Source organism: Ochlerotatus camptorhynchus, unplaced genomic scaffold (genome assembly GCF_037179485.1).
Source record: "Ochlerotatus camptorhynchus isolate MF236.1 unplaced genomic scaffold, CSIRO-AGI_Acam_v1.1 ptg000213l, whole genome shotgun sequence".
NCBI lineage: Eukaryota > Metazoa > Arthropoda > Insecta > Diptera > Culicidae > Ochlerotatus > Ochlerotatus camptorhynchus.
The window spans coordinates 123974-268152 of NW_027040703.1; the positions used below are offsets into that span (position 1 = coordinate 123974).

Genomic DNA, 144179 nt, shown 5'->3' on the forward strand with positions numbered 1-144179 from the left:
TCCGCCCTGATTGAGGTCAATTCCCCTTGAAATCTGATGCATACTTTCGTTTGTCAGAAAAAAAAACTAACTGGATCCGATAAATTCAATACAACACCCAATATTCTATGCTGAGAGCATGAAATAAATCCTAGCGTAAGAGCAGCCACCATTCCAGTGAAAGTAATTCGATATATTTATTTATGGCAATTTTAAGGTCAGAGTGTTCTTTTTTTCGCAACCCTGCGGATCCAACTCAGGTAAAATCCAACTCACCGACTTTAAGAATGAACCAATTCCACTCATTGAAAATTATGATTCCAACTAATTCGATTTGGGTTCGCCCTACCTTTTAACGGTTGTAATCATCGATCACTGCAGCAAGCAACAGCAAAACAAACCGATAAATACGCCGGAGGTGTTTCGTTCCTTCTTTTGCCCTAGGAGACGGGGGAAATTTATTACAGGGAGATAAACTTCAGACAAATGGCGCTTGTGGACTTGTGGCGAATACAGGCGAGTTGGTCCTCCGGTCAGGTAGAAAAATGAAGGAAACCCCTTTGCGCAGATGAAGAACGCATAAAACACAAAGCACCAGGAGAACGTGTCTGCGACAGATAGTCGCACCAAGAAGAAGCGGAAAACAATTATAAATGTCCTTTTTCTGTCGAGGAATCCGAACGACAAAATAATCATCTGACTGAGCTCAGCATGACTCAGAGAGGATGGTTTCACTTCCTAGGAATGGGATTTTAGTTCTTATTTATGGTTGCTACATTTGTTGTTATTTGAAAAAGCGACTAGGAATTTGGAATGGCGATTAGCACCGATAAGAAAAGTTGGTTATGGTGGAGACACATTTTTTTCCTTGATTTGTTTTCCGTCGATCTTGTTTTCCGTGCTGAGCACCAATGCTACCGACGCCAGGGGGGCAGCTCTCATACCTGGACCCTACCTATCAACCCATCAACTCATGAACCGGGGACCAACGGCTTTACTTCCCTTCCGAAGGAAGGCGTGATGAGAGATGTTATGCCTCAGAACATCCCAGCAGGCCGGCGACTGGGATTGAACCCATCGTGGAGAAAATGTGTTGGTAGATATGATGTTAAGGAAATCCCAATTTTTTGGAGATTATGCTCGCTCTCCAGAAAAACGCGGAAGTGTAGTCAGTTTGGTACTCCTTCAGTCGCAACGTCTCATCAGTAACGCAAATATATACTCTAGCACGACGCGACACTCGGGTAAACACAGATGCCTCAGATAGATAGTTGGCACTCGCGCATATGCGTGGCAAAGTATATAGTTGTTGTAGAGTATGTTGAAGTCGGCATAAATGTACACAAGAGACCACAGTAGACGGTGTTCTAATTCTGGACCTAGGCAGTCAGCCCAGCAGCGGCACCCGTCTCTAATGTATGCGCATCGTTGAACTATCTACTCTTCAATCATCGTCCTGCTTTTTTGCTTGTTGGGTGGAGACTGAGATAGGAAAGAGGTTAGAGGCAGTGCCGGTGGTGGAGCGCACGAGTGTCATCGACATGAGGTTTTTCTTGGAAATGGATGATGCCAAGAATAAGTTCGGAGATGATGAAGATCTAGGGCTTGAACCGTAGGTGATAGTTTGTGCAACCGCGTGGCAGCGAGCGCGGTGCATTCTTTGAAACGGAATAATATGTAGTTGATGTGCTGCTTTGAGGTGAGCATTGATTATTAGCGAATAAAAAGTTAAATCCAATTGCTTGCAGGAATTCACATGTTTATCAACTCAATCAGGTAGATTAACGCAATTGTATGCTGCCGTTGATTGGAAATTGTGTACATATGTATGGTGTACACGGCTAATGAGAGTAACTAAGTAACTGAGTCGTGAGTTTACTTTTCCTCACTTTTCCGGGAAAAACTCCTTCAATATGAGCAATATCGACCAATATTTTAATAATTACTTGACTAAACCAAAACAGCTTTACTTCTCCAGCATATTTGCATTCCTTACATCCCAAAACCCTAAATAAAGTCACTTGGTCACAGGGCATGGTTTTCCGCTCTTACTTCTGCCCACTGCTGCACCGGATGGATGTTAATTATTCATAACCACACCTCTGGGATGCACTTCGGTAGTCATTGCCTGAGAATGCAACTCCTTCCGCCTCTGTTGCTCCTGTGCGGCCGTACCATCTGTTCCAGCAGATCATTTTCCCCGAAGGTAATACAACAGGAAATGAACTCACAAAAAAGGGGTCATCGCTGTAAGTCGTTCCGTACCGAAACACTCTAACAGGTACTGCCAGTTTTTGGCATGGGCAATTGCCGGCCCTTAAAACGTAACTTGAGTACCCATACCGTCTGAAAACTGGCACTGCTGCATCGAATGTGAGTACCAGTAGACTGTAGCCAGGCGTCAGATGTTGCTCCATTTACGATAGGTGTTAAATTATATCTCGCTCACATTTTCGAAATGGGCCTGTTTCGAGTGCCCACCGAAACGTAAACTGCTGCTGCCTGCCTTGCTGGAGAGTATTAATCTCATTCGTGCACTTTACTCCGAAAGGAACCGAAATCCCTCGTAAATCAAGGATGTGAGGAAAGATTTTGCGGCATTTTACAGCTGTTTATTTTTAAAGCCGGCACAAGTACTTTACGATCACTGGGTGTATTTTGGTTCTCTTTATATATGGCGTTTCCCAACCGAAACTACCAATCTTGCCAAATATTTACAACTTTGCCACTGTGCTGCTGTGCGCTTCTCCATTTCCAACAACATTGTACACATTCGTACGATTCGTTATAGTTTGCTTTTCAGCTGTTTGTTTCTCGGTTTCTCTATCGTCGGTGTCCATGAGGAGGATGCATTTCACGCCAAAACTCCTTCCACTTGGGCACGTCTATGGTTCAGCCGCCGCAGTAGACTGGCTTCGGACAGGCCAACGTTTATCTCGAGTGTTTATGTTTTGATTTCCCAAAAGGTACATACCAACCAATCGTTGAATGCCGTTCGACTGGCTCGCACGTTGCGTGACACGTGAGGTCATGAATGGAGTTTACCTTGAATAAAATCGGTGGCAGTAATGAGTAGGACAATTTCAATCGGCATTGCCAACAACTTGTAGTTATACGTAGAACTATAGCTCAACATAGAATCTCATCATAAGCTTATGTACTTCTGTCGAAACTTGTACCCCGCCATCTGGCTACTCCATTGCGATTGTGCATTTAAGCGAGGATAAAAATCTCCAACAGATACTGGCGGACAGCGTAGCTTAAATCGTGACTGTTATTTGCTACAGTCAAAATCCATAGAGATCCTGCAATGTTCCAGATATTCATAGAACAAATTCATAGAAAACCCTAAAATTATCTTGAAGTTCTTGAAATGTTTTGTGAATTTATCTGGAATTCTTCGAAGTTCTATAAGTTCCCAAAGTTTTCCTGGAGTAAATGGAACTGCTTTGATGTTTTCGAAACTACTTGTATGCTCATCAAACTTCTTTTAAAATATTAACACTTTACAACATTTTTCTGTTCTTCCCAAATGTTCCCACAATATTTCTGGAATCCTTGGAATTTCCTGAAGTTTTAACAATTTCCCAGAAGCTAACTTTTTTTAATTACTGTAATTTTCCTGAAGTGCGTGGAACTGCCCTAATATTCTATGATCTTCCCTGAAGGTCTCAGAACTTCGCTAGAACTCTTAAAACTCTTCTGAAGCTCTTAATACTGCCCTGTAGTTTATTGAACAATCCTAATAATCCCTCAGGTTTATTGATAAATTATAAAGCTCGGTGGAGATCTTAAAACTGAAGTTTATACATATTTGAAGTTTTGTGAACTACTTGAAAATCTGGGAGCATTTCAAAATTTTCCTGAATTTAATAGAACTGCAATCATTTTCCCTGCAGTTCCACAACTCTCAAAACTGCCCTGAAAAATGTTCCCGCATTTTTCGGATGTGCAATTACTTCGGAAAAAGTATTATTTATAACAGGATATTAAATTAAAAAAATGGATGAGCTTGATCAGAAAGCACAGCAGATACAGCTCGTTCTTCACGAACGGCTCTTATTTGACCCTAGCCAGCCTGTTCCACTATCTAATGATTGATATTAAGGAACCATTCGTGCGGCAAAAACTTACCGACCGGCTGAGCTCGATGTTGAAGTACAACTTGCAGCAACTGTGGGGTCGAAGTACAATGATTTGCGTGCCCGTAATCACATCAAATACCGGTGGGAACCACGATGATTGCTCGTTCTTCTTCTTATTCTTATTCTTCTAGGATTTTTACGCTTATGTGAGGATAGTTTAGCTGGCTCTCAGCTTAGTGTTCTAGATTTACTGTCACAACAATTGAGAGAATTCTATGTCAACTAATGCATGACCAATTTAAATTCTTCAAGGTGTTGTGTTTCGTATTCAAGTCAGTCAGCTGGCTCAGAAAACTCCAACAATAGGCGGGACAACAGCGCACTTTAATATATTTCAGATGACGTAGTGGTTCGTGCTGAGACTCTCACGCAGAAGAACTGGGCTTAATTCTTCCAACAAGCTCCATTACTACTACTAATGCTGATAAATCAATACACATTAATACCTGCCTTTAGAAATAACTTTCATAAAAGTGCGAACAAAATATAGAATTGGTGTAGAGGACAAAGACCTTTTTACCCTTCTTACAAAGAAGGGTATAGATATCACTTGAAAAACCGACTATCGATCCGAGGCCCGGAGGGCCGAGTGTCATATACCATTCGACTCAGCTCGACGAGATCGGAACATGTATGTGTGTGTTTTTTTTTTTTTTTTTTTTTTTTTTTTTTTTTTTTAAGTAAGGTTTAGGAAAGCTTCAAGAAGCCTGGCCTGTAGTGAAGGTGGCACGGTGTGGTATCCACTAGTTGCCTAGTGCAGCTCCACTAAAACCCATTCCTTACTCTCTCCTCTGCCTGGATCCCCCCGGGACCACTGTGAAGCGACTACTTCGGGGGGTGGCTGTGCTCATGCACTTGTCGTACTCTCAGCGCTAGGTGGCGTTGCTAGATCGCTGCTCTTCTCTCCATTTACGCTGCAGCTCTGACATAATCTGCGTGACTGCCCTGCTGACGGCATTCCAAGAGTCCTCCTCTCGACACATTTCATCGACGACATTCTCCACGTTAAGGACGGGCATCTCCGTTCGCACTGCCTCGAACCTTGGACAGTCAAAGACCACATGCTCCGGCGTTTCATCGACGTTGCCACACTCCGGACGAGGGGTGACGCTGCGTGTCCGAACCGATGCAGGTATTTCCTGAAGCAGCCGTGGCCAGACAGGAACTGCGTTAGGTGGAAATTGACTTCTCCGTGTTTTCTGTTCACCCAGGTCGAAAGAATCGGTATTAGTCTATGTGTCCATCTACCGTTCTCCGTCGTGTTCCACTCATGTTGCCACTTAGCCAATGACTCCACTCTCACAACTTTCCGTACTCTTCCGGCTTCTCTCTGCCTGTAGCACTCGCTGTCCTCCGCCAGGGTGATGCCGATAGGGATCATACCGGCGATAACGCATACTGCTTCCGACGAGATGGTTCTGTACGCACTCACGACTCGCATGGCCATGAGCCGGAACGTACTGCTCAGTTTCCTGTGGTTCTGCTTCGTTTCCAGCGCTGGAACCCAGGCTGGACCTCCATATCTCAGTATCGATGATGACACGCTGGCCAGAAGACGCCTCTTGCTACTGCTGGGACCAGCGTTGTTCGGCATGATTCTAGCTATCGCGTTGATGGCCTTCGAAGCCTTCTCACAGGCATATTCGACGTGGCTGTTGAAGTTTAGCCGGTCATCGATCATCACTCCCAGGTATTTTAACACACGCTTCGAGGCTATGGTGTGCTCCCCGACGGTGATTTCTGCCCGCTGTACCGCTTTACAGTTACTGACCAATAACACTTCCGTTTTGTGGTGGGCTATTTGCAGCTTCGCTCCTTTCATCCAGTTACCAATCATGTCGATTGCCTCGGTTGACAACACTTCCACCTCTTCCAGCGTCTCGCCTGTTACCGTCAAGACGACGTCGTCCGCAAAGCCAACGATCTCAACTCCTTTGGGCAGTTTCAGCGTTAGCACGCCGTTGTACATCCCGTTCCAGAGCGTTGGACCAAGGATGGAGCCTTGTGGAACTCCCGCTGTGATCCTAATCGATCTCTGTCCCATGTCTGTCTCGTAGACCAGAACCCGGTTCTGGAAATAACTCCTCAGGATCCTGCACAGGTAGTCAGGGACCCTCATTCTATGCAGTGCTTCGGTGATGGCCTCCCAGCTGGCGCTGTTGAACGCATTCTTGACGTCGATCGTTATCACGGCGCAATATCGATCTCCTCTCCGCTTCTGTTTGGACGCCTTTTCAGCTCTCTCGACCACTGTCCGAATTGCATCCACCGTCGATCTCCCTTTCCGGAATCCGAACTGCCTCTCCGACAATCCGTGCTCACTCTCCGTGTATTTCGTCAGCCTGTTTAGGATGATCCTCTCCAAGAGTTTTCCGAGTGTATCCAGCAGGCATATAGGCCTGTATGATGCTGGATCCCCCGGCGGTTTTCCTGGTTTCGGCAACAACACTAGCTTCTGTATCTTCCACCTGTCAGGGAAGTGACCCTCGTTCAGGCATTTCTGCAGCACCATCCTGAACATGTCCGGGGATGACTGGATCGCCGCTTTCAACGCTACGTTGGGGATTCCATCCGGACCGGGAGCTTTCTTCACCTTCAATCCTTTCGCCACTACTACGAGCTCCTCGTTGGTGATTTCGACGTTATCTCCCTCTCCTTCTCCGTACGGTGTAGGTGGCCAGGTTGTTGGGTCGTGCTTCGGGAAAAGTCCTTCCACGATGACTTTCAGCTTCTCTGGGCACATTTCAGCGGGCATCGTTGGACCTCTGATCTTCGCCATCAAGACTCGGTATGCGTCGCCCCAGGGGTTGGCATCAGCGTCTCGACACAGCTCCTTAAAACAGTTCGACTTGCTCTGCTTAATCACTCGTTTAAAAGCGGCCCTGGCCGCTCGAAACACTTCTCTTCGTTCCTCTCTGTCTGCTTCCGTTCTTGCTCTCTGAACACGTCTTCTGGCTCTGAGACAACTAGCGCGGAGAGTACTAAGTGCCTCGTTCCACCAGTAGACTGGACGCCGTCTGTTATTTGGCTCCAGTTTCCTCGGCATGGTCGTGTCACATGCTCTCACTAACGTTTCTGTCAACTCGTCCGCATTTAGATCTACGGGACTCCCGTCCACACGAAGTGCCTCAACGAACAAATCCTTGTCGAAAGCTTTCGTCTTCCACTTTCGGTCACCAGTTCTCGTCCTCCGTACTGCCACAGTATTCCGTTGACCGATGCCATATCGTATCGCCTGATGGTCGCTATGGGTATATCCTTCGCACACTCTCCAATCCATGTTTGCCATCAGCGACGGACTGCAGAAAGTAACGTCGATAATGGATTCTCGGCCATCTCTGCGAAAAGTGCTGCTGGTGCCTTTATTGGCCAGCATAACTTCCAGTTTTGCCAGAGCTTCCAACAGACTGTGCCCTCTTGCATTGGAACACCTGCTTCCCCAGTCCACTGTCCAAGCATTGAAGTCTCCTCCGATGACTACCGGTCGTCGTCCGACCAGCTCTTCGGTAAGTCCATCAAGCATCTCGTGGAACTTCTCCATCGTCCATCTGGGGGGTGCGTAACAACTACACATGAAGATTCCGTTGATTTTGGCGATGACGAAGCCTTCGTATGAGCTCGCAACCACTTCTTGAATGGGGTATCTGCCCATAACTTGTATAGCTGCCATCCCAGCTCTATCCGCAACCCAGTTACTGTTATCGGGAGGGACTCGATACGGTTCCGCAATGATTGCAACGTCGCACTTTGTTTCTGTTGTCGACTGCCACAACAGTTGCTGAGCAATGTCGCAATGATTGAGGTTTATTTGGGTTACCTCCATTACTGTTGGCCTGCCATCGCCTTTTTGTATGCTAGGCATTTGAAGCCTCCCGTCGTATGATCGTTACCGTCCTCTTTTTTGCAGAGCATACACCTCGGATGCTTCGTGCAGCCTCTTGCAATATGGCCTTTCTCTCCGCATTTCCTGCACAGATCAGATCTGTCAGGGCCATTGCAGTTCCTCGCCTGGTGACCGAATCCCATGCACTTGAAGCATCGCTCCAATTGCTTGGTAACCCGAGGAGTGGCTTTCAGCGAGCACAATGACCAGCCAACCTTGACCTTGCCCGTCTCCAACAGCTTATTCGCTGCAGCTGTCGAAAGCCGTATAACCGCCGTTTGCATGCCGCCGTACGCCTTCCTCATGCGGATTGACATCGGGACATCTCCCAGATCGCAGTACACTCTCAACGCACTTCTTAGCTCCTCTTCTGTGGTGATCTCGTCCAGGTCCCTGCACTCGACCACTGTCTCCTGGGATAGAGCTCTTACGCTCGCCCCTTCGCCAAGAGACTTTTCAACGAGCTCCTTGTAGGCTGAGCTCTTGATAGCAGGATCCTTCTTCAGCTCAAAGAGGATCTCGCCTTTCTGGGTTCGCCTGGTTTTCACCACGTTCTCTCCTAGTTGCTTCAACTCCGGATCCTCTCGTACCTTCCAGAGGAGTGCTGCATACGACGTTTTGTCCTTAGCTTCGACGATCAGAGCATCGCCCTTACTTCGCTCCCGACGAGTCCTGGGTATCTCCTTCTTCTGTTCAGCTTTCTTCTTCACGTCTTTTTCCTTCCGTTTTTTCCACTTCTCCTTTGGCTTCTCGACGGTACGCCAGCCTTCCTCCTTGTTGTCTTCTTTGTCGTTCTTGACTTTTTTCAACTCCTCTTCCTCTCCTGGAGTTTCCCTTTTCCTCTTCTCCGAGCGTGGATTTCGAGGTCCCTTTGGCGTCTCCTGTATTTCAGCTGCTGCTCTCTCCTTGGCCTCGATCAGTGCCCTTTCGGCAGTTACGGACCTCGTCCTCAGCGCATCCTGTTCACGTTCGGCAGCAATAATGGCGGATTTGATGCCCGTCACCATTTCCTTTATTGCCTTGTGGACGTTGCTCTTATCCTTGATGAAGTCATGGAGTTCATTGATCCTCCTCCTGACCTCCATCAATTTGGTCTTCCCAAGCTGCAATCCTTCTTGGGGTGTGCTACTGCTGGATTTCAGTGTGAACACCTGGCTTAGCATAAGACCTAGCTCTCCTTGGTGTCCTTGCTGCTCACCTTGGGGCTTACTGCTGCTGTTGGAACTCGCTGTTGCCTCCAGGTTCAACACTGGTGATCTCTGCAATATCCCGCTCCTTGCGAACACGTTCGCTCCTCCGTTTTCAATTTCTGGCGTCTTGCCGTCGTCCTTCATATTTTTTTGGGTTTTTTCATTTTCTTCTTTTTTGTTTTTTTCTCCGTTTTTCTCCATTCTGTTGGGTCCCCCCTCCGGGCCGCTATCTCCACTCGTTGTATGTAGTCGCCTATCGTGATCCCATGGTTATCTATGCAAGCAGGGAGGCCATGCTAGGGTTGACACGGTCCTTCATGGGGGCCGTGTTCAGAGCCAGATCGGCGTAAGTCAGGAATGTTACATCTGAGTCTACTACTCACCAATCACCAATTGGTGACGAGTTTTGAACGTATCCGGAGGCCTGCCAAGGTTTTACCGGGACGGGGGCAGCCGCACTATTAGCCCACTCGCCATTTCAAGAAGGTGTCACCCTTCTTTACTTAGGGAGCAGAATAGCACGACTGTCAGCCCTGTAGCGTGGTATCCAATCCATTGTGCCGTGTCGTGTCCATAGTTCCATGCCGTATCCAGTATGCCGTAATAAGGATCTTACTGGTGTCGATCCTAATGTGCCGGTTGGCACTCCTGCGGGTTGACGAAGCATTTCCTCGATCGCCGTGTTATGGTTACCGCGCCAGTGTTCGCGTCGCACCCCCTCACTTTGCTATTGTCAGAAGGACAACATTGCCCAGGCTACACCACGGGGAGGTGTGAGGTAGGAACTTGTGAGGACCAGAGATAGGAAAAACGCTCTTCCCAGGTTGTCAATTCACCATTTGTAGCCATGTATGTGTGTGTATGTGTGTATGTGTGTGTGTATGTAACGAAATGAATGCGCTCACGTTTCTCAGCAACCGCTCAACCGATTTGAACAAACTCGGCGCCAAATGATAGGTCTTGGGGTCCCGGAGATATGGCCGGAATAAGATCCGGTGAATATGTGCCTTCACGCTGGATTTAACGGAAAACGTATTAAAACCATCATGCGACACATCACATTACTACAGAATTCAAAAATAAGATCAATGCAAGTCGTGTTAAGTGTTCCAGACCACATTGGACACACTTGGACATGTTCCGGGTACCCCGGGGAAGTTGCTTGAATATGAATTGAATTAAAACCCATTAAATCACATTAAAATACGATGATAAGGTGATTGGTAGCCTCACAAAATAGACTACACCCGGATATATTCCGAGTACCCCCAGGCAGTGGCGTAGCGTCACTGGATTACACGGGGGTGGGGGCTTGGTCACTGATAATGACAATAAAATAAATAAACTTGAATAAGTAAGAAGGGTCTGATCACACCATAGGTGGATAAATTCGGGTTTTTAATTTATTTTCTGAAAGTTCCGTTCAAGTTCCGCCAGAGGCTGCTTAGAATGCTCTTCAATTATGGTACCGGAACTTTCAAGTTCTTATAACGACTTAAAAATGAGGCTGCTTAGAATTCTATAGACCGTCTTAAGGTGCTTAAGCCATAAATAGCCTTTTATCAGAACTTTTGGTTACTTGGGTAGTGAACAGGTGGGGCATAGTGAGCATCCCATGCACCAGCTTGGTTCGTGGTAGGATCAATATCATAATAATATTGAACCTACTACAAGTTGATTTGTTTCATGCAGCTAGAGATCCAGAACCAAACTGCGGTAGCTCACTATGCCCCACCTGTTCACTATACCCCTCCTCCCCCTATGGCATATTGTTAATCTATACTCAGGGAAGGCGTGAATATTTCCATCCCTAAAGATTTCCGAGACCTGAAATCGAACATGCCAGCTCCGGCTTGGTAATACCGTGCCTTTACTGACTAGGCTATCTAAGGCCCTAAGGAACGAGTATATCGAAGACGAAGGAATAAATAAATAAATAAATAAATAAATAAACTTCTCGGTACTGTCCTGCAATAAATGAAACTGTCCTGAAAACCTTTAAACATCCCTGAAATTCTCTGGACTACTGTGAAGTTTCCGTAACATTTCTGATATTTTCCTAAGTTCTCTGGAGTTCTCTGGACTCCTGAAATTCCCGGAACTTCTGTTGAAAATTTACAGAAGTTAATGGAATTGTCTTGAATTTATCGGAGCATACCCTAAATAGATCTTTGAACATACCAGAAAGTCTGGTTTTCCTAATGTTCCTGGAACAGCTCTAAAATTATTGGACCCACTGTTAGGATCTCTGAAAATCCAATATCCTTTGGTTTGTTTTTTCCGTCGATCTTGTTTTCCGTGCTGAGCACCAATGCTACCGACGTGCCAGGAAGGCAGCTCCCACACCTGGAGCCTACCTATCGACCCATCAACTCATGAACCGGGGAGCAACGGCTTTACTTCCCATCCGAAGGAAGGCGTGATCAGAGATGTTATGCCTCAGAACATCCCGGCGGCGCCGACTGGGATTGAACCCAGGCCTGCTGGGTTGAGAGGTAATCACGCTTTCCACTACACCACTGGCGCCGTTTACTCTACGTTACTGCTGTTGACTTGTTGAGTTGTATCAGATCGACCTGATAAACATTATATTTTTTAAATTTTCACATAATTAATTTTGTACACTTATTAATCTAACATAGTCTGTCTAAGCTTACTAAGGATGTTACTTCAAGTGAGAATATACATTTATCACTACGAAAAGTATAAAAGAGTTTTACCTAAAATGCTGTTTCTCAACCTGTAGGTGAATTCCAAGGCAGTTGGATGATCATGTAATCCTCCTTTTGAGCGTATGGTACCAAAGAAACGCTCGAGATCATCTGGTTGTATTCGTCTTGTTAAGTTATAAGGATTACCGTAAGTGATTTGGAGCCATTCTGGCAAACCAACCAGTGCTGCATTGTTCACGAGAATACCTTTGTGACATGGTAGAAGAGCACGTTTATTTGGAGCTCGTAGATGTGAAATTAGTTCATGATTTTTTGATGAACATGGTTTGAATGATCGAATGCTTTAAGCCTTTCTCTCATACCCCTTGTTGCAGACGATGAATTGCACAAATCAAACCAATCATTCAGTATTTTTATGAAATCACTGCACTGGTTACTCAAGCATCTTGAGATGTTATCTCACCTAAACTCACAGCTTTCCTAATTGCCTGTGAGACGGAGTTTTATAAAAGCTGTACCGCGTATTTTACCTTTTGACGGGCAGCATCTTTGACATCCAAATGGGTTAACGTGATCTAGTTCATTTGGCTGTAGGTTCGAAAACTCGACTACTGACTTGGAGGTAATCCAGTGTTTCTGATCTTCCTTGCCCAACACGTAACCAGTATCGATAAAATGATTACGAATAAGTTTCATGAGATGTTGAGGGTCTGCGAAAGTAAAAAACTTTCAGGTCCTCTACACAGCAAAAAAATAATTTTGATATCACGTCAAAGTGGATGCACTACAATCATGTCGAAACTATGGCGTAATATTACTTGCTAAAAAGGACAAAATTATCATTAATACAATGCATGAACTGACATTACGCTGCTTTTACTGCATTTGTTTATTTATGTGGTCATAAAAATTACATGAAATTTTCGACATGATTGTAGTGCATCCACTTTGATGTGATATCAAAATTATTTTTTTGCTGTGTACGGTGAAATAGGTTTTCTAGCAGCTGATGCCAAGCTCTCGCCATAGACCAATGCACACTGGGCAAACATTGACAAAACTGCGACTAAATTGAATATCTCGGCTGCCAAACGGTTTCAGTCAACATGTTATACATATTCTCAAAGGAAAAATTCTGTTGAATCGATTGGTAGTGGTCTCATTGGCCGGAGACTTTATCGTACTGAGATAGAGGGCCGGGATTAACCCGAATTCCCGGTAAAGTAGGAAATGCCACTATCTATCGACATAATTTTACACTTTACTTAACGTATATTACTGGAAATTTATAGTACTAAGTATATATGGTGTAAAGACAAGAGAGAAAAACTCTACTGGCCTAAAGGAGGATCCGGAACGACCGATAAAGTGGCCACATTATAAAAATTGTCCTAGAACCTTGCGATTTTTTCTATGATGTTCAGAATCAAGAGAATTTAATATGATAACTATATTTTGGGGTATAGTGGCCATATTTTGGTTCTCTAGATAATCTGGATTGACCGATATAAAAATTGTTCTAGAACTGTTGTTTGTTCAAAATCACGAGATTAAATCGTATTTAATATGGAATTTATAGTTTGGGATCAAATGACCAAATCCTGGTCCTCCGAATAATCTGGGTATACCGATAAAGTAAGTCGTATAATCTAAACTGTTCAGCATTTGTCTACCGCACACAGCAAAAAATAATGAATATTACATGACGTGTAAACCAAAACCATTTTAAAATTACATCGCTTCAAACTATGTTTTAGTTTAATTTTACATTAAAAATCATGCACATAATAAAAACATGATGAAACTCATAAAATTACACGTTTATTCGATTAATTTTCTCTTGCAGTGTAATATCACCACGCGATGTAAAAACTTATCGGAGAACATCGGATTTTCAACGATAAAACCTATAAATTTACATGCTCGTGTAAATTTAAATCAACAAACATTGAGAAAGCTAATATGGCGGACGGACCGATTATTCCATCAGTTTTTTCTCCACTCGGTTTGTTTTGTTTTGTGCGCTATATTTTGGTTATGTGGAACGATTTATCGTGCATACGCGCATCCACAAATAGAAAATGGATGACAGACAAAATAGTGATTACAGCGGTTTTATACAGAGAGCACTTTTAGTTCGTGCAGAAAATCAAACATTTGGATATGGAAAAATAGAATAACATTCAACAATGCGCTCGTGGTTCTTTTTTTCTCCTGACTGATCGTTTTGATGCAGCGGTGGAAGTGTAGGGTATGTACTGTGCCGTAAAGGCGGGTTATTCTACGTGGGTGATAATTCCGCGTACTTGACAATCAGTTCGATTTTATGCAAATTCGTTCAAAAACCCAAATGCGTGTAATTCTAAATGTCCTGTAGAATTACAAAGTGAGCCCATCTAAAGCGATCCATGTAAAATTCAAGAGAGGTTTAATTTTACATACATGTACATTTCAAGTCGTGTAAATGTAAAAACCAATTTAATTTTACATGAATATGCATGCTCGTTTTATGTGCATTGAAATTCGTGTAAAATTACAAAATAATTTTAACTGTGCACAAGCTGGAGAAAATTTTCAATTTAAGTATTGTGATACGTGTAAACTTAAAAGGCTTATCTAGGCGCATCCAGGCCTCTAATAAGCGCCAAATTCCTGATCAGTCTCAAATTTCGCATCATATTTCTACTAACATTTAAAATTTCGGCAAATAAGTCTGGCTCTGAAAGAAAACGGCGGGCAAGGTTACCAGTATTGGAACTACTACTTTCTCCTGGTTTCGGACGGTTAACCTGTACTTGAGGGCAGGATGTCCTGGTACTGATTTTTTGGCTGCTGAGCGCATGTCCTACTGAACGAAATTTACTTTAGCGGTCTATCCAGATTATCCGGGGAACCAGAATATGGCCACTATACCCCAAAATATAGTTTCCATATTAAATTCGCTTTGATCTCTTGATTCTCAACATCATAGAAAAAATCGTAAGGTTCTAGTACAATTTTTATAATGTGGTCACTTGAAAGGTCAATCCAGATTATCCGGAGAACTAGAAAATAGCCACTATACCCCAAAATATAGTTTCCATATAAAATACGCTTTAATCTCTTGATTCTCAACATCATAGAAAAAATCGTAAGGTTCTAGGACAATTTTTATAATGTGGCCACTTTATCGGTCGTTCCGGATCCTCCTTTAGGCCAGTAGAGTTTCTCTGAGGGCGTATTGGATGTCTTTACACCATATATACTTAGTACTATAAATTTCCAGTAATATACGTTAAGTAAAGTGTAAAATTATGTCGTGGCATTTCCTACTTTACCGGGAACTTGGGTTGATCCCAGCCCGCTATCTCGGTACGCAAAAGCTTCCGGCCAATGAGACCACCACCAATCGATTCAACAGAATTTTTCCTTTGAGAATATGTATAACATGTTGACTGAAACCGTTTGGCAGCCGAGATATTCAATTTAGTCGCGGTTTTGTCAATGTTTGCCCACTGTGCAATGTTGGTTGGACCCATGTCACAAACAACAGCAACAACGAGAAGTTTAATATTTTTGAGTGTTTTGATTATATCCGTTATTATAGCTACTGTCATAGCAGAATCAAAATTGTAGTAGATTACTTATTTACAATTTTTGTACACTTCACGAATCATTCCTACTTTTATGTTTTATTATTATTATACTCCATCTGACTTGATAGTCTCAATGAAACACTTAAATCTAAATGTAGTCACTTAGTACTTGGGCGTACTTCGATGGTTTCAAAACATTATCGCAACTCCGGTGATACTCAAAAACTGATTTGATTTTCATTTCATCGAATGACAAAACGCAAACCCGTTCTTTTTCGCAATATTCACTGTTTTCCAAAAGGTTCAGCACTGGTTTCAAAAAACCTGGGGTAAGCTTGAAATACCTGCCCATTTCTTGAGAGTCGAAACTGCAGGGAGAGGAAATCCTCGTGACAAAAGCAATCGGTATGTTTTGGCACCAGCAGCATGTAACGATATTGCACGAGATATGTCATCAGGTGTCCACTGAACCCGATGAGGATCCCTTAATCTTCGCAGCTGCCCGTTTGAAAATATCTTGGAAACATTGCCATTCATATTTCTTTCGGTTCTCTTTATTGAGCTTTTTCTTAAACTCCGAATTCTCCCTTCTCAAAGAACTTTCCAAAATTTTCCTAAAAGTAATGTTTAAGCATCACATAGCTACATTTTTAAAGAAACTGTCGATTAACTGATTACCCCGTTTGAACAGCCTTATTTCTGGTACAACTACCAGATTGGACACCAACGTCATGAAAAATAACCGTTTTGATGACTGAACAGCGACATCATTCCGAATTAAGGCCAAGGTACCATGAAGAGAATATTCGAATGAGACATTCGTGTATTCCTCTGACGATTGTAGATTGAGAGTGCGAGAAGATATTGTTAAGGTAAATTTATTTTTAGACCCCGTTGTTAAAAAGGGAACAATTACATCCTGCGATGGTAATTTCAGACTAGGAATGGCTCCTGGTTTCAGCCTTCGTTTTGGCCACTCTGTGTTCAACAAGATATCCTTCAGCATGTAACCCTGCTCACAAAAATGTTCCGAACAAATTTTCAAGTGTTGTTGCGATTTTGAATCTCTGCCGCAGGCTTTCAACCACACTGCTTTCAAATTTTCTTCACTTGGAAACCAAAAATACTTTAACTGTACGGAACACAGTTTATTCCCTTCATAATTTTGGCAATTAATAACAGCGCACTACACCATTTTCAAGAAATCAAACCCACACTTCACGATTCGCGTTACTACGGTCAGCGCTGCTCAAAGATAGGAATGACGTCATATGTTTACATCCAAACTAGATATTTACTGTCGAGAGTAGCCTACCTTGTTATGTATACCGTGCGTCCGATGGTGCAAGTTCATCGTACATAATAAGATTGTAACAGATAAATCAACGTATCAAAATCCAAATGTTCAATTCAAACGTTTTAAAATATATGCTAAGTTTATACTAATCCAGCATTTGTTACCCTACAATGACTTACATGATTTACAACTAACAAAATATATGAGTGAAATATTGCCAACTTTCTGCTCGAAATTCACTTTAATACTACGGTGACCTAATAATCGGTGCCCCACTAATGAAAGACCATTATTCCATACCAGACGATTTGCTACCTACACGGGCAAAAGAACTTTAAATATTTTCCTTAATTCCCGTGGCCCACCTAGCGTACTGAAAGCAAATTGTGTAAATTCGTCACGTTAATCAGCATTCTTCAACGTCCCGATTTCAACGTAGATTTCCGAATAAAGATGGTCCCATGTCGCCAGTCAGCCCGCTTGCTGAGTATGGAATTTGCCACCGCAAAGACCATAACGTAATCACAAAAATAAAATTAACCATATTCTACATTGTAGACAAGGTTCGCTTCGCATGCGCTGACCATTTGCCGAAAATTGCAAATTAATCACCAGAAATGGCAAACCCATCGCGAGGCGCTCTTTTTATGGCTGCATTTTATTGCATCTAGCAGGTGATTACATTTCAATTAAAATTTGGTTTAGCGAATCTCAAAGTGGCTTATCCCGAATCAAATCACATCTGCTGTATAGGCGTCCCAGAATGCAAAGAGAATTATTTGCGCTAGCAAGTCTCACATTTGGGCGGCATACTAATTAGATTAGTAGCTACCAGTTCTACGATTATGTCAACGTATGAAGTAAAGTGACATCACTCAGTTGAGATAGTGTTTATGACACGTCTCGGTTTGGACATTCCTTGAACTCATCGACGAAACCAAATCTTCAGGCAGTCAGTTTCCAAGCAAGGGCCAACGCTAAAAGAGTGATTTATTCGTTCAAACAGTGAACAAATTTTGATTTATTTCTGACGTGATTGCCCTGGGGAACTGCTTTCAAAGAGTATGGAAAAGGGGAGAAACATTGCAAGATCAGGAAATGTGTTATTTATAACCTTGTAAACACACTGAGAAAACTCCAATTCAGATTTAAATTACTCATCTTCCGAATAATTTTCCTTATCACAGAGTCTTTTTAGTAACGTCGATAATGAAAAAAAATAATTGAAATGCAGAAAGGTTTTAACAGTCAACTGCAGGGACCGAATTCTATCATATTCAAACTGTTAAGAGAAAAAAAAAACGCAGAAAAGACAATGACAAACATCTTCGATGAAATTATTGAGCTGTGAGCTGTTATGTGAAAGTGATTGAACTGTGCAGCGTTTGCTATCAATGGGAAAAAGTGATTTTTTATGACATCCACTGACCTTTGGGTTGATTGTGTCCGGGGTTTTGGAATGCGTGTTTAATATGTGTGGTGTGCACATATTTCGTTGATAGTTTATTTTTTTCATCGCCATTGTGTGATAGAGTTCCAGATGATGTGGTACTTTGAACTGAGGGCATCGATTGATGAAACATTGAATAAATATTCAGATGCGTAATTAAGCTTCCAAAATAATAAAAAAAAAGCGTGAATATGGAGCAGTGCGGCGTTTGGGCGCAGTAAAAGCGTGAAGTATTAGTGAAATTGATTTATTTATGAGCAATTATTCACTATCAGAATCACCGACACGTAAATAGTTTTAGTTTATTTATATATTCTAATGAAAACAGCGGCTTTCAAGAGTGACGGGAGATGTGTTCACGAGGTGATTTTTCTTAGGGGATGCTTGGTAGGGTAGTTACAAATTTATCTTTAAATATAGCTTCCTATTTTTTTTATTTTCGTTTTTTCGGACATAGACAATCCAAACAACTTTACGATAGCAGGGCAAACTTTCGGAAGTTCCCAATATTTTGGCAGCAAGGTAGCGTCAGAAGATTATAGGCTACCCATGTGACAGAACATAACAGGAATCATCTGCCGTAGCTTTGCGGAGCCGATATTCATCGTTTGGGTTACAAAATTACTTTAAACTAACGTTAGTAAAGCGGGGGCCGATTACTCGCGCGGCTATCTCAAGGTTAAGGGTAACAAATTTTAGCAAACGGATGGCAGGGTAGGGATTGAGAACACAAGGTTTTTTCGAGCAATGTGCTCTTGATCTAGAACTAAGCGATATACTGGAGGAAAATACGAACATGGGGGTACACCGATGGGGACCTAGCAGCTTGAGAGAACTCAAGATGACACTAACTACTAAATCCTCAGATCGATCCGTTTTAGAAAACACATAAATTAAATTAAAATAATTGAGATCTCGGCTCGCCAAGATGTCTCTTATGGGCCGCAAAGGGTGTTTTCCAATTTTTGCAATGTGGACGATGGATGGTTCTCCCAGCAGCTGGTGCAATTTGTGGTTCATTCGCTTTCTCCACGTTCCGTAATCCATCTGCACTCCACCGTAGATGGTACGCAACACCTTCCGTTCGAAAACACCAAGGGCGCGTTGGTCCTCCACGAGCATAGTCCAGGTCTCGTGGCCGTAGACGACCACCGGTCTAATCAGCGTCTTGTAGACGGTCAACTTTGTACGGCGGCGAATTTTATTCGACCGGAGCGTTCTCCGGAGTCCAAAGAAGGCACGATGCGTCTGCTGCCATAATGCGTCTTCGAATTTCTCTGCTGGTATCATTTTCGGCGGTCACCAGTGAGCCCAAATACACGAACTCATCGACCCCCTCGGTTTCGTCACCCTCAATCTGAACTCGGGGTGGGAGGCTAACATTGTCTTCCCTAGAACCTCTTCCTTTCATGTATTTTGTCTTTGTTGTGTTGACGGTAAGTCCAATCCGCTTAGCTTCAGCCTTCAGTCTGATGTACGTTTCCGCCATCGTCTCACAGTTCCGTGCCATAATGTCAATTTCATCGGCGAAGCCAAGAAGCTGGATGGACTTCCTGAATATCGTGCCACTCGTGTCTATCCCAGCTCTTCTGATCACACCTTCTAACGCGATGTTGAATAGCAGACACGAAAGTCCATCACCTTACCGTAACCCCCTTCGAGATTCAAAGGGACTCGAGAGTGTCCCCGATACTCAACTCACTCGATTCATCGTCGCCTTGACCAATCGCGTAAGGTTTATCCGGAAATCCGTACTCGTGCATAATCTGCCATAGCTGATCTGGTGAGGACTGGAAAAATTGCACAAAGGCGATTTGTCGCTCAAAAATATCGCCTTCCATAGCGCCCACTTCAGCCAACGAGTCTACTTTCTCGTTACCCGGAATAGAGCAATGAGATGGGACCCAGACCAAAGTGATGGTATAGGAGCAGTTAGATAAAGTACTCAATTTAGCTCGGATTTTGGTCAGGAAATACGAGGAGTGCTTTATCGGCCTCATTGATCGAATAGCCTCCAACGAGCTAAGACTATCCGTAAAAATAATTTTTTTTTTTTTATAAATGCGTCTATTTTTCCAGGCTCATTTGCCGTAGCTTTGCGGAGCCGATTTTCATTGTTTAGGTTACAAAATTTCTAAAATCTAACGTTAGTAAAGCGCGGGCCGATTACTCGCGGCGATCTCGAGGTTAGGGGTAACAAATTGTAACAAATGGATGGCAGGGTAGGGATTGAGAACACAAGGTTTGGAGAGCAATGTGCTCTTGATCTCGAACTAAGCGACCAACTGATGAAAAAGACAAACATGGGGGTACACTGATGGGCAGCTAACAACTTGGGGGAACACAAGATGACACTAACTACTAAATACTCAGATCTATCCGTTTTAAAAACACGTAAATTAAATTGCAATAGTCGAGATCTCGGCTCGCCAAAATGTCTCTAACGGGCCGCATGGGTTGTTTTCCTCGGGCCCTAAGGGATGCGGATAACTCGGATCCTTTTCCATAAAAATTATAAAGAAGGGGGCTTACATGAGCCCTGGGGGAGACCCATGTAGCTAATTCATGAAGTTGCTCATATATTTCTCAGACAACAAGTTGCTCAGATAGTTGTTAATAATTGGTGAAAGCCCACTATCGTGGAGTTTATCCGAAAGGACGTCGATACAAACAGAATCAAAAGCCCCATAGGGCTGGCGCATAGGCCAGTTGAATTTCAGTTGAAAGCAACGCAAGACAGTCGCTCGTTCCTTTGCCTCTCCGAAATCTGAATTGCGTATCTGAAAGTAAACCATTCGACTCGACCCATTTGTCTAGACGAAAAAGAATCATTTTTTTCCAACAATTTCCGTACACAGGACAGCATCGCGATGGGACGGTACGAGTTATAATCCTACGCGGGTTTACCTGGTTTTCGAATGGCGATAACTCTTATTTGCCTCCAGTCATCCGGAACAATGTTGTGCTTCAGAAATTGATTGAATAAGTTCAACAAGCGTTTCCGCGCGAAGCTGAATATCCAACTGTCCGAGTACTCCTTGTCTTCGTTAATCGGTGATGACGCGTTTCACATTCTCCTATCGACGTTTCAGAGTGTTATCATGGAAGTCTCTCCCGACAAACCATCGATGAACCGACGCCAGTAACCGCGTTTTTTGGCTTTAGTCAGGCCTTAAAGGTTTTCTCGAGGTCGGTGTACCGTTCGAAATCCTCGACCTTACCGTTTTACGGAAGCGTTTAAACGCGGCGGTCTTCTCGCTGTTCGCGTCGGTGCAATCCTTATCCCACCACGGGGTGGAAGGTCGCTTGCGAATGGAAACACCCGGAACACGTTTCGTCTGTGCTCGCAGTGCACAATCGGTTCGTATCAAGAACCATGGTCGCGAGTTTTCGCCATTCAATGTTTTTTGTAAGATCGTACGCGAACCATTGGTAATAGAAATTTTGATTAATAGTGCTTTTTATCTTGAATTAATTTTGACGTTATGACAATAACCTTCAGGCACTTACACAGCTATAAATTGATTGGTTGCTAAGCCAATTATTGCATAATTTTGTATACTGAGTCCATCATTTATTCATAAAACCCAACGCACTTCACACTCTTTCATGTATCCTGCACATCTTCAGTGGCGCATGGGGCCAACGCGAAAGACTTCCATCCTGGGTGTCTTCTCGCTTTTGTCTTGTCCTGGGTGTCAGACTTCTGTCGACTTACTTGATTTTCTTATTCAGGTTCCGTCGCGATAAGCTCCTGGGTCTGCTTCTTCCGCGATATCCTGCCGGGTTCCAATTCAGCGCTTTGTTTCAGATTTCGTTCCCGCCACTTGTTAGTGTTTGGCCGACCCACATCCACTCACGATCTCGAATTTCTGTTGATATCGGCATCTGATGACATTGAATCATTCTATGATGGTGTTGGTGATTAGATGTACTCCAAGCACTGGAGGGTCTATGCATTCTGCTGTGAATCCTGCGGTTTGCTTCCAGTACAGTAAAGCTGGGTTTAGACTGGGTGAAAGAGTGGTGAATGGTTTCAATGCTTCGGTATGAGATGAAAACGCGTGCTGGAGCGTACTGGCAAGGATGATGCATGGTACCGCTTCGAAAACATGGAAAGACAGGCTTATAGCAGATAATTTTGGTGAGATCTTTCGTTTTGCATTCATTTAATTTTGTTTACATTTTCACATAATGTTTACTTTATATTGCTGAATAGAGATTCCTAAATATATTCCATTTCCTACTAACACAAATGTTCCCTCCCGTGGCATCTATGAAGGTAGTATTGGTTCCCTGTACCTTCTTAAGTAGATGTTGGACTAATTTTCTTTGCTATCCCCTGCGATTGTAAGCATGTGGCCAGGTGAATAATGTGATGCTTGATTTTCAGATTTGGATGTATAGGAAAACCACTAGTCCCAAGTGTTTTTTTTTTCACGGCAACACACGATAGTTCATGCAAACTGTATTGGTTGACCATTATATAGCCCTCCACGATTTGTTCAATCGCTTATGCTATGCTATGCTATGATGCTACCTATATCGGCATCTGATCACATTCAGCCTGCATCATTATGGAATTTTTGGACGCCCATCTAGATTACTATGCGCTCATATTAGCAAAATATCGCTGCAAACATACAGCATCGCGAATATTCAGTCTTCCTCCAGAATCAATCTCCACCCTTAAATGTGGAATGGAAGAATAACAAATTCTAAAACAAAAGTTTGAAAATGAAAAATCCGTCTTCAAGTGTGAAAGATTGTTCTGCAATCGTCAAATATTAACTGTAGTGCACCCATCAAGATGTCCACATTGGTTTTATTTGGGCCGCCTTATGCGCATGAACTCCTGTGTATTTTTTTTTTTCCTTTGATTTGTTTTTTCCGTCGATCTTGTATTCCGTGCTGAGCACCAATGCTACCGACGTGCCAGGAAGGCAGCTCCCACACCTGGACCTTACCTATCGACCCATCAACTCATGAACCGGGGACCAACGGCTTTACTTCCCATCCGAAGGAAGGCGTGATCAGAAATGTTATGCCTCAGAACATCCCGGCGGCGCCGACTGGGATTGAACCCAGGCCTGCTGGGGTGAGAAGTAATCACGCTTACCACTACACCACCGGCGCCGTTAAACACCAAAAATGTTAATCGGTGCTTTGAAAGATGAAAAATACTACTCCTCCCGTAGTGATAATAATAAGGTTTGGGAAAAATCCACCTGCAAATGAATAAAAGTTTTGCTCCCGTCAAATACTAATTTTATAATAAATAACTGAGTGAACCCAGCCTTGCTCGGGATTCAATATTAGCTTGAGTTTATGCGTCAATTAAAAAAAGCATGCTATATTGTACACAGCTAAAAAAAGTAGTGTAAATTTCCGTTACAACGATGCACATAAATGGAGCGTCATATGTCATACAAGTTTAGATTATAGATCGTGAAAATTTATGAGACATGTCATGCAAAATTCCATATATTGTATGCAACTGTCCCCTTTTGTTTGCAACATTTCTTGCAAGCTGCTAGTTTACGTGAAAAAGAAGTTTACATGTATGAATGTTTGCATGCATGGATGTTTACATCGTCAGTAAAATTCAGAATTTTTTGGTGTGTACGTAGCCTCCCCCTCTCATATAAGGGGCTACCCTTTATAACATCCATATGCCAAATTTGGTTCCATTTGCTTGATTAGTTCTCGAGTTATGCAGAAATTTCTGTTTCGTTTGTATGGGAGCCCCTCTTTACAGAGGGGGGAGGGGTCTCGAGTCATCATAAGAACCTTTCCCTGCCTCAAAAACCCCTGCATACAAATTTTCACGCCGATCGGTTCAGCAGTTTCCGAGTCTATAAGGGCCAGACAGACAGACAGACAAATTCATTTATATATATACACAGCTAAAAAAAGTAGTGTAAATTTCCGTTACTATGATGCACATAAATGGAGCGTCATATATCAAACAAGTTTAGATTAAAGATCATGTAAATTTATGAGACATGTCACGCAATATTCCATATATTGTATGCAACTGTCCACTTTTGTTTGCAACATTTCTTGCAAGCTGCTAGTTTACGTGAAAAGGAAGTTTACATGTATGAATGTTTGCATGCATGGATGTTTACATCGCCAGTAAAATTCAGAATTTTTTGGTGTGTAGATAAATAGATAAGGAACACCTCTAAAACTTTTAGAAAATTTCAACAAAGTCTGATAAAGTCTTAAGGGGTTTAGAAAACTTCGAAAAAAAAATTCGAAAACATCGAAGAAGATCCAAGATATTCACCGAAGTGGCTAAAAATCGCCCTAATAAAATATAACAAAAATAATTTCAGGGCAGTTTAAAGAAAATCATCATGAAAATTGGGAACACCTATGGAAGGTTCCAAAACCTTCAGGGAAGTCTGTATGACTTCAGAGTAGTTCCATTCACTTCACGAAAATTGAAGGAACCTAATAGAAATTACGAGGATTGAAAGTAAATTCTGAGAATTTCAGGGAACTTTCATTTCTAAAACATAGGAGAAGTTCAAAAACTTTCTGTAAAACTTCAGGAACTTCAAAGAAGATTCGAAAAAAAAATCAATATGGTTGTATTAACTTCAGAGAAGTTGCAAAAACTTTCAAGAAGTTCTGATAATTTCAGGCATATCTGGAGAATTTAAAGGACGTCTAGACAACTTGAGTTAAACTGTGGGATGATTAAAACAAAAATTTCCAATAACTTGGGGTGGTTTAAAGACCTGCAAGGGTGAATTGGAAATTTTTGAAAATTTCCGAAATTTAGCTGGAACGGAACATAAAACCAGGGAACTAATGGAAAGTATTGAGATTTTTAAGACAGTTTAATTAATTTCTGGGCAGGACAATTACGAGAACCTAAGGAAAGCTCCAAGGTAACATAAAAAACTGAGGGCAGTTCCATTAGCTTCAAGTAAATTACAGGAAATTTAAAGTAACTCCAAAAAACAAATTTTCTCAAACTTCATCAAAGTTCTGAGAGCATCTGAAAATCAGTGGAGCATGAAGATAATGCGGGAACAGTTTTAGAAAAAAAGTTCCCTAAACTTCAGAGCAATTTCGAAAACTTCAAGGCAGTGTTATTAGTTTCAGATAACTACATCAAATTTTTAAGAAGTCCGGAGACCCTCAGGCTAAATCAAACACTTTCTGAGAAATTTAGTATTTTTTAGTAAGTTTAGTAGAAGTATTAACATAAGAGAAGTTTAGAGTACTTTGGAGGAAGATCAGTTCAAGAAAGTAGTGAAAATTTCTGTTACTATGATGTCATAAATGGAGCATCATATATCATACAAGATTACATTATAGATCTGTAAATTTATGAGACATGTTATGAAATATTCCATATATTGTATGCAACCGTCCATATTTGTAAGCAACATTTCTTGCAAGTTGCTGGTTTACATGAAAAGGAAGTTTGCATGCATGAATGTTTGGATCACCAGTAGAATTCAGATTTTTTTCTGTGTGGAGGAACTATGGAAAATCCCGATGCTCCAGAGATGCTCCGATATCTGGAAAATAGTATGACCGTCAGTAAAATTCCATAAATTTCGGAACATTAGGCAAGTTCCAAAAACATCAGTGAAGTCCAGAGAAGTTCAGGGAAGTTTGTAGATTTGTAAGAAAGTAGAGACGAATTCTTATTCTTCTTCTTCGTCTTCTTCTTCTTCTTCTTCTTCTTCTTCTTCTTCTTCTTCTTCTTCTTCTTCTTCTTCTTCCTCTTCTTCTTTCTTGCATTTCAAGCTTATGGCTTATCGCATATTAGCTTATTGCGTGCACTCAACTTAGTGTTTTAGATGCAATTCCACACTTATTAATTGGAAGCTTTCGAAGCTTGTACCATTTTTTGCATTGGAATACTGCCCATAATCGCCCAGCAAAGAAAGAACTGATATGGGATTATGGGTAGTTTAATTGTGTGGCAGGTAAGTAACTCTTTGCCCAGGAAAGTCGAGATATTTTCCAACCCAAAACATTCCTAGACCGGAACGGGATTCGAACCCACCCACCTTCAGATTGGGCTTGCTGTGTAGCTATGCATTTACCGACTGAGCTAAGCGACGCCCCAGAAGAGGCAAATGTCCAGATCTTTAAGGTGTTGCAATAGCTTCAGGGAAGCTCCGATTTTTTTTTTGAAAGCCTATTTTTTCAGGGTACTTTAACGATCTTTATGGGTAGTTTAAAGATTATTTTCCTATAAATTCAGAGCTGTTCCATACATTGCAATAATACTTCCATAATTTCAGTGATAATCTTGGAACCGCGTTAATTATTTGGATTCACAATTTCAAGAAAATTATCTTTTAGTCCTGATAATTTCAAGGAAGTCCAAAGAGCTCCAAAGAAGTTACGAAAACTTCATGAAATATTAAGAAGCTTCATAGAAGTTCCGATAATACTAGAAAATATTAAAGAACTTCCCAAAAGTTCCAAGAAGTCCTGAAAAATAACTTGGAATTCAGTGTAATTAATGCATATAAGGAAAATTTTCAGCAACTTAACCCGTTAACGTCTAAGTCATTTTGACCTCCGGACGATGCGCAATTTTTCCAGGAGTAGCCCAAGGATTATCCTCACGTTGTTTGAAAACAAGATGTTAAGGATATTCCAAGGATCATTATAGTGATATTGAAAACATGATTTACGTTCCCAATTTATGTTAAGACATGATAAAAGAATGATCTATAAATAGATCACTGGGTGTTAATGTATTAAGAGAAGCTCCGAGAGCATCTAGTAAATTTTGGGAACTTCAGGAAAATTAAAAGAAGTTCATAAAAGTTTAGAGATTTCAAGATAAATTTCGTTAGCATACGTCAGGAAATATCAAAGATCTTCAAGACAGTTCGATTAACCTCAGATAAATTATAGAAACTTTTTAGAAGTTCTGTGTTTGTGAAGATGGCGCAAGTGTTGCACAGGATTTGACGGGTAGCGTTTAGTCTAAGGTGCGGGCATTTAGCGTAGGAGAGAAGGTTTAATAAACCATGGTGCACTTTCATCCACTCTTTCTTCAAATCCTTGTCGTTTTTGAAGACCTTCCCTGTTTTCCGGAGCTTGCCCTTCATAGTCGCCCAGAATTTATCTATTGGGCGAAGTTCTGGCGAGTTTGGCGGATTTGCCTCCTTCGACACAAAAACAACATCGTTGGCTTCGTACCACTCCATTACCGATTTCGCGTAATGGCACGATGCCAGATCCGGCCTAAACAGAGTGTGACCTTCGTGGGACCGGAGGAAGGACAACAGGCGCTTCTGGAGGCATTCTTCTTGATATATTTGGTCGTTACGTACGGCTTGCTAAATTTGCCGCACCCACAAATCGCCTGCCACACTAGGTACTTCTTGGCAAATTTGTCGACCTTCTTCTTCCGGAACTTCTCCAGAACATCCAGGCAGGGCTTGCTGACGAAAAACTCCAGACCAGGGTTCTATTTGGTGGCTTGTTATCCATTACGATGCATTTCGGCTGCACCAACCACTCGCGGTACAGCTTCTTGGCGCGGGATTTGGCCACCGTATTCTGTTTATAGATTTGGTTAGGCGCCTTCCTTATCTTGAAGACATTAAGTCCGGCCGGCATCAAGGATTTTGAATTTGAATTCAATCTAAAAAATCACATGCTTTGTATTCACCGTAAATCAGCCAGTAACATTCCGCGAAAGGGACATGCAGTCTGTACGTGTTACAGTTCAAGTACGTGGAATCAAAGACAACATATCAAGAAGACTAGCAACTCTTCTATTTTCTCTTATGACCGCTAGAGACAGGTACAATTCCGTCATCTGCCGCTCAAAGGTACATGCTTCGAACGAATTTGATAGCAAAGATTACATCCTCAGAAGAAAGGTTTGTGTATTTGCTCATTTTTCTATGCGTTGCTTCCACCTTTGCTCAAGTGCAGCGCTATTGCATCTGTCGCTTGGATTCTGGCAAAGTTGCCAGTCTTTTTGATATGATGTCTTTGGTGGAATTCAGATTCACTGGATCAGCAAAATGACGGAACTTTTTTCGGGTGACTTTGCCTGGGAAAATAGTGAAAAGCCGAACAGCAGTAGTCTACAATCTATAGGAATTACTACATGTCGGATGGCTAGAACGATTGATAGTTGCAGTGGTATGGGGCTCGGAGGTCTAGTGACAATTGTTTTTGCTGACTGAATAGAATAACATGGGTTGCTTTCCCATGCCCCTTATCAGGTTATCTTTCCAAATCTAATTCACCATCCTCTTTTAACAAAAGTGTTCTTCCCGTGAAGATGCAGAAGGACGAATGGCCCAAAGAGGGGCAAGAATTCGAATGGACTAAACGTTGAATGCTGATAAAAGGTCGAATTATCCAAAGAGCTACAATAGTTCGAATGAACAAAAGGTCAAATAATTAAAATAGAGATAAAAGGTCGAATTATCGATGGATGGCTCTGGACAAAAGATCGAATATGCAAAAAGTCTAATGGTACAAAAAGGGACATACAATATAATAATGCAGATAGCATTATTTTTATTTGTTTATTTTATTGCATTTAAATAAACAAGTACAGTTCTTTCGACTAGTAATGTTTTTACGGCATATGACACTGGGTATTATGATCCCATTGTCATTATTTTTTCTCCTTTTCATCTTTTCTCGTTCTTTATTATAACCTCTTATCTAATATCTCGGATCGGTATTGGAAATACTTTATTATGTTTTTTACAAGCTGATTTTGAACTAAATCACCAACCGTATTTGCCCAAAAACTGCAAACTACACACTTAGACAAATTAATGTAAATTTAGGTGCTCTGAGACTGACATATACTAGCGTTAAGTTTGACATAAAATTGAGTAATATTAGACGCGAAATTCAGCTCAATCAAACGTACTCTCAAACTTTTCAGTCTCGGAGCACTTAATTTTACATAACATGTTTGTGTACGTCTCATCCTTTATGTCAAAGATGGATTCGGTCAAGTGTAAGATTAAGTATTTCTAAGTGTGTAGAATAGAATTATCAATATGTTTCTTTTTTCTCATCACTGCTTTCATATAACAAAAAAAAATCGAATTTGATGATTAGTCATTTAATATTTAACGTAACGGTGACATAAGTCTATCAAGTATTCTTTACACTATTTGACATCTGGCCAGGAAGGTTTCACCACACAATGTATCATTATTCAACCTTTTGTCCCCCTTCTCATCATTCAACCTTGTTCCCTCTTTAAATCATTCAACCTTTTGTACCTTAGAACATTTGACATTAGACGTTTTGTCCATTCGACTTTTTTATTTTGTCTCTCTTTGAATTATTCGATCAATTGTCCATTCGAACTTTTGTCCCCCCTCTCATCATTCGACTTGTTGTCCATTCGATACTTTGTCCATTCGACCTTTTGTCCATTCGACCTTTTGTCCACTCGACCTTTTGTCCACTCAACCTTTTGTTTTTTCGACCTTTTGTCCATTCAAACTTTTGACATATACGCTTAAAGCGTGGGTATGGGCCTAACGTAGTCGTTAGCATCCATACCTCTCAAGCAAGTCACGAGTTCACATCGCATCCCCGGACAAGTCACGAAAGACTGGCTCAAGCTTTTAAAAACAATAACGATAGAGACGTCATTGAGTACACCAATCGAAATATCACATATCTGCATTGTTGGCAATAATAAGATTTCTGGATGATTTCCATACTTTTAACAATTAAAAATAAATTTTAACAGACTAGACCCAGGAGGAGCCTCCCTTAACTCAGTCAGGGCAGGAGCATGCTGGAGGTGGCTAGGTTCGATTCATGTTCCGGTCTAGGAATTTTTCGGGTTGACAATTTTCTCGACTTCTCTGGGTATTAGTACGATTGTACTTGCTACTTAATTTTACTAATGCAAAAATGGTACGGATTTAGAAAGCTCTCAATAACTATGGAAGTGTATCTAGAACACCAAGTTGAGAGCTAGCTGAATGTTTCAGAGGAGATGTAATAAGCCAAAGGAGAGAAGACCTAGACGATGAATTCATCGAAAAAAGAGGAACTCTAGATAGGTGAATCAAATCAAATCAAATCAAATCTGATCAAATTAAAGAGAATGATTTACTCAGTAAATTTGACAAAACAGAATATAAACGATGTTAGTGATGTTGCACTATGCTTCGACAAATCGGGAACATTCAATACTTCTTTGCAATTGAAATCAACAATTGAATTACAGGCGACAAGCTTGAGTTAAATGGAATCGATAAAAAATTCATTGATAACAAAATCGACCGAAGGAGAAAACACAATAAAAAACTGACAGCAAAAAGAATCCATTCTGCTTTTTGCAGTTCGAGTTGTTCAAATGTTGAATGAAAACTGAACACACAGAGAACAGAACCTACCTTAACTGTTACAAAATGTCCGTCAAAATTGATATTCGTTGCAATGTAGCCATGAAACTTCTGGAATCCCTGATTTTTCACTTTAAGAAACATTCACTCGAGCAATTTCCTTCTCACAAACCACAAATCGATTCCGCACACTTTTGTTCCACCAGCTAGCCATCCACAAACTTCACGCAACACACTCGAGCGAAAATGAAAAGCTATGCATTTACTCCATGTTTCTCTTCACTTTTCATCCAGCGATAACCGGCTTTACGGAACAAAAACAGTACACAAATTCACATTTAAATAGCTTATTCTGACACTTTTTCCCCTGACCAAAATGCCGAAAATCAAACAGACCCGATCGTCGGAGTCGCATACCGAGAATGTAGAAAAAAACACCACCCCGCCACCTCACCGCAAAATCACTATGGTGGAGCAGCAATGCGATGGTGTTTACACTTTTCCGCTTGGAAAATGCCACCCCCTCTGCCAATGGGTGCGAATCTATGGCAGCAGCATAGAGGAAGAAATAGCGGCGAGCTTATCTGGAAAAAAGCAACACACACGGCAGATGTAGAGACGACATGGGAGAAGTTATCGTTTGCAAACAGAAATTACCCACACCATAGCATACGGGACCTGTCAAAGTAGAATGCGAAGGGTGTAGAAGGATGGAAATTGCGAGAATGGGTGAAAATCCAATTGGAGTGGAAAACGATACCATTGCATGCAACTTGGATGAAAGCTTATGAAAGTGCATGAGTGCTTTCCTGCAATAAGGCATTCAAGTATGAAACTCAAAGTGACTGTTGTCATTATTATGTAAGTAGAGAAACATTAGGCAAAGAAACTATAAAGATAGAATTAAATGGAAATTCAATAGGAATGCCCAATTTGAAGCAACATATTCTAAGTTGAGCGTTACTTACACAACCGGTGAGACAGCAGTGAGATAGTCACTTGTCTGTTGTATGCGATAAATCGTTAGGAGCAGAGTTTCGCAATATTGATATTTACCATTCAATTGCGTAAAGGTAGCTCTCTCACTGAGTGAATCTCAGTGGCCTTGTAACGAGGGCATGCGAATAGTGCCTTGGAATGTTTAGTACAGTCATGGTGAGTGTCTCCGCTTTAGTGCTTACTACTTATGGACGTCATGCATAAGAAGCTTATGCGTTAAGCTTTCAGCTTAATGTCGTGAAAAAGTTTCATTTGAGAGTCATTTACATTCGAAAGGAGAATAAAAGAATAAAAGTTACGAATCGGTAATGTAGATTCAGAAATGCATATAAGATGATCAAGCAGGGTGACACACACATGGGCCGGGACCAACGTCTTTACTTCCCTTTCGAAGGAAGACGTGACCAGAGATTTTAATGCCTCAGAAAAATCCCACCGACCTTGGCGCTACGTTCAACAAACTAGTTTGTTTCCAGCGGAAAACATTCGATTTTTTTATTCAAATTGACAAACATGTTGACTGTGCTTCTATCTACATAACGAGCTTTACTGCATATGTTAGAAGATTGTAGCTGTAAATAACTTCAAACATAATTTTAGTTTCTCACCCAGCAGGGCTGGGTTCAATCCCAATTGGCGCCGCCGGGATGTTCTGAGGCATAACATCTCTGCTCACGCCTTCCTTCGGAAGGGAAGTAAAGCCGTTGGTCTCCGGTTCATGAGTTGATGGGTCGATAGGTAGGGTCCAGGTGTGGGGGCTGCCTTCCTGGCGTCGGTAGCATTGGTGCTCAGCACGGAAAACAAGATCGACGAAAAACAAATCTAGGCTAAAGAAAAATGAAATAAATTTAGTCCATTTTATTATTTTGTTTCATCTCCAATAATTCACCGGAATACAAATAATTATAATATACAGGAATCCCTCGAATAGCATGATGGGTGGTGCAGTCCAACAACCACTATTTCTCGGCTATCCAACTAATTAGTTTGACGGGCAGCCGAGAAATAGCGGTTGGTGGACAGTACTACCCACCACGTTATTCGGACATTCGGAGAATTGATGTATTAATCATCTTTTATCAAGATTACTTATAGAAACATTCCGATGCCATGACAACACAAGGAATCCATATTTATTTAAGTAATTAAGCTCAATTTTGGAAATAAGATTTTGCCTGATGTATTGTGTGTTCTAGACTACAACTCGGGATTTTGGTGATTTTTATATTTTTTTATGATTAAACAGAGACTACTCCACAACGATACTAGTTCCATGCTTCCAACATTTTGAAGATGTTTTATTAGTGTAGAATGCAAATGACTTCTTAACATTAACAACTATTGTTTGCAATGGCAGTTTTTTTAGGGCTATTTTAAAAAACACGTTATTATTCATACCCCTCAGGATGTGTTATTTTTTAAAACTTTAACCTGAAATTTCGAGGTCCTCTAGCTGTCTAGCAGCCCCACTTGGTATTCTCCAACAAAACAAGCGGCCCCAGCAGCCGATCAGCCGAGCATCGCCTAACTGCTGCAGCGGCCCAGCCGAACCAAGGTCCCTTCACTGCCCCTGGTTTATCGTATGCCAGTGTTGTGTCAGGTGAGTCCGTCGACGATTCCCCATTTACCTCGGAGGAACTTGTGACAGAGGTCATCATCATCCTGTGCACCTGCAAGACCCGATCTGTACAGCTTCATGCTGCCCTATCCCTTGTCACTAAGTATGGTTACTAAGTTATAAAGATTGCAAATTGGAACGCTTGTTCGCTGAAGAACAAGCATATCGAACTGCTTGACTTCCTTAACGCCAAGGAGAACGACATTGCCATCATCACCGAAAACCCATCTAAGGCCGGAAGTCAACATCTACCTATCGGACTTTCGGCTGTTGAGACTCGACAGAACCGGTGCAAGAGGAGGGGAAGTAGCCGTTGCTGTGAGGCGCAACATCAACTGCCACCTGCTGCCGTGCTTTCAACTCAAAATTATCGAAGCCATCGGGGTTGAAGTTGGGACATCGCTTGGTACCATCACCATCATTGCGGCTTACTGCCCCAAACAAGTCAACAACAGGGATGGGTCGGCAGCGGACCTTCAACGAGACATCATCAAGCTGACTCGGCGGCGGCAAAAATACATCATCGCTGGCGACCTGAATGCCAAACATCAAGCTTGGGACAACAGTCAGCGCAATCAAAACGACACCATCCTGAACAACGATCTGCAGGAAGCGCAGTACAACACCTAAAGGCCGGACACTCCCACCCCGGTTGATTAGGTCCAGTGCTCACGCCATCATCGATATCTACATCAGCAACATGGGCAACAACATCTCACAACCTGTCGTGTATCAGGAACTTAGCTCGGACCACTATCCGGTGGTGGCTGAACTACCATCGAGTAGATTGGTCGCAGTTCCAACACTGCGTTGACACCAGTATCGACTATGACGTTCACCCGGAAACGACCGACGACATCATTGGACTCCGCAACACGATTCGTATGCAGTACCAGCGTACTGGGTTGCCTAACCTGAAGACCAATTGCAACCGTTTGATCTCAGAAATATCGATTTTGCAAACAAGATTCGCTCTCTCCCAGATTGTGCTAAGCCATTCTGGAAAATGGCAAAGATTTTAAAAAATAAGCCGAGGCCCATCCCTCTTCTTTCCTCTCCTAATCAGAATTCGGATCCATCCTTACTCATAACCCCAGTTGAAAAGGCCAATGCTCTTGGTCAATACTATGTGAATTCACATAACCTTGGCCAAGCCATGGTGAGTCCATACGAGCCTGCAGTATTGGAGGCAATGTCTAGAGTCGCTGCCACCCCCGTAGTTGTCCCTGACGAAATCAGAATATCCGCTGATGAGATGATAGCAGCGATTAAATCAACCAAGAACATGAAGGCCGCTGGTGTCGATGGAGTGGTCAACCTCGAGTGTTGCCTTCTTCGAGCACCTTGCAGCGGTCTTCAATAAGTGTTTGGTCCTTGGTTACTTCCCTGCATGCTGGTAGTTAGCCAAAGTCATTCCAATCTACAAGCCCGGCAAAGACCCTACCAGTGCCAAAAGCTATCGCCCCATCAGTCTCTTGTCCTCCATCTCGAAGCTATTCGAAAAGATGATACTCAGCCGTCTGCTGGTGTTTTTAAATGATAATAACATCTTTCTCATAGAGCAATTCGGGTTTAGGAAAGGCCACTCTACCATCCACCAACTTTCCCGGGTTACTAACATCATCAAGCGGAACAAGTCCGTTTCCAATACATCTGCCATGGAATTATTGGACGTCGAGAAGGCGTTCGACAATGTCTGGCATGATGACCTAGGGTACAAGCTGCATCGATACACTAGGTCAATCTTTCTTGTTAAGATCATCAAAAACTACTTGTCGGGCAGATCATTCCAGGTCTTCTTAAACAATTCACCTTCTGATACGTTCAACGTTGGTGCTGAGGTTCCCCAGGGTAGCCTCCTTGGTCCTATACTCTTCAACATCTTCACGTCAGATGTTCCTCCCCTTCCGGGTGGTGGTATTTTCTCAATGTTTGCGGATGACACTGCCAACATCTATAAGGGTCGAGTAATCCGTGCTCTGACGAAAAAACTCCAATCAGGCCTGGATGTTCTGTCCTGTCTGTGCTGGAAGATTTGTATCAATGCAGCTAAAACACAGACCATACTATTTCCACACTCCAATTTCCCTCGGCTAGTCCCGCCTGGTAACTTAAAAGTCTACCTTGCTAATTCTTCCATTGAATGGTCAAGTGAAGTCATCTACCTTGGTCTCACCCTTGATAGCAAGTTGCTGTTCCGTTCCCATGTGAACAAATCATCCACCAAGAGCAACATCTTGATTAGGTCGCTATATTCACTTATCAACAGAAAGTCCACCCTTTCTATTTAAAACAAGCTTGCCGTTCACAAGCAAATCATCTGCCCCGCCATTGAGTATGGAATGCCAAGAGTCCCCCGCGGACTCAAAATTCTGAGATCCACCGCCTGGCTGGTCTTCAGACACTGGAGGAGTGGAGTATGCTCATCCTAGAAAGGTTCAGGGACGCCTGTCTGAGATCAAATCACGAGATCATACGCGATCTTGCAAATTAGGTTAAATAATTCATAATTAGGTTATCAAATTATTGTTTTCAATTCAACCAAAAATGAACCCCTAGGGGTATTCTGTAGACTAGTTGAAAAACATGAATACGTAAATAAGAATAACAAATTAAACAAAGATGAAGAGCCTGATAGGTTTATCAATTAAAATGGTAAAACAATGTAAAACCGTAAATAACAGAAATAAACATAATTTTACTACTACTACTCCTTCGGAAATAAACATATGGACGCTATACAAAAAATTATCGGAAATTTATCATTGTCGAAACATTATTTAGCATGTCAACAATTATTGTGACACCAAAACAATCAAGGAGTTAATTCAAATTTCTGAAAAGTTCTGAATTTGATTTGCGAGTTCCTGTGTGCTGTTAACTGAGCGAGTGGTGAAGGGTTTAGGCATATTTTGGAATTCCTTTACTAGCCATTTGGCAAGCTTATGAGTGGGGGATCCTACAGCCGAGATAATCTCTCTCATTTCGTTTCCTGGTTTGTGAATCTTTGGTAAACCTTTGATCCTAGGTAGAATAGGGTTTGAGACTTTCAATTGATTCGTAGTATTGCCAATAAACGCCTTGCACTCATTCAACGTTTTATCCACATGTTTAAACATAGATGGGAGGGGGTCAATCCTCAACTGTCTGTATGGGCCATTAGTGTTTTTTTTGTCTGCATTACCTTTGTCCGCTTTTGTGTAGAATACCGGCTTTGTTTTTAGTTAATTGAGAAATCGAAGTTCCTCTTTTTCGGTTTTACTAAGTGAATGTCCCTTTCCTAATTGAATAGGAAGTGTGTGAGTGATTGCCGTCTCCATGTCAACGATGGCCTCTTCCACGTCAGGTTTTGAGGAGATTGCATATCTTAATCCCTTGTTGAGAAGTGTCAATTGTTCTTCTGAGAACTGCTGCGTCGAGCGATTTACCACAAAATCTTCGACGGATTGAACCACAACTGTGTTAACTGAACTGGTCTCTCTGCTGTGTTGTGTAAGTCAAATAGTATTGTAGTGACCTCAGTTTGTTGTTATGCAACTTTATTTTCCTTTTTTCCTCGAAGTCCTCCAATAATTACGGCAATTTCAAATGCAGGGAATAACATTCCAACGACTTTGTTTCCATCTTTGAGTACAGACTCTGAATGCTCGCTTGTATAAATTCGGACTCCATCTTACGAACTACTTTTAAGAGAGTTGATGTCTTAACCCTAATCTTATGACTGATAGGTGTTAGATTTAATTTTCGGCATTTCTTAAGAAACATATTTACATTATCCATAATTAGGACCTCTAAAATTTTCATTACATCGAAATAATTACTAAACCAAACGAGAGATTAAAAATTCAGGAACGGAAAGGCGTGTTCTGCATTGCAATAAAACAGTAAAATACCTTAATTATGATGTTTTGAATAGATCCATAATTGTGGACATTTGTGATAAAATTCAATCATTTTGGATCTTGCTAATATTTTAAAAATGGCGGATTTGGCATTTTTCAATAAATCGTTGCACGAAGACGTCACTTCAAACCGAAATGATGGACAACCCGCAGCTGTAGAGAAAAAAAGTGAATTCTTTGTAGAAAAAAATAAACACAGAAAATTTTATTCTAAAAAGTTTCAGTAAAAATTCAAAAAAAGTGTTGAAAACTTAAATTACCGTAAAACGGGGTAAAATTGATAATTTTTTTAAGTATATTCGAAATATTTTGTACAGTAATGAATGTTTTTCAAATTTTATATTCTTAAAACAAGCACTGATGTTCCAAGAGTTGATTCGTGAGGAATATGTTGAACGAAAATTAAAGCTTTTGCACTATTTTTATAGTTTTGTAACCGAACTTCAGTATTTTGATTTGGGGCTACTTTGATAATGCTCGATAAATGAAAAAAAAAAAAAAAAATTAGTGAAATTCAATCAACTTAGTTCTTTTAATATGAAACTTTGTATGAGGATATAATCAGAAGACTTCATAACCAATAAGAATACAACATTGAATTTGTGATGGCTATATCGGAAAAACATTTCATAAGTGATGGTTTGCGAGTAAATTTAATCTTTATATTATACTATAAAAGTTACCCGCATTATCAAAGATACCCCGTTTTACGGTACCAAAAATGTCCTTGTGATAACAGTGCACGCTTGTTGTCTATGGAGCTCTTATTTTTTGCTTGATAAGGCCATATATGGAACACACCGTAATAGCTATAACTGGTACGTCTACCCTGTTGGAAAAAAAAAAAATCAAACCCAAATCAAATGGCATATTTTTATGGTTTCATAAATTTATGATTTGAAGAATCGCAAATTTTAAAGAGTCAATCAGATTAAAAAAAAAAATCTTTGTTATTGTGTGTCTAGATAATATGGAACTTGTTTTGTTGTGGAGTTATGGCTGCTTAAAGACACAAATTCTAAAAAATATGAAAAGCCAGGGTTTTGGATAAATTTGGAACTCGCATTAAAGAGTCCGAATTACATCCGTTCTTTTGAAGTGAAGTAGACCAAATAGAGAAAGTTTGCTTGTCATCTAGGTAACACACTAAGCTATCATTTAGAGAGTGAGCCCCCAGGTTTCATGACAAAAAATCTATTTTGGAACACCCTCTACACCTTCTAAACATTTCAGGGCCTACATTTCATTAGGGTGAAACTGTTTTTATTTTATTTTTTAACTTTATTTTTGAGATTTTTAGTAGGGTGCTAGCTTTTTTAAACAATGACTTCAACCGGTGATTTCTCGTAAATAAAAGTTCACTACTACAAATTAACGATGGCCATCTACCTGATGGTATCGTTAATTTTTCATGTGTGACTTTTTATTCATGAGAAATCGACGACTAAAGCCATTGCTAACAAAAACAGTTTCACCCTTTTTAAAATGTTTGCACTGAATTATCGAAATAAATGTTGCAAAGAATAAATCAAAATAAAATAGGGTCAATAAGAGAATAACTAGGACCATGTTGGATAACATGGCCGAGACCCTCTTCCAAGCGTGGCGTAAACAATTCAAACCATTCAACGCTCATTCTTTGCAGCATGATAATCACATCTTAGAGCATCTTTTGGAATTATATTGAGTAAAATCAATTACTTGACATAGGTACTTAGGAGCTTAAACCGTTCGTAACTCAATTACTGCCAAATAGATATTTTAAACTTTTTCGTTTCTTGTTGAATTTGTGGTTTAGGTAGTAACATTTAGCATGCATACAAAATACAGCGTTACAGAACCAATTGGCTATTTGTAGGCACACAAATCACCGGATAATCCACCCTCAGGGGCCAATAATAGTAATTGACTCAAATTGCCCTCGGTTGCAATTATTTTGTTATTTTCTTTCAATTTTACATCTCTGCCTGTAATCACCGGACTTCAGATTCTCGGAATCACCCGAAGCAACAAAGTTGAACGGTGAGATAATCATCAGTGGAACCATTTGACCGACGCCGTCTTCGGTGGAAACACATGGCAGTGAAAAAAAAGAAACGACCAAGTTAAAGAAACAAGACCCGCGTTTCAGTGAAAGGAATAGGAAACTCACAACAACCCGGAAAAATCCGTCACGTAACGGCAGATAGCTCCTAATACCATCAACCACTCCATCTTGGCAACCGCACTAATTGCATGGAAATTTTCCCACTGCATTGGGTTTGGGTTGATCCTAAATCCGCAAGTCCGAAGAATTCGTTAGAGGAAAAAGAAAGGAAAACCGTTTGGCTGGAATAAAAATAAACAATCTCACTAAAGATGATTACTTCACTCGAATGACTCCCGGTTTCCTACGAACAATTACCATGATGACATCCGAACAAAGGTAAGGAAGGACTGCTTTCTAAAGGTAACTAATTTTAATTTCAATCATTCCCAAAGAAAAATCGTAGATTTTTCTTTTCGAATTTGATCAAAATCCAAAAGTACCAATTTGTATGAAACTTTTTCCTGCGTAAAATTATGCCGATAGTATTTTTATTCATCCACCATATAATGTGTCTCCAGGGAATGATCCAAATTGTAGGTTGTTTGTAAAACATCAAATCAATAAACAACCCAAAAACAACCAATTCGGTCGAGGCCTGCGTCCCTCATAGTCAGGATCTATATTTATTTATCTAATTAAATTGAAAAGGATATGTCCTCTCAGCGTGCTGTAATTTGAAACTCGAATTAGCTCTCGTTAGTGGACTATTCATCATCTGTCATACAGGGAAAGCAATAGACAGAGAGATAGAGAGCGAGAGAGATATATACCAGAAATCCCCACCCAAGTGATGTTATTCAACTATAGGACGCACTAGGGGGAGGAGTCCTTTTGGCAAAAATAGCAACAGGCAAACAAAACGCAATGGAAGGCCTTTGACTCGGTCCGAAACAAACTTTGAACATCGTTCTGTGGGCAACGCAGCGGCCGGGTATGGGAAGCCGTAAAATGATTTGGATCACATTTTGATCGGGAGAAGGATGGGTCGTTCCCAGTAAAGTAGGATGGTGCAAAACGCACCGTTTAAGCAAAATCAAGGAGAAAGTCGTGGTGTATGGTTCATTACCATATTTTCTACGAATATCGAGTGATTTCGAACTACAAAACGATGATTTTTCATGATTTTCAAGGTTTTATTTATATCAATTAACGCCCGATTCATGGTGCAATATGCACCACAACATTGGGGTAAAATCCACCGCATGATAGACAAACAATAACCCCTGCTAGTAGAGAATGCAAAGGCATGAGGTATTTCAAATGCTTATTCAGGGTGTCGACTCAAAGTCGAAAAAAAAACCCTGACTTTCCCTGACTTTCCAGTCGGTTTTCAGAAAAATTCCAGTCCACAAAACACCGTTATTTTAACCTAAGAAGCTACAACGTGATGTGCTTTATTATACCGTAGTGCAAATTTAGGTTAGATTAAAATGAGCAGCAGGGCAAGCTTCCGAAAATATCAAGAATAGCATACTCATGGCACGTACAACAGAACTTGATACTAATACAATTTTTACAGAACATCTACGAAGGATGTGAATAGGCCTACGGCTTATAATATAATAATGAATAACTACTGCTCACAACTACGCTAACTATTCATTACTAAGTAATAATAGGAATATTTAATCAATGTCATTAAGCTCTCATTTTGTGTTCATAATTTTACAGAAAAATAAAAATCAACCCGTAGACGATCCTTTCTCTTAACATATAAATAATTGTAAAATAACAGAGCAGTGATTATTCTTGCTTTGGCATCCGAACCTGAGGATGCACTGCTCATGCATTAGTCAGTTTCGTACTCTCTGGAACTCCATATGACAACCGTAGATATGGCAGCTATAATTTATGTTTAATTATCATTGACATTTTATTCTCTCAGTGAGTTCACATTACAAAGAGAAATTACAAGTTGAATAGGAAAGAGCGCTACTTCGTCGTAATCGCCCATTTCCATTCTATCGAGCAGAAATCATCAATAATGTCAATGATTTCACCATGCACAAAACAATAATACGTTTGTACCAATCCATTAGTTCATAAGCCACAACATGAAGTCTATTACAGCGCATTGTATGAATATTTACACTCATTGTTCTTAAAACAAAAGAACACTTCCTAGCGAATCCCCTTTTTCTACGTTTATCAGTAGGACGAAGAAAATCTTATGGCGTTTCAATGCGTTAGGACGGAATTGAAACTCGTAGGACGAATTTGGAATCAAGAAGCAGTGTTAGATTTTTAATAACATCTCAACATTGTTTGACTCTTTATAAAATCCAACGGTACGTATGGAAAGGCGAATAAATTTAGAAGTTATCTTTGATGAAAACATTCCATGTTTTGTTCAAACCCTTTAAAAAAAGCGAGGTAAAGTGCGAGATGTGCTTAGTAGGACGGAAATTAAATCAAAAACCCTATGTGATTATTTTCGGATTAGTTTTAAAAGTGTTTATCATTTGAGCAGAATAATTTTCTCCTGCAAACTCTCGGCTTCTTTTTGAGCATCTTGAGCTCTCGGAATCGAGAGCTTCTTTCATACGACGATCCTTGTCTACATGGAAACCGAATGCGATTTTTCGAACTTGCTGAATAAGTTCATTCAAAATTTGTAAGTTTTCCAACCCGCCTGCATGAGTAACACCATCATAGATCTGATGTCGCACTACGACTGAAACGTAATATGGGCGGAAGCGGAACGGAAACGGCAAGTTTGACAATTGTCACAAATGACATCAAGATGCCTAACCACACTCGATTTGATTCTAACTAGTTTTCAATCCGACAAGTAGGCTTACTCAGATCGGGCTTTTCCGCTACCACTGCCGTTCCGCTGTCATTGCACTTGGGCCTTGACTCTTCCCTGATGTTTTCAAAAAGATAATCTGCATTTACCGAAAAACCTCTCTCTGCATTGGCGTTGCCATGCGATAAGCAGCAAATCATTTTCACAACCAACAAAAGTTCTGAATACGCCGACCAATAACCTGTGCCAAAAAACGTCCAGTCGTTCCTTTTTGCGATCATATTGATCAAATGTGTATTTACCTGTGGAATATTGTTCAGATGATCAATATTAATGAACCTTTCCATAATGCACCATCATGCACCATAATGCACCATAGGGTTGTCCGTCTGAAATTCTTATAAAAATGGCTCAACTTCAACAGCACTTGATTTGAAGAATCACTGTTGCTGATAGCTAATACCACGTTCAGACTACAGAGTTATAACAACAATCAATACGAAACTAACGATTTTAAATTGGCTCACTACTTGACTAGCCTATTGGTCCCAAGCAAATCGATTAACGTGCCCCATTCTAGTAGAAATTCTAGTACTACGCAAAGTTTGTTTTGATTCGCTATGAAAGTTTGACAGATAAAATAAGGGGCTCGTGGATTTTCCTATGTTTCCAGGGGTGCATCGATCAGCTTGGGACCGAAGATAGTACCAGAGCTGAGCCAAAAAGTTGAGCACGTTTCTTCGGGACCTTCTAGTTTTTTAGTATCCAAATAATTGCAACACAGTAGACACCATCAAGATAGTGCTATAACATGTTATAAATCTGTAGTCTGAACGTACTATTAGCCATCAGCAGCGAGTCATTCAAACAGTTTTTAACATCTTGGTAGGAAGCTGACGTTGGTTCGATTTTGTCTTTCTGGACGCCTTGAATACATTTTCGTGTTTGCGGAGTAATTTTGATTGCCCTCTGAACAGCAGCACTATTTTCCAACCATCGGTGACCGCAAAACTTTAACGGGAATATGGTAGATCCAGAATACATCGTGATAAACGTTCGTCTTGCTGGTACACCTTTGAGGATATTGTAGATACCACACAAATATTTGACAACACCCCAACTGATACTGCGAACACTATCCTTGAAAGCATTATGCAAAATATACAACCCACAGCTTCCCGGATCTATCAGCTTCTCACCACCTTTTTGTACCTCTAGCTTCAATTCACATTGGGATCATCCATGAAGACTTGCAGCAATTTGTTCGAAGAAATACCGGCAAGGGCGTCCATAAACGCAGCAAGTAGATCTGATGCCCGGGATCTTCCCAAAAACTTTGACGTCATGCGCTGATAAAATTTCAAAGATTGTTTTTATGTGTCCCACACATGATTTTTTGCAATGTGATCAGATCAACATTATGTTTTCCCTGACCTACACTAAAATTCCCTGACATTCCATGACTTTCCAGATCATAAATAGAATTCCCTGACATTCCCTGGCTTTCCAGGTTTTTTTTTCAGGTAGTCGACACCCTGTTATTCATTTATGTTACATCAGAAATAAGGTGTCTATAGAATGTTAAAATGTTATTCATGAAGTAAAATGTTATTCATGAAATCTAAAATATATACGAAAAGTGAATTCGTTCCATTCTTTTGCGATTTATGCTGTTAAAATCTTAATTTGTTGTCAATGATTTTAACAACTGTGTCATGTTTTGCACAAAATGCATTTTTTTTAGGAATCAGTATGAATTCAGTAGGATTTTATGATCAGGAATTATTTGTGAAAACAAACGGAAAATGCCTCTGAGGAAAAGTTATCGTTGTTTTTTTCTGTAAGTGGACATTTTACCACAGGGGTGCATTATGGGCTGTTCTCCCTTACCTACGCCTCGTTATCGGCACCACGCGGTCACCACGGCTGGATGATAATCATCATCAACACAGTTGTTGTTATCGTATTAGAGGAGGAGAGACATATGTAGAGATGTTTGCCCTCTGCAGCGGCCGGCATGTGTATGCTTAGACGGCTTCCGTGTTTGGTTTGGTGGTATGTGGAGCTAGTGTGCAATGAGGAAAATAGGTTAGGAGAATTTTGATTGATGGATACAGTAAATGAAAACTATTGAAACTACCGGTCATCGGCGAAGGAAAGCATTACTAGTACCGTAATCCGGGGCAAATCGATTACTAGTTACAATAAACTAAATTGAAAAACTGATGGTATTTAAATCAGTAAATCGTCCTACATGATATCTTATAATAATGGATTTACATGATTTCTTATGATGAACATGATGAAATTTGATTCTGAAATCTGTGTTAGGAAAGGGTTTTTCCCAGGCAATAGGTGATAATTTTAACTATCATAGCAACAGTTGCACATTCGTGCAATTTTTAATAGTACCTACCTGAGTACCTGATGGGCGACGACTCGTTGAATTCAAATCTGCGCCGAACGAAGTAACCGTCGCCATTGGTCTCGGTCCTTAGCCAATCGATTCCAGTCGCCTTGGACGTTCAAGGACCTAATGTCCTCAACTGCACAAAGCCAACGCGTGCGTGGTCTACCCCGAGGCCGATGTCCTCTTCCGGGTTCCCTGCTGAATATTCACTTCGCTTGACGCTCTTCCGGCATTCGTGCCACATGCCCAGCCCACTGTAGCCTGCCGTGTTTTATAAGCTTCACAATATCCATGCCGTTATATACTTGGTACAACTCGTGATTCATGCGACACCGCCAGATGCCATTTTCCACTTTACCGCCGAGTATTGTTCGCAGCACTTTACGCTCGAAGACACCGAAAGCTCTCCGATCGGCCTCTTTCAAATCAACGTCTTGTACAGCGCGAATTTCGTTTTCGTACGCAAGCTGCGGGACTTCAGCTGGCTACGCAACCCGTAGAAAGCCCTGTTCGTGGCTGCAATACGCCTTTTCACCTCGCGGGTAACATCATTATCGCACGTCACTAAAGTACCAAGATAAACAAATTCGTCCACAACTTCAAATTTTTCGCCATCTAGCACCACTTCACTACCAACACCACTGTAGCTCCCACGCTTTCTACCGGCGACCATGTACTTCGTTTTGGTAGAATTTATCGTGAGACCAACAATCCTCGCTGTCTCCCTCTTAAAAGGCGCGAACGCCTCTTCCACTGCTCTACGGTCGATTCCGATGATGTCGATGTCGTCCGCAAAACCAAGGAGCACGCCAGCTCTCCTAATCGCTCCTTCGAGGGCGATGTTGAATAGCAAGTTCAAAAGAGCATCTCCCTGCTTCAACCCATCTAAGGTCACGAATGAGGCCAAAATCTTGTTTGCAACCCGTATACATGATTTCGAACCATCCAGCGTTGCACGAATCAGCCTAATTAGTTTCGTAACCGTTTTCTTGCATTATCTGCCATAGCTCGTTTCTCTTTACTGTATCGTACGCTGCCTTGAAATCTATGAACAGATGATAAGTCTGCAAGTTGTATTCCCGGAACTTCTCAAGGGTTTGACGCAGGGTAAACATTTGATCCGTCGTTGATCGACCCTCACGAAAACCAGCCTGGTATTCGCCGACGAAAGATTCCTCAAGCGGTCTCAATCTGTTGAACAGAACACGTGATAATATTATGTACGCCGAATTCAGAAGCGTGATTCCTCTGTAATTGGCGCACTCCAGTCTGTGTCCCTTTTTGTAGAGGGGACAAACGAGACCATCCAACCAACTAGCGGGCAATTCTTCCTCCTCCCATATCTTGAGCAGTATACGGTGGATCATCTGGTGCAGCTGCTCACTTCCGTGTTTGAGAAGTTCGGCCGGGAGCTCGTCCTTCCCCGCAGCCTTACTGTTTTTCAGCTCTCGTATCGCCTTTTTCACCTCTTCTAGCGTTGGTGGTTCCACAGTTTGACCATCGTCGTCGATGTGTGTTCTGTTTGTAGATGCTCTCTCGTTCTCTCCGTTCAGCAACGTCTCGAAGTACTCCTTCCACCTGGCAGCCACCATCGTTTTATCTGTCAGCAGATTACCTTCACGGTCATAGCACATGGCGGGAGACGGCGCTGTCTTACTCCTCACGCCATTGACAGTTGCATAAAACCTTCGCATATCATTCTGCTCCATACTTTCTTGCGCCTCAGCAATAACGCGTTCCTCGTACTGCCCTTTTTTCCTGCGATGGGTTCGTTTCTCGGCTGACCTTGCTACCCTGTACCGCTCTCTGTTCTGACGGGTACCAGACACCAACATCCGGCTTCTGGCGACGTTCTTCTCCTCTGTCACTCGCTGGCACTCTTCGTCAAACCACCCGTTCTGGGGACGCCTCTGAGCTGTACCTATCACCTCTCGTCCTGTTGTGCTCACCGCTTCGTGGACAGCTTCCCACAGATTGTTGAGATTCTCGTTTACGTTGATTTCCGCTATCCGCTCATTCAGCTTCTGGTGGTACTCTGCAGCAACACCATCTACTATCAAACGCTGGATGTTGAAACGCATCGATCTCCGGTTTCTGGAACTCGTAACGGTCGATAGACGCAGGTAGATTGCGCTAAGCTAGCTTTGCGGAAGTTCTACGACAATCCACATGATTGAAAATGGGTGACGTACTTACGTAGCTGGCTAGTCTAGTAGATACTGCAATCAGGACTCCGCTACCGCACGGTTTTCGACTGTTTAGGGCAGACCGGTCATTTCTGAAAACGGAATAGAGTGACCCAAAAATTTTCGATCAGTAAATTCGGTCGTCCAGCCACGTTTCCGTCAGCACAATCAAATCATATTCGGCCTCCGCAACAGCCAGGAAAAAAATGAGTCAGTTTTAGTCCTCTGCCCACGCACGTTTTGGTAGTAGATCCGGAGACCATTCGAAGAGCAATTACGGGAACTAGAAATCAAAAGGACATCAGTTACCGAATGATCGGAATCGCTAACATACTCGCCTGAGGTTGCAGGCCAGAAGCCCCGATACCATCACCGACCCCAAGACCGGGACGATGACGATGGCGGACGTCTGCAGCAAGCGCGGCTGGGTCGGGAGGTTCGGAAGCTTCCTCAGTGCCTGTTTTAGGGTGTCCCGGATCCGAGGAAGAGCAGGTGGTGGCATAAACCTGCTGGCAGTTGGCAGGATGGATGCATGGACATGATGTGGCTAGTGTGGAGGTCGCAGAACCGGAAACACAGCTAGAAGTTGAAGTGGTATCAGGCAAAGGAGAGGCTGAATCGTCAATATACTTGCCAGTAATAGCTGGTTGGAAGACCCCCAACCTACATCTACACTCAGGGCCGAGACGACTATGCAGAGCGCTGGCTGGAATAAGCGCGACTGAGGCAGAGAAATCAGGGGCTTCCACAATGCTATCCACGATGCGTCTCGGTGGTGATGGTGGTGGTCCAGAAGCAGTAGAGGTAGCAGCATTATTCTTGGAAATCGTGGAAACATCTAAGGTGTGTTTCGGATGAGCAGATGGACCATTCGGGGATAACGAAGACGCATCGTTTAGCATCGAAGGATTCGGGAGTACATGCTCAACATTGTTCCATGAATCGTTCTCGATGGCCATTGCCTCCAACTCGCTACGGACAGCTACAAGGACTCCTCCACCAGTAGATTTACTGGAAATCACAGATACATCAGGCAATAACTGACCATCATCGAGTCGGATTGAATACGCACCAATGGTGTGTTAGATTTAAACATTTGGGAACTGACATCCCTAATAAAAATGTTATGTTTAATTTGATTAACGACGTGTTCGAAATATCATCCAAACCATTTGTGGAATAGTTCAATCATTTGTTTGTGGGTTGCAACTCGCTGCTTGTGGGTAGCCTTTCGTTGTGTACTGTAGAACAATGTTCAACGCCACGCGCCGAAGGCTTTGCTGCTGCTGCTGCTGACGACCGGCCGGACACCACCACACACGGCGATTGAATAAGCACCGTTCAGTAAGATCGGATGGAATTCAATTTTGAAATCTGTGCCATAATGTATGAGTTAGGTAAAGGAGTGTTCGTTTGACTAGTACTGTCGCGCATGCAAGCTAGTACGCTGGAGCATGCGAGCTTGTAGTCAGATAGAGAGCTATTGATCCCTCCGACGTTCTGATAATACAACAGCGAGTCTGAAGGAGCAGGTATAGTTTCAATACGTCCTAGAGTTTGAGCAACTTGCTAATGATGCCTTGATGGTGCAGGTGAATATTGGCTGGAATCAATGGACGGATCAGGAGTCATTTTAATCGATAACAGAAGTTGACTTGCCTATGCTGTCGAGTTGGCAGACCCCTGCAATACTCCCGCACGCAGGGGCGGGCTGAACACCGGCAGAAATGGCTTGACTGCGGAGGGAAGTACAACTTCGGTGCGCTACAGTGTCCGGATGACTTGTGATGGCTGAAGATGTAAGGCTGTCAGAAATTGGCTGCAAGCGATTAATGGATCAGAAGTCATTGAGTACACTAAATCACCATATTTGCCTTTCACGTTGAGTTGAATGACTCCTGAACTACTTCCGCACGCAGGGCCGGGACGACTGCTGAATGCAGGCAGAAATGGCTCGACTGCGGTGGGAAGTACAAGGGCTTCCATGAGACCAACTTCGGTGCGTCCCAGTGCACAGTAAATTAACAGTGGCTGATGCGAAAATCCAGATGGAATTTGCTGGAGTGGCCAAGAGGCGGATCAAGTTCGGTAGAGCCAAGTGAAACATGTGTGTCAATTGGGTGACTCCGTGCTGGGGGATAAACTGGCATTTGGCGTTCGGGAAGGGTTCCAAAAAATTGTAACGGTCCTGTTATTCTTGAACTGACGGCCACGTTGCAGTCGAAAGAGACTTTGCTTTTAGGTCAGGACTTATACCGAGTTTGAACGAAATGAATGACAGATTGCTGACATCCCATTGGTGACTAGTCTGAATGTCTCAGCGTCATTTGTTCCTAACCTCTGCATCGCCAGTTCACGTACTTGCTCCACTGTGCGTCACGAGAAATACGCGAAAGTTAGAGCCAAAGCTTCTGCCTGGGAGGTGGTACAGCGAAAGCTCCCATTAATTGGAGATATTGAACTTCCAGTTCCACACATCAAATCCTGTTGAAGGAGTTCAGGAGGTTCAGGTTTACGTCGGCTTTGCAAATACCCAGTGGCTTTCGTAGTACGAGTTGATGATTTTGGTGTATAAGTACACTGGAATTGATCAAAGTGGTGAAATTGAGACGAAGTGCACTTTTGAACTCATTCATGATTTCCGACTTAATTTTTGGAACGATCTCATTATGATCGCCAAGGACATGTTCTTGCCCAGCCTCATAATTACCTCGTTGAATTGCGGAAACGAATGTCATCCATTAATTTGGTACAGAACAATTGCGAGCGCATTTTCATCTCATCGTTAACAGCTGAAGGGATATTGACGCATTTGAGGTGGAATTCCGCTTTGCAGAAGCCGCTGCATGAAATGGAATCGTCAGCGACATCAGTGGCAAGTAGAAGTCATTTTCAGGATTGAAATAGGACATACTTGTCAGGATTTGATGCGATTGCCAAAGCAGCGGTACTAAATGGTTAAAAGCAATGCGCATAGAGTAGTATGCAACAACAGAGCAGATAAGCTAGACGGTGAAAGCGAAATTCCACGGAAGAATCCAGGTGATAGCAAAGCTCCAAAATGTTTACAGCAATGCCACCATGAGCTCAATAGAAGCTCGCAAGGTTCAAAATTTTGCTGATAAATGGCACTTGGGGAAAAAATCGCATGGAGTTTGCTTAGGAAAGTGTTTGTAAACAATGATAAAAATGAATCACTTTCACTACAATACAGCGCCACAGAAACACAACACACCGAATGAAATTCACGGCACTCGAATGCAGTAGCACATAAACGAATGAACGAACGATGAAGGTATAATTTATGACCGATATAACAACATAACAAAGTGTCAATAATTTACAACTAAACACGTAGCTGACAGTGTTGGAAGATTTCCGTTAAACATATTACTAACAAACTGACTCTAGGGTCATGAGCAGTAGACTGATGCAAAATTCATTTTTTCGCTCCACAGTGCTAAAATGGTTTCAAATCGGGTCCTGATAAGCCTACCAAAGTTACAACTCATTTGGTTAGAAACAGACTTCGCACAAGCCATTTGAAGTTTACATGTAAATAACTATGGGAAATCTCAACTTTTTGTTCATTGCCTTCTAGTCTTTTTTCCATATTGAGCTGCGGAACAGTTCTATAGCCATTCTTAGCTACAACTTTGCTGAAGATTTTTTCTATGTAAAACGAGACAGGAAAAAGTTATTAATTATTTAAGAGATTGGTAAACTTATGACATGATCAAGCAGCTGCTCTGTAGGCAACACTGTTTTTTGCAGTGTGACATAGTAGCCATGATTTTTGTGTCCTATTCAACGCCCCAGAAACACCAATGTTGCCTGCTGAGCAGTTGATTGAGCATGATCATAAGACATCAGCGCATTGAACCATTGATAACTTTAGATTCTTGCATTTAATCAAAAAATAGTCTTCAGTTGTAGCTGGAAAAATTTCCTACAAGTACAGTTGAAGGCTTTTGAAGCAAACCGATATGGTGAATTATTAGATAGACATGAACAAAAATCTTGGTTTTACCATAGTAATTCCCATACAAACTTCAAATGGTTTGTGCCATCTCAGTTTCTCACCAAATGAGTTCAAATTTTGAGAGGTTAGTCAGGATCCGATTTGGAATCGTTTAAGTATTGTGGAGCGAAAATTTCAAATTTTGCATCACTCTAATGAGCAGGCATGGAAAATCATTTGCATTCATTTCATACATTCATTTACATTCATTTGCATCTAACTTTTTTCATCAACAGCATTTTGCAAAATGATATATAGAGCTTTTATAGGTTTTGTTATTAGCTATAACTTTTGCTTATAACTCAAATCTGTATGCATCACGAACTAGAGCGGGCAGAACTTGTTACTGTTTTTCAGTGAATGTCAAATACATTCACTGAAAAACAATAGTGGCTCCTGTTCGCTCTTGTTCGTCATGCATAAGAGATACGGATTTGACTTATTGACAAAAGTTGTAGTTAATAAAACCTACAAAAGCTCTATACATCATTTTGCGGAATTCTGTAGAAGAAAAAAAATTAAGGGGCAACTGAATGTAAATGAATGCACGAAATGAATGCAAATGATTTTCCATGCCTGATCATGAGTACTTGTTTAAAAAAATAAAATTTAAAAACATCATGGCTGTAAAAAATATTTAGAATATACTTTAAAAAAAACTTTCAATGTAACCCCGTTTTACGGTACGCATTTACCGACTAAGCTAAGGGAGGTGCTGAATTAATGTTTTGATTTTAAGATCATTTTCCATTATTGTTCAATTCTGATCTGAAATCAGCTCATTTTCCTGCCCTACTAATTTAACATCCCGCCAAACTGACTCCAGTATGTCGCGTGTACGACATGGATGTGCGGGTATCCATCCTGTCACATGGCATTTGAAAGAGCACCCATCGTTAACACCCACTGGTTCCTTCAGCACATGGCAGCAGCTCTACCGGAGAAGTCTTACACAAAGTTTTAGGACAATCTAGATGTCAATTCATTTTCTGCCTGTTGCCACTTGCGGAATGACTGTTGTTATCCGGGATAGATGGTAGTTTTCTCCATGAAGCCTTACTATCACAGAGTAATTTTTATCGCTTCCAGCACTTAAATTGAGGATTGCTCTGCTGGAAGAAAATTGAATTTTATACACAAGCTTCTGAAAATATGATGTTACACAGAACACAGCGATGCTCAAAGCTGTAATAAACCGGAATTGTTATACACTGTGCACCTATTACTGACTCGACTGTTTGCGGTTAATTTCCTGCTCACTTTGCAACAACTACTGATTCTGTTTCTGCAAAGCTTGCAATTATCATCGCATTAGCTGCCACAAATAACAACACTTTTACCCATGATGCTGAGCTGCAAAACTGACATCGTTTCCAACAGGTGTAGGAATCAAATTATCCGGAAAGAAATTCCCCATTTCTTGGATTTTATATCACAAATGCAAACTTCCTCCTCATCCGCCGGGTGCTGGAACTCTTGTCTATTTGAAAAATATTAACCTTACCGAATATTTATCCCTTCCAGGCAGCGAGGAAATAATTGAAATTCCAGCTTCGAGTTCAATTCCCCATCCGGCATTTGATGACGCCAGCGATCCCTCAATCTCGACATCAACTCAGGCAGCGCGCACCATATTGGCCCCTCTGGGGTTTGAGAGGATAAAGTATCACCACGTATTCTCACCCGGAACCCAATTTGTGGATTGACTCCCTCGGCAAAGCAGTGTATAAAGGCGTCACAAAGAAAAATTTAATACGGAAAGTGAAACCGGACACTTCCTATGCAAATTTATCAGCGTAAAAGAATTGTACACATTTTTGCAATATAAAACCCTTCGCACTTGTTCCTCTGCCTCCGTTCTATTTCAGTATTACATGACGAGCGGACGGACGGACGGTCGGAAAACTCGCTGCTACTGACCCCAAAGTGTCCAATCCACTCAGAATTTCAAATCGATTTCCCCAGAGGAACGCCGCATAGGGTTTAGTTGCTGCTGTTACTGGTACTGGCGGGGGATGTTAGCAGCAGAGTGACAGACACACTTCACTTAAGTTGAAACTAGTTGAAGAAATGGACATCGATTGATGATGTGTGGAACGTTCTCCTCGTCCGAAAGCATGGAAACTTGACGAGTAGTTTCTTGGAATCAGGTATTAAACCGATTGTCGGAAAGTTATGAATTGGATAAAGGTCACTCCTAGAGAGGGTACCTAAATTGTGCATTTTCAGCTGTGTTTAGCAAAAGTCTATACATCAAAAGGTCTGTACAGTGCTGTGTTCCTAAAATTTGAGCTAAGTAGTCGCTCCCAATTGACCTGCGCCCTTAACGATGCGCCCGCCCTTGACGTTGATGACGTTGTTTCAAACGGTTTATTATCTAGTTAATATGGAACATTGCAAAACATTTGCACTGTATCGCTGCTGCACGATGAGCAGCACCGTAATTAACTAGTGAAAAAGGTAGCATTTACCACACAACAAAACCCGAGAGGCTGAACATCGCTCTAATGTTTCTTGAGCATCGTAAAGTTCCTTTATCCTTGTTTCTTCAAATTATTCTTCATTTTTAAAAGTTACGTCAACATTTTCCAAGCACCATCATTTTTTTTTATTTATCTCATATCATACTGGAATTTCACCAACTTTCAGGAAAAACCTTGAACTGAAACCAAAACAAAGTTCCCAAACCTACCAGTAAGTTACCAAATCAAACCCTTAAGTTTTAAGTATGCTGAACTTCAACAAACCTAAGCTGAGTTTCTATCAATTTCTCAGAACGTCTACTAAAATTATTTTACTTCCACAATGTTGGTGAAACTTCTATAAAATCCCTTCAATTAGTGTCGGTAGTGGCCATTAAGACCTACTGAGAATAGCACTACGGACAATCTGTTCCGATGGTAGAAGCCCATCACACAGATGTTTATGTGTGGTGTGTCGATACAGTCCATCTCCCACTGAACAGGCAGTACATTTATGGAAGAAACATATTTGTTGATAAAACTGTTTTTACCGATAGATACCTTACCTTATCAATCAGGCTAAGGCCTTGTTGTCCTCTGCTGTCCGAAGAAGTCGTCTCCACTCTACTCGATCCATGGCCACAGTTCGCCAGCCTCGTAGTCTGCGAAGGGTCCGCAGGTCACCTTCTACTTGGTCGATCCACCTTGCCCGCTGCGCGCCTCTTCTTCTTGTTCCTGTTGGGTCGCTTTCTAGAACCATTTTCACTGGGTAGTCGTGCGGCATTCTTACGACGTGCCCAGCCCACCGTAGTCGCCCAATTTTTGCAATGTGGACGATGGATGATTCTCCCAGCAGCTGGTGCAATTCGTGGTTCATTCGCCTCCTCCACGTTCCGTCATCCATCTGCACTCCACCGTAGATGGTACGCAACACCTTCCGTTCGAAAACACCAAGGGCGCGTTGGTCCTCCACGAGCATAGTCCAGGTCTCGTGGCCGTAAAGGACCACCGGTCTAATCAGCGTCTTGTAGACAGTCAACTTCGTGCGGCGGCGAATTTTATTCGACCGGAGCGTCCTCCGGAGTCCAAAGTAGGCACGATTCCCTGCCATAATGCGTCTTTGAATTTCTCTGCTGGTATCATTTTCGGCGGTCACCAGTGAGCCCAAATACACGAACTCATCGACCACCTCGATTTCGTCACCGTCAATCTGAACTCGGGGTGGGAGGCTAACATTGTCTTCCCTAGAACCTCTTGCTTTCATATATTTTGTCTTTGATGCGTTGATGGCAAGTCCAATCCGTCTAGCTTCAGCCTTCAGTCTGATGTACGTTTCCGCCATCATCTCAAAGTTCCGTGCCATAATGTCAATGTCATCGGCGAAACCAAGGAGCTGGATGGACTTCCTGAATATCGTGCCACTCGTGTCTATCCCAGCTCTTCTGATCACACCTTCTAACGCGATGTTGAACAGCAGATACGAAAGTCCATCACCCTGCCGTAACCCCCTTCGAGATTCAAAGGGACTCGAGAGTGTCCCCGATACTCGAACAACGCACGTCACTCGATCCATCGTCGCCTTGACCAATCGCGTCAGTTTATCCGGAAATCCGTACTCGTGCATAATCTGCCATAGCTGATCTCGATCGATTGTGTCGTATGCGGATTTGAAATCGATGAACAAATGATGTGTGGGCACGTTGTATTCGCGGCATTTCTGCAGAACCTGCCGAATCGCGAAAATTTGGTCCGTGGTAGCGCGGGCACCCATGAATCCCGCCTGGTATTGCCCAACGAACTCTCTTGCATATGGTGACAGACGGCGGCATAGAATTTGGGAGAGTACCTTGTAGGCGGCGCTCAGCAGTGTGATCGCGCGGTAGTTGCAGCAATCCAACTTGTCGCCCTTTTTGTAGATTGGGCATACGACACCTTCCATCCACTCCTCCGGTAATATCTCCTCCTCCCAAATCTTGGCAATTACCCAGTGCAGCGCTCTAGCCAGTGCTTCACCACCGTATTTCAATAGCTCACTTGGTAGTTGATCTACACCAGTTGCTTTGTTGTTCTTCAGCCGACCGATCTCCTCCTCAACTTCTTGAAGATCAGGGGCCGGTAGCCTGTCGTCTTCTGCGCGTGCTCCAAGGTCTGTTGCCGTGCCACCTTCGTTTTCTGCTGCTTCACCGTTGAGGTGCTCGTCATAGTACTGCTTCCACCTCTCAATCACCTCACACTCGTTCGTGAGAAGGTTACCGTCCAAGTCCTTGCACATATCGGCTTGCGGCACGTAGCCTTTGCGCGAACTATTTAGCTTCTCGTAGAACTTCCGTGTGTCGTTTACGCGGTACAGATTTTCCATCGCCTCGCGATCTCGATCTTCCTGCTGACGCTTCTTCCTTCGGAAAACCGAGTTTTGTCTGTTCCGCGCTTGTCTGTATCGCTCCACATTCAATCTCGTGCGGTGTTGCAGCATTCTCGCCCGTGCTGCATTCTTCTCCTCTACTAACAGTTTGCATTCGCCGTCAAACCAGTCATTTCTTCGGTCCGGGATTGCAGTACCTAGTGCCGCTACAGCAGTACTACCTATGGCTGAACGGATGTCCCTCCAGCCATCTTCAAGAGAAGCTGCGCCAAGCTGCTCTTCCGTGGGTAGTGCAACTTCCAGCTGCTGCGCGTAGTCCTGGGCAACTCCGGTGTCCCGTAGTTGCTCAATGTTGGGTCGTGGCGTTCGACTTCGACGTGTGTTATGCACCGTCGAGAGTTTTGAGCGCATGCATACTGCAACTAGGTAGTGGTCCGAATCGATGTTCGCACTGCGGTACGTGCGGACGTTGATAATGTCGGAGAAGAATTTCCCGTCGATTAGAACGTGATCGATTTGGTTTTCTGTGTGTTGGTCAGGTGATCTCCAGGTGGCTTTGTGGATATCCTTGCGGGGGAAAAAGGTACTTCGAACTACCATACCCCGGGAGGCTGCAAAGTTCACGCATCGTTGGCCGTTGTCGTTCGATACGGCATGCAGGCTGTTTGGCCCGATTGCCGGTCTATACATTGCCTCCCGTCCTACCTGAGCGTTCATGTCGCCGATGACGATTTTGACGTCCCGTTGCGAACAGCCGTCGTACACCTGCTCCAGCTGCGCATAGAACGCTTCTTTCTCGTCGTCGGGTCTCCCTTCGTGTGGGCAGTGCACGTTGATGATGCTGTAGTTGAAGAAACGGCCCTTAATCTTCAACTTGCACATCCTCGCGTTGATCGGCTGCCAACCAATCACGCGTTGGCGCATCTTACCCAGCACTACAAAGCCGGTTCCCAGCTCGTTGGTGGTGCCACAGCTCTGGTAGAAAGTAGCCGCTCGATGCCCGCTTTTCCATACCTTTTGTCCCGTCCAGCAATGTTCTTGCAGTGCTGCAACTTCGAAGTTGCGTGGTTGAAGTTCGTCATAGATTAACCTATCGCAACCCGGGAAGCCGAGCGATTTGCAGTTCCATGTTCCGAGTTTCCAATCGTAGTCCTTATTTCGTCGCGTAGGTCTGTGCCGATTGTTCCGATCCGTATTTCTTTCTTCGGTATTTGCAACTTTGTTTTTTTCCAGGGCGGCTTGTTGGGCCTGCCCCAACCCCCTGTCTCGCCGGGGGACCATCGTGCACAGCTCTGTTTAGAGTCCCACGCTGGCACTAGGACGGTGATCAGCCGCTCCTAACATGGAGAACAGACGCCGTTTTGAGCCGCACCTCCATGGTGAGCAGACGCTCAGGTTTGGTGAAGCATTTCCTCTATCACCGTACTATGGTTACCGCGCCAGTGTTCACGTCGCACCTCTTCACTTTGCTATTGCCGGACTGGCAACATTGCCCAGGCTACGCCAACCAGCTGTGTCCATGTTTCAGCTGGTAGTCTTTTGTTATCATATGACTCGAGGAGGCGTGAAGTAGGAACTTGTGAGGACCAGGGCTAGGTATTCCGCTCCTTCCAGGTTGTCAACTCACCATTTTTTACCGATAGATGCAAACATTTTTAGCCCTGGAGATGAAATATGATAGTTCTACTGTAAATCCAATGACCCATTTCAAGAATGTCTGTTCATACACTTACATTCTGAGGTCATCTTCATATGCACCACATGAACATATTTACATTTCAAATGCATATATCTGAAGTGTATTCACACTTCCAAATTAAAAAAAAAAATCTTCTTTGATACTGGCACGTATTATGAAAATAAAATTATAGTTGCAATTTATACGGATAACCAAAATAATTATATGGATGGTAAATAAACTTGGCTGAGCGTTGACATGTTTTTGGTTTTTGATACAATAACCATGGAGTATTTATTTTGTAACTATCAATCTCAAACCAAGGTTGCAAATACTCATTTCAGCTAAAATAGTGTTTTACGGAATAATAAAACCAAAAGATGGTATGATGACATGTTTTACTTGTAACTTACGAGAAGAGGTTACAAAATATGCGTTTGGAACATAAAACCTGTAAATTTTGCTTTCTATGAGTCACAATCAGCGATTTGCTGCTCGCTGAGTGAGTGAGCGAGTGAGTATGTGAAAAATCGCTGATTGTGACTCTCATGAAGTGGAATAAACAGGTTTAATATGTCAAACACATTCTTTGCAACCTCTTCTTGTAGCTTACCAATTCAAAAAATGATCATAGCATTTAATTATTTCATAATTTAAAAAAAAAACATTATTTTAGCTGAAATGAGTATTTGCAACCTTTTCTCAAATACGATAACATTTCCACTTTGTTTGAATAGTAGAAAACGGAATTATTTCCTTCAATTCTTAAATATTCCATGGAGGCAATTTTTCCAATTCCTTCAATTGGAAAGTAGATGTGCCAAGATTAGCGTATGTATTTAAAATATTCAACGAAAGAAATATTTTCGTCTTTTGTTCATCGTTAAAACACTCAGGGAAAAGAGATATCGATATGTTCTACTAAACTTCGAACTACGAGTTCAATCAAACTCTTAATGGCGGCAAAGCGGTTGTGAACTCCGAAAAGGGGGACTTACCAACAGGGAAAAGCCTTAATACATCGGCAAAAGAGGTTTCCTATGGTGGTTTTCCTCTACTTGCCTACAGACGAAACTTCTCGATCGCGAGTATCACGCCCAGGCACTCCTTCTCCTTTGGTGCGTATTTCTTCTGGGTCGCCGAGAGTTTCTTCGAAAAGAAGGCAATCGGTCGGCGGATTCCCTCCTGAATCTGGATCAACACCGCACCTACAGCAACGTCCGACGCGTCTGACTCGACTATGAAGGGAAGGTAAAAATCGGGATTTGCAAGTACATTAGGTGAGACTAATATAGACTTTATTTTTAGAAAACTTTGTTCAGCCTCTTTCGTCCAGGTTTCCCTTTTTTTCCTTTAACAAGTCTGTTATTGGCGCTGTGAGATCGCTAAACCTGTCTATAAACTGCTTATAGAAGCTTACCATCCCGATTAATCGGCGTATCTCCTTCGTTGTCCTTGGGGTCGGGTAGTCCAAAATAGCTTGGATCTTTGTGCTGTCGATTGCCAGCCCTTCTTCTGAGAGTGTGTACCCTAGGTAGCTGATCCGACGTTGACTGAAACGAGATTTTTCCAAGCTAATAGTAAGATTTGCTGCTTTTAACCTTTCTGCTACTGTCCGAAGGAGTGAGAAGTGTTCCGCTAGGGTGTTGGATGTTATAATTATGTCATCCAAATTAACATAAACCCGCGGTTCTAAATCGAAACCCAAAACTCTGTTCATAAGTTTCGTTTGGGTTATGGGTGCGCCTTTCAGGCCAAACGGCATCACCTTAAACCGGTATAAAGACCTCCCCGCTCTGAACGACGTGAGATCTCTACTGCCTTCCTCTAGTGGGATCTGCCAGTAGGCCTTCGAGAGGTCGATGACCGTGAAGTATTTCGACTTCTCAAGTCTACCTAAAATCCCTAGCATGTCCGGAAATGGATATGCTTCGGTTTTGGTCACCTCATTAACTCGACGGCAGTCGAGGCAGATCCTCCAGTCACCTGACGATTTCTTAACTGGTAGAAGCGGATTGCACCACTCTGAATTCGATTCTTCAATTACATCCAAATCTTTCATGCGTTGGATTTCCTTATCGATTTAATTTTGGATATGAGGAGAGCATCTATACTGGGGCGGCTTTTTTGGTTTCGCTCCCTCAATGAGCTCAATCTTGTGACTGGTCAAGTTCGTTCTTCCCAATTTTCCTTCGCATGTGTGTTTCAGGGATTCCACAATCTCCTCCAGTTCTTGTCTTTCATCAGGGGTTAGATTGTGTTCCGTAGACACTGTGGTAACGTTTCCGTTCGATGTTTCCTCAACGGCTGGTAGTTCTAAGCTGATGTCCTCTACTGGTTCTAGTTCTGCTGGTTGGGCTCCCTCTTGCTCAATTACGAACGCAATCTCGTCCTCGGTGCTGTCGAAGTACCTTTCGACACAGTGAATTGGCTATGTTTCCATGTTGTTTACTTCCAGGACCTGAATGTTTCCGTTTTCAGCAATACCCGGAGTAATTTTGAAAGCTTCCCAGAAATCTATGCCCAAGATCAATTCCCTTGAAATCTGTGGAACGACGAGAGTTGGGACTATATTTGTACGGTCTTTGTACGTATATGGGACATATACAACACCCTCACAATCATAGGAAGTTTCGTCTGCCGTCTTAATTTTTAAGTTGATATGGTGAACCTGTAAACGGTGCTTGTCGATGATCCTTCTGGAACCGATTATGAACGCACTTGCTCCAGAATGCTTACAGAGAGGTGTGGACATTTGTTAGGTTTGATTTTTAAATGTTGCACCACCGCGAACCTTGAATATGGTACGGGTGTGGTGGGATGGATATTTTCCCCCGCTGGTGGTGGGCTTTGAGGAAGATTTGGCAACGTATTAGAAAGAACCCTCCCTACGCTCTTTCCTCCTGTTCGTTTTTTTGGGCAGTTTTTCGTAATCACGTTCATCTGTCCGCAAAAGTGGCAAAACACTTTTTTGGGTTTTTCACAATCACGCCAGAAATGACCAAACTGACGACAGTTCCAACAGAGGACATTGTTGTCGTCGTCCTGTGGAACTTTTGGTCTTTTCCAGTGGTAGGTTCGTCGATCCGTTCCTGCGGTGGCCGATAACCTTGGTTCGATCTTCCTCCTGACTTTTTACGTGTTTGTTGCTTAGTGACGGCGTTCACCTCTGGGTCGTCCTCGTCATAGTCCTCCCAAGGCAGTTCTGTTTCCTCCACGTTATTAACCTGATGGTAAGGTTTAACTCTGTTGGGAAATGGTTTGTACATCGATTCATCAAGGCTGTAGCTCACTGCCACCAAATCCTCAATACGATCGACTCGGTAAATGGTCAAAAACGGCTTATATGCATCACGCATGTTTTCCATTAAGATGTCTAACTTTCTACTTCCGGGCATTGGCTTCGAAAGTTGCTGAGCTAATTTTTCTATCGCCCCTAAGAATGCATTGAACGTTTCACTAGGCAACTGACGTCTGTCTAGCATCTGCCTCTCAATAATCCTATCCTTTTTCGGCTGCTCAAATCTTAATCGCAAGTGATGTTTAAACGCCGTCCATGTTGAGAATTTGTGACAAAAGGTGTAATACCATTCCTCTGCCTCAGGACCTTCATTGAAGAAAAAGTTTGCCTGGCAGAGGAGCTCCTGATCGGATACGGCATTGTTTTTGGCCAGAATCTCGATTCTGTGATTTTGTTCAAGAACTGTGTCTCTTGGGGTACCTCACGTTGACGACTCTGAGTAAAATCCTCCTCCTCTCACTGAGCAGACGTGGCAGCCGATAGTCGCTTGAAACCCCGCTTCCCGTATCTTCTCTTGGTCCATCCTCACTGTATGGATTTTCAGCTTCCCTTCATAGTCGAGTCAGACGCGTCGGACGTTGCTGTAGGTGCGGTGTTGATCCAGATTCAGGAGGGAATCCGCCGCCCGATTGCCTTCTTTTCGAAGAAACTCTCGGCGACCCAGAAGAAATACGCTCCAACGGAGAAGGAGTGCCTGGACGTGATACTCGCGATCGAGAAGTTAGTTCGAAGAGATGAATCAGCTCCAGGCTGAAAATCTTTTTTAATAATTATAATCATATCTGATATTCCAAGGAAGGAATATACCATTGGATATCTTCCCATGACATATAGGATCAGCTTCACAATTTTAAACTTTGTATGGATGTTCCAGAGATTCTGGTTACCCGTAGGGTCCGTAATCAGATTACAACTCTTGTTAAAATACATCAGTACAATAGTAAAATCTCGAGTGAAAAATCTTGAATTCAAGGATCAGTTTCATGAATACAAAATCTTTTTTGCCAATTGTCAGGATCTTCTGAATTAACTTTCTATGGCCCCCATGGTCCATATGCATGTCACAACCGTTAATTAATTACTGTGTTAAAGCTACAAGTCTTTTCGATCCAAGTCGACGAACTATACGATCAATTGCACAATTTATTACGTCCCGGTAGTTATAGGAGAATAGCAAAGTCAGTTGATGTAATATCTAACCAACAACAATGTTTTTTAAGCTACTGATGGTAAAATCAGTAGCAAAATGATTTGTGATGAATAAAAACATAAAAATATCACAAAGTTATTTGGACTACACTTAAAACTTGATCACCAGTGTGAGTGTCATTACTGCTAACGATTCAGCAATATTTATATGACAGTTTCTACGACAGCCGAGGTTATTTGGCTCAATGATTAGCGTTTACAGCACCGTCAAAAAGTAAGAGGTTGTATCCAAGACACGACCGTAGATTTGACGTAGCCTTACGTGCCTCGATATCAATATTCGGCGACTGTGTTAGGGAAACCACTTTTTCCCATCTTGGAAACGCCTCGCTTTCTGATGACAAAATTACGCATTTTCGTGCACAAAACGCACGGAATTTTTAGTTTATTCAATAGATAATAACAAAAGCGAAAATTAATTGAGAGAATTTCATGCTAAATTTTTCCAGTCGCAAGATATTCGTGATCAATCATATAAATTAGAGATTTATGTGCTTTTTTCTAGCGTCATGGAGCAAATCAAATTCAAATCTTAATTTGAAGTGTTTCTGGTTAATCGACAAGGTCATGTGGTATTCGGTCATAGCGAGAATCTTATGTACAACTTCTATACTGTTACGCATTTGACCACAAACGTTTGGTTGCTGGGTAAATTATCAAAGAGCTTTGGGGGTGATGTGGCTGGCAGCAAAGCGAGCGAACGTTCAATGAAAATTTACTCTTAAACAACAATAATGTATGGTGGTCCTGAAAAGAACTGTTTTGTCGTGATGGTTGAGTAATGCTGAGCTATTAGGGTGTTCGACACAGATGAGGTTGGCGAGCTGCTTGCGGGCAGCCATTTGTTGTGTACTGGAGAACAATTTTCAACGCCATGCACCGAAAGCACTGCTGCTGCTGATGATGATGATGATGATGATGACCGACCGGACACCACCACACACGATGATTGAATAGCACCGTTCGGCGAGACCGGATGGAATTCGATTTGGAAATCTGTGTTAGGGAAAGCTCTTTTTGCAGGCAATCGGTGATAATTTTAATCACCATTGCAACAGTTGTAAATTTGAGTAATTTTCAACAGTGACCTATTGAAAATTGATAAAATGTTTATTTTAGAAGATTTGTAGAAAAATTTCCAATCGATTGGCTTATTTAGAATTAAAATCCATTTGCTATTGACAGAGTTATAAGTGGTTAAAACCTGACCACTTTTCGTAAAGTGGGCGATTCTAGTTTTTTGAAATTTCACCCCCAATATGTTGCCGAAAGACGTAGTCCTACGTCAAAAATTGTCGCTTCTAGCAAAGGTTTGCAGGTTCTTACGGGAATTTTCGGTGGAGTGGTTGCTTATTGTGATTTTACTTTAGGAGTAAATTGTTACAGAGCCACCAATAACGCAGCCAGCACACAAGTTTACACGGCATTTATTATTTCATAAAAGCTTAGTGGATCGCGTTGGGCAAAAATGATTTTCTAAATCTTACGTTTTGATTGCAAAAATCGCATGATTTGGCAGGTTGAATTATTCGCACACTTTTTTTTTACTTTTGGGTGTACCAGAGACGGGTGGCACTAGGAACTGCAATCCCGGACCGAAGAAATGACTGGTTTGATGGCGAATGCAAACTGTTAGTAGAGGAGAAGAATGCAGCACGGGCGAGAATGCTGCAACACCGCACGAGATTGAATGTGGAGCGATACAGCCAAGCACGGAACAGACAAAACTCGGTTTTCCGAAGGAAGAATCGTCAGCAGGAAGACCGAGATCGCGAGGCGATGGAAAATCTGTACCGCGTAAAAGACAAACGGAAGTTCTACGAGAATCTAAATAGTTCGCGCAAAGCCGATATGTGCAAGGACTTGGACGGTAACCTTCTCACGAACGAGTGTGAGGTGATTGAGAGGTGGAAGCAGTACTATGACGAGCACCTCAACGGTGAAGCAGCAGAAAACGAAGGTGGCACGGCAACAGACCTTGGAGCACGCGCAGAAGACAACAGGCTACCGGCCCCTGATCTACAAGAAGTTGAGGAGGAGATCGGTCGGCTGAAGAACAAGTTGCTCAACTACCAAGTGATCTATTAAAATACGGTGGTGAAGCACTGGCTAGAGCGCTGCACTGGGTAATTGCCAAGATTTGGGAGGAGGAGATATTACCTGAGGAGTGGATGGAAGGTGTCGTATGCCCAATCTACAAAAAGGGCGACAAGTTGGATTGCTGCAACTACCGCGCGATCACACTGCTGAGCGCCGCCTACAAGGTACTCTCCCAAATTCTATGCCGCCGCCTGTCATCATTTGCAAGAGAGTTCGTGGGGAAATACCAGGTGGGATTCATGGGTGCCCACGCTACCACAAATTTTCGCAATCCGGCAGGTTCTGCAGAAATGCCGCGAATACAACGTGCCCACACATCATTTGTTCATCGATTTCAAATCCGCATTCGACACAATCGATCGAGATCAGCTATGGCAGATTATGCACGAGTACGGTTTCCGGATAAACTGATGCGATTGGTCAGGGCGACGATTGATCGAGTGATGTGCGTTGTTCGAGTATCGGGGACAATCTCGAGACCCTTTGAATCTCGAAGGGGGTTACGGCAAGGTGATGGACTTTCGTGTCTGCTATTCAACATCGCGTTAGAAGGTGTGATCAGAAGAGCAGCGATAGACACGAATGGCACGATCTTCAGGAAGCCCATCCAGCTTCTTGGCTTCGCCAATGACATTGACATCATGGCACGGAGCTTTGAGACGATGGCGGAAACTTACATCAGACTGAAGGCTGATGCTAGGCGCATTGGACTTGCCATCAACGCATCAAAGACAAAATACATGAAAGGAAGAAAGGAAGAGATTGAGTTCAGATTGATGGTGACGAAATCGAGGTGGTCGATGAGTTCGTGTATTTGGGCTCACTGGTGACCGCCGAAAATGATACCAGCAGAGAAATTCAAAGACGCATTATGGCAGGGAATCGTGCCTACTTTGGATTCCACCGCACGAAGTTGACTGTCTACAAGACGCTGATTAGACCGGTGGTCCTCTACGGCCACGAGACCTGGACTATGCTCGTGGAGGACAAACGCGCCGTTTTCGAACGAAAGGTGTTGCGTACCATCTACGGTGGAGTGCAGATGGATGACAGAACGTGGAGGAGGCGAATGAACCACGAATTGCACCAGCTGCTAGGAGAACCATCCACATTGCAAAAATTGGGCGACTACGGTGAGCTGGGCACGTCGTCAAAATGCCGCTCGACGACCCAGTGAAATGGTTCTAGAAAGCGACCCAACAGGAACAAGAAGAAGAGGTGGATCGACCAAGTAGAAGGCAAACTGCGGACCCTTCGCAGACTACGAGGCTGTCGAAGTGTGACCATGGATCGAGTAGAGTGGAGACGACTTCTTCGGACAGCAGAGGACAACAAGGCCTTAGCCTGATTGGTAAGGTAAGTAAGTGTACCAGGGACACAAATTTTTTCAAATTAAACTATTTTTATTTTTCCCTGAACTTGTCTACAAGCCATTTTAGTCTACAGACTGAACTTGGGTGCAAGCCATTTTAGATTTATTTATTTTTCAATTTTCCATGATCATGTTGATCTGGAGTGTAATTGTTCAGGGAAAAATAGAAAAAAATCTGTTAAATTTTAAAATTTAACATAATTTTTCTATTTTTCCCTGAACAAGTCTACCAGGGGAACTACTCAAGTAACCACAGGCACGCTATTTCACCGTTTTGGCTATATATGGGCCTTATCAAAACTTACAAACACTGGTATAGCCGTTGTTCACTGATAATCGGTGAAAATACAGGAAAGCTGTGAAAAATCACCGAACTGTTTGCCAAACGTTCAGCTGTTGAGATTTCGGTAAAAATTCACAGAAATCTGCAAAATAATCTTAGTGTGTAGGAGTATGTAGGTTAGTTGAGCAGCCATTTGAATTTATCATTTTTTTTCCTGAACCTGGACGCTAGCCACTTAAAATTTTACAATTTTGATCAATTTTTCCTGAACCTGTTTACCATGGGCGCTAGCTATTTAAATTTTCCCTGATCATGTTTACCAGGGTCAAATTTAACACTTTTCCAATTATAGCTTCAACTTGTCTACCAGGAGCGCATGCCACATTAAAAAAATCAAATATTTTTCTTAGAACGTGTTTTTTAGGGGTGTAATCCTTTTGAAATTTAATATTTTTCTTTTAATGTTTCCCTCAACGTGGATACCAGCCACTTCAAATTAAATGATTTTAATATTTTTTTATCCGGTGTCCTGCATGTTTACCAGAGGCGCAGCCATTTCAAATATAACTTTTTTTGTAATTTTTTTAGACCGTGTTTATCAGGAGCGCAAGCCATTTTAAATTCAACATTTTGTCAATTTTCCCCGGAACATGTGTACCAGACATAGCTATTTCAAATTTAATATACACTGAAACCTCCGTTTACGAAGTCTTTTTTACGCAGTATTCAATTTACGTCCCTCTTTTTGCGAAGTAAATCCCAAATAACGAGGTTTTTTTTTTACGAAGTAGGATAACTGATGATGGTTGGACCTATTTAGGCCGGTTTCACACGACTTCAACATTCATGTCATATTTTTTTATGAATTCAACATATAATTATAAAAAATGCGTGGTTAGGGAAAGATCTACCTTTCTTGTTTCAAATAATAACATAAAAAGTTAAATATTATGAACAAATGATTTTATAAAACGTTTTTATTCAGCAAAGAATTATGATGTTGGTTGGACCTATACTGATCTTGGTTGGACCTAAAAAATGATGATGGTTGGACCTATTTTTGCAAATGCTAGTTTAGCCCACATTTGTTCAGAAACTTTGTTTAGAGCTTATTGGTATCATGAAAAAACCCTTTTTATACAGTTTTTATGAATTTACTATTACTAGAATTTACTAGTGACGCAAGGTCTTTAGCAGCTTCTTGGTTGTCTTGGGACTGCCAGAAGCAGCGCACATACAAACCCAATCCCCTAACTGATTCTCCAAAACAACACTCAACACTATTTCCCTTCCATATTTCTTGCCGTGGCTTCCCTTAATTTTTGCGTGAAGTGTCGTTTTCGGATTATTGTACCTTTTCTGTGCCTGGTACGCGGTAAGTGATTTATTTCTTACTTAAAGAACAGCCTCTTGAAGATTTTCGACCGTATAACTCTTTTCTTCAGCCATTTTTTCAATCGAAGAAACTGATCACTCGGCCAAAACGAAATCGAATTTCAAATCAGCTGCGCGTGAAGGATGTAGACAAACCGAAGCGCACCTAGCGGCCGTCTTAGGAAACACATAGGTCCAACCATCATCATGCGTAGGTCCAACCATGATCATATTTATCTATTCGAATTTCGTCAATTATTCAAAAATTTTAGTGAAACCAATAAATAAATGGCATACTAACGTGTTGTTTAGACCTTAAAGCAGTATTTTATTGCATGAAAATAAAAATAAATGTAAAAAATATTCCTTTTTTGTATGTTTGAAAGTAAGGCATAATGACGAGCTAATGCGTGGAAAGTGAACTGTTTTGAAAACACATTGAAACTCAATTGTTTTGAAGTTTTTTAAATAAAACACCCATGCAAATGGAAGAAAATGAGTTTTTTATGATAGTAAAGTGATCTTTGAAAAAAAAAAAAAAATAGCGAAGATTGACTAAACTAGCGATTGAAAAAATAGGTCCAACCATCATCAGTTTTTGGATAGGTCCAACCAGAATCAATTACCCTAAATCCCAAATAACCACCCCTATTATGTATTTCGTTTCGAACGAAATTCTCATACAAAAAAATATTTTTTTGTATGAAAATTTCGTGCGAAACGAAATACAGAATAGGGGTGAACGAGTTTTCTTTTTACGAAGTCAATTCCAAATAACGAGTTTTTTTGCGATTATGGGAATCTGGGAAAAACTATGAAATATCCCACAATATGGGTATCTTTGGAATCGGAGTGAGATGTAGGAACCGGAAACCCATGTCTGACGCCATTTTGAAATCCAAGATGGCGGCATCCGGTTCATGAGAAACTGGAAGATACTTAGTTGAAGATGCTAATTTCAAATAACAGACTGTAGTGGTAATTTTTATACGATAGAAGGAGTAAATGAAAGCATAGAGATGATAGTTCCGTTAGAGTACGGCAGTGTGAAGATTGCATATAGATATTAGGATAGCGAGCTAGAACAACTTTTAAGGAAGGTACAAATCGGTTTTTTCATCTCTCTTTACCAAACTCCCCCTTTGGAGAGGGATGGTGAGGGGTGTCCCCCCCCCGCCACCACTGGCAAAAAGAGATGAAAACCGACCCGCTCATGTACCAACTGTGTGTTTGAAACAGTTCTACCGATTTTTACCGCACTTCAGTTGTTATTTGAAGGAAGGCATCCAGTCGTAGGTTTGGAAATTGCAACTATTGTTTACCCCTGGAAGATACTTTCAATACCCCTCAATATGGGTATTTTTGGAATCGGAGTGACGTGTAGGGACCGGAAATCCATGCCTGACGCCATTTTGAAATCCAAGATGGCGGCATCCGGTTCATGAAAAACAGGAAAATACTTTCAATACCCCACAATATGGGTATTTTTTTAAATCAGGGTGACGTGTAGGAGCTGGAAATCTATGTTTGACGTCATTTTGAAATCCAAGATGGCGGCTTCCGGTTACAGAAAATCTTGGACATTCTGCCAAATACAACACAAAATGGGCATTTTAGGAATTGGAGTGACGTGTAGGGATCGGATATCGATGTCTGACGCCATTTTGAAATCCAAAATGGCGACTTCCGGTTGCATAAAAACTTGGAAATTCTGCCAAATACCCCACAATATGGGTATTTTTGAAATCGGAGTGATGTTTAGGGACCGGAAATCGATGTCTGACGCCATTTTGAAATCCAACATGGTGGCTTCCGGTTACAGAAAAGCTTGAAAATTCCGTCATATACCCCACAATATGTGTATTTTTGGAATTGGAGTGACGTGTAAGGACCGGAAATTTATGTCTGACGTCATTTCGAAATCCAAGTCCAACCGGAAGTCACCATATTGAATTTCAAAATGGCCAGTCCTAATAAGTCACCCCGATTCCAAAAAACCCATATTGTGGGGTGTTTGACAGTACTTTACAGTGTTTCTGTAACCGGATGTCACCATCTTGGATTTTGAAATGGCGTCAGACATGGATTCTCGGTTCTCACAGGTCACTCCGATTCCAAAAATATCAATATTTTTGAGTATTTAACGGTATTTTTCTGTTTTCCTGTAACCGGATCTTGGATTAAAAAATGGCGTCACATATCGATTTCTGGTCCCTACACGTCATTTCGATTCCAAAAATACTCATATTGTGGGGTATATGACAGAATTTCCAAGTTTTTATGTAACTGGAAGCCACCATCTTGGATTTCAAAATGGCGTCAGATATTGATTTCCGGTCCCTGCACATCACCCTGATTCCAAAAATACCCATATTGTGGAGGTATTTGGCAGAATTTCCAAGTGTTTCTGTAACCGGAAGTCACCATCTTGGATTTCAAAATGGCGTCAGATATTGATTTCCGGTCCCTGCACATCACCCTGATTCCAAAAATACCCATATTGTGGAGGTATTTGGCAGAATTTCCAAGTTTTTCTGTAACCGGAAGCCGCCATCTTGGATTTCAAAATGGCGTCAGACATCGATTTACGGTCCCTACACGTCACCCTGATTCCAAAAATACCCATATTGTGGGGTATTTGACAATATTTTCAAAAACCTCTTTTTACGAAGTAAATCCAAAATAATGAGTTTTCTTTTTACGAAGTAAATCCCAAATAACGAGGTTTTTTTACGCACTAATTCGATTTACGAACCCCCGTTTTGGTTCGTAAATGGAGGTTCCAGTGTATATATATTTATTGTAATTTCTTCCTAAGTGTATAGGGACGCTAGTCACTCAAAATTTTCAATTTTGATCATTTATCAGGCAGCTAATTTTTACTTGAACGTGTATATCAGGGGCGCTAGCCACTTCAAATTTAAAGATTTTTATCAATTTTAAACTGAAAATGTCAAGGGTGAGAGATAAAAATCAGAATTAACTAGACAACTGTGCCAATAAAAGTTTCAATTAGATTAACAGAGCATAGTTGCATTACTTTTCAATGCCGACCGATGACTGTTTTATTGATAGATGATATTTTTAGGAATATGCATCTTCAGTAGACGTTTTTTTTCTTTCAAAGGCAAGTGTTACTCGAGCCATCCAAGATTTTCGTTATTTCATAAATTGCTGTTATGGTTCGAGTGACACTTGCCTTTGATAAAAAAAACTACAAGGGACAGCCCTATGGGGTTGTACGCAATGGTGACGTAGGACTACGTTTGTTTATATAATAAATATTATTTGTTAACTGCAGCAGGAGCTTGTGTTTTGTGTAGGAATAGGAATTTGAGCGGGGTTCTCTCTGTTTATACTCTTTAGTATGACGCGCTTGACATAGATGGCCCACAGCGACTCACGAAGAGCTACTGATTCCGATCAATAGCGGTGTGGTTTCTTCCTCCTTCTATGGATGCTCATGTCGGCTGCAACTCGCTGCTTGCAGGCAGCTTTTCGTTGTGTACTGGAGAACACATCCACTCACCACGTGGTGATTGGATTAACACCGTTTTGTGAGACCGGATGGAACTCGGTCACTTTGAAATCTGTGTTAGGGAAATCGCTTTTCGTAGGTAATCGGTGATAATTTTCATTCGTGCAATTTTCAATAGTGACATTTAAAAAATAATAAAGTGTTTAATTAAACAGATACGTCGAAATATTTCTGATCGATTGGTGATAAAATTATTGAAATTGGTCCAAGGGCAGCTGAGTTATTAACGTTCAAAATCTTTCATAATTTGGTTACATGTTCCATTTTCGGTTTTCACAAAGTGTACCCCCATATAGAAATCACAGACGTAGTCCTACGTCAAAAAACACGTCTACTGAGGATTCATATTTCTAAAAATATCATCTATCAACGAAACAGTCATCGGTCGTCATTGAAAAGTAATGCAACTATGTTCTGTCAATCAAATTGAAACTTTTATTGGCACTGTTGTCTTGTGAATTCTAGCTATAATGGCCTCTTTTCTGATTTTTATCTTTCAATCTATGGAATCTATACGAAAACTATGTTTGAACAAAATTTTTAGAACAGTATAAGGAACATTATGCCGTAACTTAATTTTTTTTATGTCATATGGGTGGAAAGTTCATAGAACAAATACTTCTAAATTCTTGACTTTGAATCAAGCCTTTGATCACAAAGTTGGTAGATAACACATTAAGCTTTGCTATGAAAATTGTTACAGCAGTTCTCGTTGTTTCACTCTCGAGATAAAAATATTACTAGGCGTAAATTACCTTAAAAACATAAAATTAACTTGAAGCACCTCTAAATCATCACCGATTTTGCTGAAAATTTGCACAGAAGTTCAAATTAACATGACGAACAGTAATCACGGTGCATTCCGAACATTTCTGTTAAAATTAATAGGATATATGATAAAATCTGTGTTATAGCCTTGCATTAAATTACATTCGGTGAAGAATGTCATTCAAACAATATTTAAAGAGTGCAGGTTATAATTCTGCGATCGCGAAAAAGATGATGATGATGGTTCCACCTCTTACCTCTACACAGGTTTGAGCTGGACGATTTATCTTTAAGATAATTAAATGTAAACATTTTAATCAGGCTATCAAAAAATAAACGATCTGGTTACATTTACAGATATAAATTCCCTCTAGAGTTTACAGTTGCTTCACGCGATATTAATGTGGAAAACCTCAGGCGTCCACCACTTAGTTCGCCTTTTTGTACACCTAAAATATTCATAAGTATTACAAGCAATCAAGAGTTAATGAACAATCAAAAAAGCATCCTATTACACTAGCAACCCCGCAATCTGATGCTATCAAAATTTTCAGCAATGTCAGGAATGCTCACGAACCCCCAACATTTGCCAGAAAACTTACTACTACCTCAAGGTATCTTCCAAATAAGCTTCAAAATTGCATTTCACATGTTAAATTCAGTCCTCCATATCCGCAATTCGCGCGCAAGGCTTAAACCTTTGTAGACTACTTTTTTTTTTAAATTAATCTACTATTAAATCAAATATTGAAAATCCATCATCACCATCATGGCAAACAGAAATAGTTTTTGCAGTGCTACAATAATTAATAAAATGTCGTTATAACAGCTATCTATGCAAAATAATCCGTTAAAAATAACTTCGTCAAGATACATAATTTGTCAATTCATAAAAAAAAATCAATTTTATTATTATGCATGTAAATTAAAACCAATAGCTGACAGTTCTTGAGAACAGTGGGCAACATATTGAACCATGCATGCACATTTGATTTGTATCTATATCTATGAATACCATCAAGTTTAATGTCAAGCACGTGAAATTGTAACCTGCGTGGGATAACCCGCCAATACGGTACTCTTGAAATTTAACAAGGAGTTTGAATTATACCTCGTCGAATCCATTCAATTTGCAACACAATTCAACATAAATGTTCGGCACACAATTGATACACAAGAATAATGAACGATATGTTCCTTTGTTATAATAATGATTCAAAATTAACCATTATGGCTTATTGTTGAACACACCAACGGGTTGTGCATTGTTGTTTAGGATAAAAAAAAATCCGGAAACTCTTTCAAACATCCTCCGAAAAACTTTTCTAATCAAATTATTTTCATATCAGCCATTTCTTTCCATCGCTTCCCACGAAAATGCACACCCACCTCATTAGACCAATTTGTTTATAATCCTCCGTCAACAACAGCGCAACAACTCCGTTAATGCATCTCAAGTGTTTTTATCGTTACATTGTTCAATTAGCCAAGCTCATTAAAATTGTATACACAAACAGAGGAAAGTTGTTGCCGAGAACCGAAACCTGTTGCATCATTTTCTTCCGTTCACTTTTCATTCGTGGCTGGTAGGTAGGCAGCTTCTCGTACCTGCCATACGGATTCTATCGAGACATTCCGTTTCCTCGCGAGAAAACATCTCGAGAAGTGATCATCGTTTTACCTCCCTCGCCCATTTTTGCCTCCAGAGTTGCGTTTTCGTCCTAGAGACGTCTGCGTCGCGTGCACATATCCAATTATGTGTTGCTTTTTTACTAGCCGGTATCAATTTAAATGATACACTCTCACTTGTTTCCCAGTCGACTTACCGTTTGCGGAGGAGGTGGCTAACGATGTATCACCTGAGTGGACCTGCAGTGGTAGATTGGTTTTGAGTATGGAACAGATTACCTCTTGCCCCCGGGAGATAGCCAATTAGAGATAGTTCTTGAAAATCTAATTATCCTCTTCTCAGGACACGGCAACTCATGGATAATTTCCATGGGCGTTTATGGCTGGTGAGCGTCTTCTTCGCGATGGTCGCTATAATGATGATGATGGTGCTGATAAGGATGATGGAATATCTTTTTTGCTAATTGATCATGTTCTATTGTTGTGAAAGGGAAAACTTATCGGCCATTATAGTATTAATTATGCAAAGTGATTGCTCATTTCTGCTCCGGAATGTTCACTTTACCTACCCATTAATGCATGGGTAAGTCGAAATTCAAACATCCGCCGGAGCGGGTTACCTGAATGTGCGGAACTGTAGTTGGGGTCAAAAGCTTGCATGTGTCTAGTTTCAAGATAAATATCACTTTTCAAACTAAATGGCTGCGATGGTTCTCTTCTGATGCAGAGTATGTAAACAAGACTTCTAAACTTTGCATGGAGGGTGGAGGAATATATAAACATGATATGGATGCTTATATTTGCAAACAAAATGTCACTGGAAGTTGCAACGATGCTTGAGTTTATTCTGCTTGAAATGGAAAACATTCACCAGCAGGTTCCGCTTCCAATCGAATGGATTGGGTTCAAATTAATTCAATACATTTTCGCTTTGAAAACCATCTCAAAATGATTTCTTTAGGAAAGCTTATTGAATTGTTGGTAACAAATCTGAATTGTTTTTTTTTTTTTACCGACAACGAAATCAAAATATCACTCGTCAGAGCAGCAGGTTTCCAAAGTTTCCAACAACTTTTTCCCTAAGAAAGGAACATTTACAACTTCACAAGGACAATTTACCTTCAATACAACAGCCACAATTCTCTTTTCATCTAGCAATGGCCAGTTAAAGTTTTGCAAAGTGTTCTACTTCTGTTCCTAGAGCTTCTTCTTCCTTCCAGGAACCCTCCGTCACATTCCGGCTGTGGAATCAACAGTCACAGAGCTGGTTAGTGTGTGAGGTTCTGCTGTCCCCGGTCATGATATGGCTGCATGAGAACAAGAAACCCAGTAAGAGGTGATGATGATGACGTAAACCGGCAAAGTTGGTAATTTCCTGTTGGTGCCATAGTTTCGCAAACAATCATAATTAAAATAAATATCTGTGTGTTATGATGCGAGGGGCCAAGGTACGCTTATGCGGATGCTTATGATTGGGACTGAATGTGTAATACCTCAGTGGAAGTGAGTGTGAAAACATTGATTGGCTTCTCTACGTGGGCGCTGTGCTCGATTTGGGTTGATAAAGTCATGAAATGCGGCAAAAACTTAAAACGCTACGGCATGCCAGGTCCTTGAGATCAGCCGGATCAGCTGGTTTCAGTTGTTGAAAACGGATTTCATCGAACATCATTCCTAATCTTGTTTGGCAACTCACTACCCAAGCAACACAGAAAACATCTCAATTCTTTTATTTTTTTTATTGAAGTTGCCCATAAATCCCTTTAATGGTACAGGAAATACATCTTGATACGACTAAGTTTCAGCTTTGTTGCTTCATTTACATTAGGTAACAATAATGAAACTCAACTGTTTCAATGTACTGCTTGGATGACCTGTCAAATCATGCCTCAAATGGGAGGAGCAAACATGTTACACTCAAATTGGTATGAAGTTATATGCTACGCAGGCACGTAGCCATGGGAGGGCTATGGGGCTGAAGCCCCCCACCCAAAATTATTATAATCATGTGAAAAAGAAAAATCTGACCCAAGATAATGCATATCTGTTACCTGTACTGTACAGGTAATAGATATCCATTACCTGGGTAAGGTTTTTTTTTTTTTTTCATATTATATTAAAATAATTTATGGACGAGGCTTCAGGCCTACAGCCCCCTCTGGCAATGGGACTCGGGCTGTACCTATATAGTGTGCATGAACAATTTATGTTTGCAGCGATTCGGTTAAAGATTATGGGACCATCGAGTTTTTACGAAAGATCAGCCTCGTTTCACTTCCGTAGGAACTAGGGTGTAGACCCAATTTGTAGCCTTCTTAACACAATCCGCACTGTACCCCTCTTTTTCAAGCAGGATTTCATACAAAATAGAATATTTCTACAACAAATGACTTCTTAATTTATTTACCTTTCCATATGTACCATTGGATTTGATAAAGAGTCACACATTGCTTCTATTAAGATTTTAACTCTTCAATTGTTTAAAATTCAAAATAAATTACTTTTCGTTTTAACCCAGGTGCTCAAGCCACCTAGTAACTTATCTGCTGTAATTTTTATGAAATGAATCTAAGTGATTTTAAATTGCTCCTGCCTTGGAAATTCAGTATTTTAAACAGGTCTTCTAAACCTGCATGTCAGTATAACACATCACATCAAAACTAAAAACTAAAACTATATCTTATATATGTATTAAGGAAATTATTCGTTGCAATTAAATATTGCAACGATTTTTCCCTAAAATTATTAATTATTTTGTTGGACATTTCTAGATAGAGCTGGAATTAGGGCATAACAGCTATAGTAAACAATGGCTTCTCTCGATGATTTCTCAAAAGACATGGCTCTTCCTGGCAAATCAACATTACCATCGAATAGGGGAAGACTTCCCCTACCCGATGGATATGTTGATTTGTGTAGGAGTGCCTTGAGTTGCTAGAAATCGACGAGAGAATTCTTTGTTTACAAAAGCTGTTCCGCCCTAATTCCAGCTCTATCTAGATTTGTTCTAAAGTCTCAACATTCAAAATTCTATGTACTTCGGTAGTACTGTACCAGGGAGGCAATTTCAAAATCATCTTCAGAACTTTGTTCTTAATCCTTTGAAGTTCTTTTTTTCCTGGTAGTGCAAGATCTGGACCATATTGGCACATTATAAAGTAGGACCGGTCTAAAAACTTATTTAAATATTAGAAGTTTATTCTTCAGGCAATGTATGCATTTTCTGTTTATAAGAGGATACAAACATCTTATATATTTATTACATCAATGTGATCTTTCAACACAACCACTTTCAATAGGATTACAATCTAAATATGTGGACCTCATATCGGCTCTTAATCATGCGAGCAGTATAATACAGGTTTTTAAGGAGAGACGAGCTGACGCTGAAGCAAAATTTGCTAAAATTTTTAATGCAGCCTTTCGAATGCGCAGTTACGACTGCACCCACGTGCATCCAAGCTAGCAATACGTACAAATCAACCAGTAGAAACACCAGAGGAATACTATCGAAGAGCAGTTTTCATTCCATGACTCGATGGATTGATCCAAAACATGATGGGACGTTTCACAAAAAATGATGACATCCTTCCGGTGTTCCAAATATTGTTGCCTGGTTTTACAGATATTGGAGAGTCATCCCAACTTGACAAACTTAACTGTTATCTCTGTGATTTCACCAGCGCGGTTGCCAGAGTTGTGACCTATCACAATCACGATCGCCAAACAGTTGATGGTAGTAACGCTTTGTACATTCCTATCAATGTGCTCGTCGAAGCTCTCTCTATGACCATCCATCAAGTTGACGAAAGAAGTAAAAAGCAACTGGTGAATGTCGTCTTCTGTTGTGATCCATCACCGATCTTGTCATTCCCGATAATCACGACACTCATCTGTGCTCGTTTTGAAGCAGTTGCTGCTTTGCTTGCTTATTTGAGTGTGTTGGTGAGTGAGCCCAACAGCTTCCGTTTCTTTGTTTGTAACTCACACAGTCGCCTGCTTTGTTTGTAACTCACACAGTCGCACCTGCCGAGACGAACTTGGAATGCGTAGGCATTGTTTTCATTTTCTTCTGTCGCTTCGCTTTTTCTCATCATCGTACTGCAGAATTCTTCACTGTTTTCGTTGTGCTTTTCATCATCAGCAGCGAGCGTAACGTTTTGCTTGTGAGCAGCGACCATTACTGGTGATTGTTGTTTGCCATAGCTGTCAGCGATAGTCAGTTGATGCAAAGACGAGTGTCACGTGAGTGTCATGATATTTTGCATCACTGGCTGATTGCAGGTAAAGGTGGAATACAAGCTCTGGTGCCGGACATCCATAAATATTAACAAGAATTTTGAGGCATTTGGGCTGCTTGATAAATGTGACTCGACGTATTTTCCAACAATCAATGTTTTGTTGAAGTTTTTGGTGACACTCCCGGTCACTACAGCCAGTGTAGAAAGATCTTTCTCCACACTTAAACGAATTAAAACTAATGGGAAACCAGCGACTTTTGGGCTTGGCTATAATATCAATTAACTGCTTAGAGTAAAGCTAGAAGATTACTTTTGTAATAACCAGGTATAATGTCCAGGATATGGCTCTACGTTGTGTTTAATTTGTTGCTCAGATTTTTGGACAGCATTTTGGAGATCGGCAACTGATTCAAATGAAGTAAAAGAATACATTTCTCATTCACTATTTATTACCTCCTTCAGGCAGCACCCTTAATCTAATTGCATTAAATATTTGCACTTATATAGCTAACTGGAACAATACAAAATATCAAAGAATAACGATCAATTCAAAAACAAAACAAAAATACAGTGATTCTAAAACAAAAACTTAAAAACATACAGAATGATGAAGGCAAAAATATTCGCTGTTCGTGTTTCGTGTGGATCACATTGCTACCACTGCATCGAGGGATGTTTGTTTTTACCGCCTTCATAAATTTAAATGAATTATGATCCGGTACCGGTGATTTTACGATTAAACACCATTAAAATCTTAAGATAATTATGTTTTAAAAAATATGTAGCATATAATAAGACAAAAGTCTTTCTTAACAGAATGCAAATCTTGATCATCATTACCAACAGAAAACAATTAAAACTACAAATATTTTCTTGAATTCCATACATTTGTTTAACTTTTCTCATAACTGCGTATTAAAGAGTTTTAAAAATTATTGTTTTACATTCTGATGGTTCATTAAAAATTCCGATCAAAGATTAAAACGAATAAAAAAAAAAAAAAAAAAATGATGACACATGATTTTGAACCATTTTGGTTAAGGTTCAATTTACTTTGATGTATTTTCCAAAAAATCAAATGCAGTTTTTTTCGACGCATCATTTCAGATTGCAAAAAGCTCGCGTCATTCTACTCTTCTTGCTATTATACACAAAATGACGCGAGCTTTTTGCAATCTGGAATGATGCGTCGAAAAAAACTGCAGTTGAATTTTTCGAAAATGCATTAAAGTAAATTGAACCTTAAGGTAAAAAAACAGTGTATCATTCGATGTTCAGTTATGTGCACATTTTATAAATCATTGAAGTTTTTATGTCATAAAATTAGCTCCCCCCGAAACCAAATGCTGGCTACGGGCCTGATGCTACGTGATATTGTATGAAACACTTGAGCAACAAATCTAACTTGTGTTGTGTTTGTTGAATGAGAGTTCCATAGAACATTATGTTTCTTAAAACTTTGGTGCAACAGAGTGTGAACTATATGTTTTTTTTTTGTACCTATTGAGCAACTGTTTCGAAATGTTACTAAAAAGTTGACGAACCAAGATGTGTTGAAGAACCTATTTGCAGTCTTGTTCCAATTAAGCGTATGAATCTTTAAGTTTTCACATTTCGTTTTACAACCAATTGACTCAAGTTGTCACTATAAAGGTTTGTTGTAACCATCTAGTATCTACCATGGCTTAAATATGTCTTGTCACTTTGATGTTGCAAAATATTTTTGGACAACATTGGCAAAAGCGGAGAAATCGTTATGCATGTGCTAACATCTGCATAGGAAATGGAAGACCACGACGAGGAAGATAGGATTACGGATGGCGGGGGACGATGGTGACTAAAGACGATGCCAACAGCGGCTGGCGTGGCCGTAGTCTATCAACCAACCGGGTGTTCCAAAGGGCTAAATAGAACGGTGAGAAGCCTGAGATGACGATGGATTGGTTGTTGCATGAGCTGGGGGCAGCAAATATGTTGATACCGCCGAACGGAGATGTGGCCGTTGAGGATCCGTTAGAGATGGAGCTCGTATTTGCCGGAACTGCTGGCGAACTGGAAACGGCACCAAATAGCGGGTGGATTGCCAGAACTAGTGGCTTATAATGCCGAAACCTGATGACTGCTGGCGGAGGAGCTGCACCGATGTCGCTACCACTCGATGTCACATTGCTACTGACAAGTGACGTTTAAAGCACGCACATATTCAACAAATTCTATGATTGTTCAAACTACGCATTTGCTACTTATTTTCAACATAACTGGAACATGTATACCATCGATAATACGTAATGGTACAGTTATGTTGAAAAATCGTCGCGGTATTGTTGCAGTTCAATATGTATCAATAATTTTAATATCCACTCATCTGCAACGTAAAAAATACTTGTAAACTTTTCACGATGTCTTGAAAAATAGCTACGTTATTGTAACGTACTATTTAACACTTCTGTAACAGCTCAGTGAGCTGGATTATATCTGGATGAACCGTACACTACTGGCCGAAATTATGTTGCTTTAATGGAGAATGTTCACAAATATTCCAAACATTAAAACATTAAATCAATTCAGAATTTTACACTTGTTAATGGTTATGAGAGGGCGTTCTGATGTGTTATCGGTGCAGGACATTAAAGAACTATATTAAGTTCTCCATTTTGGTTGACTCTATGTTCTTATGGTGATATGTTGTTCAGGTAAAGGCTTTGATTTGTATTTTGTCAACATTTCGATATAAATCTTTGCTTTATAATTATAAGCTGTTTTTAAAAGATCAGTGAATGATAACTAGATGATTATGAAAAGAAGTCTAACGGTTTGCGTTATCGTCGTAATGAAATCGCTTCAATTCTCGCCCAATAAACTAAGAGTTTGAATAAAAAGGGTTTGAAGTATAAACTCTAAGCGTTGAAATATCGATCCCATTCACTAATTATTGGATAGTAATATTATGATCGACCAAGGGGTCAAAAAGCAAGGATTTATGTATTGACCAAAAATTGATGATACGCAGCACCAGCTATATTAATTTGGAGCTGAATTTTTATTTCTTGTTTCCGGGAGTCATACGAGTTCCACCACAGATCTCCAGCGACTGTCTTCGGAATCCGTAACCGCTCAAGTTTTCTAATTTTTTTTAGAGAATATTGACGGGTAAACACATTTTTTTCAGACATCATCGTAGAAAGATGTACTCAAACGCCGCAGAAAATCAACCTTTCGGTTTGGTTGGGGGTCCAATTTTCTTCGAAGAGATTGAAAGCGTATTGTTACATGCTAATGTTCTGTGAAATATTTGGAAAAAAATGATTTTCTTGGATTATTTTCCGGAAAAGAGGGCGGTTGACATTTTCATTCATAAAAATTAGTAGGTAAAAAACATAATGCCATAATGCGATTCAATGCCAAAACACCTCCAAATACATTAAATGCGCAAATGCATGTAAAACCCAAACCCAAATCGATATCTAACGATCTTCTGAAAATTTTAAAATCTTAGAAAGACTTTCGGGGGAAGGGTTGCGAACTGCAAATTTTACAGAAGACGGGAGGGGGATTTAATGATAATTCAAAAACCCTTACATAATTTGTGGATGGCTTCCTATAAGGAAAATCAAAACGCATCGAAAAAAAGATCTAACCGGTAAACTTTCGTTCGATTTTCAAACCCCCACTGTCAAAAATTTACACTATTTCAGTTCATAATATTTTCAGAATAAGAAGATTTTTTTAAATACTGCAATTCTCATCAAAACTTGAGAAATTTGCGGTTCTATTGCAATGGATAGATAAAAATATTCTTTTCAAAAATAACGAAACTATGAAAGTTTTAGCATTTTTCAGTAATTGACAGTGGGGGTTTGCGAGTTAAAGTCATTTATTCCAATTGGTTTACAGGCTATTTCAATTTGTTTTTATTTCATTTATTTATTTACTTATTGATTGATTGATTTATGAAATTGATAAAAGTTTATACCATATATTTTATTTAAAAAATAAAATGTTTATGTTTAAATATATGCATAAGTTACTTCTTCAAATTACTTTTTAAGCATTTTTGCGTTCAATAAACTTTCTGTCAGCTAATAAATTAAAATTAATAGTATCTATCGGTACTGCATAAAAAACGCTTATTTGGTTTAAAAAAGCTGATCACTTATTATGCCTTGATTGATTGTTACTTGTAAAGTATTTATTTTAAATTAACTATGCTTATTAGAATTAAGGTTTGCGGCTACGGGTTGGAAACTTCATGAAATAGGGGTCTGGTAGGTGTGTTTTAGTTGCCCACTGATGTGACGGAGTGTGGCATCTACCAGCTTGTCAGAATATCTTGTCGGTAATTGGCTCACAACAGAGCGCTGCCTTGCGTTAGAGAGCCGAAAAAGTGCCTGGGTATATTATGTAGAGTGACCACTAGACTGTTGCAAAATTTTAAATTTTCGCTCCACAGTGCTCAAACGGTTCCAAATTGGGTTCAGATTAGCCTCCCAAAATTTGAACTACTTTTGTAAGAAACTGACTTAGCACAAACCATTTCAAATTTATATGGGAATTACTATGGGAAAACTTTTGTTTTTGTTGATATCTATCTAACAATTCACCACATCATTATGCTTTTAAAAATGATAGCAGTGAATGTAGCAAATTTTATCAGCAACATCTTTGTTGAAACTCACTTTTCAATCAAATGTAAGGAACAAAAGTTATTAATGATTCAATTCACTGATGTCTTATGATTATGCTCATTCAACTGTTCAGCAGGCAACATTGGTGTTTCTGGTGTGAAGAATAGAGCACAAAAGACATCAATATATTCCGGAATGAAATACACATATTCTACATATGGTGCAAAAAAAGTCTACTAGAATTGAATGTAACTTAATATCATTTAGCAGAAAAAGAACAAATTCAAAATTTTCAATTGCTCTAGGAAATCAAAATGTAGAAAAATGTGAAAGAGTTAGGGATTTAGGAATTATCTTAGACTCTAAACTAACTTTCATAGACCATTACAACACAATTATTCACAGGGCAAATAACATGCTAGGCTTTATCAAGCGCTTTTGCTATAACTTTCAGGACCCATACACAGTTTTCCCACAGCTGTCTACAGCAGCAGTCGATTTTTTATTTCGTTGTGAACCACACGATAGCCTGTTTTCGAGACTCGCTATTATATAGTTGCTCTTTGTTCGTTGCTAGCAGTTCGGTGCCTTTTGGTGCTACGGTGCAAGATGTGTGAAGTAAAAAACACCATCAAGTTTAGCTTCAGCCATTGTGATGCCAAACCAAACATCGGAGAGATAGTAAATTTCGCCAAAGCACTCGACGCGGATCCGGCTGAAATGGAAGCTGTTTATCGCATTGGTGAGGAAAGGGGAGTCTTCATGAAGTTCAAATAAGAGGAAGCGATGCTCCATGCTCTGACATTCAATTCGGAGGATTTAATCTTCCATTATGCGAATGGAACGACGGCAAAGGTACGCATGTCGCATGCTGGTGAATTCATTCAATATGCGCGTGTGTATGACTTGCCACCAGAGGTACCCGACAACGAGCTGGATAAAGTGCTGGGGAAATATGGGAAAATTAAACGCATCATCCGGGAGAAATTTCCAACTGATCTGTGTTTTGAGGTATATACAGGGATACGCGGTGTATATATGGATGTGAAGAAGGAAATCCCCACGTCATTACATTTCTTCAATCGCAAAGGAAATATTTTTTTTATGATGGCAACAAAGATAAATGTTTTCTGTGCAAGGCGGACGGACACCGGAAGCTTTCCTGTCCCAAGCGGAAGGCTCGGAAGGAACCGGAGAAGCAACTGAAGAAAAAGGAAAGCAAAGTGAAAGAAAACAAAACAGCAGCAGTACGTATGCTGGTGTAGTGGTGGAAGGTGCGTCGTTTGTCATTAGCGATCAGGAAACGGACACGGGGTTGGAGATGTTGAATGAAGATAACGAAATGGACGTGACTACCCCGACGACCGACGAGAGTAGCGGAGAGCATGCAACGGGAAACGATGTTCAGAAACAGCAGCAGCGATCACGATTCGGGTTCAATGAAAATGAGGAACAAATTTGGGAAAGAAAGAAGTTGCGTGCACGGGAGAAGATCGCTTTGTCGCCGCTTCGATCGCCACCCAGAAAAATCATATGATAAAATATATTTGTATATTTTTTTTTTGTATTTTGAGTACCATAATTGGTATTCTATGTTACTCGGCTCCGCTAAGTTATTTTTATAACATTTGAGCCTTCCAAATAAACGAAATGAAAAAAAAAGGACCCATACACAATTATAACACTATATATTGCCTATGTGAGGTCAATACTGGAATATTGCAGCATTGTATGGTCTCCTTTTTCAATCATGCACGAAGAAAGATTAGAATCCGTACAAAAACAATTTCTATTATACGCTCTTCGTAAATTAGGTTGGACATCATTTCCTCTTCCATCATATGAAGCACGCTGCATGCTTATAAACATGCAAACATTAAAAGAGCGTCGTGAATATGCAATGGTTTCATTTGTAAACGATATCGTTTCGCAGCGCATTGACTCCTCAGAACTTTTATCAAAATTAAATTTCGACAACTCCGAAATCGAAATTTATTTGCTTTAAAACATCATCGCACAAATTATGCAAAATATGGGCCATTAAACCGCATGATGGCCTCTTACAATCAATACTGCGAAACCATTGACTTTACAATGTCTCGGCATAAACTTAAACAATATTTTTACTCCATAAGGCATTATAACTCATAAAAAATAGGAAAGCTGACACGGCTTAATTTTTATTAAAGAAAAATTATACTTTTAACCTTTTGTCCAAAGTTGACGAAATAAACAAATAAATTTAAGAAAACAAAACTGTATTCTAATATGTACTAGTCTACGTTGGTTGACGAAATAAAATAAATAAATAAATAAATAAATAAATAAATAAACATTAGCTGATTTAATTCCTTTCCTAAATGAATCCAATGTTTCCTGGGTGGCGTAGCCTGGGCAATACTGCGAGTCCGGCAATAGCAAAGTGAAGAGGTGCGACGTGAACACTAGCGCAGTAACCATAGTACGGTGATAGAGGAAATGCTTTGCCAAACCTGAGCGTCTGTTCACCATGGAGGTGCGGCTCAAAACGGCGTCTGTTCTCCATGTTAGGAGCGGCTGATCACCGTCCTAGTGCCAGCGTGGAACTCTAAACAGAGCTGTGCACAATGGTCCCCCGGAGAGACAGGATATTGGGGCAGGCCCAACAAGCCACCCTGGAAAACCATAAAGTTGCAAATACTGAAGAAAGAAATACGGATCGGAACAATCGACACAGACCTACGATTGGAAACTCGGAACATGAAACTGCAAATCGCTCGGCTTCCTGGGCTGCTATAGGTTAATCTATGACGAACTTCAACCACGCAATTTCGAAGTCGTGCAGGAACTTTACTGGTCGGGACAAAAGGTATGGAAAAGCGGGCATCGGGCGGCTACTTTCTACCAGAGCTTTGGCACCACCAACGAGCTGGGAACCGGCTTTGTAGTGCTGGGTAAGATGCGCCAACACGTGATTGGTTGGCAGCCGATCAACGCGAGGATGTGCAAGTTGAGGATTAAGGGCCGTTTCTTCAACTACAGTATCATCAACGTGCACTGCCCACACGAAGGGAGACCCGACAACGTGAAAGAATTTTAGCTTTATTTAGGAGGCTTTCAGCCTTAGGCTGGTTCGCCTCTCAACGTGAAAGAAGCGTTCTATGCACAGCTGGAGCAGGTGTACGACGACTGTTCGCAACGGGACGTCAAAATCGTCATCGGCGACATTAACGCTCCGGCAGGACGGGAGGTAATGTATAGACCGGCAATCGGGCCAAACAGCTAGATTGTTGTGTCTTCCATCGATCTGGGTGTCCAAAATATCCGGAAATAAAAGAAAATCGGTGAAGAGAATCCATCAATTTCTGCATTGATGGGCCTATTGCAAAGTGACACGAGAATTTTATTATGTTTACAAACAAGACTGATGCCTAATATATGAAGGCGATAAACGGAGTAAGCCGAGGAGTAAACAGACAGATAATCGATTTAATTTAAAGGCCCAAGCAACAATTTAACAGCCTTTTGGCTTTCACTTTGATTTATTGTGGTTTTATAACGACAAAAAGCAATTTTTTGAGTTTAAATACAGCATTTAACAGTGTAAAACATTCTTGATTAGTAGTTCAGCTTTATGCTGTTTTAAACACTTTTTAAAGCCTGACGAGAAAATCAGAAAGTGCCCGGTTTTAAAAATAAAATTAACGCAGCGCTCTATCCCTTTATAAAACTGTTCAGTAAATCATTCGGTATTTGTCTTATTGCTGTCACGACAAAATACTCAATAAAGGTGTTTTATCATTAAAAAGGCAATTTTAAAACCGTTCGGTTTCAAACGGGATCAAAAAGCATATATTGATGCGTTTTGGTGTCAATGAAGTGTATCACAAAACCACACACTGTTTACAAATAAAACTAAAAAGATGGATTCGCCTAGAGACAGAGAAAATCATAATCGAGTGGGGCTTTCAAACGCAGAATCGCAAGGAAATGCCAAAGGATAATCGAGTAATAATTCTAGCAAAATCGGTCAACAACAACAAAGCAGCCAACTGAGAGGAGCGAAGTGGATGCTGTTTATGAAACACTGGAAACTGTCAAATTAGACGCTTAAAATTGATGGGAATACACAGCATATTGTCAATGGCAGCCTTCCTTTGGTTTGTTTTTTCCGTCAATCTTGTTTTCCGTGCTGAGCACCAATGCTACCGACGTGCCAGGAAGGCAGCTCCCACACCTGGACCCTACTACCTATCGACCCATCAACTCATGAACCGGGGACCAACGGCTTTACTTCCCATCCGAAGGAAGGCGTGATCAGAGATGTTATGCCTCAGAACATCCCGGCGGCGCCGACTGGGATTGAACCCAGGCCTGCTGGGGTGAGAGGTAATCACGCTTACCACTACACCACCGGCGCCGTTAATAGCAGCCTTCTCCAGAAATAACGTTGTGATGATGATCCGAATAGCATCTGCGCCAAACTGGGACTGCGGAAAACTGCTGACAGGAAACTTCAGAAGCTGTCCGTCAGCTGAAAATTGACTGCCTTCCAAACTATAGCAACGATTTCACTTTCGGCGAAAGGGTTAAATGTTCCAAAAATCCAAGCAAGCGCACATAAACTTCATCGCATCATCCGGAAGAAGGAAAACTTTTCGGGAACGATTGCGCTTCCACCTGTTCCAAGTTACGTATGTAGATACGCTTCTTGGGTAACTGCTTCCAATAGATGAATTGCCCTTATCAAGGATGTCACGCAGCTTATTGATCCAACGCTGGAGTACAACATCGTTGCAATGATCGCACAACAAAACTATCGAAAGATAAACAAATTTTGACGTTTAACTTTTTCCAGGCAACTTTGCCACCATTAATGCCGTCATAAAACTAAACGGAATAGGATCAAGCAAAATGATTGCAGATAAAAACTATTCAGTCTGTAAATTATCTTCATTAAAGCCGCATTAAAATGTTTTGCATTTGTTAGCGATTTCATGGAAGCAAAACAGCTTTTTCACAAATGGCTTATGGAAAATTAATGTTTATTCTATCGCCATATTGTTACTATTCCATTTGCTTTTTTTCAATCTTCGTTTTTCAAGATGTTTTTCCTTTAAAATAACTTTATTCTCATCAATTCATCAATGAGCAGTAATAGAGATGATTACGAAAATCATCTAATTGTCTCGGCTAGGAGCAATGATTAACATAACAAATAACTATATTTTGTTTCTTTAATTTAAAATAATTAGTCAAATCAACTTTTTCGATCTTCCGAAGCACATTTCACATTAGATTTAAACTGTCACCTAAAAATAGACCACAATATGAGTTTCGATAATTTTAGTATTTCTTTCCCTTTAATGATGAGGAAATTTATGAGGATTGATTAATTTTTAAACAATTAATTTGGCAAGATCGGACGATATTTATGTATCCCTTTTTATCTTTATTGATGCTTTACTTTTAGTGCGCTTAGCAAGCGTCAAAGGCAAATGGCACAGGTATTGATGCCGAATGGCTTTTATTGTACGTTTAATAAGGATTTAAAATGGTTCTTAATGTCTCGATAATACACTCGTTAGAACCTTCTTCAAGGTAGGCCAACTAGACAGATTCTAGTCTTAATGAGGTTTTGGTGGATGTAATAAAGGCAAAGCTATCTTGACCAGAGTTTTATGAATGTTGTTTTATAGAAGCCTTGTAGTACTTCATAAAACGTTAAATGTTACTTGAGTGAGTTACTCGCGTGTTACTCGCAGCAAAAACAGAACTCAGACTAAAGCTGTCTCACCCCTTGACTTTTTCTTTGTCTAATACATTTGTACCGTCATTTCAGGGGTTAATTGTGGGCGTATCTTCTCTGGCGTTACGTAATATTTGAATTGGCCCTATATTTTACAAAAAAGTGTTTCTTCACATTCATTCATTCACATTCATTGACAAAGTACGGGCAGTCTACTATCAATGTGCTTTATATACACATTTATATCTCCAGATCTGGATAACTCCAAAAATACTGATTAAGTCTATATTGTAAGTGTGTAGAGAGGGTAAACTAGACCCTAATTAAGGCATACTTTGCTCTACCAAATAAACTTAACTGAAGAGTTATGAGTTATAAAATGCTATCGCAGCAGGGTAGCAAAAAATAGTTTTATAGACCAAAATATTTTTGGCCACCTATTTGTATGGGACCTTTCCATAGTGCATTGGGAGAACAAATCCCCAAAAATAGCGTAAGGCCTTTCGCAATGCTGAGTTTCAAAATTGTTTTAAACTACTCGACAATTCTATAATTTGAAACTGTCAAAAATAAAACTGCAACACGATCAGCGCAACGCACAGTTCTAAAAGATGTTTGTAATCATCAAGTTCCATAAACTTTACTGTTCTCTATGAAGTTCTCCGTTTTTTTGTGAAGCTCTTCGAAACATCTTTAAATACATCCAAAGAAATTTGAAACAGAGTTCCATTCGTGTTTCAAACTCGCTCAGAAATAAAACAGAATAGTCGAGCAGTTGCAAAATAGTGCTCGAATAATAAAATTGCAACTCAGTATTGCGAGAGGTGCGTTTCTGTTGTAGTTTCAAATTGAAACAGTCCTTATAAAATACAACAGCATTGCGAATGGCCTAACATTTTCTTTTTTTTTTCCAGAAGTCACCGGCATCGAGCAAAGTGATCCACTTAGCCGTGATTTTCAGCGGACGTGACATGAAACTGTCATCTTCCGTTTTGTATCAGATATTTAATTTGATTTGCCACGACACAAAATTTTCCAATTTGCTCCACGGTAGTTTGTTTGTTTGAAATTTGCGATACTTGTTGGTTCAGGAAAGATTGAGTCAAGTTCAGGACAAGCTGTTTCGGGGATGCAACATTCTGATAGCAGCTCATCGTTTTCGGAACTGGAGGAAGATTGGATGCAAAGTATGTAGCAATGATATCTTTAGGTTATTGTATCTCACATAGGGGAGTGATTACAGAAAAAGCGGCAACTCGAAAACGACAATCTTCAAGTTGTGGTCGGAAATGCATGATTAATGAAAATGATCAGCTAAGCAATGATCTACCTCCAGCTAACAGACCATCGAAAATGGTGGAACATTCTAATGCTGACGCCAGCAGGGAACTGGTTACCGTTTGCATAGGTGGAAAAAATTACGTTCTTCCATTTGAATATGTTAACGCATGCTTGAGGGAAAAGCTCGTTGAAGACATACATTCTTCCCTATCGAAGGGTAGGTATCCAACGGAAGGATACAGGCGGCTTGATACGCAACGCCAGCACGAGATCGTAAATCTTCTCTTTACCCCCGTTGAACAAGAAATTGTCATTCAAAAGAAGAACCTTTGTGGAGATTTCTCCGTTGAGAAGTGTAAAGAGTCCAAGAATAAAACGGATGCAAGGCCAACCCAGCGTGAAAAAAGAAATGATGAACCACTGGATTATGATGGTACTCTATCGATGAAGTCAGCTAAAGAGCTTAAAATAGATCGGACACCGTTTCAGTGTCCAATTTCCACCTGTGGTGATTTTGTATGCGCTGCTTTTTTTTCGTCACATTTGAAGGTGGAACACAGCGGAAAACTGATGGAAGGAATCGTTCCCGGTCAGCCACATCACATCCTAGTCGATCCTAAGCTGAACATAACTGGGAAAAGGCACTGCAATATAGTTTACTACATGGTGACTAAACTTAGGTCAGTTTAAATTTACCAATTATTACTCTGAGTGACTGACAGAACTTCTTTCAGCAGAGATTTTGGTATCAGTGAGTTCAAGAACACCGTTCCCGTCCTTCTAATGTCCTCAAAGTTCAGATTCACTGAAATGGAAGTGGGCCCCCAAAGCCACTTAAGTCGACCGGTATCAGCTGCCCAGCACCATTATATATTCTGGATCACTGGAATCGCATCCGAGAGCCTCAAAATTCAGTACTCGCTTGATATCGGCTCCAATCAGCGGCAAAGTGGGTGGATCCTTCCGCTTGGCCTTAGTCATGACCTTCATAGTGTGTACCAATCAGGTACCGGAATGATCATTTCTCAGTCCCGCGTAGATCAGCTGACCAGGCGAAATGACAAGCTACTAGAGATGCGATTAGTGTTGAGTTAGTGTGAAGCCAAATTCTATTTTGTAGTACTTATATTTGACCTAATATGAATGATTTTGAAATCTAGTATGACCATTCAAATCCAATACTTATTTATCCTAAGCAGCCCCAACATTATGGAAGCAGAATTTAATAGATAGGGCGATGTCAGCTCAAAACTGGTGAAAATGCATATGTTACAGATATGTGATTCTATAAACTTCACTTCACTGGTGATAGTTCACTCCGAATATTCAACGAGTTTGATGTAGCTTTCTATCTAAATTGAGGGTTCTTCAATAACAATCTTTTAAGCTAGATAAATAAAACTATGCCGAAAACACAAAGAGTAAGTTGGGGCAACAGTTTGAGTGGAGCAAAAGATCGTTTTTAGCTTTTCGAAGCCCGTTCAAAATAAAGCTGTTTTGGAAAATCTTTCAGTGCCAGACTTTCCCCCAAAATATTACAAAAATCGGTGATGATTTCAAAGAGTTAGTGATAAAAGTTTGTTTCTATTCGAGATGATAAATTATCACATTTGCACCAACTTTGGGGACGTAGAGCATGTGCATGAGCATGAGCATGATTTACCGCCCACTGCTACTCCGTTATTGTCCAAGCAGCTGTAATTACACAGCTAACCAACAGATGATTTTCAGAGTTGTTTCTAAATGTTATACTAATATCAACATGCAGCTTTAGTGTGATAATTTATTAGCCACTCCTCTACCGTTTGATATGTTTGACTAGCACTGTCGCATTAATGGCCCTTCGCTTAATTTCAACTTCTGTTCAAGATTCACTCTGCCGTAGCGGAACTATGAACATATCCTCTTCAGAACTTTATCGAGCTAATAAATTATCACACTAAAGCTTCATGTTGATATAAGTATAACATTTCCAACTGACTCTGAAAATTATAAACTTCATGTATGAGGTAACAAAAAACACTTTGAATGCAATAGAAGATGCTTGGGACTAGCTATCATCCTCAACGTGTAAAAACTGGTGCCTCATACTTTATAATAGGCAATAGCAGCACCGGATGCGTCTAAATGCAGGTCAATTAGCAATGGGTAGGAATGTGTTGACGAGATACTCGCTTTGTTACAGCCAATCATCCTCCCAAATTTTGCACAGTTGTTTGGGACCTCAAATGGAACCAAAACAAGAGTGTTCTTGTTAACGGTGACCCACCCTATTAACACTTCGAACACGATGTCTTCGGTAAAATTGTGTAACGGCAATTTGGCAATGTTTGAAAAATCATTGCTCAGCAATTAATCGATAGATTTTATATCTGTTGATACCGAATAAATGTATAAAGTATGTAATTCAAATGGTGCCAAAAGATTTGATATTTGTCGATAAATGACTAAGGTTGAACGAAAATAATTCTGATGGATTACTTTCAGCGCAGCAGCCAACCCAAGTAACATTTTACGTTTTATAAAGTACTACTGTAGTACTAACAAAGCTACTATAAAACAACATTCATAACACCCTGGACAAGATAGCTTTGCCTTTATCACACACACCAAAACCCAAGAGAAAGTAGATTCGGCACAGCTTGAGAAAATCCATCGGCACACCTTCAGTACAATCTCGTAGGCATTGGATTGTTCACTAAACAAAATGTGAGCTGTCATTGAAGTTGTTCACAACATTACGTACTGTTTGACTGTGTATTTCAGAAACAAACTCTAATTGAATATACTAGAGGAGCTCATACCAGAAATTCACTTCTCGGTTCACATTTAAATTCGAAATGTAGGCTTCCGAGGGCTGTACTACGTAGAGCGTACTACAAACCGGAATGCAAGAACAATTAGGATGGATTGGATCATGCAGTGGTGGCGGTTGGATACGAAAAACTCCAAGGAGAAGATTACTGGCCAATCAAAAACTCCTGGTCCAACTACTGGGGCAACAATGGATATGCTTTGATGACGGTGAAGGGTAATAACTGTGGCCCTACCACCGATGCGCCGTATGTAAATTTGAAGGGAGATTTCTGTTTAAATTAGAATTAAGTAAAAGAGTAGCTTTATTTTCGCATATTGTCATCTTATACGAGAGGGAGAAAATGGTTTTCAATTTTTGTAACATAAAATAAAATTAAAATATATTAATTAAGTTGAGTGGAAGCAATACAAATTCCGTGTGATTGTGCTGTGAAAAGTAGTTTGGTATTGTTCAAGTGAGTATGGTTTAGCAGATGACCAATTGACCGAGTGATGGTGATTTTCTGCTGAAAAGTAGGGTCCTTACAAGGCCACGGATTTTTTATTGCTTCCACTCAATCTAATTACAATTTTGAAACCGAATTTCACTGGTTGAGGTACTACGATCGAATTATCCCGGAACTCCAACCCGATGGCAAAACCGAATGTCTTAGCTTGGATCCTCCTTCTTGGCATAGTCCATTCCGACGTCGAAAACCTTCGAGAGTTTCTTGACCGGAATCATCACCTTCAGCAGTTCCTCTTTCAGATTGAGCAGAAAGGTGTAGAGCTTCTGAATCGTTTCCGTCGGATTGACCAGCAACGTTCGGACGACATAGGAGCAGTAGGACTTGTAACGTGCACCCTGAGTACAGATGATCGATCCGAAGTGCAGATAGTTCTTGTCGCTAATGCACTGAACTTCAAGCATAATTGCCACCCGACTGGATAATTGCCGGGTAGCACATGTCCAACTATTTGGTATCCACACCGGTCGAAGCTCTTGTCCTTGACGGAGGCTTGCCACGATTCACAGAATTCATCCAGGAAGTTGTAATTGGAGAAGACGCCCAACGTTTTGCTATCCTTGGATCCCTTGATCGCCTCCAGCAGCTTTTCAAAATTGGCCTTGTCTTTGTCGTTCTTATCCCGAACCAACAGGTTCACTGATGGAATGCCCTCCTCACCGTCCTTCTCGATCTGCTTTAAGAAGTCGATCTTCTTCTTGTTGGTCAGGAAAAAGATGTTATTTTTACACAGTACCGTAATCGTATCGGTCAGTTTGTATCCCAGCAGCCAGGTCTGCAGCGAGGTGGTTTTTATGGCGATAATTTACAGACTGAATGAAGGGGTAAGTCACTCAACAAATTGTGCCGAAATTAGATACACCTTTAGCACAATCTCATAGGCATTGGATTGTTGATAGTAAAATGGGAGCACTGCTGGACATCTGTCATTGAAGTTGTTCAGATCATTACGTGCTGTTTGACTGTATATTCAGGAACATCCTCTAATTGAATCAGTTCACTTCTCGGTTTACTTATAGATTTAAATCCGAAATGTAAGTTTTAACGTGGGACCGAGAGAAAGAAGCAGGTAATCAGACCCAATTAGTACCCTTAATTCAAATAGTGCTGCAACTCACACAAAATAAATTACAGAAGAAATATTCATCATCCTCTATATAGTGATGGCCTTCCAGCCCAAAAGGCCTGGATTCAATCCCAGTCGGCGTCGCCGGGATTTTCTGAGGCATTAAATTTCTGATCACGCCTTCCTTCGGAAGTAAAGCCGTTGGTCCCCGGTTCATGAGTTGATGGGTCGATAGGTAGGGTCCAGGTGTGGGAGTTCTGCCTCCCTGGCGTCGGTAGCATTGGTACTCAGTACAGAAAACAAGATCAACGGAAAACAAACAAAAGAAAAAAATAAATAAAATATAAATACTATCCTCTATATTCGGGCTTCAACAATTAGAGATGAACTAGTCTAAGGCTAAAAATTTCTTTAATAAAGCTATAAAAAAAGGTCTTCAACAATGTTCCACTGAAAATGTATTTTCGTTATTTCTTTGAAAACCGTTTCGTAAAAATTAATATCGTACATAAAACACATATTTTATAAATGGTACGAAACATTCGTTTTTCCAGTCATCCGGCGCAATGCTGATATTACGCCTTATTCGTATAATACACTGAAACCTCCATTTACGAACCAAAACGGGGGTTCGTAAATCGAATTAGTGCGTAAAAAAAAACCTCGTTATTTGGGATTTACTTCGTAAAAAGAAAACTCGTTATTTGGGATTTACTTCGTAAAAAGAAAACTCGTTATTTGGGATTTACTTCGTAAAAAGAGGTTTTTCAAAATATTGTCAAATACCCCACAATATGGGTATTTTTGGAATCGGAGTGATGTGTAGGGACCGGAAATCGATGTCTGACGCCATTTTGAAAACCAAGATGGCGGCTTCCGGTTACTGAAAAACTTGGAAATTCTGCCAAATACCCCGCAATATGGGTATTTTTGGAATCGGAGTGACGTGTAGGGACCGGAAATCGATGTCTGTCGCCATTTTGAAATCCAAGATGGCGGCTTCCGGTTACAGAAAAACTTGGATATTCTGCCAGATACCCCACAATATGGGTATTTTTGGAATCGGAGTGACGTGTAGAGACTGGAAATCAATGTCTGACGCCATTTTAAAATCCAAGATGGCGGCTTCCGGTTACAGAAAAACTTGGACATTCTGCCAGATACCCCACAATATGGATATTTTTGGAATCGGAGTGACGTGTAGAGACTGGAAATCAATGTCTGACGCCATTTTGAAATCCAAGATGGCGGCTTCCGGTTACATAAAAACAGAAAAATAATGTTAAATAACCCCACAATATGGGTATTTTTGGAATCAGGGTGACGTGAAGAGACCGGAAATCGTTGTCTGACGCCATTTTGAAATCCAAGATGGCGGCTTCCGGTTACTGAAAAACTTGGAAATTCTGCCAAATACCCCGCAATATGGGTATTTTTGGAATCGGAATGACGTGTAGGGACCGGAAATCGATGTCTGTCGCCATTTTAAAATCCAAGATGGCGGCTTCCGGTTACAGAAAAACTTGGACATTCTGCCAGATACCCCACAATATGGGTATTTTTGGAATCGGAGTGACGTGTAGAGACCGGAAATCAATGTCTGACGCCATTTTGAAATCCAAGATGGCGGCTTCCGGTTACATAAAAACAGAAAAATAATGTTAAATAACCCCACAATATGGGTATTTTTGGAATCAGGGTGACGTGAAGAGACCGGAAATCGTTGTCTGACGCCATTTTGAAATCCAAGATGGCGGCTTCCAGTTACTGAAAAACTTGGAAATTCTGCCAAATACCCCGCAATATGGGTATTTTTGGAATCGGAGTGACGTGTAGGGACCGGAAATCGATGTCTGTCGCCATTTTAAAATCCAAGATGGCGGCTTCCGGTTACAGAAAAACTTGGACATTCTGCCAGATACCCCACAATATGGGTATTTTTGGAATCGGAGTGACGTGTAGAGACCGGAAATCAATGTCTGACGCCATTTTGAAATCCAAGATGGCGGCTTCCGGTTACATAAAAACAGAAAAATAATGTTAAATAACCCCACAATATGGGTATTTTTGGAATCGGAGTGAAGTGTAGAGACCGGAAATCAATATCTGACGCCATTTTGAAATCCGAGATGGCGGCTTCCGGTAAAAGAAAAGCTTGGAAATTCTGTCATATGCCCCACAATATGTGTTTTTTTTTAATTGGAGTGACGTGTAAGCAGTGATGGAAAAGTTCGCAAAAAATCACTATGACTCGCAAACTTTTCCCCATCTTTTCAAAATGGCGTCAGATATTGATTTCCGGTCTCTACACGTCACCCTGATTCCAAAATACCCATATTGTGGGGTATATGATAGAATTTCCAAGTTTTTATGTTACTGGAAGCCGCCATCTTGGAATTCAAAATGGCGTCAGACATCGATTTCCGGTCCCTACACATCACTCCGATTCCAAAAATACCCATATTGTGAGGTATTTGACTGAATTTCCAAGTTATTATGATACCGGAAGCCGCCATCTTGGATTTCAAAATGGCGTCAGACATTGATTTCCGGTCCCTACACATCACTCCGATTCCAGAAATACCCATATTGAGGGGTATTTGACAGAATTTCGAAATTATTATGTTACCGGAAGCCGCCATATTGGATTTCAAAATGGCGTCAGATATTGATTTCCGGTCCCTACACGTCACCCTGATTCCAAAAATACCCATATTGTGGGGTATATGACAGAATTTCCATGTTTTTATGCTACCGGAAGCCGCCATCTTGGATTTCAAAATGGCGTCAGACATTGATTTCCGGTCCCTACACGTCACTCCGATTCCAAAAATACCCATATTGTGGGGTATTTGACAGAAATTCGAAGTTATTATGTTACCGGAAGCCGCCATCTTGGATTTCAAAATGGCGACAGACATCGATTTCCGGTCCCTACACGTCACTCCGATTCCAACAATACCCATATTGTGGGGTATTTCACAGTATATCCCAGTTTCCCAAAATCACAAAAAAAAACTCGTTATTTGGAATTTACTTCGTAAAAAAAAACCTCGTTATTTGGGATTTACTTCGTAAAAAGAGGGACGTAAATTGAATACTGCGTAAAAAAAGACTTCGTAAACGGAGGTTTCAGTGTATACAAATTCAACTTCGTACAATCAAACCAACAACTGCACTTCTTGTCTCCTAAAGTACTTCTTGTGTGTTGGAAATGAGATACTTTTTTTCTTGAAATATTGTCAAGAATATATATAAATCAAATTACTGGTCGCGGTGGTTTTATGTCAGAGAAAAAAAAAATACATGCAAGCAGCAGAAAAAGCAAGCGAAATTGAATTACCGTTCCATAGTGCTTCTTATTTGCCTTCAGCTTTACCATTTCTCGTAGCACAGATAGAGCGATGGATGAAGCACGGATCTGATGATCGTAAGGTTCATAAATAAAGTCCGGTCTGAAGAGCCTATTTTTTATTTTTTTTTTGTTATGTTTATTCCTTCCAATGATGAAATTATTTTTACCCATCCTCACTAGCACACTCCACATTTTTCGGTTTCCACACCAACTCTTGTGGCCCGCTGGTTGGGTGTAGCGATAGTGAGTGTGACAGTTCTAACGAAACTAGCTTCATACAATGTACAAATCAATTTCGTTGCAGAAAACAACGAATGAATTCGTAGAACAAACGAGCGATTCTGTTGCACATACGACATTTTATTTTCAGTGTTTCCACCGGTTCCAACTTTTTCCAGCCGCTAATAGATCGTTCCTTTTCACATAATGAAAGGCTAGGTTTCTGGTCTTTTTTTGAAGACATTATTAAGCCCTAATATACAGGACTTATTATCCTATAAACACAAGGAAAATTTCACACACCTGCCACTTCCCACGTCATCCTCAATCGGCTGGTGACATTGCATTCCTCCTTGGTTGCCACTAGACCGATTTATCCTTGCGATTTTAAACCAAAACATTCAAGGTGTCAGAAATACCGGGTTGCTGAGTTGGTTATTTTACAAACAATCGCAACTTATACTCTATGACCGGCACAATCAACACACCCGCGGTACACTGACAAAAAAGAGAACGCATGATTGGTGTGCGAAATGACCTACTTCTTGGACTGAATTGTTTTTATCTAAAACCATTTTGCATGATCCTATTCCGTTAAGTTTTATGACGGCATTAATGGTGGCAAAGTAGCCTGGAAAAAGTTTAACGTCAAAATGTGTTTATCTTTCGATAGTTTTGTTGTACGATCATTGCAACGAGGTTCTACTCCAGCGTTGGATCAACAACCATTGGAAGCAGTTAATCAGGAAATGTACACCCAACCGGGGGATGTAAGATTCGCTTACAATTATGTGGGATTCATCATCAGAGGATGTTAGTGGAGACTGCATGAACCGAGGATGCGATATACCTAGCTGCGATCCAATGCAAGAAAATTGGAGACCGAAAAATGTAGAGTGTATTAGTGAGGTAAATTAGTTATGTCGAAAAAAATTGGAAACAGACTGCCGAATGCTCTCTCCATGCTTCTGAATATGGATAGCCAAAAATTAAACATGAAGCGCTCATTTCCTCTCATACTCGACTTCGTCTGCTTTTTCTGCTGGAGAGATTCGTGGCATGTGTGTGCGTCGTTCTACAATGTTATACATAAAAAGCTTACTGGTGTAGTCGAAAGCGTAGATAGAACAAGAAATTAAAAGGACAAAAAACCATTACATCGCCTGCATGGTCAATTTCTAACATTCGTTGCGATGTTCATGAACAGAGGATGATAGGAAACGGAACTAACATTCATTGTAATAGATTTTTGGTTTGCGTGTATCTACATAACTTAGTACATGTGGAAGCTCGATCGTTCCCGAAAAGTATCCATTCTCCCGGACAATACGGGCAAGTTTTTGCTGACTGACAGCGTCTGATGTTTCCTGTGGGCAGTTTTCCATAGTCCCAGTTTAGCACTGATGCAAGTTATTCGTTATCATCGAAACACAATTTCTGGAAAAGGCTGGTCTCAAATGCAAACGCCATTGACAATATTTTGTGTATTCCCATCAATTACAGTGCTTCGTGAACCACATTCTCTTCACTCTTCTCAGTCGGCTGCTCTGTTGTTGTCGACCGGTTTTGTCTGAGCTGCTGGGCCTCCCAGGAATTATTCCTCGACTATTCTTAAAAAGCTCTACTCGATCTATTTTTTCTGTATCTCTAGACGAATTCATATTTTTTGTTTACTTTGTAAACAGTGAGGGGTTTTGTTAAACACTTTATTGACACCAAAAATCAACCTTTTGATCCCGTTTAAAACCGGACGGTTTTAATATTGCTTTTTAATGACAAAACTCCTTTATAGAGTATTTTGTCGTGACATCAATGAAAAAATGTACCCTGCGCTTTGGTCAGATAGCGTATAGGGTGTCGTTGTGCCAATTTGGTGGTGGCACATTTCGAGTATGAGAGAGTGATTGCAGTTATCTCAAAAGTGCCTGAGTAAAATGCAAGAACTTTCGATGATTACCCGTAGTTGTTACAGTGAAGGTATACAACCATATTCTCGTTTATGTCTGGTCGTGTTTGCCTTACGGAAACATTTTTATTTGATTTTGTGTGGTGGATGGGTTTCGGGCGTGGACTGGTATATGGGTGATAATATTAAGTTTAAGTTAGGATAACGTTGAAAACTTGAGAAATGTATCGCTTCAGTTTGAGAAGCACTTCACTTCGCAACCGATGAACCATTCTGACGGCCCACATTACCGAGCAGGCGCCGTGTGTTGGCAGGGTCCAACATTGGACAGTTTGATGTTTATAAAGTATCATCAATTAAAACTGTATTTTTGAGCTTTATCTCTATTTATTCTTAGGTGTTTCTTAGTAGAAAGAGTAAATGGTATCAACATTGAGCTGTCCATAGTTGGGCGTTGTTGAACTTGTAGTACTTGCAAAACATTTCACGTGAGTTCCAAAGTAGCCATATAATCACAAAATAACTTTAAATGTAGGTTCAGAGTGAGACAATGTCACTGAGATATGATTAGTTAGGTATTCAGATGAAACTATTACTTTAAAAAACTAATCCTGGTTGTATCACTTTTTCGTTTGCATGTAACACTGTTTGAAATTATTAACCGCACCGAGCCTTCCGGGTGGTGAGCGAACCTGAAGAAGAAAAAGATGACCATGAGGCCCTTCTAGGAACGAGTATTGTTGATGGACCTGATCTACGATTCAAGGTTGGATTCAGTGATGATGGTTATCACATAAAAGGTAAAATAGGTAGCATCATCTTTATCGAAATGTAAGTATTATTGAAAATAATCATAACTAGATGATATGCAAATTTATACGATAGGTATCTGGATCAACGTCGCGACGGCATCTAATTCTGCATTTTAAACCTACCCGACCCTTTTCCTTTCTACAATCCCTGAGCAGCTGATTCACCATAAGTGTACCTCGCAGAACTTTTTTAACCTCCATGGGTAAAGATGCTGTGTTGCTCACTCCTCTCCCATTCCCTGGTGTATTATGGATGGTGTGAATATTCACATCGGTGACATGGCCCCTGCCCCCTTGTACATCATAAAATGAAAATGAAATGAAAATGACATCAAAAAATATTTATAATTCACTAACTGAACAGTTTATACAGGGATATAATGCTGCATTAAATTCATTTTTTCATCCAGACCCGTTTCAACTTTATCGTCAGACTTAAGGGGAAGCTTACCGGCCCGAAAATAAAAAAATATTTTCGGTACATTTTTATTTCTTTAAAAATATTGGGAAAAAATATCAAAAATCAAAGAAAATCAGTTTGTTCCTTAGATTTTTGTCAAAAATTACATGTAAAATTTTTTTCTATCTCATCATGAAAAAAAAATTGGACTCTCAGCAAAACCGAAAAGTCGATGTTTTGTGGTTTTTTGAGTCCAACTTTATGCCATAATGACTTATAAAAAATGTTTTTGAACGTGAATTTTCTTTGAAAAATAAAAAAATATGTGATTTTCTTAAAATTTTGATATCTTTTTCCAATATTTTTAGAAAAATTTTCTAGCCGGCGTAGGTGGTGTAGTGGTAAGCGTGACTGGTTTTTTACACCCCAATGGGTCTGGGTTCAATCCCAGCCGAGGTCGGTGGGATTTCTCTGAGGCTTAAAAATCTCTGGTCACGACTTCCTCCGGAAGGGAAGTAAAGCCATTGGTCCCACCCCATTTGTGTTTGAATGGGTGCGATATCCTACGCAGGTGTAGAAGCTGCCTTCCTTGCACATTCGACTGCCGTCAATGGATGGATGGCAATCGATGTCCGTTGGTGATTGGCACTAGATTGCGGAACAGAGAACGACTTAAAATAAAGGATTGATTAAATATGAATTTTCTTTAGAAAATTAGAAAAAAATCTGATTTTTTTTTTATATATCTGATATTTTTCTCAAATAGGGAAAATGACGGCTTCGGCATGACAGACTATTTTCGGCAACCCAAATTGAAACACTATTTTCACTGGATTTTCTTACGAAAACACTTCGCTGAATGCATGCAAACGATTCTTTATGCTTTCAGCTTCAATTTGACTATATTTTTACCACTGAGAAAAAGCAATCTAGCAGGGTTTTCTTGAAATGAAACACACGCACTATAAATTGTAGCTGATTTCGAGTTGCCGATAATAGAACAGCAGATTTACATGCAGTTCAAATGGAGCGGTTGCCGAAGAAAAACTGGTTGCCGACAATACTCGCTCTCACTAGAGAAGAGTGGAGCTTTGTAAAAGCGTTTCAAAACAGTTTTTGACAATTCTTTCGACTGACATTGTTAGAGCAGCTGGCAGCAAAAGATTGTAAACAAACCAATACTGCATATGTGTGCGTTCCATAGAGAAAAAGGCTATAAAAAGAATGTCGCTGCTTAGGTTGCCGAGAATACGTAAATTCCCCTATTTAAAAAAAAATCGAAACTTAATTTTTTTTCGGAGCTGTAAACTTCCCCTTAAAATGTTTTTATAACAGCAAAATGCTGAACAACTAATCAAGAATATGTTGCACTACTAAATGCTGTATTTAAACTAAAAAAATAGCGTATTGCCGTTATAAAACCACAATAAATCAGTTTGTAAACCAAAAAGGCTGTTAAATTATTATTTGGAAAGTATGGTGCAAAATACACAGTAATCGTTCTGAGGAATCTAGGAATAAAAATAGATGGTATTGATTTTTTTTTATATATTTAGAAAACTAAAAAAAAAAATTGGGCTGAAGTTTCCGATAATTGCATTTCTTTTGCAGATGTTTTTATGAGTAGACTTTTGATTGTCATCAGGAAACTGAAATGTCCTCAAATGGGGCTAAAGTTCAAGTCATGTCCCAAACCCATATAATCATCCGCAAATGTCTGAAAGACTTTTATTTACTTTAAACAATCATAATTGGAGCATAATTTGACAAAAGTTTCGCCAAATTGCGACGCAATTGCATTTAAACCCCTAAATCACTATATTCGAGTGGATTTTTTGAAAGCCAAGTTTTAACAATGGTATCGTGAGACATTTGAACATTTGTAGTGGTAAATCATCTAAAAAAATGCCATTAAGTTTGTGATCTTTACCCCACTGAACTGGAGGGACAAAACATCGTTTTGAACACTTTTATATTGATTCCAAATGCTTTAAGTTTTGATATACTTATACATTTGCAACCAAGGTCAAACTTACTTCGTAGCGTGAATAGATCACCTTTTCGTGGTACGTTACGGGATGTAAGATCTACCACCGATTCCTAGTCCCGACTACTTCAAACTAGGGGAACAGGATTTTCCAGTAATCAAAGGAACACATCTTAGTCCTTGTTACTTTTTATGCCTTGTTGATAGTGATAAGTCCTCGGATTGCCTGGACCGAGGATGATCTTGAAACAAGGAAAAAATGAATTAGTTAGTTTTCATCTATGTGATTCCTAATATTCTATTCGTGGTTCTCTAGTTTGAAGTGGTTATGCCTAGGGTTCTGATGCATGGTCATTATCGGTGTCACTCCTTAATTTTGTTGCTAAGGAATCCAATTTTGACTGACAAAGGGGCGGGCCTTTGGAGAGTATTCTAACACTCCCAAGGGTATAAATAGCGGGACCTTTCAATTAGAGTCGGATCCTTGCGATAAGCAAGAACGACAACTGTAAAAAATCGAATACTTCATCATTTCTCAATAGTGAAAGAGTAATACACCATGCACGAAACTAAGGACACGGGATATACTACAATATATTAAATTACTGGTCGCAGTGGTGTTAGATCCCGAACAGAGGAAAAAAAGGTCAAACTTTTGCCCCACCTTACTCTAGTTGCACCTCATTCCATCTTGTATGTAAAATATCCCGACCCTGGATTCAAAACACAATTAATAGACTGATATAACATGTAACCGCAGAATTTGCAGCAGTGGTGTAACAAAGCACACCCTTTAACAATAAGCTTTCATTTGATACTATATGCAGCAAAAATCAAAGTTGCATGAACGGCTGAAACATAAAGTCTATCTAAGTTTCAAACAATGAATTATTTTTTCCACTTGCCAATTACCAGTACGTCAACTGACAAACCATTGAATTGAATGTGGGATTCAATTGATTAGATAAACTTTGAAATGAAGCGTTGTTATTGGTGTGCAGTGCCAATGTGGTATGATGCACGAACATTGATTAAAAAATCTCCGCAGCGTTCACTACAGACTAGGTTCAATAAAACAAATTGAACCAGCTAGCAGCTTGAATAGATTTGTTTTCCTTGCATTGTTTTCCGTCGATCTTGTTTTCCGTGCTGAGCACCAATGCTACCGACGCCAGGGAGGCAGCTCTCACACCTGCCTACCTACTTATCGACCCATCAACTCATGAACCGGGGACCAACGGCCCTTGATCAGAGATGTTATGTCTCAGAACATCCCGGCGGCGCCGACTGGGATTGAACCCAGACCTGTTGGGATGAGAGGTAATCACGCTTACCACTACACCAGTGGCGCCGCTATTGAATAGATTTGAGTGACACTTTTTCCTACGATGGAAATGATTCGTCAAACATTGGGTTAGTTTCTCTTGTCGCTGACTACCGATAGACTGCATTGCAATTTAAATCTCGTCACGAACGAAACACGCAGTCTTTAGATAAACAACGCTACCCACTAAGGGAGCATCCATTTATTATGTCTCGCGAAAATTGTACAAAATTAACCCCCCTGCTCCTTTTGTTTCAGATTGCCACATTTTCCTCGAACCCCCTCCACACTTTTACGTCACGCAATTATTGTCCCCTCCTCCCCTCTCTTCGATGAACGAAGTAAAAAATCATGAACTTAACCAAACAAAACGACTAAAGTTCTATGGACTTCTTGGATGTTATAAGTACTCCTCGGAAGTGCTTAAGAAATCTCAGATATTCAACGGAATACACAGACATTCAACGGATTTCTCGGAAGTTCAAGGATTTTTTTTCGGAAGATCCTCGGACCTTTCGGCAGTTCTATGAACTTTTTGAAATTTCAACGAACTTCTCGAAAGTTCTATGGGCTTCTCGGATTTTCTACGTACTTTTTGGAAGATCTACGGTCTTTTCAGATATTCTATTGACTTTTGAAAGTTCTACAAACTACTCAAAAGTTCTATAGACTTCTCGAAAGTACTACGGTATTTTCGGAAGCATTTTGGACTTCTTGGAACTTTTAGTTTTACGGACTTTTCGGAAGTTCTACGGTTTGCTCGGATGTTATACGGACCTATCGGATATTTTATGGACTTTTCGGAAGCTTTATTGACTACTAGCTAAGTGTGCTCGGCCTTGCTCGGGATTCAATATTAGCTTGAGCTGAGGAGCCCCCTTACAGAGGGGGAGGGGTCTTTGTACCTTTCCCGGCCCCAGAAACCCCTGCATTAAAATTTTCACATCTTGGATATTCTACGGACGTTTTGGAATTTCTACATACTTCTCAGAAGTTTCATAGACTTGGGTAGTTCCCTGGACTTCTAGGTGTAAGGCCTGCACTCGAAAAAAAAATGTACCAGACAAAAGTGTTCGCCACAAATTTTTTTTAAGTCGGATTTTCTTCAAACTTTCAGGGAATGAACTAATACATATGGATTATGTTTCGGCATAATTACTTCATTCAATTTCCTTTCCATCGCTGAAAGCCCGCACCTTTCCCTTAAGACCCTTCATTACATTTTGTGCAATGGTGGAGCCGACCTTTTTGGTCACTTTCATCCAATTTTTCTTCAACTCCAGCTCGTTCTTAAACACTTTGGAAGATTTTCGAACTTTGGCCTTTATTATGGCCCAAAATCTTTCCATTGGACGAATCTGTGGTGAATTTGGGGGGTTGGCGGTTTTTGGTACAAAAACAACGTTATTGCCTCTGTATCAATCCAACGTCGATCGCGCGTAATGGAATGATGCCAGGTTCAGCCAAAATAATGTCTCGCCTCCGTGGGATCGCAGGAAGGGCAACAGACGCTTCTGGAGGCACTCAGTGCGGTAAATTTCGCTGTTGATGGTACCCATTGTGATGAACGGTTTACTCAGTTTACCGCATTGGCATATGGCCTGCCAGAGCAAGTATTTTTTGGCGAATTTGTCCACTTTCTTATTCCTTATGTCTTCCGGAACATCAAACCGTGATTTGGCAACGTAGAACTCCAGCCCCGGTATCTGCTTTGCGTCTGCCTTGATGTAGGTTTCATCATCCATAATCACACACATCGGTTTCGTTAACCACTCTCGATACAGCTTCCTACCGCGGGATTTGGCAACCGTGTTTTGTTGATCACGTGGTTCGGTGCTTTCCGGACCTTGAATACACGAAGCCCAGCTCGTTTCATGGTTTGCTGAACGAACCAGGCGGAACACTTTGCCTTCAGAGCCGCGTCGCGAATCGAAAGGTTCGGATTACGCTTGAAATAATCGAACACCTTCCGAACCTTCACAGGGTCAGCTGTTTTCGATTTTCTTCCACTTCCAGCCCGCCGCTCGGTCGTCTGGGACTCCTTAAACGATTTTACTACCCGAGACACAGTTGTATGGGTGATTCCTAGTTGTCTTCCAATCCATCTCATGGTCGCAGTAGGATTTTCCATGACGGCGCGCAAAATTCTCCGGCGATTTTGTTCTTGTTTAGATGACATCTCAATAACCACTGAACCGATTGTTATGAAATTTTGCATATGTAAACAATTCACTCCAAACTAGTGATACCCAGATTTTCATCAATTTTTACCCACGGATATAAAAGTTACGCACGAATAAAAATGGTGCATTTTTTACGAGTACAAGCCTTATACGAGATGAACCAGCCTCTGGCTGAACCTAACGGTAACCTAACTTAACGGAGATTCTTTGGACAAATTTTCTTCGGACTACTCCAGTTTCAAAAGAATAGTTTATGAAACTATCATTTTCGACATCTCGAACAAGATATCCACAATTCCTCCGTTGTTCCCCAGGAACAACTCGAAACATCTGACATGTTTGACTAATCCTATTTTTCACAAAACTTCTGAAAATTATATAGATCTTCTGAAACGCTCACGGATTTTACGACAAGTACATATATCCTCCAAAAAATGCATCCGAAATTCTGGCTTCATTCATTCATGGATTTTGCAACTGTTTTGCATCTTTTTATAATTATTTGTGTACGATATTCTAAATGTTTTTTCCAACTAGTTTAAGGAACTTCCCTCTCAGCTATTTCAAATTTTCGAGTTCTCGGCATTGGTGTATTTTGCTTCACATAGCATCGATGTTAAAATTATTTAATTTTTTGAAAAAAAAAATACTCATTTCTATGTATTCAATGTTCAATGCTATAAGGTCTCTTAAATTAAATCCCGTTTGTCATATTTGGTCACGTTTTATTAACTCCCCCCCCCCCCTCAACTAGACGCGCGAAGTAATTTATGGATGCTCCATAACCTTCGCACATAATAGTTTTCTTTTCCAAACTTTGATTTTGAGCTTCCTTTTCACATAGAAACTCTGCGACGGTTCAAGTAGTGTAATACTTTCCCAGAGTGGCAACTGAATTTCCTTTTCAAAATTGTTCACTCTTGCCTGTTTTTCTGAATATTTCCATAAAGTTCACAAAAATCTTATCAATCACAAAAAAAAAACAACCAAATGGATTTGCAGACGTCAAACGGCCATTGAAAACTTGAATGACGATTAAAAACGCAAAAATGGCCCCACTGAAATTTAATAAGGCAGATGCCGTACTTCCAATTCGAATTTCAAGCTTATTGCTTATCGCAAATTAGGTTTTTGCGTGCTCTCAACTTAGTGTTCTTCCACAGGCTTTCGATGCCTGTACCATTTTTGAATAAGTATAATTTTGTGGCAAGTACACGGTATGAAAAAAGTACCCAAAAGTAAGTTCTTTTCACTCATCTCGGCACTATAGTGCAGGAACCCAAAAGTAGGTAAAGCGGGTCAAAGGGATTTATGGTAAAATCGCTTGTGTATCGTGTATTTTGCGAAACTCGTTGTTGTCGTTGGTTCCGGGTTTGAATGGATACACAAATTTGAGCAACGGTATTATGTGATATGAGGGGCTCGGTGGCCTTAGAGCATCTGCTTACTGAGCAGAACATCATGAGTCTAATCTCAGGCCCATCCACATTCAAGATTCGTCAATCGTTTTATTTTTTAATATGACTACATGGTAATAACAGCAACTCGGTGATTAAAAAGGTGCTCGTCTGCCAAGTGGCAAACGTTTTTGCTTACTGAGCAGAAGACCGTGGGTTTAGTCCCAAGCTCCTTCGCGTTATATGATCGTTAGGACATCAATTCAGCTTAACGTTTACCAAAACGAACCCTGCTGCAAATTCAACCCTCTTATCCAACATCGCAGTGATTCCTCGTGGAAGTGCAGAGGTGTTCTCGGCTTCCATCAAAGCGAGTGTCATGTCAACACAATCCTTCCCATTCCTTTCTTGACCTGTGTTCGGGCGCGGCCGGCGCTGGTATTGTCTAATTTAAGATCACCAGTTTTTACACATTGAGGATGATTGATAGTCCCAAGCATCGTCTATTGGTTCTCTGTGTAATTACAGCTGATCTGGCAGTAACAGAGTAGCAACCGTGGGCGGTCAATCAAGCTCAAGCTCAAGCTCAAGCTTTATAATGCCCCCAAAGGCAGTCCAGAAACCTAGCCTTTCATGATGTGATAAGCAACTGTTTATCAGCGACCGAAAAGAGTTAGAACTGGTGGGGAACATTGTTAGAGACCGTATATAGAGAATGATGAATTTGACTTCTGTGGTTTGTTTTGTGTGAATTGCAGAATTATTTGAATGAAGGGTGCTAATGAGGTCTGATTAACTGCAGCTTTCTCTTGAGCCCACTCTAGAACCTACATTTCGTATTTAGATCTATAAGTGAACTGCTGGCCTATTCAATTAGAGGATGTTCATGAATATTCAGTCAAACAGCACGTAATGTTGTGAACAAATTCAATGACAAATGTCCAGCAGTGCTCGCATTTTATTAACAACTATCCAATGCCTACGAGATTGTGCCGTAGATAAGCCGATTTATGTGCCCAAGCTGTGCCGAATCTAATTTCGGCACAATGTGCTGAGTGACTTACCCCTTGGTTCCATTACTAAGTGGGCCATGGTTTTGGACATTTTTGGTTGAATTCTTTGCACGTAAAACAACATTTCAAATGATCGCATGACCAACCCTGATGGGACTATCATCGTATGCTGACATGGGAGGGGAGCTCCTTTATACGAAGGGCTTAGCTCAAGAAACCCGAGCGTCTATTCTCAATGTTGGGGCAGCTGATCATCGTCGTCGTGCCTACGTGGTACTCTAAATAGTGCTATGCAAAAATAAACCAATTCAGGAAGTTAACAATCCAAAAACGGACAGGAATTATTTGCATAGAAACATCCTATGTGCTAATGTTTCGGATATCACATAAATAATGGAAGGAAATTCGAATTCATTCATAACAGGACATATCTGTTTGTCAAATAGAGAACTATTCTGAACTATAATATTTATAATCCGGATTGTATGTTCGATACTCAAATTTTAAATAAATTAATAAGAATGATCACATTGCAAACATTTTGAATATTTGGCACATTGGTGTATATTTTGGTCTTAGTTGAAACATACAGCAATATAGCTTTAGATTTACGAGAAAATTCATAATCCATTAATTTGCGTTGAGTTTTACATGTATCTGTATTTTTACATTATAAGAATTTTTATCAAACAACGCTTTAAATTTACACGAACGTGTAAATTTTAATTTTATTTCATTGAATTACTGATCGTTAAACCTGTAATTTGAATTCCAAAATCTGCTATATTATTCAGTTTACAAAAGTTAACAGTTACAAATTTGTTTTATCTGTGCAGCATTAAGTAACATTATAATTAAAAAATTCTACACTTTGAGTCTAACATATGCAACCGCCTCTGTTGACATAAAATAATAAAATCATACAATATATGAAATAGGGGAAATGTATGTAATGTCAGCCCAAGTGTTAGAGTTCATCTCTAGACTTTCAACCGACCGGTCGTGTTTGTCTATTGCGGAGCAATATTAGTTCGTTTGCGGTTTGTAGCTGAGGCTACTGTTAGCGTGTTAGGTCTATTGTTCCTCGTGGGACAATAAAATAATATATAAATCGGAACCGTTGTGGAAACAAAGGAGAAAAATGGCGGAAGCTCGTGCCAACTCGATGCGAGTTCACTTCGGACCTGGAAAAAAGGAGCCAACGGATCATGAAATATTCCAATTCATGAGGGTGAAGATGGGGCTGAACGCAGCAGGTCTCCTGTCCATGTACAAAGATCCCAGGAAACATTGTATTATCATCAAGTTTAAGACGGAAGAACAATTGAAGGGAGCGCTGCTACGTCTTCCCTCGTCAATGGATTTTGACTACAGCAAGTATGAGTCGACCAAGGTTACGTTCTCCGCTGCTTCTGCGGTGTTCAGGTATGTCCGGATCTTCAATCTCCCACCAGAGATTGAGGACAAAGAAATATCCACCGTGCTTTCGAAGTACGGTATCATTCAAAGGATGGTACGTGAAAAGTACGGTGCAGAGACAGGATACCCTATTTGGACATCGGTCCGCGGAGTCCATATGGAAATCAAACATGACATTCCTGCGACAATCCATGTACGGAATTTTCAAGCACGGGTGTTTTATGAGGGTCTACAGAATAAATGCTTTGTTTGTGGAAGCATGGAGCATTTGAAGGTTAACTGCCCTAAACGTAGCAACATCAATCAACGCCTAGTTCAGAACGATGAAACGGACACGGCTGGTTCACCGAAACCAGACACATCGGAGCAAGCGGGGCCAAGTGGGGCAAACAAAACGAAACCAGGGGCATCAGGTTCAGGTTCATCCAATCCATTGTTCAGTGATATGGCAGCCGGCCGTTGGTCGGGAAGACCCACTCCGAAACCTAAAGTCGTGGAAAACAATGGAATGGTTGTGTTGAACAAAACCAAACCGGAAAAAGAGAAGAATGTTAAGGAAGATGGTGGCTCGACCGCCATTGCAGAGACAGGTAAGAATTCTATGGAGGTAGACGCCAAGGCTGTTGGCGAAGCAGAGCAGCTGAAGGACATCCCAACGGGTGATCAACTTTCTGGATCGTTGTCTAAAGCAGAAGTCGATGATGATCTTTCATCGGGATCAGAAGCATTGGAGGAAGACAGGGAGGAAGACAGGGAGGAAGAGTTTCAAACGGTCAAGGACCGTAAACGAGCACGTCGATCGCGTAAAGCTAATGCTGAATCGTCATCTGATGGCTCCATCGAATCCGAGCGCGTAAAGGTGGTTACCGGAGTGACTAAAGGTATTGGAGAATCACAAAGCGTGCTTACTCGAGGTAGGTCTAAACTGATCGTTCTCAACAACGACGGAGCCACATCGGATATCAAAAATATTGAAGCGAATTCGAAAGATAAGTATGTAACACGTTCAACTCTAATGTTTTCTTTGTGGAGCCTCTTAGTTTTTTCAGATAGTTCAATCTATGTTATAGCATTTAATTTTTAAAAATGAATCATGTAATGAAAATCGCGACGGTGAACTTGAACAGTACTAAGACGGTACTTAATCAAAATTTACTCACGGATTTCGTATGGAATCATGAGATTGATTTGGTTTTCTTGCAAGCACTATGTTACGAAAACTTCGCTTTTATCCCATCTCATCATGCATTTGTGAATCTGAACGACAAAGGAATGGGTACTGGTATTTTGTTGAGGAAAATGTTTGAGTACAGGGATGTTATTCTTGATCCCAATGACCGAATAATTTCGATTATTGTGAATGATATTAATTACATAAATATTTATGCATTTTCAGGAACAAATAAGAAGAAAGAAAGGGAGGATTTGTTTTTGAATAACCTTTCTGTTCATATAAACAAGCCAGTAATTAAGTACTCTGTACTAGGAGGAGATTTCAATTGTATTTTAAATTCATCGGACACTCTTGGGAATTCTAAAAATATGTCATCCGGTCTTCAGCGAGTTGTTGAATCTTTCCAATGGAAAGATATCTTGTGGGAGCTCAAAAAGAATGAGTTCACTTTTTTTAGATCAGGTTCAGGTTCAGTGGACCAAAAGAATTTTCAAACTCAGTTCTGTTAGTTGAAACAGTTCCAGTTCCATTCTCAGATCATTGTGCTGTAGTGTTGAAGGTTAAGATTGATCCAGATTGCTTACCTACCAAAGGTCGTGGCTATTGGAAAATAAACTCCACAATTTTAGAAAATGAACGCGTTTTAGAAGATTTTGCTAACAGTTATATTTCTTGGAAATCTCGATCCATGTATTGCACAAATCGCAGCAGTTGGTGGAACTATCTGGCTAAAAATAAAACAAAACATTTCTATAAAACAGAAAGTTGGTCTAACAATCTTAGAATAGCTCAAGAGAAAAGTTATTTTCATTCAGTATTGATTAACTTACACATCAGATTGCGCTCAGGAGAAGACGTTCACAAAGACATCGGTATAGTAAAATCACGGTTGATGGAAATAGAAAATGATAGATTAAAATACTACTGCAGCAAATTGAACAGCTTTTCATTTGCTCAAGAGGAAACAATCAGTATTTTCCAAGCATCTGCGCAAATACAAAGGCACTCAAAATCAAACAATTTAAAGCTTTTAGATGGAAATGTAGTTACAGGAGAAACAGCAAGATTGAAAGACATCGTCTTTGATTATTATTCTACTCAATTTCAAGCGACTAACAACTTTTTGGTACATAACGCAAATGACGATCCAATTATTCACGTAACGAAGTTTTTAACCTCTGAGCAGCAAAGAGTATTAATAGAACCTATAACGATCGATGAAATTTTTGATATACTTAAACTGTGCACTAAAAAGAAAAGTCCGGGTCCTGATGGACTAAATAACGAATTTTATTTGAAACATTTTGAGCTTATTAAAGAAGATTTAGTTTTAATTTTCAATAGTTATTTATCCGGTAACAATTGTCCCCCCAGAGAGTTTTCCTCAGAAATAATAACTTTAATTCACAAACAAGGCAGCAGACATGAACTAGATCAATACAGGCCAATCAGTCTCTTGAATTGCGACTACAAACTTTTTACTAAAATCATAGCTCTCCGCATCCAAGCGGTCTTAGGAAATCTGTTAGGACCGGAACAAACCGCTTGTAAACCCAAGTATTCTTGCATAGACAACCTTAAAGACATTCGAAGAGTAATTTTGCGTGCTAAAGAATCAGTAAGATTTAAAGGAGCTCTCGTTAGCTTAGACCTCCAGAAAGCTTTCGACAAAGTTGATCATGAGTACCTGTGGAAAGTACTTAGGCATTTTAGGTTTCCAGATAGTTTAATCCTGTGTATTAGGAATCTTTACAGTGTTGCCACTTCTCGCGTGCTTTTTAACGGATTTTTCACTAACGAGTTTGAAATTGGCTGCTCGGTTCGCCAAGGATGCCCTTTAAGCATGATCCTGTTCGTATTGTACATAGAGCCATTGATTAAAAAAATTAATGATAGCATTTCAGGTGTACTTATCTACGATAAGTTTATCAAAACTATTGCTTATGCTGATGACATTAATGTATTTGTTAAAAACGATGAGGAATTTGATTTGCTCATGCAAATCTTTCATTCCTTTGAAAAGTGGGGTAAAATTAAATTAAATTTCAACAAATCGGTTTTTTATCAGGCTGAATAGGTGTACTTTAGGACCACAACTAATTCATGAGGTTGACGCTACAAAAATATTGGGAATTGAAATAACAAGCAAAGTTTCTTCAATAGTAAGTTTAAACTACGACAGGATAATTCGCAACGCCAAACAGGTGTTAAAAATGCATAGTATGAGGAACTTAAATTTGATAGAAAGAAGCTGGTTGATAAATGCTTTTGTTTTATCAAAATTTTGGTATCTAGCGCAGATAGTTCCACCAAATCAGAAACAGCTAGGTGAAATCAAATCCGCTATAGGACAGTTTTTATGGGCCAAATATATTTTCAAAACAAACCGTGAACAGCTTTACTTAGATTTCGATAAGGGAGGAATTCAATTAGTTGACCCGGAATCCAAAATGAAGGCGCTCTTCATTAAAAACATTTTGAGTAACGACAATGGCAACTCTTCAGAAATTTATCTATTGGAATATTGCAGAACGCAAAGTCTACCATTCAATTTCAAGAACTGGATTGGTGTTGCCATTAACATTGAAGAAGAAACTGATTTACATTCAACAGCATCTATTAACAGATTTTTAATATCACAGAAAAACATTATTCCTAAAGTTAAAATCGATTTCCCTCAAATTGAGTGGGATATAATCTGGAAAAACTTCAACTAAAATTTCATAGCATCTGAGGATAGATCGAGGATATTTGCATTTTGTAACAATATAATAGCTAATAAAGAAAAGCTAGTAGCTTATAATATTGGAAGGCTGAATGATAGCAATTGCGACACATGCTCACGACCGGATAATAATAAACACAGAATCGAAGAGTGTCCGTCGGCCAGAATAATTTCAAATTGGACAAAAAATGTTATTCAAACCAAATGTAAAATAGTTTTAAACAGCTTGGAAGATATGCTAGCATTTGAAATTGATACCAAGAGCCACCGTGAAAAAGCAGCATTATGGTTAGCTATACGAGGAATTTCCTTCTGTTTGAAATGGTACTCTAATCCCAGTCTGTATGTTTTCAAAAAAGAAATAAGAGAAATGAGGTGGAAACATAAAAATTTCTTTAGACGACATTGCGGAAATTGTGTAAATATTTGCTAGGAAAATAAATGAAAACAGTGATATGAAAAAGTAAAGAAAGCAATGAACAAAATGTTAGGTTAAGATAGGTTAAGTTAGGCTAAGTTTCCCTTCCCTTGTGTTCGTGTGTTCGGTTATATATGTATGGATGAAATAGAGTGAGTGAATATGAATGAGTGTACATGAGTGAATGTGTTAACCCCGAGTACGCCGCGGGTAATCGGTTTCCCAAGTTTTACGTAGGTTTTAAGTTAGTTTAAGAAACGTGAAAGGAAAAAAAAGGAAAAAAAAAAAGAAATGCCGGTACAGGAAAAAGAACTGCAGGTACCTGAAGAAGAAATAACGGAAAATTGTTTGTTATTTAAATTTGAAACTTTTTCAAAAAAAAAAAGTGTCCCTAATTTGGACCCATACATAAATTTAGTAATCGACTAAATTTTCAATAGATACAATTGATAAATTGCAGATTTTTAGCGATGGGCCCAATCTTAGATCCATAGGCCAACATTAGAGACATTTCCCCTACTACTTGATAAAAAAGTACTTTTTATTGAGTAACATTTAACAGAGTGTGTATAATTGATTATTTTAATTTTAAATCGCTTGAATTGATGCACCTACCGCTGATTGATTCCGATCGTTGAACATTTCCAGACCGGAAGACAAATCTATTCTATCTTTTGATTTTTCTGACCCATTTCGTTCACCGCTCGAATCAATGAACCTCTGTCATGACAGTAAGGCTCATAGAGCAACTGTTCCCATCCCTGTACTGCCCATATCGTCCAAGGGTCAAAGTTTATTATCGCCAACACCTAGAAGCAATCTAACACATTCATTAAAATTAATTGAACTCGAGCACCACCTGATTGCATCCCAAGTCATCTCCAATGAACCGTAGCCTCCAGTATCATCACCGAGGGCTCTTTCTTCCTTATGAATGCGAACGGACGGGTGATTCAACAACAGAGACGAACAAGCAACAATTGTCACTCTGTCTCTGAGTGTGCTCTTTTCGAGATCCGATACACTTCGATGACAACCCTCCTCACCCGAGTACCGGCCAGTCGGTGGTGGGGAGAGCAATTGGTCGTTCCGGACAAACTCTCCGTCTGTGTGTCTCGCTTGGATTCCAATAGAAGTACCCTGCTGTTTCCATCCACATCCTCAATTCAAGTCTCTCGATGAAGAAGTTTCCAATTTGTTCCGCTGTATCCTTTCGTAGCTATTTTTTGCTATTTATTTTTGCCATTGTGCAAACAATAAATAAATATAAAAGTTCTCTTAATTAAATTATGTTGATACTCTGCGTATTTTTCCTGTCCAGGCTGCTCCACGCGCACACCTCCACGGAAAGTGTCGTTGCGAACAGTTCAGGCGAAGACAAAGCATAACTTTCGACACAACACTCTGCTGGTGCGCTGCAGCTGTGGGATAGTAGGTAGGGGACAACTGACCACATTGCATCCCTGTATTAAAATGGTCCCGTGCCGTTTTTCGTTGCTCACCCATTACTAATTATGGGATTTTATGTGACAGAATGCAAGTTCAAGTATTGAATTAGCAATGCTGTCAATTCACGACAATCGGAAAGCTATGAAAAACAGTGTGGGGCCATTTACCTCCAGGTGTGCGTTTTAGACCATCCTACCCTACCTATGCACCGCGGAACGATCGTGTGGTCATGCTGCAAATGTGCAGAAGAGACAGATAAACAACAACGATGGTTCCTGGAGAAAGTGAGAGAAACATGAACGAAAAACAACACAATGCTCGTTGGATGAACTTTCTGACGCATTAGACTCAGAGGATATCATGTCCATCCCATTGTTGGGTAGCTCCCCAAGTTGCAGGTTCGGCACAATGCAACATGTAGCTAGCATTTGGTGGGAGATTTGTTAGGCCGCAAAAGTTGATGCAGGCTTTTTTTTATCGTATTCATAGTTGAACTAAGCTATTTTTCTGTTCGGGATATAGAACCACTGCGACTTTTACTACTACTAAAATGTTTGTTTATTAACTTATTGTCTTGTGTTTTACGATTATTGTACATTTCAATTGATTTAGCCCGAAAGCTCTTCATCTTTAATGATTATGTCTGTAACAAGTTACTGTTTGATTTTAGTTTTACATTGTAATAGTTTACATTTTGTTTTTAAGGAAAGCATATTTGTTGAATCTAATTAGAAAATTTGATATTCTACCTACTTAACCTAGTTGCCTAACCTAACGTGCCAGAACCCTAATGATCTGTTGACCGGATCGCATGCAGAAATCTCTGATCCTTTGATGAACCACTGTGACCAGTAATTTGATGTATTATAGTAGGGTTACGGGATGTAATGTCAGTCTAGCCCCTCACTTCGGCCTATCAAGCAAACAACTCATTCATTCAACAATAATACACTATAGTAATGAATAACTAATACCACATCTACTGTGAAATTGTAACCCATAAATTAATTGCATATTTTTGGGACATATTGAATACATTTATTGCTCTTTTTCAAAGAAAAAGTTAAGTGAAATTTTCTTAATTTTTGAGTTTTAGGTGCCATGATCTTGCCGTATTATTGCACTAACGAAAATCTACACTTCGGTGATCACAAAAAAACCTGATATTTTCATGAATTGAAACATGCTAGGCTAATAAATCAATTGTTCTATTCGGGGGCATTCGGAGGTTATGTAGTGAAACACACTCGTACGATCTAGCACTTTATTCTTACCTATATTTACAGTGGTGTTATCTGCTCGAGAGCGGTCAAGGAAAAAGAGCCGAATACAATGGGTTGTTCTGCTTTTATATAATTTACATTAGTGTTGCCTGATAGGACCTCTATCAACCTAACCGGAAATACATGATTGTTTCGTTAACTTTCGTTAATGTTATCTAGATATACTATAACTTTCCCCTTTTTAACATGAAATTACTTTTTTCAGTAATCTTCAAATCTAAACCTGTCCGGAAATCTTTTTGGTCTTATTGATCTTCTGAGGAAAATTTCATCGTTCATGGATTCACTTCTTTCTCGTTTCATATCGATTTGAATTTTACTTGGTGGTGAATCTCCTAGTGATTCACTTCGCTTACGTTTAGAAGTTACATTTTCTGTCATTTTCTCCGGCAATTTCGTTAGATGTTTATCAACATGTGAACTTGGATATCTTATCTGATTCTCATGTACATTTTTTATGCTTCCATTTTCAATCAACTTTATCTTATACATTAAACTACCAATACGTTCCACAATTATGGCTGGAATCCATCTCACGATTTCCTTCAAATGGTTTCTGTACATTATCTTTTCCCCTTTTTTAAAGTCTTTCTTGGGATTACAATTATCATTTTTGCGTTCACTGTTCCTCAAATCATATACATATTCTTCGTTTTTGGATTCATCAAATTTCACACTTTTACTGTTCTTCACTTCTTGTTCTTCTTTGTCATACGATACAAACTTTGGATTTATGGTAGTTAAGACCGTTCTAGGTTTATAACGAAAAATTAATTCACTTGGGGATTTCCCTGTAACAGTTGTTGGTGTACTGTTGTACCAAGCAAGTATTTCGTTTAGTTTTCGTGACAATGATTTTTTCTTCAACTGTTGATCTAATAATCGTTTTTTCAAAAAATTCTTCACCGTTTGAACTCCTCGTTCAGCTGCTCCGTTTGATTGCGGATGGTACACTGGTGATTTTGTTACCTTGACATTAAGCGATTCCCAATATCGTACTAATTCACTCGAATTAAACGGTGGTCCATTATCGGACACAATTTGTTCTGGCAAACCAACAAATTTGAAAAAATCGTCCAACTTCTCATTCACCTGACTAGCGTTAGTTCCGTTCATTACTGTAGCCTCAATAAATTTAGTGAATGAATCAATAATCAATAGCACCTTTTTACCTTCAAAGTCAAAAAAGTCAATATGGATTCTTTCCATGGGGCTCGCACAACTTGGCCATTTGGACACGACCGTTTCCTTTGGAACACTTCGTCTTAGATCACACACTTCACATTGCTTAAAATAATCCTCAACGTCATTTTGCATTCCTTTCCACCAAAATAAACCTCTAGCTAACATTTTTCCTCTCACAATGCCATCATGATTAGTGTGTAACATCTTTAGTATAATATTTTGCAAATTCTTCGGAATAATTAATCGATCACCGTAAAATAAACAATTGTCTTGGCAGCTTAACGACTTACGCAAATTAAAATAATACTTCAATTTTACCGGAACTTGATTAGGCCATCCCGACAGTACAAAATCCAACACTTGAGCAAGAGTTTCATCTCTCGCCGTAAAATCCGCTACATCACTTGTTTTCAAGGGTAATTCAGGACATTGCTCCAACACGTTTATGGACAGTTCCTCAATATCTGTTCCGTCAGATACTGGTAATCTGGACAAAGCATCAGCATTTGCCAAACATCGACTTGGTCTGTACTCAAACTCATAGTCGTACATGGACAAAATCACCGCCCACCTTTGTAGCCTAGACGCCGAAATCACTGATGTTCCTTTCCGAGGGTGGTAAATTTCCTTCAACGCCTCACAGTCTGATACCAGCTTGAAGCGATGCCCGTAAATGTATTTGTGGAATCGCTTTACAGCAAAAATTATTGCTAAAGCTTCCCGGTGAAGCTGTGAATAATTCTTTTCAGCAGGAGATAACGTACACGAGGCAAAAAGAACTGGTTTTTCTTCTCCGTCTACAATGTGGGATAAGACAGCACCCACACCATAAGGACTTGCATCTGCTGCGACTACAATCGGTTTTTGAGGATCATAGAGCTGTAACAAGTTATTCTCTAAAATGAGCTGTTTGCTTCTTGAAAAACACTCTTCACAATCCGCGTCCCAGACAAATTGTACATCTTTCCGCAGCAATCTGTACAGAACTCTCAACTCTGCTGAGATATTTGGTATAAACTTCGAGTAGTAATTTAACAAGCCAAGGTATGATTGCAGTTCACTAATGTTTGTCGGAGAGGGGGCATTAACAATTGCATCTACTTTTGATTGGTTTGGCCTAATGCCATCTTTGCTAATAGTGTGACCTAAATAATCCACTGATTCCAAGAAAAACTTGCTTTTTTCCATGTTAATCTTCACATTATACCGGCTCAAAATTTCTAGCACACGATCCAAAATACGCCTACACTGTTCTAACGTGCTTGCTCCAATTAGTACGTCATCTAGATAGGACACGCAACCCTCTACGTTCCCCAAAATCTGATCCATAAAGCTTTGGAAGATCGATGGCGCACTTGCCACACCGAATGGCAATCGAACATATTGGAAAAGTCCAACGTGGGTATTAATCGTAAGAAACTGCCGCGAATTCTCTGAAACATTCAGCTGCTGATATGCACCCCGAAGATCAATCACGCAAAAGAATGTGCAATTCGCCAGTCGAGCGAAAATATCGTCGATTCTCGGTAACGGGTAATGTTCTGATCGTAAATATGGATTAATCGTCACTTTGCAGTCAATGCATAACCTCAAACTCCCGTTGGATTTGGGTACAACTACTATGGGAGAAGCCCACTTACTATGTGAGACTCTCTTCAAAATATTTTCCTCACAAAGCCGGTTCAACTCCGCTTCAATGGCAGGGCGTTGTTGAAAAGGAGGTGAATATGCCACGTGGAAGATAGGACTTACATTATCTTCCATGATAACCTCCGCTTCGAAATCTCGAATGGGAGTATTGTCGTTACAAATAACGTTTGGATATTTCAATCGGATGGAATCAACAAGGGAACTTTCAACATGGTTCATACTCACGATACTCTCCTTGAACTTACTCCTCCATCCGGGCCACATGACGTCCATCCATGTACGTCCAAGCAGCGGTCTGAAAGCCTTGTTACTTTCGATCACCACTAGCACTAGCTTTTCACTCGGACCACGTTGATTCTTCGACACATTTGCACTAAATCCTCCGATCACCTTGATACCCTGTCCCGTCACGGTTGAAAATTCATCGTTTATCTTCAACAGCGTTAAGTTCGAAAAGCACTTCTGATACAACCGATCGTTTATCACTGTAGCACAGGCCCCGCTGTCTATTTTGAATTCAATCGGTTGACCTTCAACGAATAACACTTCCGTCACCACACTGCTTTTTCTCAATGGAGTTTCATTCTCCACCAAGTTCAGCTGCATCCGGAGGTTGGCGATTTCTGCTGCGAGCTCCTCACCAGCATCAACCGTACCAACGGTTTGGTTCCTCCTGGGTTCTCGACTACCACTACGATACTGATTTGAACTTTTGCTGTAACACACGTTTGCCGTATGGCCCTGCTTACCACACGCGTAGCATTTCCAGCTTTTCGCTGGGCACTTGCCTTGTTCATGATCACGACCACATATGTCACAGATTTTTCTTCGGAAATTTTGATTTTTCTGACCGCCATTGCCACTAGCAAATTTCGAACGACTTTTGCTTCTATTTCGGTTGGGCTTACCCGATCGCACCACGTGGGCACTTAACACGTTTTCACGCACCTTATTATCTCTTTCGGCCAGTTCCCAGTTCAGCGCATCTTCCACCGCTTTGTCGAACGTTAAATCTTTCTGCTTTAGCAGATGAGTACGAAGCCTGCTGTCGTAAATACCGAACACGAATCTATCACGTAACGCTTCTTTCAAAAACGCATCGAACTCACACTTTTCCGCGAGAGCTTTCAGCTCCACTACATATTCAGTCACCGATTGACCCGCCTTTTGATCCGCTTGATGAAACCGGTAGCGCTCCGAAATCTTATTCACATCTGGCCTGAAGTGTTTTTTCAGTGCCGTCACTAACTCGGCGTACGATTTCGCACTAGGACTCACTGGTTGCAAGAGCTTCTTTAGAATAGCATAAGTGTCCATACCTAAATGCGTCAAAAGAAACGCCACTTTTCTATTTTCCGGAATGTCGTGCAAAAGAAAGTGTTGAATCATCCTTTCCTCATACACCTCGAAATCGTCACCCGCGACGTAATTCTCGAACGATCCGAAATTCGTCACTACGGGCTTGTTTTCTTCGGTCATTTTTAACCTCACTTATCGCGTCTCACTCGTATTGTACAAACGGTAGCTTTTCACTCCACTCCGTTACACGACACACGACACGTGTCTTCAAAACTGGATACGAATTTGTACGCGGACGATACTGTTCACGATTCACTTGTGCTTAACAAACGGTAGCCCTGTCTTCAACTCCGTTACTATCGGTACGCAGCACGTGGTCTTTTCAATTCACTACACTTGTGCACGCTTTCAATCCTACATCCTTCGTCGCCACAATTGTTCTATTCGGGGGCATTCGGAGGTTATGTAGTGAAACACACTCGTACGATCTAGCACTTTATTCTTACCTATATTTACAGTGGTGTTATCTGCTCGAGAGCGGTCAAGGAAAAAGAGCCCGATACAATGGGTTGTTCTGCTTTTATATAATTTACATTAGTGTTGCCTGATAGGACCTCTATCAACCTAACCGGAAATACATGATTGTTTCGTTAACTTTCGTTAATGTTATCTAGATATACTACATCAATATCAAACTTTTCACTCTTATTGAAAATTAAGTAGATTTAACGCTTTTAACATTAGCGACGTAATTTTAAGACGTGTTCCTAATTATGGCCTACGAACTTTATTTGATCACTTTGTTTTGGTATTGGTGAACCCATTCAAGTTGACGACGCTTCTGAAACTGTTGACGACGATTCTACAACTGTTGAGAGAGAGACACAAAGTACACAAAGTTTAGACTAACAAGATGACGAATGAAAAACATCAACCTGAATCCGAACGATGTTTTTCATGTCAACTTTGTTTGCTCAATTTAGGGTAGTCCTACTTCTGACGGATATGAGTAGATCCTACTCAAATTTGGTTTGTTTGGAAATAGCGTGCAGTCAGTCCTCCCTTACACGGAGATGAAAAATTACCCAAAATTAAGTACGGGGTTTAGCTCAATAACCCAAATTTTTAGTAAATCGCATATAGTAGTTTCCATTTAACACCTGCAAAAAAAATTAACTGCTCTTAAGTATGTTCTACCTAAAATTAAGTTTAATTCACGTAAATTTTAGAATATGGGTCTTTCTAAACATGGACACCACCTGTGGTCGATGTCACCGATTTGAGCCAAACTTGACCAAAACGCTTATGTTGGCATTCTTAACAAACGCCTTTATTGATTTTTCTCTGAAGTGCCTAGATCCTTCTCGGTTACAACTCTGGATTTTCGAGATTTTAAAAAAACTTAAAATTTCAGAAGAGATTACTCCACAACCAAATAAGCTATTCGTTATCTTAGAACGTCAACTTTAATGTAGATTCTTATAGGTGTACACACATTTTGTTTTTGTTTTAGTAACTACAGTAAATAGGCTAAAAAGTTCCCTCCCCATGGACATGGAGGTTGACGGTACCGAAGCAAAGGGTTATGTTTAATTTCTTTATATTTGCAACGATGATGATTTCCTATAGTGACACATATCACCTTCTTAATGCTTCAGTATGCCTCAAACGATTAATTCTTGGTTGTTAATAGAACTTCCTTGATGAAATCGGCTGCTTCATGCAGACTGAACAATTCTGATTATAGTATCATATTTGTTGTGTATACAGAGGAACTGGGAGGGCTTATTAAAAACTTCTCACCAATAAAGTAATGATCTTCTAGTAAATTTTGCATATAATTTTATTAATATTTTATTTTATTAAAGCATATTATTTTTGTTACAGTCAATTAGCATTAGCATATGATACAAGAGAGTTAATATAACTTGCTCGTTTTTGCGTAAAACAGTCAATATTTATTTTACTTCCCTAATAAAAATAACCATAAAAGAGAGCTTAACGACGTGTTCGGGGTATCATCCAATCCATTCGTGGGATAGTTTACCCATCCGGGATACAGTTCGTTTATGGTATTTGTTTATGAGGGTTGTAATTACCTATGAAAGTTTTTTTCAAGTTTTTTTTTTGTGATCTGAAAATTTACCCAGTTTGGTTAGAAGTTTCGAAGCTAACGCATGTCCACAGGCCTAATAGAAAGATAGGCAGAAAAAGTGTATCATGAAGAATGGTTGCATGCAGGGTTGCTTCAACTAACTTGCTATAGATGAGTGATTTTCGGAGTTTTGAATTCGTTAGATGTTGTGATGAAGATTTGTGCTGTTGGATACGGGAGGAGATTGGAGGGCGGGTTTTTGACGCATAGAGCCTGTCAATTTCGCTTTCAGAGTGTCGCAGTCAGCGGTTTTATGATTCGTGAGCGCTCGCGATTCGTAGAATCGTTGATTGTGACTGCAAGTGGATTTGACGGGTTTTGTGTGTCGGTCGCTTGCTTTTTTGCCTCTTCTTGTGTCTAACATGTGCAGAGTATCATTATAACGTCTAATGGTTTTAAGATTCCTGGTGGCGTGAAATATATTTGTGAGAATATCTTTGAGATTTGAGATTTTAGCAGTCAAGTTTTGTTTGTAGTTTATATTTTATTTATTTCATGTAATTATCGTAAATAATAGTTTTTCAATAATAGATAGTTCATCCATTTATTCGTACTTTGACGCGAAGCGCTGTGGATTATAAGATGCTCGATGACCCTCGAGGGATCGATTTTGCTTACTGAGCAGAAAATCATGGATTTAACCCCAAGCTCTTCCACAGCACAATAAATCGCCACCATCATTTGTATATTTGATATTGAACATTAACCTCCGAAACTATTTGCCAATCAAGCGAAAACGTAGTCCTGTACTGTCGCGAAGCGTTATGGTTCTGAGATGGTCGATGACCCTGGAGGGATCGTTTTTGCTTACTGAGCAGAAAATCATGGGTTTAATCCCAAGCTCTCCGTCATGACTCTTAAAATTCATTATCACCAAACAAAATTAATAAGTTCTTTCGATAGCCGGCAATCGAGAGATTAAATAAACAACAAATAAACAATACATACTTTTGGTTGCATCGCCAACATGAGGTGAATCCTAACCAAATACCCTACCTAACCCTCCAACTCCGTAGCACTTATGAGGATGTCACTAAGTCGGTGGCCTCTCGTTAAGTAAGTACTACATCAACATTTCCTTCCCTATCCCTAGTTATGGTAAAGATGGGCGTGGCCGGGAATAGCGGCAGTCATGCTTCTGTTACTCTTGTTTAGATTGGAACCAATGTTTACTCCCCAGCATTATTCCTGAAAGTAGTCTAACTGAGAATTTCAGAAGAGACGTGAGTGTCGCTAGTATCCAATCTACGAAGTATATCATAACAACGCTAACGATACAGTAAATAGGCTAAAAAGTAAAATAAAAATATGATTGTGCCACGCCGATGGAATTCAAGAAAAAAATAAAAAATATTAAATGGCATTGATTTTCCACCAGAAAAGCTCAAAACTACCTCTCACTAATATGGTCATATCTCAAAAATTTGAGCCCAAAATATTAAGAAATAAAAAATCTCACTCATGGTGAAAATAAGTCATTTTTTTTCAATTTTAATATCTGCCGGTAATCAGCCTGTTTACTGTAGTTACTACAAATAACAAAATGTGGGTACATCTATAAGAATCTACATCAAATTAACGAATAGCTTATTTGGCTGAGGAATTATCTCTTCGGAAAGTTGAATTTTTTAAAAATTTTGAAAATCCAGGGTTGTAGCCGAGAGAGCTCTAGGCTCTTCTGAATCAAATAGTAAAAAAAAAACGTTTGTTCATAATGCCAAAATAAGCGTTTTGGCCAATTTTGGCTCAAATCAGTAACATCGACCACAGGTGGTGTACCCACTTGAGCTGGAATGACCCATGTCATTGACATTTTTATTCGGCTTATCTACTAATTTAGTTTTCTAGCACACCTCAAAAATATGCGTGCTTCAAAAAATCTACATAATGGCATCGATTAAGCCAGATCTGTTCTGTAAAATTCAATTATGTTTTTCAAAGGGCGGGGCAGAAAATCAACTTGCCAGATAAAATAATCAGCAACGGGCGAATATGTGAACCTTGTGATATTAGCTACACAGAAAAAAATCTTAACAGCAGGGAGTAAAACTCCAGCGGTCTTTGAAGGCTCGCGCGCAGCGTTCCTTTGCGGAAATCCTAAGATCAGTTACTCCATCTTCCCGAGTTCCTCCCCTTCGACTTTCTCTCGGTTGATGATGTTGGCTCTGACCCTAATGTTGGCGAGGGATGTCATTTCGTTTTCAAAGCCCCACCCAGGAAGCGATCCAAAATTATCACGCAACAGCCTCAGGAGACCTCTCGTATTGAACCTCGAGTCATCTTGAAGAAACCAGGAAGTAGCGGTAATGTTCGGATAACCCCTCCACCGTGTTTCAAACCATTTGATGTTGTTGGGTCCTGGTTCCCGGACTCATGACCGTGATATCTTTTACTAACCACGTTGAAGGTTTGAAGGTTGAAAAACAATTAATTTATTCTGATTCCTATTTTTCATATAGAGTCTAACTTAGAGACACTTGATGCACCGAGTATATAATGCTATATCATACGACACCTTTATTTCTCGTCATAAATGCTGAGTAGGTTTGAACAAGCATTGAACTGAAGGTTCAATGCTGGGTGTGATTTAGCTACGCAGCATATTCCCACAAGTGTGGTCTGCTAAAAGTGCATGATAGAAAAATAGCAATGACATGTGGTACGCACATGTCACACCATTCCCCTACGGGCCAAAAGGAAAAATGTAACTGATTCGGTTTTGCTTCAAATGCCTCTCACAGTTTAATTATTATACATGTATCTATATCTTGTGTTTTTTTTTTTGTTTTTATAAAGCACCCCTTCCTCCTTTTAAGAAAGAACGGTGTTTTCTGTAATTGAATATGGTTTATATAAATTCATCCTATTTTTAACAAGAATTAAATTTTGTAAGTCGAGTTTTGTGAACCTGAAGTTGTTGCTGGTTATTGTTATTTGATATTATTGCATTGCTATTTGTTAATCGTGTAATCGTATGTGGTCCTGAATATACCGGGTCTAATTTTTGTCTGTTTTAAAGTTTTAGATAAACTATATCACCTATGTTAAGAGATGTAGGATTTATTTCTAAATTGAGTTGCTTAGTTCTATTTGTTTTTTCTTTTATTATTGCATCACGTACTTTTGAATGTGCAACTTGTAATTTGAATTTCAACTCTTTTTCATATGCCTGATAATTATATAGTGGTTCTATTTTATTGCCACGCAACATTTCAAATAAATTTGCTGATTTACCAAATACTAGCTCAAATGGGGTATATCCATGTTCTAGACATGGTGTTGTGTTGAAACTGAAACTAAAATATGGTAACCAGTCGTCCCAATCCGTTTTCGTATCATTGGTGAAAATCCTCAAATACTCGTTTAAAGTTTTGTGGCTTCTCTCCAATGATCCAATAGTTTGAGGATGGTATGCAGTGGCACATGTATGTGTTATTTGAAGGAGTTTACAAACTTCATCGAAAACGCCCTTGTATTCAGTACCTTGATCAGTTTTTATCGAGGATACTGGTCCAAATAATAGAATACAATTTTCTGTTACTGCTTTTGCAATTGTAGTTGCAGATTTATCTGGTACAGGGAGTATAATTTTAAATTTAGAAAGGTCGCATTGCAGTGTTACTGCGTAGCGATTTCCTTTGTTTGAATAGGTGAACGGTCCAACAGTGTCAATAGATAATATGTCGAATGCTTTTGTTGGTGTAGTTGTCTGAACAAATTCTGTTTTTACTTTGGGATAGTGCTTGTTTATTTTGCATGAAATACATCCTTTTACGTAGTCGGTTATACGTTTTTTCATATTATGCCACGTATACAGTGTTTTAAGTTTTCTATACAACCGGTTGGTACCTAAATGTCCTCCGGTAGGATTTTCATGATAAAGTTTCAGAATTCCTAATATGTCATCTTCACTTGTCACTATTTTTGGCCTTTCATAAATCATTACGGTAGCATCCCTAAGGATCGCGTTACCAATATCTTTGAACATATTCATGTCAATATATTGAAAAATTAAATCATTGTTTGCAATTGCTATCATTTTATTATTATTTTCATTTTGATTTTCATTTTTCTTGTGGCTGGCCAGCCTTAAAATGTTAACTTCTTGAATTGCATGCTCCAGTGTTTTAAATATTTGCTCTAATGCATTTTGTTTTTGTTTTTCATTAGTCCATTTGAGATCTAACGCTAGAGTTAGTCTCGGATTGTAGTTTTTCTTAGACAGTATCATAGTAAGCATTGATGATTGTAAGTATTTTACGAATGATAATTTAGGTAACTTATAAGCATCGCCGTTATTAAGTGCTTCAAATACATTAAGTTGATCAAGCTTTTGTACTCGAGGCTCATTAATTGGCGGATTTGCTGCATTTTTTGACATTGATCTTGTAATGGCGTACATTTGTTTTAATTCATTCATGTCTAGCTGAATGCGAGAAAACGCATCAGCAACGACGTTTGATTTTCCATTGATATATTCGATTGAAAAGTCGTATTCTTCTAGATCCCATCTCATTCGTGTGAGCTTTGAAGTGGGATTCTTCATTGAAAAGAGGTAAATTAATGGACGATGGTCCGTTTTTATCAAAAATTTACGTCCATACAAATACGGACGGAAATGTAACACTGCCCAATGAATTGCTGTTAATTCCTGTTCAATTGTTGATTTATGAGATTCACCTTTGGTAAATGCCTTACTGGCAAACGCAATTGGTTTTTCTACTCCATCGTGCAATTGAGCAAGTACATTGATCTTGTAATGGCGTACATTTGTTTTAATTCATTCATGTCTAGCTGAATGCGAGAAAACGCATCAGCAACGACGTTTGATTTTCCATTGATATATTCGATTGAAAAGTCGTATTCTTCTAGATCCCATCTCATTCGTGTGAGCTTTGAAGTGGGACCACCACAAGCCAACTTTGAGGCATCTGTGGTTAGAATGAATGGTTTGTGAAAATCGGGAAACTGAAGAACGTTTGGTGATATTAGGCATTTCTTCAGTGTATCGAAAGCGTTTTGACATTCAACATTCCATACAAACTTCTCATTCTTTCTAAGAAGCTTATTTAATGGATTACAAATATTTGCAAAATTTGGTATAAATCGTCGATAATAGTTGCAAAAGGCAACGAATCGACGTATTTCATCAGGGTTATTTGGGACGGGGTATTTTTCGATAATTGAATACTTAGTTTTATCTGGTTGAATCCCAATATTTGATATGTGATGCCCTAAATAGGTCACATCACTTTTAAAGAAATTACATTTTGTAGGGTTAAGCTTAAGATTATACTTTCTTAAGCAATTGAAAACTTCACGAAGATTTGCAAGATGATGATTTATTGAACAACCGATGACTATGATGTCATCGATGTATAAAAATGCACATTGAGGAGGAAGTCCGCATAAAGCGATCGACATCATCCTCTGAAAGCTATTTGGGCTGACGTTCAACCCAAATGGCAATCTGTTAAACTCATAATGTCCGTTGATTGAAGAGAAAGCAGTATATTTCTTGCTTTCGTTTGTTAAAGGAATCTGATGAAATCCTGACATGAGGTCGAGCGTTGAAAAGTACTTTGCTCGACCCAAATGATCAAGAATTTCATCAATTCTTGGTAAAGGAAATTTGTCAGGGGATATTTTTTTATTTAGCTGGCGAAAGTCTATAACCAGCCGCCATTTTTTATTTGCATCTGATTTTTTCGGAACCAAAAGTATTGGGTTATTGTAGGGTGATGTGGAATGTTGAATTACTTTATCATTTAACATCTTTTTAATTTGCCTGTCTATTTCATCTTTCTGAGATTCCGGCGTCCGATAATTTTTTATATATACAGGATGGGAATCATGAAGGGAAATTTTTTGTTTGTAAAAGTTGTTTGCTGTTAAAACATCATTTTTAAGAGCAAAAATATCATTAAATTCTTTACATAATTTTTTAAGTTTTGGGTTTATATTTGAATCAATTGATTGATCCAAGTTTAATTCATTTAATAATGTTTCATTTCTTTTATCATCTTTGTGCATTGCCTTAGCTGCAGTATATATTACGTAGTCTTGTAATGGTATCAACTTAGGTATAAATTTAAATGATATACTTTTCATCTCGTCCGTAGTATTTATTATTTTCATATATTTATTTTGAGTGTCTACTACACCATTTGCACAAAATACCCCGGGTTGTATTTCTTCTGCAATGGTAACACTCTCTTCAATTTTATGTACTATATTAATTCGCCTTATAATTTCACATCTGGGTGGAATTATATAATTTCTTCCCAGCTGGTTTGTAATTGGTATTGCAATTGAATTATTATCTAATTTTATTGATAATAAATATGAATCATTGTACATCTGTATTTACACAAAAAGTCTCTTCCCAAAATTCCATCCGTGGGTATAGGAAAACTATCTTCCACTATATGGAAATTTTGAGGGAGAGTTGAATCTTCAATCTGAATATTTGTATAAGTATCGCCTAAAGTGGATATTGTTCCACTTCCAATACCAGTAACGTTGCATTTATTGTTCGGAAAGTAAATTTGAGATTGCTTTATTCTATGTGCTTTGATGATTAATATGTCGGATCCACAGTCTACCATCAAGGAGCAATGTGTGCCCGACGCCTCAATTAACACGCACACGAAATTAGAGGCAGATACGTTTATGGCGTATGCTGCCTGAATGGTTGGCCTAAAGGGTGGACATTTGTCTGTTGGCCTAAAGGGTGGATATTTGTTTGATTTTGTACCGGTGGCACTGGGGCTGTAGGTAAGTTTGGATGTAACCCTTCTGGGACCATTTGCTGTTGGTAGTATATGTGACCATTTCTACCACGGTTTCCTCCACGTCCTCTTTGATTATAGTTGTTCGTGGGATGATATGAGTTTGCTTGTCCTTGCCATCGATTATTGTTTCGATATTGGTTATTGGAGCAAAAACGGCCTCTGCCACGGTTTCCTCCTCTGTTGTTTGACTGATTGTAATTTCTACCATTGTATTTGGCTGGTTTTGTGACAAATATTTGTGCTGTTTGGCTGGTACTTGGTTCGTTTTCCAGCACTTTTTGAATAGCTGAGGACATTGTTGAAAATTGTCCAGCTTTTAATAATAACTTTGACTCTTGATGCTTTATACCATTAGTTAAAGCCTTTACTCCAGCAGAGACAGCCATTTTTGAAGCTGTTACAGCTGGGATGTTCTCGCTGATATACGCATTTTCCAACTGCATCGTTAACTTATCTATTGACTCAGTAAATTTGGACAATTCTCCATTTTGTTTTATGGAGTTCAGCTTAGCCATTAACACTTCCGGTGTATCGGTTGCTTTGCATCTCTGTTCAAGAGCATTGATTATCTCTTGAACATTTTGCGGGTTTTGGCCAATTGCTGTTCTGGCTTTACCTGAAAGCCTTGATAATATTACTTGTATAACCATTTGCTTGTTTGCATCATTAATGAAAGTGTTGACTGCGCGTAGCGCATCTACTACACTGAGCAATTTTTCACTTTCACCGTCGTACTGAGGTACTAACGATGAAATGATTTTAGCTAATTCAAGTTGACTAGCCATATTTCTTTTTCGAACAAATTTAGATTTTAATTCAATGAAAAATGTAATTGCCAAAGCAATTGATTTAAAACTCGATGCCTGGTCTTTTGCATACACTAGTTTTTCATTTATAATTTGAATAATGTTACCATATTTTTGCTTTGCTCCTTTAATATAGAATGTAAGTTCTGCATGTGTAAATTTACATTCGTTCTGAGAAAGAAGGCTATTTATTGATTTGTAATGTACCTCTGCTTTTCGTAACTTCTTTAATAAAAACTGTTTGCCATACCCTCTATTTGGAGCTTTACTAAAATTTATTAATATATTATTCAAGTCAGCAATTTGCCTATCTAATTCAAATTTTATCTCTTCAATGCCCATTTGCAGAATGATGCATGATATTTGTTATTACTTACAAATGAAATATAAAAATATAATTAATGTATATACATATTTAATGAATTCTTCATTTCCAATTATTACTTGTACCTGGCGATTTCATCTCTGCTGCTGTTGCTATGAGCAGCCCGTTGCTGCTGCTGATGATGGAGGGTAGTAGAACATGTTCGTTGTAAATTGCATTTTTTGAATGCAAAAAAAATAGTTTTGTACACTTTGAGAGTTTATTTTGATCACTCACTTCGCTAGTTTTTATAGAACACTTTTGCGATTTGCTGTTCATCCGTTTAAATTCCAATTTTAGACATTGTCCACGCTTGCCATTGATTTGGATAATCTCTTCATGGTTTTTTTCTTAATGTTTTTCTGTAGCATTTTATATGCTACCAGAAGCATTTGAATTGTGAGAAGTATGGTAATATACCATAGCTTCACCGAGTGGTCCTCGTGCAGTTCCGTATGGAACTCTTGATTATTAATTATGGTGGTGTCTTTATCACCATTATTTTCCACTTTTGGCGATGATTTTTTGTTTCCCATTTCGCTAACGCAACCGCGAATTTTTCTCTTCACTGCACACGAAGTGGCATTCTAGCTCACTGGTCACTGGCTCAGTTTGTTTTTCCTTTTCACGGAGAAGGCAGACACTTTAAACTATGCCTATGAGAACACCCATTTCACTTATATAAGTTTAGCCTGTCTACAGGTAGCCATGTTGGGTCCTGGTTCCCGGACTCATGACCGTGATATCTTTACTAACCACGACACGTCACGTTTGAAGGTTGAAAAACAATTAATTTATTCTGATTCCTATTTTTCATATAGAGTCTAACTTGGAGACACTTGATGCACCGAGTATATAATGCTATATCATACGACACCTTTATTTCTCGTCATAAATGCTGAGTAGGTTTGAACAAGCATTGAACTGAAGGTTCAATGCTGGGTGTGATTTAGCTACGCAGCATATTCCCACAAGTGTGGTCTGCTAAAAGTGCATGATAGAAAAATAGCAATGACATGTGGTACGCACATGTCACAATGTTGATAGGGACTTTCCGCGGCTTCCAGCTTTTTCCAAGGCTCCTGATATTCCAGTTCCACAGCCAGTACAACATGCAGCCATGTTCACGTTTGCTGGAATTGTAGATGGCATTCTCGAAATATTGAATGTGTCTGACCCCATGAGGAACATTATTGTTTTGATGATTACTCTTTTGAAGCAACTAGCTTCTAAATGGTCAATGCTTTCGTCGATCATCAATTTTGACGTTTAAAATTACTAGCTTCTGAGAGTGTGATAGTGATTTGTCTGTTCGTGTATCAATTTTAGTTTCTGTTTTCTCATCGTTGTCCCTTCCCAAGCCTCTCTTTTCATGTTTCGTTGCAGTTGGAAACAACAACAACTCTCAACTCGAGAGAGATTCGCGTTACCTCACTGCATCTCCCATGATCAATCAATAGCATCCTTGTGTACCTTTTCCTTCCCAAGCAACAATTTTTGATTTAAAATGATGATAAAATATAAAACCTTCACTGACGACCACATTGCTTTAACAACCTCCTGACAACAGCTATCAAGCCTTGACATGGCTAATTGGCCCAGTTTTAATGCAATCATTAAAACTTGATTTGCGAACTACCTTAGGAGCAAGTTTTCTGTCAGTTTTATCACACTCTACACGTGGTTGTTAAAAATGAAAGCATAAAACCTCCTCCTGGTCAGAAAGTTTTAACAACCTTTTTTAAAACTATATTACAACCGCATAAATCGCTCCTGAAGAAGTTGATAAAACATGATACGCAAAACATTTTGACAACCTTGAAGGTTTTAAGTTAAAAACCCCAACTTAAAACCTTCAAGGTTGTCAAAATGTTTTGGATGATAGTTAATATTGAGAAATATTTTATTGTGGCTTTGTTCTTTCGATGTTTGATGTGCTCCTTGTCAGTTTGTCATAATAGCTGATATTATTGTATTTTGAAAATAAAACGACTTTATTACAATTTTGAATCAATCTGTATATGCTTCAGAGCAGCCGTGCCATATTTATAGGGATTATTATACCAAATAGAAGCATAAATTCAGTGCGCCATATGAATACTACAATATAGGGTTATTTTTAATTTGTCTATATTAGCACCAAGCATTAAATAATCATTAAAAGATTATCTATTTTGTACAAAACTGTAACTACTGTTGAACAATAACCAGTCATATATTATTTAATTATACATAGATGCATGAAAGTGTTTTATCGCCTATAAATTAAAGCGTAATTATTCATACTGTATTAAAATTTTTCATGCGCCGATATTTTTTCGTTATAACTTGCTGCTCCTTAAAAAAAAAACCTCAATATAACAAATTCTCCTGGATTGGAATTCTATAGCATAACATAAACCTAATGGTTGTATCTTAGCATTTCCTAGGCGAACTTGAGAGCGTTAAGTTATATTCAAGCTCTATAGCTAGCTAGCTGCTTTTATTAGGTACAACGAATCAAAACAAAACAAAAACCTTGGTAACCGGTCAAAAAGTCAACATTCCAAGCGATCCTCCTATTTCCTCTTGTAATAAAGATGTAAGAAATGCTCATTGGATCCACTAAAAGCTTTTTCAATACAAGGTTTAAAGCCGTGATGCCAATACTGGCCATCTCCAACCGGATTTAGTGAAACTGTCTGCGTTGTTTTAAGAAGTGTTCAATATTTTTAAGAGCTTCTTCACCGCACTGTGCCTTATGTTATGTTGTAAAGACTAGAACTCACAAAAATTGGTCAAAAAAAAATCGTTTCTTTTAGTCAAAATTCATGTAACAAAAACCTTCTTATTTTTCTTTTGGTAGTTCAATTCATATATTTAAAGGATGTTCGTTTATTCCTTTGGTTTGCCAAATCTGAACTGCCGTGCCTTCCGCTTAAACCCTTCCATTAAATGTTGCACAGTGGTCTCATCGCCCTTATTCGCCGCCGAACGCCAGTTAGATTTAAACTGCTGCTCGTTTTCCATAGATTTATTAGTTTTTTTGAGATTCCGTTTGACCAAGGCCCAATACCGTCCGATAGGGCAGAGTTCTGGGCTGTTGGGAGGGTTGTGGTTTTTGGGTACCACAACCACGTTGTCCGCACCTCTCGATTGCCTTTTTCCCATAGTGGCAGCTCGCCAAGTCATGCCAGAACAGCACAGGTCTATTATGTTGCTTTAGGAATGGTAGCAGCCGCTTTTCCAGGCACTCCTGGACGTAGATCTCTTGATTGATGGTTCCCGTAGTAATGAAAATACCGCTTTTTAGACCACACGTGCATATGGCCTGCCAGACGAGATATTGTTTCGGGAACATCGATAGTTTGATGGTTTTGAAAATTTCAGCCACCTTCCGTTTTCCTGATGCGGCATAAAACTCCTGTCCCGGAAGCTGCTTGAAAGAGAGACATTGAGCTTACCAGCGACGTCCTGGATGGAGAGGTTAGGATTCCGCTTATATTTCACCACCACCTTCTTCGTCCCCGCTGCCACGATTGCCGCCGCTTCCAGGCTTCCTGGCGGTCGACAGACGCTCCCCGAACACTTTTAAAACGTTTGTCACGGTCGAATTGTCCACATCCAGTAATTTTTCCAACTTGGCGTGTGAGAACGTCGGATTCTTTTGCTGCGCGAGCTAAATTTTGACACGCTGCTCCTCTTGCTTGGACGTCATTTTGAAAACTGGAGAGCAAACGGTGAAAACTCATCATAGCAACCATTGTATATACACTCAACTTTCAAATGCAGTATTTCAAGTTTTTTTCTTGTGCATTTTTAACAGAAATACACCAATTGACCAATTTTTGCGCGTTCCAGACTTTAGATCTTCCAGAACTTTCATCTTGGTGATCGTCTCATCTTCATCGTGTTCAAAAGTACTGAAGGGGTTTTCATTAAATGTTTCTGAATTTAGTAGTATTTTGTAGAATCATGAATCATAGGATGAAGAGGATATTTTTAATGAGGCTTTAATGAAGGTATAATATAGTGCTTCAAGTTTTATATCGGTTATGAAAAGTATGCCATAACACATAATTGCATGTTTTGTTTTGGTTTTATTCTTCAGTTATAAGTGGTGATACAGAACCCTCACAGCTACCGTTAAAACTATGAAGTCTGAGTTTTAATTTAGTAGTCATAAAACCGTAATATAATCATAGGCTGCAAGAGATGCTATGATAAAACGATGATAAAATAAGAATAAATCTTCCAAGCATTTAGATTGTTACTTGGGTTGATCCCTTCCCTACATTTTAATAGATTGTAGCCCGTAACCTCGAGTAAGCCGCGAGTATTCGGACACCCCTTGTACTAACTCACTTTGTCAAACTGTATTGTAGACAAATTGTCATCAAATCTCACTCTTTGCGTTCTTCTTGGCAAGTATGACTTGACCCATTTCAGTAGCCCAGAATTGATGCCTAGCTTGGATAACTTAAAAAGCAACATTGCCACTCTGTCAAATGCTTGGCGACATCCAGACATGTACCGGGTACCCTGTCGAAGAGGCCAGTTTTTGACTAATGTAAAAACCTCAATCAAGGCAAAACAAAAAAGATCATCGACAGCAGAAGTCTTATTGGCCCTTAGAACTACTTTTTTCTTAGCCTAAATCTTAACACAGCGAGAGCTGTTACCACCCCGAAAGGGTACTTGTTCTAAATTTAAATTCATGACTTAAGAGTTAGATAAACTCCTCCTCAGGGCACCAAAAACGTCCACTCACATAAAACACTTCCATCACGCTTGAATAAGTTCCAATGACCTAATACGACAAACAGCGTCCCCAAAGTGTGCTCTCGAGCCCCTTAAACTCCTTGTCTCCGAAGAGCGCTCGTGAAGAAACATTTAACTCACGCTTAATTTACGCTCCGTCCCAACGGCTCATCGTCACATTTTTCTACTCTGTCGATATTAAATTTAGCATTTTATAACAAAATCATGTACCCTCCGAACCGCAACCTTCACCTCCACCGGTGACTTGTGCGGGAGGACCCTCCGCACCCCTCGGCATGAGGATAATTTTTATTATGATGCGGCACAGCATTTTTGTGTTGACGCCATCATCCTGTCCCAGCAGCCAGCCAGGGCATTGTCGCTACTTCTTCTCCGGGATTCCCCTGAATCAGGACATGTCTTGCTGACTACCACCATTTCCACTTCCATGTCAGGATGCGACGACGACAGTTCATAATATTTGCATAAATGGGAAATTTTAATAAACAATTTTGAAAATATATGTAAATTAAATGTCTATGTCGGTTCCAGGCGTCAAACGGTGCGGTGGAGCATGCGAGCGTGTGTATTTAAAACACGAAGCACTAGCTACAGCCCTCCTAAACTGCTGGTTATTCTCTAGTTATTCGAATGGAGCGGGAAAGGGGAAAACAAGGGGAGCCTGACGGACGTCATATTGGAGTGTGGATTAGATTAGGAAGAGACTCAGACTCAGACTCGGGAAGAGAGTGTTTAAAAGGAGTATTGTGTGCAAATTGTTCAACATGATATGGTGGGGTTTGTATCCGGTCGGATGAAGCGACTAAAGTGGTCAGAATGTAGACTAGGAAGTGAGCTCGTAAACGACTTGAAGAAGCACAATCCTTTTATGGGGCAATTAGCATCGCTTCACTCCACTAGGTAGTTTTGAGTTGTCGTTTAAGTTTAGATAGAAATGCATTTGGTTCTTTATGTAGGAATGTGCTCATTTGCGCAGCTAACAAATTCTTTCGACGATCCAACGAAGAATCCGTTGGTGGATCGATGAATATTTATAAGTCTTCACTGTGCAACGAGTCAACAATGATTTCCCTTATTGTCGACTGAATTGTTCAGCCTTTTCCTTATCTCACACAAACGCTGCTGGATTGCTGAAAGGAGCAACAAATTGTTCACGGTTGTGCAAACCAAGCGTTAATTTGGCTTTGATATCTATCTCTGTTGTTGGATGGTACCAGTATAGGTGCTGGCAGAGGGAGGATGTTTGTCTATGCAAATCAGCATGGAAGTGGCGACAACGACGGCATCACCAACCCGGTAACAAATTGTTAGTAAATGAGCATAAAATCGGTACCGGCTGACTGTTGCTACCAGCGGCAGTCTGGGAGGGGATGATGCTGTTTTTAAGCTTCGCAATGTTGACGCTGTTTGACAATTGGTTAATGAAGCGTGATCGATTGAGCAACTAACACAACAACACCAACGAGAGAGCACAAACTTGTTCACTACAAGTGGCATAAAATTATTTAAACCATGTCATATGATTATGATAATGAAGCGATGAGACTGTAATGAAGTGATGTTGAAGTTGGTGTCTATTCCTTGCCGATGGAGGGACAGTTGGAAGCAATAAAAAGGCAGAGATGTTTGCAATGTTGTATAATTATCTAAAGTTTATTCATGGCTTAGAAATATCTCAATTTGCAACTGTTGAATTCTCAGAGAACACTGATTTGATTGCAGGCGTAAAGTTCCAGTTGGATAAAGTGAACACGTCAGTATGTGAAGTTATATGTCTATTTGTCTAAGATAATATACAATGTAAAACGACAGTGGAATAAAATAAAAAGAAGTAGCGAAATCATAATTTAGGTAGCACTGTACTAAAACTCGGTAGTTGTAGATTCGTTGTTCAGTTATCTTCTTTATTCTTTCTAAATAATTGATATGAAATGAATTTTAATGCTTTACAAAATGTGTCATTTTATTTAGCAAAATTCTATATAACATTTACTAAGCTTTGAACTTTGGATCAGTTACTGTGGCTGTGAATCAAGATGGAGCTAACAAAACCAATGTTTGATTACACCAACTTAAGGTGCAAATCAGATTTAATTCACCCTTTGTATGTAATAGTATGCTTTAATGATTTGAACTTATGTATTGGTTATCGTGCAATGATACTAAATATACTAAATTCATGTTTACCTTCTAAAAGGTGTGAAGTATTGTAATCTCGCAGATTTAAATTTAACTATAAGCCTATCTGAAAATGTAATGGTATGTCACAGACAAACAGACATAACTCTTAGAAGAAAATTCTTCAAAAAATATCGTCAAGCGTGCACACGTGATGATGTTTCGCCTTTCTACCCCACCCATTAGGGTGGGGCTTATTTTTCAAAACCTTTTGGGGACACGTTTTCTCATGTGGAAAATGATTAATAGGGCCAAATGAACAACATATCCAAAAATGAGCGTTTTTCGTTAAGATTTAGAGGCCTAAGTCCAATATATCGAACGATGCTGATTTTCGAACAAGTCTAGTGCGTTTTTAAGTAAACACGTGATTTAGTTACCCTGATTGGCAAATTTTTTGTCCTTCTGGCGATATCTTTAACCATTTTCGAGATATACGGCATAGCAGGTTTGGACTTACACCCACGAATGTGACCTAGCGCAAACAGTATTCTTGACAGTGCTAGATACAGTGAGCGTATGAGTACGATACAGATCGAGCGAGAACGCGAGAGTGTGAGAGAGAGAGAGAGAGAGCGAGAGAAGAGCGAGAATGATTAAATCTCGATGAACATTTCAAATGGTCCTATCTGCTTTGATCGATTCTATGTCTTTTGATAACCTATGACTATGTCTTTTGATAACCACAGCTATGCAAACAGATTTCGCGCTAATTTTACAACATAGTTTGATAAAGGAGATTTTTATCTAGCATCCAACACGTCAAATACAATAGGGAAGGCTTTTACAGCTGAGCTATTAACGGAAGAGAATCGATCAATGCAGATAGGACATTTTGAAATGTTTATCTAGAAATGTGTTCATTATATTTGTGTTAAATTTTATTAATCCATAAAATCCAATTCTCGAATATGACCTCACTATGACGAATACTTATCAACAATAGTACTTTTATTCAAGTCAGTTAGGTTTTTCTTGTGGAAGTTCACGTTTACAATAAGATTCTGGAAATTTTCGTTTTGAGTTACATTACGATAATAATCATGAATTCAACGGATAGCCCCTTCAGTAGGGTGGGGCTAATTTTGCACACTTCCCAAGTAAAAATTTCGGTTTTATAAGGGTTCTGTAGACCATGATTTAGACTTGTAGCATGCTTTAAAACCTCCATAAAACTTTCAATGTTACTGGGGTTGGTATCTAAGTGAGGAACTAGTTGGGCTTGCTGTATTCGATGAAAGTCTTCCCGACATAGAGCGACAGAATCTTGCACTGTCCAATATAATACGGTACTTATTGATAAAGAATATATTTCCATTTTAGATGTTGTCAGAATATGAACCACCGGATAGTGATCCTCTGTATGCTTTAACAATTCTTGGAATCGACCGACCCTTTCCAGAGAATGATAACAACAGTGTCGGATTGGCCAGTGACATTCAAATGGTCAGCGAGTACTGTGCCAAGTTGCCAAGCGTCACAACTTAACTCCCCCCGTTGTGGCCATGTTCCAAAGCAATGCGGAACGGGCATGCATTTTACTAATGCACTATACGAATGCCCATAACTGCTTCACTAAAGGACTTAGGAAAATTGGAAGATAACTCTGAGATAGCAAATTAATGATCGAGGAAGGTCCACCATCATTGTGAATGGCATCATTGCATCATTTGTTTTAAGTTTCAAAACAAATTTACTTACGCACCTGTTCCATTTCAGTTGGAATTTTACTCGTTGTCAGCATAAAGCAAATAAAGAAACGTTTCACTTTTTACGACAATCATACCAAAACCAATAATTGACAGCTATTTATTTCTACCTATGTGTGTGAATGCACTCGTGAATTAACACACACCATCATACACAGGTTCCACTTTTGCTCAGAAGAGACGTTGCCTTTACTGTCTCCTGATTTTTGGCAGAGTTGCCAGTCTTCTTGATTTGTAATCTTCGGAATCTGCTAGATTGAACACTTTATTAATTTTCAATAGACCCATTTATGGAAATTACACAAATCTCCAACTGTTGCCATAGTGATCATAATTATCACCGATTGCCTGCAAACAGCGCTTTCCCTTAAACAGATTTCAAAATCGTATTCCATCCGGTCTCCCCGTGTTTATTCAATCACCGTGAGTGGTGATGTTTGGTCGGTCGTCAGCAGCAGCAGCAGTGCTTTTCGGCGCGTGGCGTTGAACATAGCGAGCTGCAGCCCACATGAGCGTCCATTCACCGAAGAAGGAGGACGAAGCCTCACCGCTACTGATCGGGATCCATCTTCGTGAGTCACTGTAGGCCATCTATGCCAAGCACATCATCCTTGTTCCAAACAACATACAGCCCACCAGCCTCATCCGTGTTGAACACCATGATAGCTGAGCATTACTAAATTATCGAGACAAAACGGTTCTTTTCAGGACCACCATAAATTATTGTTGTTTAAGAGTAAATTTTCATTGAACGTTCGCTCGCCTTGCTGCCAGCCGCATCACCCCAAAGCTTCTTGATAATGTTCCCAGCAATAAATCATTTGCGGTCAAATGCGTCAATTAACCAGAAACCGAGCCAGAAACACTTCGTAAGGTTTTCTCCAGGATGCTAGAAAAATAAAAATAAATCTCGAATTCATATGATTGATCGCGAATATCTTGCGATTGGAAAAATTTAGCAAAGAAATTCCTCCAATCAATTTCGCTTTATTATTATCTATTGAATAAACCAAAAATTCCTGGCGCTTTGTAATGCGTATTTTTTTCATCATATAACGAGGCGTTTCCGTGATGGGAAAAAGGGTTCCCTAACACAATCGCCGAATATTGATACCGAGCACTGAGCACACATGCCAGACGGTACCTATTTTTAAGCCTTTTGATGCAAATTTTAAACACTCCTGGTAAGAGAATTATGCCGAAAAAGAATCTTGCCTAATTTTCTTAATAGAAAGAGGTTAAAATTTGCATCAAAAAGCATAAACGTAGGTACCGTTCGGTATGCTCAGTTTCTGTGATTGATGTTTTTTCCCAAGTACATATTTCATTTACGCACCGCTATCATCTCCAAAAACATGAGAAATAAATTTCACTTTTTTAAACTGGATTCCAAGCTTCCAACTCATCGGTACTTTTCAGAACTACAAACGACTGATAAAAGAGTTAACTTAAGAGTAAAGGGCCACCTCCATTAGATCCGGATCTGACGCATTGCGGCAAAGTGATAGCTAAATATATTGTCTAACTGTCAAATTTACGTCAACGCAACGCAAACGGTTCTAATGTGGGTGGCCCTTAAGAGCTTGTATCCAAGACGTATCGTCCAGGATTGGCTTGTACTTCATGGATATCGACAGAGAACCTCAAAAACGGAACTCTCTAATTGCTTCTGAATCTCAACCTATGGAACATTTTCACTGATAACGAGTTAAAAAATTAATTTAATATTTATTATACTTTTGCTGTGACCTCAAAACTACCTTTCGTAATCCTACGTCAATTTTACGGTCGAGTCTTGGATATAACCTCTTGCTCTTTTTTTCTGAACGCGAACATAGCATTTTATAAAATATGATTAGGCTAAAGTCCGTTTGATGCTCAACTTGTAACCAACGGGTTCCAATCGGCAGGGTAGAGAACTACTTCGGCCTAATCGCTCATTTTGGACCTATCGAGCAGAAAACTTCAAATGAATCCATGATTGTAAAGTTAACAAGTCAATTATGCGTTTGGTACTATACTTTAGTTAATAAGCTACCGAACGAAGTGAATGAGAACGCCTGATATGAAGGTTTGCACCCATTATTCACAAAAACAAAAGAAACAGTGAAGACTTCTGCAGTACGATAATGAGAAAACGCGAAACGACAGAAGAAAATGAAAACAATGTCTACGCATTCCAAGTTCGTCTCGGCACGCGCAACTGTATGAGTTACAAACAAAGCTGGCAAAATTAAACGGAAGCTGCTGGGCTCACTCATCAACACACTCACCAAAGCAAGCAAAGCAGCAACTGCTTCAAAACGAGTACAGATGAGTGTCGTGATTGTCGGGAATGACCAGATCGGTGATGGATCACCACCTAAGACGACATTCACCATTTGCTTTTTACTTCTTTCGTCAACTTGATGGATGGTCATGGAGAGTGCATCGACAAGCACATTGATAGGAATGTACCAAGCGTTACTACCATCAGCTGTTTGACGATCGTGATTGTGATAGGTCGCAACTCTGCCTCGGAACTCTTCTTTGATTTCTCTTAAGGTGAATCGCTGTGACATCCTTATTCTGGGAACCACTTCGAATCTTTAAGTGCACAAATATCAGCTTCTAGTCGAAAAAAGTCCGAACATTCTGAATTTGGGAGGCAATTGGTGAATGGTGAGTTGGATTTGCCAGCACTCAAATGAAGTGATGCCGTATTTCATTGTTGGGAGTGCTGCATTTCCTCTTAAGAATAACTTGCTCAGGCCATATCCAGGTGTTGGCCTACGTCCAATTCAAGACAACTTCAATCAATGGCTGTCCAGAGCCAGGAGGGATGGTGATGGGAACGATAGTGAACCTGGTGAATGGCGTACATTAGTTGATCCTCTGAGATGTATTAACTCTGCGGCCCTTCAGACAGGCAACAATGCGACACGATCTGCATACGTTAACCGAAATGTGTTGGCCAAACATGTATTCATACAATATTGTTAAAGGATATATAAAACATTGCAATAGTTTAAATTGTATACAAAGCTATTTGACTAGTTGTATTTTATTAAAAAAAAAAACACTGAAATTTATTTGGGAATTGGGGTTGGCCCTTCTTACAAATGCAAATTCCTACTAACAATGTAATAACAATTCAAAGCAACACGGCACAACATACGCTTCCGATTACGCTGATGTGACAAAACAGCAACATGACGCTACGTCAATTTTGAAAATTTTCAAAGTTTAGCACAGCGTCAGCGTTTTAGTACTGGCGCGCAGTGAGCGCAACGCATCTTTGTGGGTTGCTAAACTGAAAAGCGTTGGCTCAAACCAAGCTGTAAGTTGACGCTGACGAAGACGGTGACGGTGACGGACTATTGTGGGTGGCCCTTAAGTGCGGGTTGTGCTTAATAGGCCGGAAATGGGGTAGTTAACCCTACGTGATGAACCCAAAAATAATAATAAACCCTGTTTTTTGTTGTTTCCATCCACCTTTCTTTCAAATAAATAGATACCCATGATCGTTTACCTAACACAGGCGAGTGTTGTCGTCGACCGAGTATGAGATACGTTTCCAATGCTAACCATGTAGCAGATCGTGGAATCTTCGGGTCTCAGGCTCGAGTAATGGTTAGGTTACCGTCCATGGACGTGAGAGTGGTTCAAATATAAAGGGTGATACGGTCAAAATTTGGTCAATATCAACTTGACGTATTTCTTTCAATTTTGCATTTAAAAAACCTGAACATCCCTCATTTTGAAGGTGTGTGTGTGTAGAATGTTGCTCCTATTTTGATTTTGGAATTCACTCTTCAGTTGTCAAAATGCCGTCCAAGCAAGAAGAGCAGCGTATCAAAATTTTGCTCGCGCATCGCGAAAATCCGAGCTACTCGCACGCAAAGTTGGCAAAATCGCTAAAAGTTGCCAAATCAACCGTTACAAATGTAATAAAAGTGTTTGGGGAACGTTTGTCCACAGCCAGGAAGTCTGGATCGGAGGGAAATCGAAAACCGGAAGCCGCTGAGACGACAAAGAGAGTTGCCGGTAGTTTCAAGCGAAACCCTAACCTCTCTCTCCGAGATGCCGCAAATAAGCTGGGTGTATTGTCTACAACCGTGCATCGAGCCAAAAAACGAGCCGGACTATCGACTTACAAGAAGGTAGTGACTCCAAATCGCGATGATAAACAAAATACGACGGCCAAAGCGCGATCCCGGAGGCTGTACACGACGATGCTGACGAAGTTTGACTGCGTGGTAATGGACGACGAAACCTACGTCAAAGCCGACTACAAGCAGCTTCCGGGACAGGAGTTTTATACGGCAAAAGGAAGGGGAAAGGTAGCAGATGTTTTCAAGCACATGAAACTGTCAAAGTTCGCAAAGAAATATCTGGTTTGGCAAGCCATCTGTACCTGTGGCTTGAAAAGTAGCATTTTCATAGCTTCCGGGACTGTCAACCAAGAAATTTACGTGAAAGAGTGTTTGAATAAACGTCTGCTGCCTTTCCTGAAGAAACACGGTTGTTCCGTACTGTTTTGGCCGAATTTGGCATCTTGCCATTACGGTAAAAAGGCCATGGAGTGGTACGCCGCCAACAACGTGCAGGTGGTTCCCAAGGACAAGAACCCTCCCAACACGCCAGAGCTCCGCCCAATTGAGAAATACTGGGCTATTGTCAAGCGGAACCTAAAGAAGACCAAAAAAACTGCTAAGGGCGAGCAGCAGTTCAAGGCAAACTGGCTTTCTGCGGCGAAGAAGGTGGACAAGGTGGCTGTACAAAATCTGATGGCAGGGGGTCAAGCGTAAGGCCCGGCAATTCGGATTTGGAAAAACAGAAGCCTAACTGAATATTTTTCCTGAATTTTATACTAATTGAACTTGAAAAAGAAATTTAATTTGATTTTTTAAATAAACGATTTCACCGATTTACAGCGTTTTCCCTTGACCAAATTTTGACCGTATCACCCTTTATATATATTTTATACCCTGAATAGTGGGCAAATCATATCACATTATTATTTAATGTGTAGCATGTCACTATCAATATGAAGGTCAACCTATACTAAGGGGCTGTCCATAAACTACGTAGACAGTTTAGGGGGGGGGGGGGGGGCTGACAATTATCCACGGCCCATACAAATTTTAAAAGTTTTGTACGGACAAATGTCTACGCATGGTGAGGGGGGGGGGTCAAGAATCCAAAAAAAAAACTGTCTACGTTGTTTATGAACAGGCCCTAACACCTCAAACTAAATTAATAGATTTGGAGATAGTGAGTGAGTGAGATGCTGGAGAAGTTCGAGAGCGAGGGAGGTATGTAAGGCATGTGGACATGCGGATCGGGGCTAGTCGTGAAGACAAGGATAGAAAACACTAGTTTACGGTGA

At 40.1% G+C, this 144179-nt stretch overlaps 1 protein-coding gene across 1 annotated transcript; it reads left to right on the plus strand.

Annotated features, from left to right (window-relative positions):
- The first annotated feature begins 33846 nt into the window (after positions 1 to 33846).
- On the plus strand, positions 33847 to 89549 carry LOC135703470 (uncharacterized). Its single transcript, XM_065224720.1, has 3 exons — positions 33847 to 33928; positions 88759 to 89134; positions 89192 to 89549. The coding sequence occupies exons 1-3, from the start codon at positions 33847 to 33849 to the stop codon at positions 89547 to 89549; spliced, it is 816 nt and encodes a 271-aa protein (XP_065080792.1).
- Positions 89550 to 144179: the final 54630 nt, after the last annotated feature.

Bases quoted from the DNA above. Each gene is read 5' to 3' on its own strand.
- LOC135703470 (XM_065224720.1), top strand. From the start codon at position 33,847: ATGGGCAACAACATCTCACAACCTGTCGTGTATCAGGAACTTAGCTCG. The intron at 33,929-88,758 runs GTAGATTGGTCG...CCGTTGAACAAG, and splicing joins GGTGGCTGAACTACCATCGA to AAATTGTCATTCAAAAGAAG. The intron at 89,135-89,191 runs GTCAGTTTAAAT...TTCTTTCAGCAG, and splicing joins TACATGGTGACTAAACTTAG to AGATTTTGGTATCAGTGAGT.